At 35.3% G+C, this 141,774-nt stretch overlaps 14 protein-coding genes and 1 non-coding gene across 24 annotated transcripts in view; 7 read left to right on the forward strand and 8 right to left on the reverse strand.

Annotated features, from left to right (window-relative positions):
- LOC110696004 (zinc transporter ZTP29) overlaps positions 1 to 288 on the forward strand; it is a 6,983-nt gene extending 6,695 nt beyond the window's left edge. Inside the window, exon 12 of the mRNA XM_021873260.1 lies at positions 1 to 288. This exon is cut by the window's left edge and continues 167 nt beyond it. The gene's annotated coding sequence lies outside the window, so the exon portion shown is untranslated.
- A 4,629-nt stretch (positions 289 to 4,917) lies between these two features.
- LOC110696006 (zinc finger protein WIP2-like) lies at positions 4,918 to 9,403 on the reverse strand. Its single transcript, XM_021873261.1, has 2 exons — positions 8,265 to 9,403; positions 4,918 to 5,677 (listed from the first exon to the last, which is right to left on the reverse strand). The coding sequence occupies exons 1-2, from the start codon at positions 9,072 to 9,074 to the stop codon at positions 5,240 to 5,242; spliced, it is 1,248 nt and encodes a 415-aa protein (XP_021728953.1). The 5' UTR covers positions 9,075 to 9,403; the 3' UTR covers positions 4,918 to 5,239.
- A 10,755-nt stretch (positions 9,404 to 20,158) lies between these two features.
- Positions 20,159 to 30,090, reverse strand: LOC110696007 (outer envelope protein 80, chloroplastic-like). 3 transcript variants are annotated; one of them, XM_021873262.1, is made up of 16 exons: positions 29,226 to 30,090; positions 28,422 to 28,515; positions 28,225 to 28,307; positions 26,539 to 26,636; positions 26,317 to 26,386; positions 24,825 to 24,918; positions 24,029 to 24,110; positions 23,893 to 23,928; positions 22,829 to 22,982; positions 22,557 to 22,697; positions 22,321 to 22,391; positions 22,136 to 22,208; positions 21,944 to 22,059; positions 21,677 to 21,824; positions 20,886 to 20,955; positions 20,159 to 20,747 (listed from the first exon to the last, which is right to left on the reverse strand). In XM_021873262.1, exons 1-16 carry the CDS (start codon positions 29,790 to 29,792, stop codon positions 20,593 to 20,595), a joined length of 2,052 nt encoding a protein of 683 aa, XP_021728954.1. In that variant the 5' UTR covers positions 29,793 to 30,090; the 3' UTR covers positions 20,159 to 20,592. The 3 variants fall into 3 exon arrangements, with proteins under 3 accessions (XP_021728954.1, XP_021728955.1, XP_021728956.1); XM_021873263.1 differs by having other exon boundaries at positions 28,422 to 28,511; positions 29,226 to 29,404; XM_021873264.1 differs by lacking the exon at positions 29,226 to 30,090 and having other exon boundaries at positions 28,225 to 28,315.
- Positions 30,091 to 31,923: 1,833 nt separating this feature from the next.
- LOC110696008 (copper-transporting ATPase HMA4-like) lies at positions 31,924 to 39,936 on the forward strand. 2 transcript variants are annotated; one of them, XM_021873265.1, is made up of 9 exons: positions 31,924 to 32,105; positions 32,746 to 33,034; positions 33,500 to 34,245; positions 34,361 to 34,832; positions 34,925 to 35,092; positions 35,484 to 35,738; positions 37,546 to 37,668; positions 38,349 to 38,834; positions 39,401 to 39,936. In XM_021873265.1, exons 2-9 carry the CDS (start codon positions 32,777 to 32,779, stop codon positions 39,791 to 39,793), a joined length of 2,901 nt encoding a protein of 966 aa, XP_021728957.1. In that variant the 5' UTR covers positions 31,924 to 32,105; positions 32,746 to 32,776; the 3' UTR covers positions 39,794 to 39,936. The 2 variants fall into 2 exon arrangements, with proteins under 2 accessions (XP_021728957.1, XP_021728958.1); XM_021873266.1 differs by lacking the exon at positions 31,924 to 32,105 and adding an exon at positions 33,156 to 33,266 and having other exon boundaries at positions 32,906 to 33,034.
- Positions 39,937 to 41,455: 1,519 nt separating this feature from the next.
- Positions 41,456 to 42,799, forward strand: LOC110696158. Its single transcript, XM_021873446.1, has one exon. It carries the CDS (start codon positions 41,456 to 41,458, stop codon positions 42,797 to 42,799), a length of 1,344 nt encoding a protein of 447 aa, XP_021729138.1.
- A 368-nt stretch (positions 42,800 to 43,167) lies between these two features.
- Positions 43,168 to 50,733, reverse strand: LOC110696009 (outer envelope protein 80, chloroplastic-like). 3 transcript variants are annotated; one of them, XM_021873268.1, is made up of 6 exons: positions 49,858 to 50,732; positions 49,054 to 49,147; positions 48,857 to 48,939; positions 47,171 to 47,268; positions 46,949 to 47,018; positions 43,168 to 43,778 (listed from the first exon to the last, which is right to left on the reverse strand). In XM_021873268.1, the coding sequence occupies exons 1-6, from the start codon at positions 50,422 to 50,424 to the stop codon at positions 43,737 to 43,739; spliced, it is 954 nt and encodes a 317-aa protein (XP_021728960.1). In that variant the 5' UTR covers positions 50,425 to 50,732; the 3' UTR covers positions 43,168 to 43,736. The 3 variants fall into 3 exon arrangements, with proteins under 3 accessions (XP_021728960.1, XP_021728961.1, XP_021728959.1); XM_021873269.1 differs by lacking the exon at positions 43,168 to 43,778 and adding an exon at positions 45,869 to 46,763 and having other exon boundaries at positions 49,858 to 50,731; XM_021873267.1 differs by lacking the exon at positions 43,168 to 43,778 and having other exon boundaries at positions 46,774 to 47,018; positions 49,858 to 50,733.
- Positions 50,734 to 52,554: 1,821 nt separating this feature from the next.
- On the forward strand, positions 52,555 to 60,563 carry LOC110696011 (copper-transporting ATPase HMA4-like). 2 transcript variants are annotated; one of them, XM_021873270.1, is made up of 9 exons: positions 52,555 to 52,736; positions 53,379 to 53,667; positions 54,133 to 54,878; positions 54,994 to 55,465; positions 55,558 to 55,725; positions 56,117 to 56,371; positions 58,178 to 58,300; positions 58,976 to 59,461; positions 60,028 to 60,563. In XM_021873270.1, the coding sequence occupies exons 2-9, from the start codon at positions 53,410 to 53,412 to the stop codon at positions 60,418 to 60,420; spliced, it is 2,901 nt and encodes a 966-aa protein (XP_021728962.1). In that variant the 5' UTR covers positions 52,555 to 52,736; positions 53,379 to 53,409; the 3' UTR covers positions 60,421 to 60,563. The 2 variants fall into 2 exon arrangements, with proteins under 2 accessions (XP_021728962.1, XP_021728963.1); XM_021873271.1 differs by lacking the exon at positions 52,555 to 52,736 and adding an exon at positions 53,789 to 53,899 and having other exon boundaries at positions 53,539 to 53,667.
- A 1,519-nt stretch (positions 60,564 to 62,082) lies between these two features.
- Positions 62,083 to 63,426, forward strand: LOC110696159. The gene has a single exon (XM_021873447.1). It carries the CDS (start codon positions 62,083 to 62,085, stop codon positions 63,424 to 63,426), a length of 1,344 nt encoding a protein of 447 aa, XP_021729139.1.
- A 4,170-nt stretch (positions 63,427 to 67,596) lies between these two features.
- On the forward strand, positions 67,597 to 71,168 carry LOC110696012 (ADP,ATP carrier protein 1, mitochondrial-like). The gene is made up of 4 exons (XM_021873273.1): positions 67,597 to 67,740; positions 68,961 to 69,463; positions 69,561 to 69,935; positions 70,518 to 71,168. Exons 2-4 carry the CDS (start codon positions 68,978 to 68,980, stop codon positions 70,812 to 70,814), a joined length of 1,158 nt encoding a protein of 385 aa, XP_021728965.1. The 5' UTR covers positions 67,597 to 67,740; positions 68,961 to 68,977; the 3' UTR covers positions 70,815 to 71,168.
- Positions 71,169 to 72,071: 903 nt separating this feature from the next.
- On the forward strand, positions 72,072 to 83,699 carry LOC110696013 (E3 ubiquitin ligase BIG BROTHER-like). 3 transcript variants are annotated; one of them, XM_021873274.1, is made up of 9 exons: positions 78,526 to 78,936; positions 79,162 to 79,267; positions 79,370 to 79,518; positions 79,644 to 79,878; positions 80,672 to 80,706; positions 81,119 to 81,163; positions 82,322 to 82,446; positions 83,062 to 83,170; positions 83,259 to 83,699. In XM_021873274.1, exons 3-9 carry the CDS (start codon positions 79,381 to 79,383, stop codon positions 83,313 to 83,315), a joined length of 744 nt encoding a protein of 247 aa, XP_021728966.1. In that variant the 5' UTR covers positions 78,526 to 78,936; positions 79,162 to 79,267; positions 79,370 to 79,380; the 3' UTR covers positions 83,316 to 83,699. The 3 variants fall into 3 exon arrangements, 2 of the variants coding, with proteins under 2 accessions (XP_021728966.1, XP_021728967.1); XM_021873275.1 differs by lacking the exon at positions 78,526 to 78,936 and adding an exon at positions 78,963 to 79,069; XR_002506238.1 differs by lacking the exons at positions 78,526 to 78,936; positions 79,370 to 79,518; positions 79,644 to 79,878; ... (3 more) ...; positions 83,062 to 83,170; positions 83,259 to 83,699 and adding exons at positions 72,072 to 74,504; positions 74,823 to 75,047; positions 75,188 to 75,252 and having other exon boundaries at positions 79,162 to 79,264.
- Positions 83,700 to 90,102: 6,403 nt separating this feature from the next.
- On the reverse strand, positions 90,103 to 92,568 carry LOC110696160. Its single transcript, XM_021873448.1, has 2 exons — positions 90,779 to 92,568; positions 90,103 to 90,694 (listed from the first exon to the last, which is right to left on the reverse strand). Exons 1-2 carry the CDS (start codon positions 92,566 to 92,568, stop codon positions 90,103 to 90,105), a joined length of 2,382 nt encoding a protein of 793 aa, XP_021729140.1.
- An 11,679-nt stretch (positions 92,569 to 104,247) lies between these two features.
- Positions 104,248 to 104,331, reverse strand: TRNAL-CAA. The gene has a single exon. It is a non-coding gene; the product is annotated as a tRNA-Leu (tRNA).
- A 909-nt stretch (positions 104,332 to 105,240) lies between these two features.
- Positions 105,241 to 105,813, reverse strand: LOC110696161 (extensin-1-like). Its single transcript, XM_021873449.1, has one exon. The coding sequence runs from the start codon at positions 105,811 to 105,813 to the stop codon at positions 105,241 to 105,243; it is 573 nt and encodes a 190-aa protein (XP_021729141.1).
- A 1,579-nt stretch (positions 105,814 to 107,392) lies between these two features.
- Positions 107,393 to 108,782, reverse strand: LOC110696194. The gene is made up of 3 exons (XM_021873478.1): positions 108,299 to 108,782; positions 108,031 to 108,169; positions 107,393 to 107,927 (listed from the first exon to the last, which is right to left on the reverse strand). Exons 1-3 carry the CDS (start codon positions 108,758 to 108,760, stop codon positions 107,863 to 107,865), a joined length of 666 nt encoding a protein of 221 aa, XP_021729170.1. The 5' UTR covers positions 108,761 to 108,782; the 3' UTR covers positions 107,393 to 107,862.
- A 10,906-nt stretch (positions 108,783 to 119,688) lies between these two features.
- Positions 119,689 to 130,954, reverse strand: LOC110696014 (xanthine dehydrogenase 1-like). Of its 2 annotated transcripts, XM_021873276.1 has the most exons (14): positions 130,428 to 130,954; positions 128,849 to 128,948; positions 128,349 to 128,457; positions 126,029 to 127,537; positions 125,420 to 125,662; positions 124,982 to 125,296; positions 124,602 to 124,841; positions 122,977 to 123,261; positions 122,610 to 122,831; positions 121,719 to 121,880; positions 121,482 to 121,616; positions 121,162 to 121,398; positions 120,561 to 120,734; positions 119,689 to 120,128 (listed from the first exon to the last, which is right to left on the reverse strand). In XM_021873276.1, exons 1-14 carry the CDS (start codon positions 130,564 to 130,566, stop codon positions 119,886 to 119,888), a joined length of 4,113 nt encoding a protein of 1,370 aa, XP_021728968.1. In that variant the 5' UTR covers positions 130,567 to 130,954; the 3' UTR covers positions 119,689 to 119,885. The 2 variants fall into 2 exon arrangements, with proteins under 2 accessions (XP_021728968.1, XP_021728969.1); XM_021873277.1 differs by lacking the exon at positions 130,428 to 130,954 and having other exon boundaries at positions 128,853 to 128,948.
- Between the last annotated feature and the right edge of the window lie 10,820 nt (positions 130,955 to 141,774).

Raw genomic sequence — 141,774 nt, forward strand, 5'->3', positions numbered from 1 at the left:
GTTGGACTGGAAGTGTAATGTAAACCTGAAAGAAAAATGATGTGCATAACTATGTTAGGTTGTAACCATAAATCGTTGGATAACTTCTTAGCATCTTCAAAGGTAAAACCTTTTGGTATCTCTGGCTGATTTTTGGTGTTCTGATGCCAATTATAAACGTCGGCTACACCATTTATACAGAAAGGTCTCTGATACATCCTCATATTCATTAAGGCGTCACTGCTTTTGACGCTCAAACTATTTCTATATAAAGTCTAATATACTGTGTATATGCGAAGTACGTACATATATCTCATGCATTAATGCAGATACATACTGATATTGATATTATTAAACAATTAAAGTTTGACAATTGAAGAAAATTAACCCCATTATGAAATGGAGAAATAGGTAAAGAGTTGATGATGATGCATCAATCCCGTATTATAATATTAGTTAATTAGCAAAAGTCTACTTAAAGGTAAGGTTTAGATAAATCCAGTTAAAGATGATTCAGTGAAATTTACTCAAGTGAAATGATTAGAGGAAAGCGAATCCTACAAAGAGATTCACAACTAAAGTTGTCTGGCTCTTTATCTTCTAATGTACTATTGTATACTTCGACGAATGATAACTTGGAAATTATGCTAGCCAAAAAGAGGTAGACAAGAAAGTTTTTCAGCTATTTTACTGAAAGTAGAATGCACAGGAAATAAAAAAATGCAAAAAAGTTTCCCCAAAGGTGAAAATTCATATGATAATATTTTTTTTATATTATTATTAACCCTTATTCAAAAATAAAAATTATTCTATTTACTCTTCGTCAATTTTTTTTTACATAAATTTACTCGTAATCTTTTATGGTGGACCAACCCACGTAATTATATATATAGCAAAAGTATTTTATTAATTTTACTAAATAAGTTTATAAAATTTTCGTTTTCTAATACGAGAATTGAAAAAATCATCATTTTTCTTTCAATTAAGGAGTTAGGAGTAAGGACCACTAGTGTAGGTGCTACTGTGCTAAGCTCAAATAAGCTTCAAAAAGAGAAGATTTTTTTACGGAGATTAGAGGATATGAACTTGAGATCTATAATATGTACAGAATGCTTCAATTTTACCTTAGACCATAAACACAAATCATTTCAAAGGAAATAATTGTACTATTTCTCCAAAACTAAGTTCAAAATTTATACTTAGGTAACTTACCACAATTTGGTTGCATCACTACTTCGTGGACAATCATATAGTGCCCATGTTATGTGTGCTTGACTATGCCTAACCTGACAAGTAATATTTCATCTTATTCGGATATAACAGTAAATAATAACAGTTCATGCACATCTTATTTTATCAGGTTCATGCACATCTTCCTTATTCCAATGTACTTCATACATGGTTGGCCTTAATCTTCTTGGCCCATTAAACCCTCACATCGATTTGAATTGACACATACTCATGATTGACATGTCTTTATTTCGACTTTCTTTTGTTGTCTTTCTCATAAGCCGAGCTTAACCACAGAGGCTAGACAAATGATGAGCTGAGAAACCTTGCTACTTAAATTAATTTCGTAAATCAATCTGTTTTACTCTAACTACTCGCATTACTGTGACTACACATGCTTATCATCCCCACAATACATTGATTGTTAATTCTTGTAATTACTCGAACAATGTAAAAAGTCAAAATTTTGCGAGTAATCTACAAATAAAGCAACTTGAAGAGCTCATATGTCATATCCAAGAGTCAATAACCAGGAAGCTAGTTGCATACATACATCTGAAACAATATGATTAGGGTAAACAGTAAACAGTGTGAAATAAATAAAATTCAGATGAGCTAACAGTGGAAGGGGTACCCCTTGTAATCTGAGTATATTGCTTCAATTCTTTGGACATGACATTTCAAAGCGGATAATCCAAAGTTAAGTCACAATTCACAACTACTTTCACAAAAGCTGCCACCAAAATCTTTTCCATCTCTTCTTGCCTTATTTAATCATCAATTTTTTTAATTATCACCCATAAAAGAAACAAACAAATATAAATAAATTGAAAATAAAAAGTTTTAACTTCTCCTTTTCTCTCTCTAATCATTTGATTGGAGCCTAAACATAGTACTCCTATAACATTTACATCCAATCAGTCAAACGAATTCATCAACTAAATTAACCATAGGTAAATTTGGCAGTTACACTCTCTTTAATGTTCGTCCCATTTAGCTTTATATAATTGATGGCGGAACTTAGGCTAAAAAGTTTGGGTCAAAGTTTAATTCTCGGACTCTTTTCTATCATTAACAATACTTAATCGTCATGTCTCAACTTTTTATGTACATTCATTGGACAGCATTTACACCAATGCAAAAATTAAGACTCGGGCCTTGCCAGCCAAACACAGTAAATAATATCTGTTTAAATTTGTCTATAGTACGTTAGTACTACTTTTAGTTATAGGTGACTAGAATTAACCATCATACTCAGGGTTTGATTCGATTTACTGAAAACAACGGAATTGATTGAGGCTAAACTAAATAGAGCTGAAGTGAATTGTTTATGAGAGAAGAAAATTTGAAACTGATTGGAGCTGAACTGAACTGAAAGTAAGCTGAACAGAACAGGTCTTCAGTACCTACTAGTTATTAGTACTTACAATAATTTAATACTTGTTTAGCATCATTTTTTGTTTCATGTCTTGTTACTTACGATAATTAGTAGACAAAAAAAAAAAAAAAAAAAAAACAAACAAACGAGAAAGTATATATATATTTTTTTAACCTTGAAAAAAAGAAAGGAAACACTATTATATGGTAAAAGAAATATTTAATGATGACATTATATTTTTTGGTCAGTTGAAAAGCCCTTTCATTCTGAATTTTTTATATTTATGTACAACAGCCTGCAGTAAAATTTAGTGAAGATAAAGTTAATACAAGTAGTATTCTTGAGCTACATAAAATGTTATTGACTTTTTGTAAGAACTGCTACTGGAGTAGTGTAGTGAAAGTGTAGTGGAGTGGAGTGTACTATTTTATGAGTTATCACAATCCAATGCCACTGAATTTTTATTACTATTTCAGCTGTAAATACTTCTTCTGTTTGCAGTAATATTCATAATTATACCTAATTTATAGCTGCTGTCAATTTAATTTAGCTTTTATTTATTTATTTATTTTGAAAAGTTAAGGTTGTTTGAGTTTTCACATAATGTTTTCAATTGATGTTTTTTTTTTTTTTTTTTTTTTTTTTTTTGTTCTTAGTGGATCATAATCATGATTGTTTGTGGAATATTGAATTAGGTTTTATTTGATCTAAAATTATCTTCTTTGCTCTTAATTTATCTAAATTTATTTATTTGTAATCAGGGTTTGTCCTAGTTGTGCTAATTAGGTTTCCAAAACAACATAATGTGAAAATTAAATCTCATGACAAATTGAAGTTGTGCATTACATTATTCCACAATGTAATTAAATGTTTGGTATTTTTATTTTGTCAGTTGATACCAATTATGTAAAATCTTATAGACTATAAGAAACTCTCAAGACACGGATCAAATATAACCTAGGGAAAAAAAGACGGATGAAGTGTATATTGACAGCTTGTGCAACTTTGCAAGGACTAACCAATGAGGCAAAATTTCGTCTGCTAGTTGATTAGAATTTTTCATGGCACCCATATTTACTATCGTAGGTCCAAAATCGTACTTAGATAATATGGAAGTTAGAGGTCATTTATTATTATGACTCAAAATCTGCAAACATTTACCATGAGCTATCATTTATGCTTTCTTTCAAGCACTTCCATTTTAGACAACCCTCTTTATTTATTTGTACCTCATACCTCCACGCGTTTCATTTAACCTAGCTCGTGGCGGATTTTGTGACATTCGTACATAGTCTACATATTCCATAGAAATAAGATATACGGCGAAAAAAAGGGTATAGAATAATGCATATAGAACTTTATTCGAGTCAGCATAGCGTGGCACCATGTTTCATATATGACCTAGCTAAAAACGAAGAAGTAATAGTTAAATAAAACAAATTAAATCAAAGTCTATCTTTATTAAAGTTAAATTGAGTCTACTCTTAAGTTTTTATCGGTTATTAGAGACTTTGAATTATATTAGAATTTAACTTTCCTTGTGAGTGGATGGTTTTTTTTCCTTAAAGTTTTTTATTCATAACATTTGCTACAACTTGAGTTTGTCTAGTCTAATCTGTATTATCAATCAAATGAAAGTTATAAAACATAATCAATCTTATAATTGACCATATCATAGGGAGATTATTGGGACCCATTTACCCATCTAAACATGCTTAAATCTGAATCTTAACTTAAATCACATTGCACAAATGATGGCTTTGAAACATAATAACAGTTGTGGATAATTCTAGTTCATAAAATTACCTTGACCCCAACCCCCACTCAAAAAAAGACTTGATAATTAAAAGAAACAATAATAACATGAACTAACATATATTTTTTTTCAAATAAAGCAGAAATCTTTTTTTGTTACTACTCAGTAAATTATTTCAAAGGAGACTAAACAAGGATATATAATTGGTTTACTTTAATTTACATGTCGTATACAAATCAAATATGTTATATACTGATTTTTTTTTTTTTCTTGAAGCATTAAATATGTTATAAATTAGCACCTTGAGACAAAAAAAAATGGCTGGAATGATTAATATATATAAGAAAAATCTATCTAAATTCACGTCATCCTTACACCCAAGATCCTAACATGTTAATCATAATAGCTACAGCAATGTATGTATATTAATTCATCCATGAAAAATTTTGTACATGTCTTGTAACTCTTCTATTATTAATGAAATAATTTTACTTTACAAAAATGCAAAAACTTTTTTTCTTAATAGTAAACTTCGTATTACATTTTTAAATGACTAGACAAAAAAACATGCATAAAAACTTAAAATTTGGGAAATTATATATAATTAACAAACAAAAGTTCTTCTTCTTGGAATTATGACTTTAATTTGCACTTGAACTCTTGATGAGTTGCTTACATAGCTGAAAAAAAAAGAGCTGAGAAATGAAACTAATTTAAGCTAAAAATTTAAACCTAATTAACCAAAAAGAGAGGAAAATCAAACGTAGATTAAACCTTACATACACAAATTAAAACCTTAATAAAAACCTAATTTAACAACAACTACATTCCTCTCCTGCCTAGCTAGCTACATACGAACGTACCATATAACATCGATCAAACATGTACATACATTCTCATTGATTGGACTCGTTATCCTGTTCGATCTCAGAAGCCGGTTCATCCTCCTCTTCAAAGCAATCAATCCCATACGCGGCATGTCCATGTCCAAAGGACTTAATATGATCCTTAAGAGATCTTTTGTGCTTAAAATCCGAACCACAAGTACAATACCATAACTTACCACAATTTTTCTCATGAGTCCTCCAATCTCCTCTTACAGCAAATGGTTTACCACATTTCCTACATGCAAATGGCTTTATTCCATGCTTTCTCTTGTAATGTGTTTGGAGGGTTCGAAAATCCTTCAAGGGTTTTGCCCTTGGATGATCTATGTTGTTTCGACATCCCGGTGCACAACAATAACATGGTAGCCTTAGCATGGCTGTTGGTTGTGTTCCTCTTAAGGATTCTGGTCCTTTTCTGTATTGTGATCCATGCCCCCACATATGCATCTATATAACATAAATCATCACTTATTAGTTCGATCACATATATAGTTTAATTTTTCATATTGTTGTAAATTTGTAATAATACTAATATTATTATGCACGTACATGTGTTAACTTTCAAGACTGTGACTTTACCAAATAAGCTGGCTGAAGTCGACCAGCAAAACTTTAATAACTCTAAACAGTAGATGTTTTATCGTGTGTGTATATATGTATTGTATACTATACAAAAATAGTACTAATAGTAGAGTAGGAGTAACATAGCTAGTAGTCCTATAATAGAGCCAATGGAAGATGATGACTTTTGGAAAACAAAGCTTGAAGATCGATGATAAGATTGTGGGTCAACAAGTCAATACTTTTCTTTTATTTTTTCTAAATATTTTGGTGGTTTATATTCTTTATAGGGAGCCGCTTTTATTAAATAGCTCCAAAATAAGAGGACTTCTCTGAAAATATTCATACATTGGCAACATTGCATTAAATGCAGTGTATATGTTTTCATTCTCCAAGAAGCTTATTTAGATACCTGGTTACATAACAAGGAATTAATTGAAGCTTAAAAATGCTCCTATATCTTAAAACATAGTACTTCAAAGCTCGTGTATGTATGTTCTAGCTCATGCATGATTATCGAGATAAGCTAACCTAAGCTAGATTAAAACTCACATGTTCCTAAACAATCGGCCACATTTGATACGGTTTTTTTTTATATGTAATTGATTGTTTGTTAATATGATCTTCATATCGATCACCATACCAATGCTGAAATGTTTATTTTACTGAATTTAGAAAGTGGCATATACAGAATATCATTTTGTGACGGTCTAAATTAAAAGTATGGTCAATTATATAGGAATGGAGAAAGAGTTTTACTTGTTGTATGAAAATTAATTAGGTGAATAAAAGAAGAAAGTACAAGGAATAATTGTTGAGAAAAAAACCACTCCTAGCTAGCTAGTACTATTGCCCAATTGAAGAAGGGAGAAGTACTAGAATATAGTTAACGATCATAATTAATTCTGTTATACCCTAATTATTAATGGACCATCCTATATGGGTTAATAAATAACAATGTATGATGTTTTAATTTCTGTAAAATTATGTCAAGGGACCACAATTAATTGTTTGTTTCTTACATAATGTCTAACAATTGTACTTTCACAAGTTGAATACATTGTGCTTAATACAAGATTTAGCTATATACTGTATAATTCCTAAAGAATGATCCAACTAGCTACCCGTCTCTTGTTAAATCTATATACCTCGCCCTAATTTGTACAATTTTTGTCAAGATTTTTATAAAAAAATCTACTACTTTGTTTTAGAGGTGAAAAATGATGATAAAGTCTAGTTACTAGACTCTCCGTCCCTAAATTACATTCCTACTTCTAGCATTTATTTCTTACATAATAGAGAGAAGTAGAATGTAATTTAGAGACGGAGAGAATAGTATATTTTTGCACTGTACTACAAGACAAAAAGTACTTAAAAGGAGATTACTAAAGTAAAACCACTAAACTAATAACGGCATATATAGAACCAACATACAAAGTGTAATTTTGTCATTAAATTTCAACTTTATGTTCCTTGTATTTCATGAAATATGATGAGGACTCTTGCATAACATATAATCATAATTCGAGAAAATATATAAGAAAATTAAATGGGAAAAAATGCTATTTGGGAAATTATTAAGCAAGCAATGAGGTTTTTTTTTTTTTTTTTTGTTTTGTGTGTGTATTTTAGTTGCACACAAATCTATGACTATGAGACTGAACACAAACTTCAAGGATTAATCAGAAGAAAAATAAAGAATTTTTATTTTTATTTATTGAAAGTGCATATTGCCCACCTTGTGTCGTTCAATCAACATAAAAAGAGAGTAAAAAAATTAAATTAAAAGTTAAAAATATTGTTTAAAAAAAAAGAAAAAAAAAAAGAAAGGAAAGAAAGAGAGTACAAATGTTGGTCTGAGTTGGACCAGGGTCTCTCTCTACTGAAGCTACAGTAACAGTTAGATCAATAGTTTACAAATCCCAATAAATTAATCTTACAATTTTTTAAAGAAAAAAAAAAAGGAAATGGCAATAAATTAAAAAAACTTGAAACTTGAAAATTAACAATTTCAAAGAACAAGAAAAACCCTAATTGAAGGCTAATATTAGTACAAGTCAAAATGCATTTGAAAGTTCGTATAAACTAGAAGGAATATTATTTAAATTTAATCAAGAAAAAATCAAATTAATTTAAATTTAATAATTTAAGAAAAGTGAGTTTGAAATCAAGGTACACAAAAAAGGAAGAAGAATAGTAGAGCACCAAAAAATGAAAAGAGCAAATCAAAAGACTAAGTAGGGTATGAAATGGAATTCATTTTTTCCACTCTCTTTTCCTTTTTACCCAAGAAAATGGATTACTAACCCAAATATAACAACCACCTCAACCATAAAATCACCACCAACCCAGGTGTCGGAACATCAGAACACCGACACCTGGGTATACCAATAGAAAGTTCAGATGTACACAATCTTATCTTTATCAGACAAAATCATAAACACGGAGATACATAGAGATCGAGGTTAGTTACCTGCATGTTGTTGTAACGATTGAAGGTTCTGAAGCAAAGAGGGCAAGAAAATTGAGTAGGACCAATCAAAATCTGAGCAGGAGTAGGGATCCAATACTGCCCTTTGTTAACTGTTCCAATTGAGTTGCAATAACCACCAATTAATGATGAATTATCATTATTATTATTAATATTAATATTAATATAGTTTGATGCAACTGTAACTTCTTCTGATCTACAACTCTCATCAGTATTCTTCATCATCATCATCATCCTATTATTCTTGTTGTTGTGATGATCTGGAGTGGTAGAGCACGAGGAAATCGAGGTCGTGGTCGTGGTCGTGGCAGCCGTGGTGGCGGATAATAGATTGGATGCTTGACAACTTGGTAGCCCTAAGTGAAGGGCTACCGTAACATCATCGTTGTCGTTGTCGCCGTAGTCGTCATCATCATGAAGGAACTTATGATCCACATCCATAGGAGCACTAGTAGAGGAAAACTCCTCTAAATAATGATCATGTTTAATAATATCATCTTTGTAATTATTGTTATTATTATTATTATCGTCGTATTCATTGAGATTAATATTATGATGATGATTGTTTTTTACCGGGCTTGAACTTAGGAGAGGAAGGGCTTCTCTAAGAGGAGGAGAAGGGGGTGATTTTGTGTAAATTTGAGGGTTATTATTAGTAGTAGTAGTGGTATTAGAGAAGAAGAAATTAAAATCATAGGGATTATTATTGTTAATGATATTGTTGTTATGATTAGGGAAGAAGTGATTAATATTGGGGTAATAGTGATGATTAAAGTAAGGATTATGTGACATGATGAAAGAAATTAATAATAGAAAGAAAGACTAAGGGTATGATTATATATAGATGTTGCTATTGTATGTAGTAGTAGTAGTAGTATAATCTAGAGGAGGAGGAGAGAGAAAATGGAAAGTTAGAGAGAGAAAGAAGAAGGAAAAAAAAAAGGGAAGGTTATTTAGAAAAGGTAGGGGAAAAAGTAGAAGGAAGAAGGGAGCATAATCACCAAAATATATGAAAGAGAGAGAAGAAGAAGATGATGGAGAAGGTAGGTTAAATAAAAATGTGTGGGACTCAAACTATATATGTATATATATATATATAAAAAGAACAAAAGAGGTGGAAATTAAAGCTAGTTTTGTTGAGTAAAAAAGGAGAGACAAGATATCACTTGTGACTAGTGACTAAATTATTTTGCTATAAAATTTGTGCTAAAATTTTGTGTGAATTATTACTGTCTCCATCTCTTCAGTATCGAAATAAGTGATCTTTAATTAATAACTTCATATTAGTGCAAATATATATCGAAAATATTAAAATTCGAAAAATATACAAGTAAGTGATTCTAACAAGTACCCACATTACTATTACTATAATCCATATATAAATACTAACCTTGATCAAAGTAATGTATGTGAACAATGTTGAAGTCAAAATAGAACACTTTGTCTAAAACGGAGAGTGTTTAAAAGTTTTTCCGATTTGAATAGTAATTGTACTGTCTTGTAAAGTACGTCAAAATAGAGAGAAGTTTTAGATTAAGAGGACATGTTACTTTTCGTGACTATAAGACGAAGGTTGATTTAAAACTTGTTTTTTTTTTTTTTTAAATGTCTATACAACTATTTGAGATTAATAACAGAAGAAGTTAAGCAAATAAGGCCAATAAAGACAAGTTCAGAAAAATATGGTTGAAGGTTGTCTCCCATTAATCTTCACCCATTTCCCACAAGCTTAATGTTCACAATCATACAAACATGTTATTATAAGACAAAAATATGGGAAAAGTCTAATACGGATACACGAGTGACAACTTTTTTTGTTTGGGGGAAATGTAAATAAAATTAAACTTTAGTAAAAAAAAAATTATATATATATATATTGTGTTATTTTGATATTAATTACTACTCCTATTGGTTCACATAATTAATTAATATAACTATGTATGCCTCCTAATTTTTTGTATTAGTGTATTACTTATTAATGATATAATTGGTCAAAGAGAATAGCTACACGTAGCCACGTAGGGCCTGTTCTCATACGTTTATTTCCAGTTCAGTTCAGCTCCTAGTTTCCTTCTCTTATAAAATATTCATTTCAGTTCAGTTCAGTTTAGCTCAGCTCAGTTCAGTTTAATTGATTTCAGTCTATTAGAACAGGCCCATATTTTATATATAGACATTATACATGAAGTAGTTCAATAATATCAGAGTATGTTCAAAAAAATTAAAAAAAAATTTAAAAAAAAAAAAAGTATACAAAGTAAAATTTCCATTAAGTGAAAATCAGGCAGTACTCGTATAATAATAAGCGAGACTTATGTATGCTTATAAATATGGGTGAGAAAATCGTGTAACGAAAAGAATCGAATATGAAATTAATTAGTAAAACAGTGCGACACAATAGTATGTAAAGTCTTATCATCATTTTTGAAACTATTACCACCATAAAACTTCTCTATTAAGCATTTTACAATAAAGTTAATAATGATTACTTTCACATTTTAATTATAATTAATCAGTGTATGATGTCCTCTAATTTCTATTCAAGTTGATACGCAAATATCTTCTTCATCATACATTTTACAATAATAAACTCCGTAATAATTAAATTTTGGTTTAAGAGAGGACGGTCAATGACATTAAAGATGTGTTCAATACTCTTATTCAGCCGACTTTTATTTACTTAAAATTATAACTATATTATTGTAAATTAAACTTGGGTATGTAACTTTCTACAAACCAATTAAGTTTGACGCATTAAAAAGTTTGACAAAATAAAAAATAAAAAAAAATCTAAAATGAGAGCAGCCGTTATTAATTAATATACCAAGGAACATACACTAAAGTTTTTCCTATACTCCAATTAATTTATTTACCAAAAGAAGAGAAAGAAAGTAAAAGAAAATAAAATTAAGAAAAGGTGAAAATATCCTAGGGGAAACAAAGTAGGGTCCGTTCAAAAAAAAAAAAAAAAAAAAAAGTAGGGTGCAAAAAATGCAATGTTGCCCAGCAATTGCTTTGGTGGGTGAGACACTGGTCGGGTGGGCTCAGAGTTTGTGAACAAGATTAACCAATTTTTAGAGAGAGAAAATTAACTAATTAAACTTTCACTCAATTTCTTTCTTTTGTTTTCTTTTGTTTTGTTTTTTAAATAAAAGAGAAAAATTAAATTTAGATATTGTGTTAACTGTGTGAGTTTGTGGGTCCTTACAATTTACAAACAAACTAGTCTCTTGACTCTCTTCTGTTAGATTCACATCAACTCACTGTTAACACTTCCATAAATAAACTTGTTACAGTCTTTTATTATCAATAACGACTGGATGATCATCACAGACAAAAATAGATACTGCTATTGAAAAGCCTTTTAACTTTTTGTGATACTCGGTTTGATTTTGATTAATTGCAACACTTTTACGTCTATTAATGTATACAAGTAACTAATTATTAATATTTTTAATTACTGGTATTATTTAGTACTTCATATAAAGCATACGATCCACACGATATGCTACCCACAGGATTATATGACCTTATATTGGTTATATATGATTTCGATATGATTTTGTCGTTGTCCCTACAATCCTGAAATTGTTTGTGCTAAATTATTTATGAGAGAATGAGTTGAATTGTATTGATGATCTTGGCTAATATTTATAGTCTATAAAAGATAACCTACACAATATAAACTCTATCATATAAACTCAATAATATATTTTCCTATATTCCTAACAGTTTGACACGCGAAAAAAAAAAAAAAAAAAAAAGTGGTTAAAGTTCTTCCCACAGACCTTACAATTGCAATACCCTGCCATCCTAATAATTCCCGTGATTTTACTTTAAAAGTGACAAATAAAAGGAAACGAAGGGAGTATTGTATCATTGTATGTAAATGTAATCACAAACAAAACTAATAATTGAACCGTGTAGTTACAACAAGAAGAGAGGATCAGACACCAAAATAGATACATGAATGGCATGGTACGGAGTACATAACATAACATACCTTGTAATATCAATCAACAGTTATATTATAAGTAACTTTTATCATTATTATTACTGCAACCATTTTGTTCTGACAATTTGGTTATAATTACATTTAAGGTTGATGCGTCAAATTTGATTGACAAGGTTTTTCATCAATTTTCTTGACGTGTTACAATAATTCAACTGCTTATTATTATCATTATTTTTTTTTTCTTTAACATAAGGTCTTTTATAAGGTTGGAATTTGATAGGTTAATAGTTATGTCCAACTAAATTTGTGCTTATTCTTTTCAATGCCAACGAAAATTGAACCAAACTCTATTTATAATATAGTTTCAGATAACATCATCCTGGAGGAACAATAACAGTTAGGGGTGTATTCTTCCAATTATACTACAGAAGAAAAAGAATATCATTGGCCCATATATCACATGTCAAAATGGATGTAAATATGTTATTAGGACCCTCATACTATTTTTTTCCCCTTTAATACTCGTAACTTTGATTTACTATGGAGTATATTTTTTCTAATCAACATACGGAGTACTTTATTTGTTAATTTAAGATTAACTTTGAAAGAGATTAGTTGCACATTATTATCATATAAGTTAGTTACAATAAACCCGTGAGTGTAGGTAATACGTACTATGCATTACCTTCACCTATCTAGACTTAATTTTATTACATTAAATTGTATGTTAAATCATATAGCCTATGTAACATGACTAGCAACTGATTTGGGGTGGAGGAAAAACAAAAACTAAAATGGTAAAGTTGTTCTATTTAGATCCCTTGACTGTGAGATTTTGACCTTTTATATCACTTTCGATCACCACTGTACTAGTTTAGAAAATATAAGGGGAAAAGGGAGAATTGATGAGAAGGACAAAGAGAAAGAGTGGATTGCTAGAAAAGCGATGAAGGGTACAAGTCACACAGCTGTTTTGGTTATTAGGAGTAGTTACATGATGTTCAAAATGAGAAAAAGAGAGAAAGTCGCAATATAACAGAGGCGAAATCAGACTTGACTGTTAAGAGGGATAAATTAACAGAAAGCGGCCCAGTAATTTAAACATGTTCGGTTTTTTTTTTTTTAAAATAGTTTGACACTTGACCTTATTTGAGGTTTTTGCATGGCTAGTCAATCCTACCATTAACCATGCATAATAACATGCTTTTAACATATATCTGATTTATTACCCCTACTTTATGATTTTTTTGGTGTTTATTTGCTCTATATTACCCTAGCTAGATCCCTCTCTATCTTTCTCCATAGACATACAAGGATAAAGAGTAGGGTATGGAAAAATCATTATTGGTGCTAATTATTGAATGGTACTGTAAAATCCCTTACAAAAATTCTTCACATACATATACTCCATATTATAATTATGTCATTTTTAAGTGTAACTTTTATACCTCGTGATAATTGATGTTAAAAACAACAATTGATCGAGTGCAATATTATTATTCATATGTCCCCAATATATATATATATATATATATATATATATATATAATATATATATATATATATATAATATATATATATATATATAATGCCTCAAGTATCAAGAATATATTGTCTCTACCCTTATATATATGTATATAAATCCTACACGCAATATCTAGTAGATCTCTAAGTAATTTAACCTAAAAAATTTCATTCTTATAATTTCATTTTTTTTTTTTCAAAAACACAACATTTTCTTTCATTTTCAAATATCATTTGGCACACATGATTATACCAAATAATTTCAAAGTTAATGATATAAAGTGGGACCCAAAAAACCCTGATAATGGGACCCACTTGAAGGTAGCTAGGCTTTATGTGAATGTGAATGTGATGGGTCTATGACAAGAGAGAGAATAAGATAACTTAGCTTAGGTAGGGGCATGGAGACAATATGGATGATTGACATTCCTTATGCATTTAGAGCCAAAGGAACAATTGTATTTTGTACCACCTCCAATTTTCATTTGTATACAACTACAACATCATTTATTTAACTCCCTTTAATTTGTTTTCTCTTTCAATTCTTTGCTGTCCTACTGTACGTATGTAACTCATAAACTATCCTCTATTCAATTTACTTATTGTCGTAGTACTCAATTGCATTTCATACTCTCTCTGTCTTTTAAAATTACATAGACCTAACTCATGATTTAGTAGAAATACACACACAAGATGAACGAAAGATAGAGATCGATCAAAATCTGGAAAGTTTCCAGCTAATAGTACGTTATGGGTCAAATCTAAAAGGTTGGCTTCCCCGGCCAAAAAGACATGTAAATAATAAATACTCTCTTCGATCCAAAATAGTTAACACGTTTAATCATATTTATTGTTTATATGTTGATTTTGACTGTATCATGTGAAACCAGAGGTTATTTTTAAGAGATAAAAAAGTATTTAATGTTTTTTATTATGTTTAAACTGCCTCTTTCATGAAAATCCACTCGTTCTATGTTCATTTATTCATTATGTTGGTCACTCTCATGCATGTGTATAGTTTAGTAGTCCCACATATATCATCATGGATCCACTAGCTTAGCTACCAGCAATTTAAGCAACATATATATATGTGGTCATACACAACAAATGATTACTTATTCCAGAATTTTTGGGCCGTGTCTTACATAAATTCTATGAACTTTTATATTTTGGAGTTCTAATTATTATTTGTAACATTGTGTATGTATGTATAATTTTTTATTTTGTATAAAAATGTATTGAAGATTTAACTAATTCTTCTATTTATTTTATTTTACTATTTTTTTCCAGTGAAAAAGAGGGGCAAGCCCCTGAGCTAATTCTAACAAATGTATACATAAAAGTTAAGCTAGCATTACCATTTTTTTTTTTTTTTTTTTTGAGAAGAAAAGATACACACTTATGCTAGCATTGTTACTAGTTATAAACGTAATATATTGATTGATACAAAACTCATTATTATAAAGCCCTAAGCTAGCATATTTATTCAATCTAGCTTTTAAAATGATGAAATTACTATAAATAGTTAAAAGAAAAAATTATGACATACATATCATGGATTTTAGTATTCCGTATGAAGCTGTATCATAGCAACATGCACGTCATAAAAATCAAGTTGCAAGAAATGAAACACATGCATGTAATCATGATGTATGTAATAAAGAGTAAAAACAAGGTTGGAGAATGAGGACGAAATAAAGTAAGCATTGTATGTAACGTCTTAATTGTAATAATAATAATAATCATAGTTCCTTTGATTTATGTTATGTACAACATTTAAACACGACAAATAAGAATTAGACTTTATTCTTGTAAGCTTTTAAATAGAGCAAAGCAAATATCAGTAAAGTCAATTAAATTTTTGTAGAGCAGAGCATTACAACAGGTAAAAAAAAAAAGGATCTTAGGGCATATTCTCTTCAACTTAATTTCAGTTCAGTTCAACTTTTAATTTCCTTCTCTCGTAAACAATTCATTTCAGCTTTAGTTATTTCAATTCTGTTCAATTTAGTTCAGCTCAGTACAGTAAATCAAAACAAACCCTTACAACGTCTAATAAAATTTGTGAAGACATGTATGTATGTATGGCTGAACACTAGAGATCGAGAGAAAATAAGAGTGACAATCTGAACAGGAGTAAAATAATAATATCCCACGTTTCTAGGGAAGTTAAGTAGTGAGTGTACGTGCCAAAAGGCAAAGTCAAATAGAAAGGCTTTTCATGTCCCCTTTCTTGTCCCATCACACATTTCCTCATTAAACCCAACATTTTCATTTCTTAAGTCAATGCTTAACATTTGCTAAACCGGCCAATGAGAAACAAACAAACCCTAATTATTTTAATTTTATTCAACAATACTAGTAGTAGACAAAGAACAAAAGATGGTTGGTAGAAACTAGTCTTGTTTTGGGATCCAAAAACGTTCATATATAAGCCTAGCTATATATCAAATTAAATATTACCTTGATTAATTAGTTTTTGAGGGATTGATATCTCAATCAAATTCTGCTTTAAAGTAATTTAAATCTAATAGTTTTGACTAATTTTATTAGTTTTGCTTTTAAGTGATCTTTAATTGTTTTATTAGTTCATGTAAATTTGTATTTAATTTACTTCTAGCGATAAATAGTAACAAAACAAAAACATATAGATGCAAATAACAATGACAAGGATTGACAACAATCGAGTTTTGAGCTTGGATCAACTTTCAAGCCAAACTTTTGGAGGTCGAATTAAAGCCCAATAACTTTCCAAAATCAAGTCGAGGAGAAATAAGGATATGTCATGTATGGACTAGCGTTTTATTAGGCTACATTCAATTCATCTCGCTTACACCACCATATGACATCATTATTTTCAAGTCACATCACTTCAATATACTTTTATAACATTACTATTGTTAAGTCACATCACTTCAATAGACTTTTGTGACATCATTATATTCCAAAATTTCATAAATTTCAAAGTAGAAACATAACTCATTATTGGTACTTTATAGAGATCTTTATAGGCGTGTTATGGTTTCAAAGCACCTTATATGATCCCGGGAGTCACCCCACGTATTTAGTTCATTTTTTTGAAAAATGTCAAAAATTGACCCGAAACCGTGTATTATAGCCTTCAATTTTGGACAATTTTTCACTTTTTTTGACTCGGAAACAAAAATTGTCGAGATGCTTCCCATGGACCCTAATACACCCCGAGAGTCCATTTGGGTGGGTAAAACCATCCACAATATGTCTTCAAACTGTCAATTTACCCGTTTACAACTTGCATCGATTTCATAAACCCGAAGTTACCACGGACATTTATGGCAACATATAATGATCATATATGATTCCAAACGACATTATATGACCCTGGGATGTATCACCTGGTATCTCGAGACTTTTCGACATCGGGTCCCGAAACCTCTAAAATTGGCCAAAAAAACGTGTATTATAGACTTCAATTTTGTCAATTTTTGACTTTTTTTTAATCGAAAATAAAAATTGCCGAAAAATTACATATAGACCCTAATACCCTGTGGGAGTCTAATTGGGTGGGTGGAACCATATATAATACTCCCTCTGTCCTCGAAAAAACGAATTTTGCGGGTATTTATAAAGTGAAAAAGATAGTTGTAAAAGTACACTGGAAAGTGAAATTCATATGGGGTTTACAAAAAAAGTAAAGAGAGAAAGTAATAAAAGTATATGAAAAAAGCAAAATTCACGTGGGAAAGCTAACTTTGCACAAATATTGTTGTAAATTGGAGAGTATTTTTTTTACGGGGAAATTGGAGAGTGTTTTAATGCAAATGAAATGATTATTTTAGGACTAGATTTAGGACATAAAGATCATTTTTTCGGAGACTGATGAAGTACTATATTACCTCCGTTAATTATTATGTGCAACTTTAGAGTATAACTTGTGAGATATAAAATATTCCAAAGTTGCACATAATAACTAACGGAGGCAGTACAATGAATAACATTGTTGATTTTACAAAATGCAAAAATGTTTGAACACAAAAAAACATTGTAAAATGGAGTTAGCTTCGAGAAAGAAAAGCAAAAAAGGAGGTTGCCTTTGGGGGCAAGCTTTTGGGGAAGAAAACCCTGCTTGTTTTGGATAAGACATACTCCGTAGTAAGTTTTTAAAATAAGAAAATAAAATTAGAGAGCAGCCAAAGTAGAGGTGAAGAAATGTAACAGTTAAAAAAGAAAAAAAATAATAGAAAAAAAAATTAGAAAATAATTTTGGGGATTTGCAAATTCCCAAATCAAATTGAAGTGGGCATTTTCAATAAACAGAAAAAAAAGGAGAGGCGGGGGGACATTAAATACCTCTAATTTTGCAGGGTGGTCTAACCAATATAATTAGACACATAGAATCATGCTAACACACACATATATTATCACACTATATATTGTTTCATTTTGTTTAATATTTTGTTTCATCACCTTACTAAGAAACTCCCGTCCTTATTTGAGACAAACACTCCTTGTGGGTTTCGAGCTGGTACGTACTTCTCTAACTCGTTATTAAGAAACACGTCTTCTTTCTCCATTTACATATGATATCACTAGTTTAAAGGCCTCTTTTGATATACTGAATTGAAGTGAACTGACTGAGCTGAACTAAATTGATTGGAGTTGAATTAAATACAGTTGAAAAAAATATTTTATAAGAGAAGAAAAATAGGAACTGAACTGAACTGAACTAAAATTAAGTTGAAGAGAACATGCCTTAACTGCTATGTTTGTTAGTACTATACTTTGCCCGTTAATATCTTATGTCTTATAAAGATATGTTTATACGACTATACATACTGAATGAAAACTTATAAGTATCACTCCCTTTCTCCCTTAATATAAAATCTCTTTATAGCATTTATTACTCACATAATAAAAAGTAAGAGGTTTTGTACTCCGTATTAAGAAACGAAGGGAGTACTACGTAGTTATATGATAATAGTGAAAATTACATGTTAGTTACAGTTTAAAACTACTCGAGCTAATTGATATACGCTCGACAACCATATTATATGGCACAACCTTAATTAGTATTACGATTTGACAATAAAAAAAAAATAGATGGAAAATGGGATTATGTTTAGTTCCCATTGTACAAAGAAGTTGTATTATCTCTGTGAAATGAAGGCCGCCAGATTAGACCAAAGTGATCCGATCTTCTGCTATCCAATGACAAAATCTTGCATGTGTTTGCTTCACAATTTTCAAGGCAACACGAGTGTACATTTCTTTAAGCTTTGCCTGTCCTTATTCATGTCTCATTTTCTTGTTTATTATCAAATCTTGATGTCAACCACTAATTTTGTTTAGAGCTATGCTAATTTTTAACTAATTACTTTGTTAGAAGACGCGATGAGATGACATGGATTTGGCTCGAAGTTAGTTATTTAAGAAAAATATGTATTTAACTCGAAGGTGTTAAAGAGAAATTGTAACTTGATTAAAAGTTGATTAGAAGTTATTAAGAGAAATATAAACTTGACTCGGAGTTAGGTATTTAAGAGAAATATAAACTTGACTTGAAGGTATTAAGAGAAATCTTAACTTGATTAGGAGTTATTAGAGAAACCTTATGTCGGTACTACGTGAAGATGGGTCAACTCAAATTCGACCGCCTGATTGATGAGTGTGTTGTATATGCTCAGTTATCCTACTACGTAGTATTTATTAGCATGCAACATGAAAATTATCGGAAGTCAAAAATGAACGCATACTGTGTTATCATAGATTCATAGATAAGTGATGTTATTTGACTAACTTGCAACTTACGTTCCATCATTGGCCTTACAAGCTTGAGAAAATATGCTCCCTCGTCTCTACAATTTTTTAGTTTAGAGGTGATTATCTTACAAAAAAGTCAAAACAAGACTTATTGAAAACGTCAAAGGAAAAATAATTCTTTGTAAACAATCAGTCAAGATCATCTCATTACTCAAAAGTTAGTAGTGACTAGTGAGTAGTTCATCTTTTGAGATAGACTTAGGACCTGTTCTAAATGAGTAACCTGAGCTAAACTGAACCTAACTTATTAGAGCTGAGCTGAACTGAATAATTTATGAGAGAAGTAAACTAAGAACTGAACTAAACTGAACTGAAAATAATCTGAAGAGAACATACCCTTAACCCAAAACCCATACACCAATAACAATGAAAAAATAAAAAGGAATGCAATTTGATGGTAGATATTTTTTTTTGGCAATTATAGTTCAATGTTATTTGAAGTCATACATTGTGTAAAATTGGCAAACGTTGCCCATCTGAGTCATACTAAACGACCGTCTTTTTCTTTTTTTTTTTGAGAGAGAACTAAACGACCGTCTTTGCAAAGACTGGATACATACATTATTAGAACCTACTTCAGCCAACGTTGAGGCGCAAATAAACAAGACTTTGCCTAGTAGGTTAAAGTATGAGAGTTATTACCCAACACCAGAAATTAAATTAGAGATGCATCATTGCTCACGTAGGGACTTCGGCTCCCTCACACCCAAAAAAAAAGGTCATTCTAATCCTGAATGCACATAAATTCCACAAAGCGTAATTAAAAAAGATAAAAATAATGTAAGATTAAACAAGAAAAAAAATGAAAACAGACAATATACAATTGAAGCAGGAAGACAGTTACAGGGATGTGCTCATGTGTAAACCCTCTCACAAGTAAGCTGAATCAACATCAATTGTGAACCTCTAACAGTGAATTATAAAAAAATGTGGGTGGTGGTAATTTTGGGGGGGTGGTTCCTAATCTATACTTCGGGACAAAAACTTTGATTAGGAAAGAGACAACCTACGAAAGATCCCATAGAAGAGTTGCTAGTTACGATGCCCAACACCGAAATGAAACCTCCCAGTTTTCTTGTCATTGAAGGCGTATTCAAGCCGTAGAGGACCTAAAGGAGACTCCACGCGGATACCAGCTCCATACCCGTATCCACTCCCAGGTTTACCTCTTGCACCAGCAGGATCACCTTCAAATACAAAAAAGATATATAATACTATGAAACATCACAAATTTAGTTTAATCCACCAAAATCTAGATCTATGTGGAACAAACAAAAAATCATGCCTTTCTAAAATGCTTATAAGATTAGAAAAGATGCACATACCAGGAACAGATGAGCCTGATCCAAGGTCAGTTCCATAATCAGCAAAAAAGGCACCATCTACTGGACCAAACTGAAATAGAAAAATATTATGTTCAAGGGATAAGTCAATGGTATCACCGAGATCTTGTTGACTATCTTGTTGAATGTAAGAGAAGTGTAAACCATTAAGATCATTAAACCAAACAAACAAAAAAAGTATTCACAATTTTAACTTTTAAATCCCATTACAAAAAAGGCAAGATAATCTACATTGCATTCCCAAGATACAGAAGGATGAAATTCAAAACAAAAACGTCACATACACTTTCTGGTTGCATCTCTCTTAGAAGCTCTTACACCTTCTACTGAGTTGAACGAATGCAAAATGTTAAAGCAACTGCATGACGTCAACCACTAAGCAAACAGTGGACTTTGGCTAGTTTGCTAAGAAGCTGGGATGTTAATAACCAAATTTCAAAGATCCATTTTTAACACATTGGTCCATTCTAGATTCCTAGTTATGCTAAGGCTTTAATTAACAAAATTATAGAATAACTAGTGTAAGTAGTGATGCTAGCTAGGTTATACGTACATAATATTACACATTCCTAAGTCACCTTCCCGACTTCCCACATAAAAGAAATTGGTGTCAAAGTCTTCATTTCCAAAAACTAGGCATACTTGAATAACAAGATGATTAAGAGATGCAGAAATTGAAGCAAATCACTTCTATAAGGATTTCAGAATCTAAGTCTACATATACAGAGACAAGTTGTATGAAAAACATGCAATCAGTTGAGCATTTGACATACCAGAGGGAAGGATATTTCACCGCAGCCAACCACATAGGAACGGCCTGAGCCAACAGCACCCTCTTCATATCCTCTCACACTGTTTGTGCCACCAATGGCAAATGCTTCATGAGGAGAGAATTTACCCAGCACATTACCACCAGACAAACTGAAAATCCAAAGGTACAATTGATTTAGTGTCAAAAAGTTCAAAATTTCAAAAAAAGAAATGAAGATTGTACCAATCATTTACACACAAGCAACCAAAGACCAAGGAGCATAACAAACCTTAAAAGAAGATTGGCTGGCCCAACCTCTGCCCCTGTCCTGGCCCGGGCATTTACTCTATTAAAACTCAACCACTCTGGCAAGATAGGAAGACCTTGTTCCATGCTGAAGACCAACTGCATAAAGGTACAATATGAGCAAAAGAAGGAATAATGAACAAAATACGTGTTTCTAAATTAACTGATAACTAACCATTGAGGATCCTAAATCACCAGTGTAGGCACACTCACATTTGGTAAGCAACATATTATCATGAGTATTCCCACTGAACACAACATAAAAGCACATCAAATACAGTTCAAAAGTTCATACAAGATTAACAAACAGCAATAAAGTGGCAAGACTTTGCAAATTTTGATGTCAACAATGGCCTATACCTTGCAGTAAGCGGGCTGCTGTAAAAATCTTTTATAACAGGATCCCCCTTGTCATCATGAGCACCAGCTCGCTACAATAGCATAAATGGGAAATAATACAAAAATTAATAACATGAGTTCGCCTGGATAACTATCAGACAATGATATGCCCAAAGTTTCCATACATACCACCAGAAAAAAGCTATGCGTTCCGGTAATAGATAAATGAAGCATGAAACCAGCTAATTTTTTGATACCTGAAACGTAAGTCCAGCTGTTCCACTCCACTTTGGTCTTAGAGGACGACTGAATTCCATGCCAGCTGTTACACGGCCAATGGTTATATTACCATTGTTGGGCTGGTTACCATGGACCAAAGTACCAGGAGTTCTTGAATTCTGGATGACCAATTAAGACAAGTGACATGACCAAATTAAAAACGCAAAAAAAAAAAAAAAAAAAAAAAAAAAAAAAAGAACAATATCCTTTTCATCGTAGAAGATAGATAAGCAAGATTGTGGCTTATCACCTGAATCATAATTGACTGTTGCGTACGCTTATCATCACCTTCAATCCACGGGACTGTGTAATTTATTCGAAATATAGAGTCGATTTGCCCCCTCTCAAGGGAGACATTGACTTTTTGATTTTTACCAAAAAGATTTCTATGAGAATATGCAAAGCTGCAACCAAAATTAAGATAAAAAGAATCCAAGTAAAAAATTATAAGATCACAAAGAACTCAAGCAGATAAAGTTTCATCAAAAAGTATTACTCAGAGAAAACAGGCTTCTATACAAGAACAACATAAGCACCCCAAACATTTGAAACAAGACATATAAAAGATTCATCTAATTCTCCATATAATGCTCCCAGGAGCCCTCTACTTGATTTTCTCATACATACACAAGATGACAATATATATAGAGAGAGAGAACGCAACAAAAGCCAATGTGCCCAGAAGACAGCTGCAGGTTATGTAAAGAATTCAAGCCAGTATCTACCATGTAGCGGCCTTAGAAAGATATGAAATTTAATACAGCACATTTGGTATCTGCCTGTTGTCCATCCAACCTTCAAATACCTTTTTGCCAATTTAACACTGATGTGCCACTAACCCTATCACCATAAAAAATCCTTCATACACATAAGTTGTACATTCAACCATTAACCACAAATCATCGGCCAATCTAATACCAACAATTGAAATACTAGATGCCTAATTTAATCAAGGAAGATGCAATAGCTAAAGCTCTTCTTAAGTTATAAGAGAACAGCACATAATAGTTTCAGCTAGTGTGACATGATATATAAGATTGTACACAATTGGAATGGCCATGAACCTGCTAACGGCATGAAAAACAAAAGAATGGTAAAGAAGAATTATAGCTTCTTCAGATACTAAGAGTCTAAGACAACTCACAATTACCAAGGAAATCATACATGATTTATATTCATAGATATGCAAATCAGTTTGTAAAGAACTTTAAAAGGGTTAATTTTCTAAAGGGTATCCATCACTATGGCATGTAAGTCATGAATGGTGAGGATTTTTTATTTTACGTAGTGAACTCCAAAGCAATAGAAAAGTACCTTCCGATCAAACCAGACAATGGACCACTGGTTATCCTGCAAATTATATAGTAATAATGAATCAGAAGAAAAATATACATAGCCAAGACCCTTCATTTTAAAGACTGTAGATCATTATCACAGTTTCTTGTCTTACCCACTCGAAATTCCACCACCAGCTGAGAAACCTCCACTCACACGCTCAACCACATTCATTACCAAATCAACCTTACCAGTGTCTGGAGTGTAGAAAGCAAAAGAAAGACATTAGAATAATGAAAATAAGACAGATGCCAAATTCAAAGAGTATCATCAACATTATCGTATTTTTTCCAACATGAATATCACCATAGTCTCTAAAGAGTAATGAAGTGACACCAACAGCAAGACTTAAATGAAGAGATAACTGAAGCCAAACAATGTGGTTCGTAGGCAGAATATATATTAAATAGCCAAGCTACTGGGTAACAAGAAAATTCAATTTAAAGCCTAGGTTCAAGCAGCAGAGGGTATACTCTCCACCAACCATCAGACACATTGAAGCCAGGGATCAATTGACCTATCAACAAAAATTCATGCCTAAGGCCACAAATAAGGAGAGGATCGCACAATATAATAATCTCAACGGCTGTACATTCAAGCATCATCTTGGAGAGTGAAATGAACATGTCTTCAAAATACATTTTAAGCAGCTTGAATTTGTCATGCAGCCATGCCAACTACAAATTTAGCAACAGAACCCCATTCATTGTAAATTCATCAGTGAACCAGTGGTCAGCAGAAGACTAAAAAAGATTATTTTTTAAAAACATAAGAAAAAAGACGCCTGCAAACTGACCAGAGGGGAGGAGAGAAGTTTAACCGAGATAAGGTCCAACCTTACAATCAAAAACTTAACATAGCATCAAATCAACTTGAAATCACTTGATGATAAAATTGCTATTTATAGTTACCTCCGGCGGGCTGGGGAAAAATGCTAACATCTTCCATAATTCCCATAGTTAGAACTGTTTCAACATCCCTTTTTCCTTGATTTAAACTGTAAACCTGCAAAAGAAGCATGGGGAATACATAATAACATACTCCGTATCAGACTACAAAGTTTAAAAGTTGATATAATTTCTCATTATTATGATCATAACACAAGGAATTTCAAGCTGGAAAATAAAAAACACAGTGGCAAATTAACCAATGATAGAAACCCTACAAATTTCATTTAAACTAGGAAATTTTGACATTTGCTAGCAGGAAAAAACACCTCGATTCACATTTGCTACCGTTTAAAATTTTTTTTTTTACTTTGCTACAAACTAAATCAGAGTTTGTTAGAAATTACTACCACTTAACGGAATCCAAAGTTTATTCAAAAAAAAAGAAAAAGAATTTTTTTTTAAAAAAAAAAAAAAAAACAGCCACCCCCTCCCACCTACCAGCGGCCGGTGATCCCACCCCCCTCCTTTTCCCCACCCACAAAGCCAACACCCCCTCCCTTTCCCCTACCCACGAAGCCAACCCCACCGAAATCAACCCCATCCCCGTTAACCCACCGGAAGCGACCCCCCTCCCCTTTCCCCACCCAAAAACCGACACCCCTAACCCTAGACCACCCTAAACGGGTTTTAGGGTTTCGGGTTTCACATATGGTGGTTTTGTGGTGGTGGTTTAGGGTTAGGGGTGGCCGAAAAAGGTAGGAAAAGGGGAGGGGAATGATTCCGGTGGAGGGAATGGGGAGGGGGGCTGAATTCGATGGGGTTGGCTTCGGTGGGTGGGGAAGGTTGGCTTCGTGGGTGGGGGAAAGAGAAGGGGGGTTGGCTTCGTGGGCGGGGGAAAGGGAGGGGGTGGGTTCGCCGGCACTGGCCGCAAGCAAGGGGAGAGGAGGGGGAGGGGTGGCAGTTGAGGGGAGGGGGTGGTATGACGGTGGTTGAGCCCCACTAACGGAAATATTTAGTGTGTAAGGCATGAGGTAGTAATTTCTAAGAAACTCAGATTTAGGTGGTAGCAACAAAAAATAAAAAAATAAAAAAATAAAATAAAAATAATAATAAAATAAAATAAAACGGTAGCAAATGTGAATCGAGGTATTTTTCCCGGTAGCAAATGTCAAAATTTCCTTAAAACTATTGTGCTTGAAAGTTGAAATTGATTTCCAAAGGTGACAGAGAACTCTATATCTAGAAAATTATCTATAAAAGTTCAAAGTTCAAACAGCCGGTCTTATCAAGAATAGTATTTTTTTTATATAGAAAAAAAAAAAAAAAGGGTTGTACAAGTAAATCACAAATTTTCAACGGCTAAGAAAGTCAAAAGACAAACAGAATGCAGCTATAGGCAGAGAGGTATATACAATATTCTTCAGCAGCATCTCTAACTTAAAATTACAATTAAACACATTAAAGAACATGTAATATCACTTGATATATACAACAGTGAATGCAATAATTTTACCTGCCCTTTTTTAGTTGTAAGTTGGCGGAGTATTGTTTCAGGCTTTGTCTTCCCCACAGTTGGCTCACGGCTGAAAGAAAACAATTTAATTTACACAATTAGTTATAAACCCAATATATCAGACTATCAGTGGAACATAGACACCATTCTTTGTTTTTCGCCCATATCTTTTTCTTAATATTGCCTTTATAAAGAAGCAAATATGATAAATTTAAAACTTACGTCTTTCGATCAAGAAAACGTATTGAGACATCATTGACCTCAGCTTCAGCAATTTGTAGCCTTAGTATACCCCCTGAAAGAATCTCAACACCTGAAACCTGTAAGAATAGAATAATGAATCTTCTGCTCCAACTTATTACAGCTTTCGCCTTGGGGAAAAGGTAACAAAAGAGAATAATTTCATAACCTTAAAATGAAGGAAAAATGGAAAAGAATAATCCCACCTTTGCTCAGTCTTCCAAAAATAATCCCACCTTCTATTATTCCAGAAATAATCCCACCTTTAACATCAATCTTCTTTTAACAAGCCTTGACCGGTTTTATTAGGTTGGCAACTGGTTAGAGAAGGTAACTTGACAGGTGTTGCTATCTAATTGGTTATTTTGATGATTTAAAAAAAAAAAAAAAAAAAAAAAACTCCCACCCTTCCTTTCCTTTTACCCTCACCGGAGATAGCCTCAGCACATGGCAGCAGCCGGCCTGACCAGCCCCACCCTCCCAGCCGAAGCCGACCCATTCCCTTGCCGCCTGACCAACCCGACACCTTCCCCTTCCTTTTCCGATCCCTTTCCTCTTTTTCACTTAAACAATCTCACCCCTTTTCCTTCCCTTTTCTCCATTGAATGTACTCCAAGTTCACCATCAGAGCAGCGTGTGAGCTTTCTCTCCCCCATTAAAGCAACTTCTAAGGTAACATGGATTGTTTATATTAATAATTAAAGGGTTTATCGTCAATTCAATTGGTGATTTGGGTTAATTTAAACATTGTTAATTGTTGTGCTGGGGCGACGCGATGGTGGTGACGGTAGTGGACTAGCATTGAATTAGTTGAGGGAGGAGGTTGCGGGGTGAGATTTTTGGGTGACAATGGTGACAACAATGGATTTTGTCGCTATGAAATGCGGGGTGCAAATGTCTCTCTTTCCTCCATTAATTTCCCACTACTTTAACCCTTCTAAGTAGCCATGAACAATTCACAAAGCCTTTCTTCTTCCTCTTATAACTCTTCCATTTTCGTCCCTGACTAGGTTTCTTTGTTTTTTATTTCCTCTTTGTTTCTACTATATATGATTTCCTTTTTATTTTTCTTGATGAATGCATTTTTTATGTTTCTTGTTTGCTTTCTTGCGACTAAAATCCAATTTTCAATCTTCTTAAATTAACTGTGGAAATTTGGAGAATGTGTTTTTTTTTTCTTTTGGTTGTTAGACGACGATGGATTTTGTTGCTGGAGGTGAGTTCCAGGTGGGGTAGTGGGCTGGTGAGGATCGATGGTTAGCATTAGTTGAAGGAGGGATGGTGGTTTTGGTGGTGGTGAGGAGGTGGCTATTGGGGAGAGGTAAGGGGGGGTAGTAATGGGTGCAGGGTGGTTGGAAAGGAGGTGGGCTTATTTTGGTTGGCCATTAGTGTTGGGCGGCAGACTGGCAGTGGCAATGGCAGTGGTGATGGTGGAGAGGACTCGAGGAGACATGTTTCTAAAAAAAAAAAAGAAAATTATTTAACCGGTAGAACAAGTAACAAGTCAAAGGGCTTGTTAAAAGAAGATTGATGTAAAAGGTGGGATTATTTCTGGAATAATTGAAAGTGGGATTATTTTTAGAAGACCGAGCAAAGGTGGGATTATTGTTTTCCATTTTTCCTAAAATGAATTTTTTAAAAAAAAAACAAAAAAAAACAAATACTAACCATGCCAAAAAGGCCACGCTCCATATACCATCCATTGATGGATTCAATCACTTCATCCAAATGCCTGATATTGACCACTTTTCCTGCACAGCTTGATGACAAAATTTAATTTATTGGAGAGAAGACTTTAAGTAGCTCACAAACTTTAGCAACAGAGAGAGAGAAAGAAAACAAAAAAAAAAAAAAAAACACTATACCATATCCATCACGAAATTTATCCTCTACAAATTTGGACGGAAGAACATTAGCTCCTTCGCACACCAATCCCCGAAACTCCTGGTTTGGTTCTACCTTGTGCGACAAAAGAGAAAGCAAATCAAACAAACTAGCTACCTCAAAAAAGAAGAATATCTAGATTCAGGGCAGCTATATTCACCAAGATAATAAAAGCGTGATCATATAATATACCTATGGACATAAAGTAGGGCTTCAAGGGGTATTTAGATACTGACTACAGCACAAAACATATAACAAGGTAATATGGCATGTGCCACGAGCCCATGAGGATATATGACCGTGGCAGAGAAAATTAAATAAGCTCCTGGACAAAATGATATTGATGCAAATATACAATCCCTCTACCCTTCACAATATAGATGAAACTTCAAAACCCCTACCCTCTCCCTCCGTTTAAATTTCCGAGTTCCCTTTTACTCGCTTCGCAACAAAGAGAAGATACCGCAAACAGCACCTAAGGCTCAACAATTTGCTTTTCTTATTCCAATCTATCTTATTTAACGCTGGCAATCCTAAAAACTCGCTGGCGCAATTTCAAGGTTTGATTCTCAAATTCTTAACACTGATACAAATTGTGTTCACTAAAGGTTTGCTACTCAAATTCTCTTTCAGATAACTAGCAACATAGCACAACCTAAATTATAACTTCATCTATTCTCAATTACATAGCTCATATAAGCAACAGCATTCAATCAAATTTAATATGCATTAAAACAGAACATATCAAAATATTATTTATATACGGAGTACTCAAAATTATATACCTGAAAGACCAATCTGATACCATCCCGAGTATCTACAGCAACAGGCATACATGAAGAAAAATAGCCACTATCAATAATTCGATGAACATCCTCCTGAACTTCTCTAACCGTCAATGCCGAATTCGCCCGGCACGCTTTCAACGCCATTAATGCCTCTGATTCCAAGTCCTTCATCTCCAATTCTTCACCATCTTTGTTCCTCACTAACACCTCACTAATCAACACTCTCTCCTCATCCTCCCTCCGAGTCCGACTCACCGGTGCCTTTGTCTGAGCCACCTCAATCGCACCACCACCACCAGTAGCACCACCGGGTTGAGCCTGAGTCGACTCGTTCAGTGCCAATGTCGAAGAGCACAGCAATGGTGATGGGAAAGAGCGCAATTTGATGGGTTTTCTGTGGAATTTGAGGGAATCTAGGAACTGGGTAATTGAGAATTTGGCTTGTGAGAGGGTGGAAGTTAGGGATTGAGAGCAAAATGGGAGGTGAGGGATGGGATTTTGAGGTGAAGAAAGAGGGATTTTAATGGCGGATGATTTAAATTCAATATCGCCATTGTTAAGCATAGTTGAAGAAATAGGAGTGGAATTGAGGCTTTCTATGGTAAAATTTAAATTGGGTTGATTTGAAAATTGGGGTTTGTTTGTTATCTGATCATTGAATTAGGGTTTTGGGGAAGAAAGGGTTTTTGGTTTTTGAGTGAAAGGCAGACGTTAAATTCAAGCAGACGATGTCAAACGCTCAAACCGGTCGGTCTGATAACAATATAACATTAATTTGGACTTCGAAGTATTTGCATGTTGGGTCATGTCTCATACAACTTGTTATATACACCCGGATGTAATGTATAACTATGATTATTTTGTTCTCATTTTGATAATTGTTTTTTATTTAATCATCAAATGAAAAATAAACACTAATTTTTTATTTTTGACAACAAAAACAAACACTAATCTTGGATTACTTGGGTATAGTGTACAACTATACACTTTGATATGTATAACAAATTCTACATGTCTTGGGTTGTAAGTTTTCAATTGGGTTGATCTATTGTGTTAGCAATGTTTAAGAGTTTAAAATCAATTTGTAATTTGAATTCTTGTAATGCTATACGGAGTATTTAGTGAAAATACAATTTAGTACCATATGTTTTAACAAAAAAGTTGTTTTTATCACAGTGTATAAATGTCATTTTCGCGAGTTATTTAGGGATAATGCTATAAATTCACGTACAAATATTAGATCTTCAACCTTTAACAATAAAGAGCGATTGTCTGAGTATCCGCCGCCACAATCACCACCGTTTGTCACGAGTTCGAGATGAACCACCAGACACGATGTAATCTTACCTTTTTCAACCATGTCTTGAGCAATTTTGGCAAAGATCGAAACCTATGAAGCTTTCTTCAAGCTAGCTTGGTTTTCGTCAAACAAACCTCACGACGCTCCTTTGTTAAAACCCAGGTACCGTTGAATAATACCTATTGAGTATCATTTTTCGGTGTGCTACTGTGCATGTGCTTGGAGGAATAATATGAGATAGAAAAAAAAATTGTGTTGATGTTAACATAATTTATTAATATAGCATATTAATCGGGTCAGGCTCTTAATTGGGGAAATTAGATTAAAAGTCCTCCACATAAGATGATATGGCCAACAAGCTAAGGATTACGGTGCTTAACAAGATTTCACTTGTCTATATTTTTCTTCTTATACATTGAAATTAGAAGAATTCGGGAGATTAAAAGTTATGAGTATTGTTTAGATTACAAACCAGAAGAACATTTAGGGTCGGAGAAAAAAAAAAAAAAAAAGTATACATGCTATAAGTGTAAGTATGTTCATAATATCACTTGTAATATGTAATGACATTATGACTCATCAAAGGGTTGAATGGTTGGTTGAAGCCCATGTATCCTTGATCAATTTTTGTATTCTATCACGCACCCTAATTCGAGAGTCATTTGGGCAAAGTGAGGGGATGATGAGATTTATGTCATGCTGACTTTTGATAGCATGTTGAATGACAAACTCAACCAAAAGTTTAAGGGTTCGTTTGGCATCGTTGTGGTTTTCTGTTTTTTGTTATTTAAAAATATATTATATATGTCACATAATGAATCAAAAAATATTTAGACTTATTAAAATCATGATAATTTTGAAAATTGACAACAGAAAAGTGGAAACACCTTTTTCTTGTTTCCTGTTTTTGGTTTTTAGTTTAAAAAAAAAAAACAGGAAGCTGAAAACAAAAAATGATGCCAAACAAGCCCTAAGCTAATGAGTTTCATTAGTTGATTTTAATATTATTGTAGTTGTAAATTGAACCTAAAATTGCTTATTTGTAATATGAAATTAGTGAAAATAAAGTGACAGAGCATAGCGACAACCGACCATTAATAATCTATAAGGCCTGAAAAAATTTATCAAATCAAACAATAAGATAGGATCAGATAAGACCAAGTTAGATTAGATAAGACCAAATTAAATCAAATAAGAACCGATTAAATAAGTTAAGGTGAATTCATATAAGCAAAAATGAGGTGAAAGGTCTAACAGTAACTATTTGAAGGAACGGTATACCGTATACTCTTACAGTCTTATGTGGCAAATGTGGGGGGCAACTTGTGGAATTTTTCACACAAAAAGTCTTGGTGGGAAAGAAACGACCAAAACACAAAAAAACAAATACAAATACAAATACAAATCAAATTCGAAATATTTTTTAAAAAGTAGGTCCCCGCTGATTCCCTTGTTGCCAAAGCGGTGTGCTGCACATCTTTGCCAAAATTCTCATCCCCAATTTCTTCGCCGAATTTCGGAACCCTAATTTTGGATTTTAGGACGTTAAAATCGTGCAATTCATTTGACAATTTGAGGTAATTTCCATTCACATATGCTCACTCAATTTTGTTTCATTATTTTTTTTTTTGTAAAATTTTCATATTCTTGTGATTTTTCTGGAAATCGAATAATTTTCTAAGTTTGTGGATTTTAATGTCGTGGTTTGTAGTTAATTCGCCAATTTAATTGAAAGATATTTGCGCGGTGAATTAGAGGCTTTGTGAATTGGTATTGGTGTATGGTATGCAATTTGAGGGGGAATTTTGATTGTGAAGCTCTGATTTTGCAGTTTTTGAAGTAACTAGGGTTTTGAGTGATAAATTAGATGCATTGCTTTGAATTTTGTAGATGTATGTAAGCATATATGATCAAATTCAATGATAATTTGATTCATTTGCATATGTTTTTAACTTAGTTTGCTTTACCAAGAAATTTATGCATTTTTTAAAATCAAAATTTCTTCTTATGGGTATGCATAGTGATTATTGACTTTTTTTTTTTTTTTTTTTTTTTTTAAATCAATATTAAAAAAGCAGGTTTGAAACTGAATTAGGTGTTTTTTAAAAAAACATTTTAAAATCATTTAAAATGTTGACTTGATCAAATGTTATGGCATCTATAATCTGAGTTCAGGAAGAAAACTAATCTATAATCTATATATCTGATTCTTAACAGGGTTGATAATTGAAATCTTGCTGCAACTAAAATGGAAGTGAATGGAAAGTTTGATCTAAATGTTCCTTTATTGGAACCTCAGGACAGTGTGACGGTTAACATCTATCCACCAAGTCCATGTGGCGTCGAGAAGATTAAAGTGGTGAAATTCCAGATAAAGGGTATTGAGTGTGCATCATGCTCGAACTCAGTAGAATCCGTGTTAGGGAAACTCAATGGAATTAGGAGTGTTGTTGTATCATCAATGGATGGACAAGCTGTTGTCAAATACATGCCGGAAATTGTTGATGTTAGTGGCAAATTCTAACCCTTGTCATGTGATTTTACGGTTCTTACTTTTTCAGTTGAATTGTTACTTGAGTTACATCAGTTATTGCTTCTTGTCATTTCTCTCCTGCTCTCTTTTGAAGGGAATGAACCCATAGGGATCAGGATCCTGCATTCCTGCCCCCCTTTTTCAACTTCAGAAGATAAATGTTGCTGATCATTTCATATGTGGATCCTATATAACAGAAATGAAGGTGCTAAATCTGAAAATTGGATTTATGCTTTAGGATTGAATATAAATGTCAGCCTAATTACAAATTTCTAGCTGATAGTTAAGCATTTTGATATGCCTTGCTGATTTCATAATCTCTTATTTTTACATGTTATTTGCTGTTTTATATATTTTCTTTGTCATTAGTGTCACCGTCATTAATGTGCAGAGTTAAGAATCTTAAGATTGATATTTTTTTTTTGTCTGTTTTTGTAGTCAAAAAGAATAAAAGAAACCGTAGAAAATGCAGGATTTCAAGTTGAGGGGTATCCTGATCAAGAAATAGAAGTATGTCGACTGAAAATAAAAGGAATGGCATGCACTAGCTGCTCAGAGGCCGTTGAACGCGCACTCTCAGATGCTGATGGGGTGAAAAAGGCCGTGGTAGGTCTTGCTCTTGAGGAAGCCAAGGTTCACTTTGACCCAAATGTCACAAACCTTAACCAAATCATAAAAGCGGTTGAAGATGCTGGTTTTGAAGCTGATCTTATTAACCCTGGGAATGATGTGAACAAAGTGCACCTAAAGCTTGATGGAGTTCATACCCTTGAAGACGCCAACACTATTAGAACTGCTCTTGAGCTAGCTGTTGGTGTCAATCACGTTGACATGGATATGGAAGAAAAAAAGATCACTGTAAGCTATGATCCTGATGTAACTGGTCCTAGATCTCTGATAAAATTGATTAGAGAGGCTTCTACTGGCCTAAATTCGTATGATGCAAGCTTGTATGTCCCTCCAAGACAGAGAGATTTGGATCATAGAAATGAGATTCATAAGTACAAAAATCAGTTCTTATGGAGTTGCCTTTTTTCTGTCCCGGTGCTTGTTTTCTCCATGGTACTCCCAATGCTTCCTCCTTATGGGGATTGGTTAAACTACAGGATTCACAACTTGCTTACTGTTGGAATGTTGCTGAGATGTATCCTTTGCGCACCAGTGCAGTTCATCATTGGACGAAGGTACTTTTAAAAAAAAATTGGTTTGTACAAGTGAATATGCTACTTACGATGTCTTTCTAATCTGGTTTATGTATCATACTGGATGATGTTGTCTTGTCAAAACACTCTTTCTCAGGTTTTATGTTGGGGCATATCATGCGTTAAGGCGAAAATCTGCTAATATGGATGTTCTAGTGGCAGTGGGAACCAATGCTGCTTACATCTACTCTCTCTACATATTGCTTAAATCCCTGACTTCCCTTGACTTTGAAGGGCAAGATTTTTTTGAGACAAGTGCTATGTTAATATCTTTTATTCTTTTGGGCAAATATTTGGAGATTGTGGCGAAGGGGAAGACTTCAGATGCTTTAGCAAAGCTGTCAGAGCTTGCTCCAGATACGGCGTGCTTGGTGACAATGGATGGCAGTGGAAATATCATCTCAGAAACAGAAATAAGCACTCAACTTATACAGAGAAATGACTTGTTTAAGATTGTTCCTGGAGCAAAGGTTCCTGTTGATGGGATCGTTATTGATGGTCAAAGTTATGTAAATGAAAGTATGATCACGGGAGAAGCAAAGCCAGTTACTAAAAGACCTGGTGATAAGGTATAATTGAGTATTGTAGATTGGTTTTTGTTTGTGCCTTTGTCTCTTGGAACAACTCAATGATGGACATACCTGCTTGATGTTGTAAACAGGTCATTGGTGGGACTTCAAATGAGAATGGATGTATCATAGTGAAGGCTACACATGTTGGATCAGAGACTGCCCTTTCTCAGATTGTTCAACTTGTGGAGGCTGCTCAGTTGGCCAGAGCCCCTGTTCAGAAGTTGGCTGACCAAATATCAAGGTTTTTTGTTCCAACTGTAAGTTCATTGTTTCCATATTGACCTGTTATTATGTTATGCATTCGAATCTTAAAGTTCTCGAGGAAAATATGCGGGGTGATCTGATCAGGATGCTAAGCTTGAAGTCATAAACTAAATCTCATAAGTAAAGTATGTGGGTTTATCTGATCCTTTGTGTTAGGTGGGTATGAATGCCCTCTTGGCCTAGCTAGCTTGTCATACTGTTAGGAGACCAGGCTTTTATCTGGGGAGGACTGTACATTATGTTGCACTTGTTATATTCTATTCAGACTTGGAATTTCAATTTTTTAAAAATTGTTTTCTTATTTATTTTGCATATAAAGTATTTATGGTTATCTTTTCTTGATTCAAAGTGATAATGTTGACCTTTAATATTGATCAAATATAGGTAGTTGCTGCAGCATTTATTACATGGGTTGCATGGTTTGTCACTGGAGTAGCTGGTCTTTATCCAAAACATTGGATCCCAAAAGCCATGGACAAATTTGAACTTGCTCTGCAGTTTGGAATATCTGTTGTTGTGGTTGCTTGTCCATGTGCTCTGGGACTGGCGACTCCTACTGCAGTTATGGTTGCTACTGGGAAGGGTGCTTCACTTGGTGTGCTCATCAAGGGGGGAGCAGCTCTACAGAAGGCACACAAGGTAAGTTTGGCTTTCATTGGCTTAATTTTGTCATTTGCTCAGGTTATTGCATACATGTCGAGAAGACCTGAGATAAATGTAATAGGAGGCCTAGATATTCATAACTGTGGATCATGACTTTTCCATTCTCTTATATACTGGTATCATTTTATTAAGTTAAGGCTTCCTTGTGGCTGCTGTGCAGAAATTATTCAAAAATGCCTAACTTTTATTTATTTTCCACGTATTATTAATTGCGTTATTTGTTTAAGATGATAGAATCAATTCATATTAGTGATAATAATGCAATTGAAACTATTTACATTTCGGAAATGTGAAGTTAAATACTTAATTGAAATTAGATAATTACCAAAGTCCTACTCTTATCATCCTTTCCTTAAACCGCCCTTGTAAATATGTGCCTCCCTTCAATTGTGTCAATATATTTACTTTGTATGTTATTGAACTAGAGTGTACCCGTGCAAAATGCACGGGATATATATTATATGAGAAAGATATTAAATATATACTATAAGAAAAAATTTACTTAGAATACGGGAAGTTGATTTTAATGTTGTAACTTAGACCCTGTTCTTTTGAGCTGTTGTAGACTTGTGTTTTGGTCTGCTCTGCTGAACTCTGCTTAGCTCTGCTCTACTGAATATTATTAATTTGTTGACACTTGGTTTTCCCTGCTAATTGCTATGCTGAAATCTTATGTTCTTTGCCCTGCTCAAAAGCTTAAAAGAACAGGGTCTACTCTTATATATATGTCGGTGGCCACGCAATGTGGCAAGTAGTTATGGGGTTTACCTTGTCAAAGCTATAGAGGTTACCGGGGTAACTTGGTTCAGTGATGTAGGAGTTTTTCTGCTCTTTTGCAAACAGTTTTTCGATGAGACCAGTTTCGCAAAAAACGTGTTGTATATATATATATATATTTTTGTTTTGGTTAAGAGAAGTTGAAGTTGTTTGGAAGGTATGTATTCCCTAAAAAAATTGCAAATAATCGAATGGTTGGGGATTTTGAGTGTTATGGTGAATTGATGATAAATGAACTATATACTCGTGGTACTGCATGTCATCTATTATACTACGTTAAAAAAAAATAATAACACAAAGTGAAATGTTATTAGTGTACTTAAAAAAAAGTGTAATATTAGTAATATTCCCTTGTAAAAAATACAAAAAAAAAAATAAAAAATAGTGGGATGGTAGTTATTGTTTTTTTTTTTGGAATCGGTAGTAGTTGTTTTTTTTTTTATTTTTCTAAAAATAAAAAAAAATTTATTTTTAATTTTAAATTTAAAAAAATAATATAAAAAAATAAATGCATGAGAACTCAAGGAGTTTGGAGCATTTATGTATATTTAAAAGGAAAAATTAATTGGTAGTTGTAGATTTTTTTTTTTTTTGTTTGAAATAATGGAGAAATGGAAGTTAAAGAGGTAGTTATTAAAAAAAAAAAAAAATTAAAAAAAGAGAATGCATAGAATTTCTCCATTCAAGAATTGGAGTATTGTGAGTGAAAGTTGAAAAGAAAAACTCTTAAATTATATATTAGATTGCAAGTTGAGCTATCCAAATGAGGAGCTAAAGTTTGGATGATTTGTCATAACTTTTTATATTTTTAGGTAGCAATAAGAATACATAGACCACCTCATGGATATTTACTCTATTTGGCCTATTTTAAAGGGAAACTAGATCTCACACTCACAGTGGCATGTTTTTTCAGCATTGATGTTACTGCTTTGAAGGATTGTGCTACTTTTGATGCAGGATCTTGATGTTCTTTGCTGTTGCTTCTGTTTTGATTAATTTATTGTAGGTTAAAGCTGTGGTCTTTGATAAGACAGGAACATTGACTGTAGGAAAGCCAGTTGTTGTCAGCACTGTTCTCTTTTCTGGGGTTACAATGAAGGAATTATGTGATATGGCAATTGCTATAGAGGTATGTGCATTTGGTTTGTTTGGCTCACACATCATGCATTATTCATGATATTTCGGAAAGTGAACATGATCTTTCATTTTAATGGCTCATATATTTAGTTTTTTTTTTTTTTTTTGGATAATTTGCCAATTACTACTGCAAGTTAATACCACTTTGTAAATTATAACCGCAAATTTAAAAAGTTGTGAATTACTACCGCAAAATATTTTTTGATGTTGCGATTACTACCAAACCCCCATTAAACCCAACTATGACGTCATTATATCCCTTTAACCCGTGTTTGACCATGGTTAAGGGCTTTAACCAGCCCCCCCCCCCCCAAAAAAAAAAGAAAATGGGTTAGGGATATAATGACGTCATGGTTAAGGGCTTTAACCATGGGTTAAAGTGATATAATGACGTCATAGTTGGGTTTAATGGGGGTTTGGTAGTAATCGCAACATCTTAAAATTTTTTTGCGGTAGTAATTCACAACTTTTTTAATTTACGGTAGTAATTTACAAAGTAGTATTAACTTGCGGTAGTAATTGGCAAATTTTCCTTTTTTTTTTTTTGAGGAAAAGTGTAATGTTTTAGTTGCCAGTGATTTAATACCTTTTTGATTTGAGAATCGGCAATCGTTATGACGGAACGTAAATCACTCTGGTGCTCAGCTGCTCTTTCCTCCAATATATTTGCAGGCAAACAGCGAGCACCCCCTAGCTAAAGCTGTGGCTGAACACGCTAAGGTTCAGCGTAAGAAACATGAATCATTGGCCGACCATGTTGAAGATGTAAAGGATTTTGAGGTGCATCCTGGAGCTGGAGTTTGTGGAAAGGTCGGCGAGAAGATAGTTTTGGTAGGAAACAAGAGGCTCCTGCAGGTTCATAGTGTTCCAATCAACTATGAAGTCGAGGAGTATATCTCAGGGACAGAAAAATTGGCTCAAACTTGTGTGTTAGTTGCCATTGATGGCAAGGTTGCAGGGGCTTTTGCTGTGACTGATCCAGTGAAGCCGGAGGCAGGCCATGTCATTAGACATCTTCAGTCTATGGGCGTCACAAGCATCATGGTAACTGGTGATAACTGGGGTACTGCAACAGCAATAGGAAGAGAAGTTGGTATTAATCAAGTTTTTGCTGAAACAGATCCAATTGGAAAAGCTGGGAAGATAAAAGAAATTCAGGTTGGATTGCTGATAACAATATGCATGGAATTTTTGCTTTTTCTCATTTCTCTTGCTGCCTTGGTGATGCGTTTATACGTTTGTGTGTCACATTAAATTTTTATCGCTAATAATTGGGATTAGATGAAAGCATGACCCTAGGTGTAGTATCCTTTCTTTGGAAACATTGTTGCTTTACCCTGTTTTTTTTCCTTTACACCCTTAAAATTTTCATGACAAAGTGACTATGATTATATCAAGATATAAGGTACGGAGTACGTAATAATGTAGTAATATGCCAAAGCTTGAATGAATAGTAGTAGGAATGAAGTGGCAAATTTGTTCTTGATTCTGACAAGTTAACATATAGAGATCAGAACCTAATTTTTGCGGGGTACTGTTTCTGTGCGTGTTTGTGTTAGTATCCCTGTGCATGAATGAAATTCTATCCGATATGCCTTGCTGTGGACTGTATCTCGCTTCTTATATAACCATGTGAAATAGTGAATCGTGGAAGTAACTGTTTTTTTTTTCCTGGTGCTGTGGAATTAGTGTATTGTATTTATTTGCTATTTCTGACTATCCAGATGAAAGGTCTAACGGTAGCAATGGTGGGAGACGGCATTAATGACTCCCCTGCCCTAGTTGCAGCTGATGTTGGAATGGCAATAGGCGCTGGCACTAATGTTGCTATTGAGGCAGCTGATATAGTTCTAATTAAGAGCAACCTAGAAGATGTCGTGACAGCCATTGACCTTTCTCAAAAGACAATGTCCAAGATTCGGCTTAACTACGTTTGGGCCCTTGGCTATAATGTCCTAGCCATGCCTATTGCTGCAGGAATTTTGTTTCCATTCACTGGTATTCGGCTTCCGCCTTGGGTTGCTGGGGCTTGCATGGCCGCTTCATCCCTTAGTGTGGTCTGTTCTTCTCTGTTGTTGCAGTCTTACAAGAAGCCTTTGAATGTTGAAAGAATTTGATGACCGAAGCTTTATCTTCAAATATTTAGGCATAACTGTAGAGGTTTTTATTGCCAAGTGTAAAGTATGTTCAATTATTATTTCTAACTGTTCTAATTGATTCCCATAATCTCAGATGCTTTACTTGATCTCTTACCCACTAAGGCATCGCTTCATATAGGTATCAACCATAAGAATGATACTCCGTCCTCATATAAATAATCCACCGGAACTGGTAGGATGATTTCTGAATTGGTCTTCTGTCTTGGACATCGATGTTATCAGCAGATATGCATCAGCCATGGAAATTAACAAATCCGTTTGTAAACCCTTTCTTTCACCACATTGATCGTATATTAAGAAATACAACTGTAATATTTAAGATAGCTTCCTATTACAAGATGCCCATAAGCGTAGGCAAAATGTATCGAATTTGTGCTTATTTGCAGCTTAATATTAGTCAAAATGATGCACACTACTCTCCCTCGAAAAAAATAAAATAAAAAATAATGCACACTACTTCGTAGGGAAAATGTCTAATTGTAACGGAGGTAGTAGAAGAAATAACGTGATCAAGACCTTATTGGTACACATATCTCCCTTATTTGTCATTTATCCAAATAGGAATACGAGTTGTATTAATTTAGGGCTTGTTCTTTTATGTTGAAATTCAGTTCAGTTCAGTTCAGCTCCTAATTTCCTTCTCTTATAAAATATTCAGTTTAGTTCAGTTCAACTCAGCTCAGTTCAATTCAGTCAATGAGAACAGACCCTTAGTAATGATAATAAACTACATCCTTTAACTAGCTTTTGTGATTTATAGTTTCGATAAATTATAGTCAATAATGATCTTGCTTGAATCGTCTCAGTTTATAATTTTATTAATTTTCGCTTTTTTATAATTTTACAATGTCGAGAATGAGAGAGTAAATACGTTAATCTTTAAAATCATGATAATCAAATGATGTCAACTAAATAAAAACAGCTTTTTAAAGACACTCCGATCAGTCCAAACTCCAAAGGAACCTCTCGCCCTTTCGGTGGGTTACCCCATTTCCTGCCCCGTATTTCAGGTGTTTTGCACTTTGCGTCCCAAAATTGTGGAACATCACTTCTTCCTTGATCGTTTTCTCTCTCCTCTACCCTGAAAATCAGGAAGCTTCTTCTGTAAAATGATTAAGGTAACTTAAACCCTAATTAAGTTTCCTAAAAGAAGATCAAATTGTGCTTTCAATCTTCGGTAATCTTGTTCTGTACTAGTTTAAAGTTTCCAACTTGGATATAGCTTCTATTGATTGCTTATAACTTTGATTGACTTCAATTTTCAAATCTTAGAAAATTTTGTACTTTGTTTGTGCTATATTGTTCCTTAATCTTTGAGTTTGTAAACCCTAAGCTGAATACTGTGTAATCAAGCTGTTATTTTTAGTGGGTTTCTATTAGCTAGTAGCAACTAAATTCGTAGGTTGTTGTTTGCTTTTTCTGGGGTTCTTCTATTCTTCGATCTTTGCTGATTGTTGAAGATAGGGTTTGAAATTAGGGAGGAATGGAATTTGTACTGTTTAGCTGAGGCCTTATTTGATTGAGGGAGATTAGTTCTGTAGTTGAGTTGTTGAAGATTAAGCTTTAGGGGTTCATATATTGATGGAAAGACCACGTTTAGGAGGCGGGTTTTTATCCGGAATGGGATCGAATGGTCGATTATTGGATATGGAAATGCCGGGGGATGATCTCCAACAAGGTCAGATGGGTCATCCATTAATGACCCATCAACCCCTTGAGTTACATCCCATGAACATGATGAGTGGCATTGAGAATGAGCAACCACTAGGGTTTGTAGAGGCGAAAGGGTTGTCGTTGAAGGGAATGTCAATGGATTTTGGTAAGGGGAAGGGAATATCTCTTGGGCGTTCGCTTAGTAATAATACGTCTAGTGAAGATGAGGAGCCAAGTTATACAGGGGATGGGAATGGTGAGAACTGTAATGTGGGAAAGGATAAAAAGGAATCTCCTTGGCAACGAATGAAGTGGACTGATAACATTGTTAGACTTCTAATAGCAGTTGTAGCTTCTGTTGGGGATGAGGGCATGTTTGATGCTAAGGATGGGTTGAAGAGGAAATCTGGAATGTTGCAAAAGAAGGGGAAATGGAAAATGGTTTCAAACATTATGATTAGTAATGGTTGTTGTGTTTCTCCTCAACAATGTGAGGACAAGTTCAATGACTTGAATAAAAGATACAAGAAGTTGAATGACATTCTTGGTAGGGAAACTAGTTGCCAAGTGGTGGAAAATCCGTCTCTAATGGATGCCATGCCGCACTTGACAGAAAAGGCGAAGGATGAGGTAAAAAAGATATTGAGTTCAAAACATCTGTTTTATCGGGAAATGTGTGCTTTCCATAATGGTCAGAGAATACCTGGCTGTCATGATATTGATTTACAAGCTCATATAATGCCTCTGGCTACCCATCCAAATGAAAACAATGTTTCTGAGGTGCATGAAGCTGATGAAAATTACGAGTCAGACAGTGATGAGTCGTATGAAGATGATGAAAAGAATGTTGATATCAAATCTGGAAGGATGGAGGGTTATTATGCTAGAAGCAACGTGAATGGAGGAAGCTCTAATTTCTCATTGTTGCCTGGCAGGCAGGACTGTTATAGAGTGGAATTGGAGTCCATGTTTCAAGATGTGGCAAAATCTCCTGCAGAACAAAGATCATTGATTCAGCAACGAATGTGGCAACTTGAGGTGGAAAAGGTCAAGTTGGAGGCTGAGGCACTTGATCTTGAGAAACAGCGGCTTAAATGGTTGAGATTTCGCAGCAAGAAAGACAGAGAGCTCGAGAGATTGAAGTTGGAGAATGAAAGGGTGAAACTAGAGAGTGATTGGATGGTCTTGCTGCTTAAGCAGAAGGAAATGGTGTTAGGTATGCCAAAATCAGAAATGTCGTTGGAGCCCATATCCCTGAGCATTGATAGATTTCAAGGAAGAGATGGAATCAAAGCTGATAGGCATCTGTAGCTGCTAAAGGAAGTAGGTCAGCTTTCTTACTGACATATTATTTGTATACCACTTGACTTTATACAAGCATAGCTTGATCTGAGGTGAAGAATTGTGTGTAATGCTGTTAATTTCGATCTTCCTTAAATTTTAAATTTTGTTTTCCATCCCAGAAAAGTAGAGGAACTACTCTATGCATATCTGTATCTTGTTTTTTTTTTTGCTGAAGAATATACTCTGTAGAAATTAGATTCTCATTTACTCTGCTCACAATGTTATTTGACTAATTACGCTGACACTATGAAAGATCTGGACTTTTCTGCTTTTTCCAAGTAATGCTATTATTTATGAGCACTGAATCTTTGATTGCCAAAACGAACTAATTGAAGAAACCTGATTGCAAAGAAAACTTGTATGATTTTGCTAATTATGCTAATCTGATATTTGTTGCTGAATTTGTTCATTGATTTGACCATTTGATTACTTGCTGCTTAAGCTAAATTTTCTATATCAGGAATTAAACATCCAAAATGCAAGCAAAGTAGTCATCCCCGTTATATTAATAGAGGACTAAGTGTCCGAGTTCAGAGTTTGAGTTGCTTCCTCGGCTTCTTGTTAACTTCAAACTTCGTCTGTATTTGCTTCATCTTACTTGTCCACTTAGCAATGTCTAATTAATTGCATTGTTTATTCACTTTGGAAGTTGCTGTTGGTCCGTACTATTAAGCTGAGTGTGCATCATCAAGCGCGTATTTTCCAAAGAAAATATTTCACTACTGTGAGTCATTTTTTGTTTTCCCTGTAAAAGAAGATACACTCAGCCACTCACCATAATAAGAGGGATTGTGTATCGATGGACCCGTCTCATAACTCTTTCATTGAGTATATAAGGTTAATGAACCATTTAATGATTTCATTCTGTCTTCAGCGCATATCATCTTTGTCTTAATTGGTAAGGTCAGCTTGCATTTTTTACATCTGATATCTTGATTTCCCACACCTGAAAACACATAGGGAAATAGACTATTACTTGTTCTGTACTGCTATAATTTGCATTGGGTGATAAGCTGGTGATGTATATACTTTTTGCAAAGCTGACTCATTACTGCCCCCCTTATAATACCATTCTGCTTTAGATGGAATTGAGGTCAGATACCACAAATAGAATGCAAAAGGGCATTTGTTTGACTCCTTCATTGCTGCTACTGTTTCTCAGCATATTCGCTTGGAATTCTGGCTTTCTATTAACATGCAGGGCTTACATTGTAAAAAGTTGTTCTGGTCATGGAGGCTGATTCTGCAAAATGCAAATATTTGCTTTGGTTGATGACGACACTTGATAATCAGCGGTCTGCAGGTTGACCGTGTTTCCAAATCAACCTGTCAAAGTCAAACAGGTTGGTCGCACTGTTTGGGATCTTGTAAGTTCTAGTTTGGGTCGATCATTTTTCTGGTTTTCTAGTACGAGTAGTCATTTTTGGCATGTTTCTGGTTGTTGCAATGAGAAACTCTTGTTTGAAAAGCAACATAAACTTGAGTTTGGTTCGTGTCTGACTTTTGTGAAATATACTTAACCTATACTTCATAATTTCTATAGTTGAATTGACTTTGTGGTCATGCATATTATTTTTTTAAGACAATTTTAGGTGACTTATTGCAAGAGTGTATTGCGATTGTTGTGAAGCTTTAGTTTTTATCTACATCAAACTTATTGCTAGTAAAGCTATTTACTTCGGAATTTGACTGAATACCTGAATTTGATTTTTTTTTTCACCCTGCTTTTAATTCATCTTTGATTGATAAAGAAAACTGTTGTTAAATTTGTATATTTAAGTTAAAAATAGTTATCGAGTAGTATTAACAAAATAAGTTTGTGGTCAAATTACTTATTTCTGTAAAAGAAAATTGTAGGTAAAAGGAAGCTTCTCTAGTCCAGAAAAAAAATCTGAAGAAAATTATTTTGCGTAACTTTATTGAAGAGCTAAGAAATTGTAAACGTGCGGAAAAGTCTGAGCTGTCTTAAGGTGAAATCAATTATGAAAATCTAGAAACTTAAGCCAGTGAAAGTAGCCAAAATGTTGGACCTCAATTATGCATTGATGAAAAATCTTTCTTTGGCAATGTGAACTTATTTCTGGGTTTATAGAGTGTGAAATAACGATCCTCAACGCGATTGGCCTACTGTGAATACTGTCATATTTTGAGATTGTTTAACATGCATGTTCTATTGTACACCACGGTGCTCGATCTACTCGACAATTTTATATGACTCGAGTATAAAGGTGTAATGTAGGATTGTAGGGTATGTAGTGAGTAAGTAAATACTTTTATATAAATCATAATGTGTCTTGGTTTTGAATCTTGTAGATCTTAACAAAACTAATAAAGAAAGTCCAAGATGATGGATGAAATAATATTGATAATTCCCATGCCATGGGTTGCGTTGGATGGAATAATAAGAAGATGATGATAGCGTAGGTATGATGGAAATTGGAAAGATGAATAACAAGTAGCTCAATGCACATGTTGCATTATGCTTGGGCAACTTGGCATGCATGGTCCATGCACATGTCACGTTATTGATTATTTGGAATATTCTACCTCTTGCCGTTCATAAAATTTTTTTAAGTAAAAAAAAATTCATTAATAAAGAGTTATACGACATATATAAAAGAGATTCGATTTTAATAAAAATACTTAACATATTAAATCAAATAAAAATTTCTTTAATAAAACTATGATCGTCGAGTAGATATTCCATTGTACAACATCTCTTGCTTATAAACTCTTTTTTAAATTTCACCAACAAACATTTATTTTAAATGGCTTAATACAAATTACTATACATTCTATGTTCTTTTGTTGTTGTAAGAGTTTATTGAACTGAAATAATTTTAAGTAATTAAAACGTATTTTTACTAATTTTTAAAGATTAAAAATAGCTTTTACTTTATTGTTGTAATTGAATTTATTTTTGCAAAATATTACTTTATTATTTTAAAATCAAAAGAATATAGCCTTATGTAATTTATATATTGAGCTTGGTAGGTGAGATATGAATAAAGTTGCACTCAAGTGAATGACTTACTAATTTACTATTCACAAGTCACCTCTACCCAAATTAGTACGCTAATCTCTTTGGAAATGGGGAAGGATAAAATGCCCAAGTGCTCCTGATCCTATAATTTTGAGCTAAGGCCTTGTTCGACATAACGAGAATAGTGCCTATAGTGGGTAGCTTTTAGCTGTTGAGTAACGGGTAGCCATAAGAGTAGTGAGTAGTTATGAATTAGTAGTGGCTAGGGTTAGTTGTCAATGTAGTGGTGGATAATATAAGTATTTAGCAAAAGTAGCGTTTAAAAACTAAAGTACATACATATTGTTGAAAAGTGTAACCAATGACAACACCAGATACCTCTAAAATGCTATTTTTAACGTTTGAGAAAATCTATCTAAACAATAGCTCTGCCACTAATCGTTATTCAAACCACTACCTTATTAAACACTTTTATCTGTTTTTCATAGTTTACTTAAAATGCTACCCCAAATAGGACTAAGCAAATTTGTTTGAAAATAGGAAACAAAATTCACTAAAGCATGTTTTTTTTTTTCTTCAAATTTGCTTAAAAATAGGAACTAAATTATGTTAAAACTATGATTAATGGTTGAAAACAATTGAAATCCGTAAATAACTAATTAAGTTATGAATGGGCCCAAACCGTTAAAAATCAAGCACAGAAGTAGTATCTGATTCTCAAATTTGGTAGGTCAATTTTGAATTTCCTTTAATTTATTATTTTATAATATACGAGTAATATAATTTGAATTTTGAGTAATTGAAAACCACTTGCCTTTTCCTTACAATTTAGGGCCCAAACTAAAGCCATTCTTTCCTGTGAATTGGCCGCCGCTCATTTTCCACCAACCAAACAACCCTCTTCTTAAAGGTCGTCAACTCTCCATTAATTTACAATTCTTCATTTTCCTTGTACAAGTAAATCACAAATTTTCAACGGCTAAGAAAGTCAAAAGACAAACAGAATGCAGCTATAGGCAGAGAGGTATATACAATATTCTTCAGCAGCATCTCTAACTTAAAATTACAATTAAACACATTAAAGAACATGTAATATCACTTGATATATACAACAGTGAATGCAATAATTTTACCTGCCCTTTTTTAGTTGTAAGTTGGCGGAGTATTGTTTCAGGCTTTGTCTTCCCCACAGTTGGCTCACGGCTGAAAGAAAACAATTTAATTTACACAATTAGTTATAAACCCAATATATCAGACTATCAGTGGAACATAGACACCATTCTTTGTTTTTCGCCCATATCTTTTTCTTAATATTGCCTTTATAAAGAAGCAAATATGATAAATTTAAAACTTACGTCTTTCGATCAAGAAAACGTATTGAGACATCATTGACCTCAGCTTCAGCAATTTGTAGCCTTAGTATACCCCCTGAAAGAATCTCAACACCTGAAACCTGTAAGAATAGAATAATGAATCTTCTGCTCCAACTTATTACAGCTTTCGCCTTGGGGAAAAGGTAACAAAAGAGAATAATTTCATAACCTTAAAATGAAGGAAAAATGGAAAAGAATAATCCCACCTTTGCTCAGTCTTCCAAAAATAATCCCACCTTCTATTATTCCAGAAATAATCCCACCTTTAACATCAATCTTCTTTTAACAAGCCTTGACCGGTTTTATTAGGTTGGCAACTGGTTAGAGAAGGTAACTTGACAGGTGTTGCTATCTAATTGGTTATTTTGATGATTTAAAAAAAAAAAAAAAAAAAAAAACTCCCACCCTTCCTTTCCTTTTACCCTCACCGGAGATAGCCTCAGCACATGGCAGCAGCCGGCCTGACCAGCCCCACCCTCCCAGCCGAAGCCGACCCATTCCCTTGCCGCCTGACCAACCCGACACCTTCCCCTTCCTTTTCCGATCCCTTTCCTCTTTTTCACTTAAACAATCTCACCCCTTTTCCTTCCCTTTTCTCCATTGAATGTACTCCAAGTTCACCATCAGAGCAGCGTGTGAGCTTTCTCTCCCCCATTAAAGCAACTTCTAAGGTAACATGGATTGTTTATATTAATAATTAAAGGGTTTATCGTCAATTCAATTGGTGATTTGGGTTAATTTAAACATTGTTAATTGTTGTGCTGGGGCGACGCGATGGTGGTGACGGTAGTGGACTAGCATTGAATTAGTTGAGGGAGGAGGTTGCGGGGTGAGATTTTTGGGTGACAATGGTGACAACAATGGATTTTGTCGCTATGAAATGCGGGGTGCAAATGTCTCTCTTTCCTCCATTAATTTCCCACTACTTTAACCCTTCTAAGTAGCCATGAACAATTCACAAAGCCTTTCTTCTTCCTCTTATAACTCTTCCATTTTCGTCCCTGACTAGGTTTCTTTGTTTTTTATTTCCTCTTTGTTTCTACTATATATGATTTCCTTTTTATTTTTCTTGATGAATGCATTTTTTATGTTTCTTGTTTGCTTTCTTGCGACTAAAATCCAATTTTCAATCTTCTTAAATTAACTGTGGAAATTTGGAGAATGTGTTTTTTTTTTTCTTTTGGTTGTTAGACGACGATGGATTTTGTTGCTGGAGGTGAGTTCCAGGTGGGGTAGTGGGCTGGTGAGGATCGATGGTTAGCATTAGTTGAAGGAGGGATGGTGGTTTTGGTGGTGGTGAGGAGGTGGCTATTGGGGAGAGGTAAGGGGGGGTAGTAATGGGTGCAGGGTGGTTGGAAAGGAGGTGGGCTTATTTTGGTTGGCCATTAGTGTTGGGCGGCAGACTGGCAGTGGCAATGGCAGTGGTGATGGTGGAGAGGACTCGAGGAGACATGTTTCTAAAAAAAAAAAAGAAAATTATTTAACCGGTAGAACAAGTAACAAGTCAAAGGGCTTGTTAAAAGAAGATTGATGTAAAAGGTGGGATTATTTCTGGAATAATTGAAAGTGGGATTATTTTTAGAAGACCGAGCAAAGGTGGGATTATTGTTTTCCATTTTTCCTAAAATGAATTTTTTAAAAAAAAAAACAAAAAAAACAAATACTAACCATGCCAAAAAGGCCACGCTCCATATACCATCCATTGATGGATTCAATCACTTCATCCAAATGCCTGATATTGACCACTTTTCCTGCACAGCTTGATGACAAAATTTAATTTATTGGAGAGAAGACTTTAAGTAGCTCACAAACTTTAGCAACAGAGAGAGAGAAAGAAAACAAAAAAAAAAAAAAAAACACTATACCATATCCATCACGAAATTTATCCTCTACAAATTTGGACGGAAGAACATTAGCTCCTTCGCACACCAATCCCCGAAACTCCTGGTTTGGTTCTACCTTGTGCGACAAAAGAGAAAGCAAATCAAACAAACTAGCTACCTCAAAAAAGAAGAATATCTAGATTCAGGGCAGCTATATTCACCAAGATAATAAAAGCGTGATCATATAATATACCTATGGACATAAAGTAGGGCTTCAAGGGGTATTTAGATACTGACTACAGCACAAAACATATAACAAGGTAATATGGCATGTGCCACGAGCCCATGAGGATATATGACCGTGGCAGAGAAAATTAAATAAGCTCCTGGACAAAATGATATTGATGCAAATATACAATCCCTCTACCCTTCACAATATAGATGAAACTTCAAAACCCCTACCCTCTCCCTCCGTTTAAATTTCCGAGTTCCCTTTTACTCGCTTCGCAACAAAGAGAAGATACCGCAAACAGCACCTAAGGCTCAACAATTTGCTTTTCTTATTCCAATCTATCTTATTTAACGCTGGCAATCCTAAAAACTCGCTGGCGCAATTTCAAGGTTTGATTCTCAAATTCTTAACACTGATACAAATTGTGTTCACTAAAGGTTTGCTACTCAAATTCTCTTTCAGATAACTAGCAACATAGCACAACCTAAATTATAACTTCATCTATTCTCAATTACATAGCTCATATAAGCAACAGCATTCAATCAAATTTAATATGCATTAAAACAGAACATATCAAAATATTATTTATATACGGAGTACTCAAAATTATATACCTGAAAGACCAATCTGATACCATCCCGAGTATCTACAGCAACAGGCATACATGAAGAAAAATAGCCACTATCAATAATTCGATGAACATCCTCCTGAACTTCTCTAACCGTCAATGCCGAATTCGCCCGGCACGCTTTCAACGCCATTAATGCCTCTGATTCCAAGTCCTTCATCTCCAATTCTTCACCATCTTTGTTCCTCACTAACACCTCACTAATCAACACTCTCTCCTCATCCTCCCTCCGAGTCCGACTCACCGGTGCCTTTGTCTGAGCCACCTCAATCGCACCACCACCACCAGTAGCACCACCGGGTTGAGCCTGAGTCGACTCGTTCAGTGCCAATGTCGAAGAGCACAGCAATGGTGATGGGAAAGAGCGCAATTTGATGGGTTTTCTGTGGAATTTGAGGGAATCTAGGAACTGGGTAATTGAGAATTTGGCTTGTGAGAGGGTGGAAGTTAGGGATTGAGAGCAAAATGGGAGGTGAGGGATGGGATTTTGAGGTGAAGAAAGAGGGATTTTAATGGCGGATGATTTAAATTCAATATCGCCATTGTTAAGCATAGTTGAAGAAATAGGAGTGGAATTGAGGCTTTCTATGGTAAAATTTAAATTGGGTTGATTTGAAAATTGGGGTTTGTTTGTTATCTGATCATTGAATTAGGGTTTTGGGGAAGAAAGGGTTTTTGGTTTTTGAGTGAAAGGCAGACGTTAAATTCAAGCAGACGATGTCAAACGCTCAAACCGGTCGGTCTGATAACAATATAACATTAATTTGGACTTCGAAGTATTTGCATGTTGGGTCATGTCTCATACAACTTGTTATATACACCCGGATGTAATGTATAACTATGATTATTTTGTTCTCATTTTGATAATTGTTTTTTATTTAATCATCAAATGAAAAATAAACACTAATTTTTTATTTTTGACAACAAAAACAAACACTAATCTTGGATTACTTGGGTATAGTGTACAACTATACACTTTGATATGTATAACAAATTCTACATGTCTTGGGTTGTAAGTTTTCAATTGGGTTGATCTATTGTGTTAGCAATGTTTAAGAGTTTAAAATCAATTTGTAATTTGAATTCTTGTAATGCTATACGGAGTATTTAGTGAAAATACAATTTAGTACCATATGTTTTAACAAAAAAGTTGTTTTTATCACAGTGTATAAATGTCATTTTCGCGAGTTATTTAGGGATAATGCTATAAATTCACGTACAAATATTAGATCTTCAACCTTTAACAATAAAGAGCGATTGTCTGAGTATCCGCCGCCACAATCACCACCGTTTGTCACGAGTTCGAGATGAACCACCAGACACGATGTAATCTTACCTTTTTCAACCATGTCTTGAGCAATTTTGGCAAAGATCGAAACCTATGAAGCTTTCTTCAAGCTAGCTTGGTTTTCGTCAAACAAACCTCACGACGCTCCTTTGTTAAAACCCAGGTACCGTTGAATAATACCTATTGAGTATCATTTTTCGGTGTGCTACTGTGCATGTGCTTGGAGGAATAATATGAGATAGAAAAAAAAATTGTGTTGATGTTAACATAATTTATTAATATAGCATATTAATCGGGTCAGGCTCTTAATTGGGGAAATTAGATTAAAAGTCCTCCACATAAGATGATATGGCCAACAAGCTAAGGATTACGGTGCTTAACAAGATTTCACTTGTCTATATTTTTCTTCTTATACATTGAAATTAGAAGAATTCGGGAGATTAAAAGTTATGAGTATTGTTTAGATTACAAACCAGAAGAACATTTAGGGTCGGAGAAAAAAAAAAAAAAAAAGTATACATGCTATAAGTGTAAGTATGTTCATAATATCACTTGTAATATGTAATGACATTATGACTCATCAAAGGGTTGAATGGTTGGTTGAAGCCCATGTATCCTTGATCAATTTTTGTATTCTATCACGCACCCTAATTCGAGAGTCATTTGGGCAAAGTGAGGGGATGATGAGATTTATGTCATGCTGACTTTTGATAGCATGTTGAATGACAAACTCAACCAAAAGTTTAAGGGTTCGTTTGGCATCGTTGTGGTTTTCTGTTTTTTGTTATTTAAAAATATATTATATATGTCACATAATGAATCAAAAAATATTTAGACTTATTAAAATCATGATAATTTTGAAAATTGACAACAGAAAAGTGGAAACACCTTTTTCTTGTTTCCTGTTTTTGGTTTTTAGTTTAAAAAAAAAAACAGGAAGCTGAAAACAAAAAATGATGCCAAACAAGCCCTAAGCTAATGAGTTTCATTAGTTGATTTTAATATTATTGTAGTTGTAAATTGAACCTAAAATTGCTTATTTGTAATATGAAATTAGTGAAAATAAAGTGACAGAGCATAGCGACAACCGACCATTAATAATCTATAAGGCCTGAAAAAATTTATCAAATCAAACAATAAGATAGGATCAGATAAGACCAAGTTAGATTAGATAAGACCAAATTAAATCAAATAAGAACCGATTAAATAAGTTAAGGTGAATTCATATAAGCAAAAATGAGGTGAAAGGTCTAACAGTAACTATTTGAAGGAACGGTATACCGTATACTCTTACAGTCTTATGTGGCAAATGTGGGGGGCAACTTGTGGAATTTTTCACACAAAAAGTCTTGGTGGGAAAGAAACGACCAAAACACAAAAAAACAAATACAAATACAAATACAAATCAAATTCGAAATATTTTTTAAAAAGTAGGTCCCCGCTGATTCCCTTGTTGCCAAAGCGGTGTGCTGCACATCTTTGCCAAAATTCTCATCCCCAATTTCTTCGCCGAATTTCGGAACCCTAATTTTGGATTTTAGGACGTTAAAATCGTGCAATTCATTTGACAATTTGAGGTAATTTCCATTCACATATGCTCACTCAATTTTGTTTCATTATTTTTTTTTTTGTAAAATTTTCATATTCTTGTGATTTTTCTGGAAATCGAATAATTTTCTAAGTTTGTGGATTTTAATGTCGTGGTTTGTAGTTAATTCGCCAATTTAATTGAAAGATATTTGCGCGGTGAATTAGAGGCTTTGTGAATTGGTATTGGTGTATGGTATGCAATTTGAGGGGGAATTTTGATTGTGAAGCTCTGATTTTGCAGTTTTTGAAGTAACTAGGGTTTTGAGTGATAAATTAGATGCATTGCTTTGAATTTTGTAGATGTATGTAAGCATATATGATCAAATTCAATGATAATTTGATTCATTTGCATATGTTTTTAACTTAGTTTGCTTTACCAAGAAATTTATGCATTTTTTAAAATCAAAATTTCTTCTTATGGGTATGCATAGTGATTATTGACTTTTTTTTTTTTTTTTTTTTTTTTTTTAAATCAATATTAAAAAAGCAGGTTTGAAACTGAATTAGGTGTTTTTTAAAAAAACATTTTAAAATCATTTAAAATGTTGACTTGATCAAATGTTATGGCATCTATAATCTGAGTTCAGGAAGAAAACTAATCTATAATCTATATATCTGATTCTTAACAGGGTTGATAATTGAAATCTTGCTGCAACTAAAATGGAAGTGAATGGAAAGTTTGATCTAAATGTTCCTTTATTGGAACCTCAGGACAGTGTGACGGTTAACATCTATCCACCAAGTCCATGTGGCGTCGAGAAGATTAAAGTGGTGAAATTCCAGATAAAGGGTATTGAGTGTGCATCATGCTCGAACTCAGTAGAATCCGTGTTAGGGAAACTCAATGGAATTAGGAGTGTTGTTGTATCATCAATGGATGGACAAGCTGTTGTCAAATACATGCCGGAAATTGTTGATGTTAGTGGCAAATTCTAACCCTTGTCATGTGATTTTACGGTTCTTACTTTTTCAGTTGAATTGTTACTTGAGTTACATCAGTTATTGCTTCTTGTCATTTCTCTCCTGCTCTCTTTTGAAGGGAATGAACCCATAGGGATCAGGATCCTGCATTCCTGCCCCCCTTTTTCAACTTCAGAAGATAAATGTTGCTGATCATTTCATATGTGGATCCTATATAACAGAAATGAAGGTGCTAAATCTGAAAATTGGATTTATGCTTTAGGATTGAATATAAATGTCAGCCTAATTACAAATTTCTAGCTGATAGTTAAGCATTTTGATATGCCTTGCTGATTTCATAATCTCTTATTTTTACATGTTATTTGCTGTTTTATATATTTTCTTTGTCATTAGTGTCACCGTCATTAATGTGCAGAGTTAAGAATCTTAAGATTGATATTTTTTTTTTGTCTGTTTTTGTAGTCAAAAAGAATAAAAGAAACCGTAGAAAATGCAGGATTTCAAGTTGAGGGGTATCCTGATCAAGAAATAGAAGTATGTCGACTGAAAATAAAAGGAATGGCATGCACTAGCTGCTCAGAGGCCGTTGAACGCGCACTCTCAGATGCTGATGGGGTGAAAAAGGCCGTGGTAGGTCTTGCTCTTGAGGAAGCCAAGGTTCACTTTGACCCAAATGTCACAAACCTTAACCAAATCATAAAAGCGGTTGAAGATGCTGGTTTTGAAGCTGATCTTATTAACCCTGGGAATGATGTGAACAAAGTGCACCTAAAGCTTGATGGAGTTCATACCCTTGAAGACGCCAACACTATTAGAACTGCTCTTGAGCTAGCTGTTGGTGTCAATCACGTTGACATGGATATGGAAGAAAAAAAGATCACTGTAAGCTATGATCCTGATGTAACTGGTCCTAGATCTCTGATAAAATTGATTAGAGAGGCTTCTACTGGCCTAAATTCGTATGATGCAAGCTTGTATGTCCCTCCAAGACAGAGAGATTTGGATCATAGAAATGAGATTCATAAGTACAAAAATCAGTTCTTATGGAGTTGCCTTTTTTCTGTCCCGGTGCTTGTTTTCTCCATGGTACTCCCAATGCTTCCTCCTTATGGGGATTGGTTAAACTACAGGATTCACAACTTGCTTACTGTTGGAATGTTGCTGAGATGTATCCTTTGCGCACCAGTGCAGTTCATCATTGGACGAAGGTACTTTTAAAAAAAATTTGGTTTGTACAAGTGAATATGCTACTTACGATGTCTTTCTAATCTGGTTTATGTATCATACTGGATGATGTTGTCTTGTCAAAACACTCTTTCTCAGGTTTTATGTTGGGGCATATCATGCGTTAAGGCGAAAATCTGCTAATATGGATGTTCTAGTGGCAGTGGGAACCAATGCTGCTTACATCTACTCTCTCTACATATTGCTTAAATCCCTGACTTCCCTTGACTTTGAAGGGCAAGATTTTTTTGAGACAAGTGCTATGTTAATATCTTTTATTCTTTTGGGCAAATATTTGGAGATTGTGGCGAAGGGGAAGACTTCAGATGCTTTAGCAAAGCTGTCAGAGCTTGCTCCAGATACGGCGTGCTTGGTGACAATGGATGGCAGTGGAAATATCATCTCAGAAACAGAAATAAGCACTCAACTTATACAGAGAAATGACTTGTTTAAGATTGTTCCTGGAGCAAAGGTTCCTGTTGATGGGATCGTTATTGATGGTCAAAGTTATGTAAATGAAAGTATGATCACGGGAGAAGCAAAGCCAGTTACTAAAAGACCTGGTGATAAGGTATAATTGAGTATTGTAGATTGGTTTTTGTTTGTGCCTTTGTCTCTTGGAACAACTCAATGATGGACATACCTGCTTGATGTTGTAAACAGGTCATTGGTGGGACTTCAAATGAGAATGGATGTATCATAGTGAAGGCTACACATGTTGGATCAGAGACTGCCCTTTCTCAGATTGTTCAACTTGTGGAGGCTGCTCAGTTGGCCAGAGCCCCTGTTCAGAAGTTGGCTGACCAAATATCAAGGTTTTTTGTTCCAACTGTAAGTTCATTGTTTCCATATTGACCTGTTATTATGTTATGCATTCGAATCTTAAAGTTCTCGAGGAAAATATGCGGGGTGATCTGATCAGGATGCTAAGCTTGAAGTCATAAACTAAATCTCATAAGTAAAGTATGTGGGTTTATCTGATCCTTTGTGTTAGGTGGGTATGAATGCCCTCTTGGCCTAGCTAGCTTGTCATACTGTTAGGAGACCAGGCTTTTATCTGGGGAGGACTGTACATTATGTTGCACTTGTTATATTCTATTCAGACTTGGAATTTCAATTTTTTAAAAATTGTTTTCTTATTTATTTTGCATATAAAGTATTTATGGTTATCTTTTCTTGATTCAAAGTGATAATGTTGACCTTTAATATTGATCAAATATAGGTAGTTGCTGCAGCATTTATTACATGGGTTGCATGGTTTGTCACTGGAGTAGCTGGTCTTTATCCAAAACATTGGATCCCAAAAGCCATGGACAAATTTGAACTTGCTCTGCAGTTTGGAATATCTGTTGTTGTGGTTGCTTGTCCATGTGCTCTGGGACTGGCGACTCCTACTGCAGTTATGGTTGCTACTGGGAAGGGTGCTTCACTTGGTGTGCTCATCAAGGGGGGAGCAGCTCTACAGAAGGCACACAAGGTAAGTTTGGCTTTCATTGGCTTAATTTTGTCATTTGCTCAGGTTATTGCATACATGTCGAGAAGACCTGAGATAAATGTAATAGGAGGCCTAGATATTCATAACTGTGGATCATGACTTTTCCATTCTCTTATATACTGGTATCATTTTATTAAGTTAAGGCTTCCTTGTGGCTGCTGTGCAGAAATTATTCAAAAATGCCTAACTTTTATTTATTTTCCACGTATTATTAATTGCGTTATTTGTTTAAGATGATAGAATCAATTCATATTAGTGATAATAATGCAATTGAAACTATTTACATTTCGGAAATGTGAAGTTAAATACTTAATTGAAATTAGATAATTACCAAAGTCCTACTCTTATCATCCTTTCCTTAAACCGCCCTTGTAAATATGTGCCTCCCTTCAATTGTGTCAATATATTTACTTTGTATGTTATTGAACTAGAGTGTACCCGTGCAAAATGCACGGGATATATATTATATGAGAAAGATATTAAATATATACTATAAGAAAAAATTTACTTAGAATACGGGAAGTTGATTTTAATGTTGTAACTTAGACCCTGTTCTTTTGAGCTGTTGTAGACTTGTGTTTTGGTCTGCTCTGCTGAACTCTGCTTAGCTCTGCTCTACTGAATATTATTAATTTGTTGACACTTGGTTTTCCCTGCTAATTGCTATGCTGAAATCTTATGTTCTTTGCCCTGCTCAAAAGCTTAAAAGAACAGGGTCTACTCTTATATATATGTCGGTGGCCACGCAATGTGGCAAGTAGTTATGGGGTTTACCTTGTCAAAGCTATAGAGGTTACCGGGGTAACTTGGTTCAGTGATGTAGGAGTTTTTCTGCTCTTTTGCAAACAGTTTTTCGATGAGACCAGTTTCGCAAAAAACGTGTTGTATATATATATATATATTTTTGTTTTGGTTAAGAGAAGTTGAAGTTGTTTGGAAGGTATGTATTCCCTAAAAAAATTGCAAATAATCGAATGGTTGGGGATTTTGAGTGTTATGGTGAATTGATGATAAATGAACTATATACTCGTGGTACTGCATGTCATCTATTATACTACGTTAAAAAAAAATAATAACACAAAGTGAAATGTTATTAGTGTACTTAAAAAAAAGTGTAATATTAGTAATATTCCCTTGTAAAAAATACAAAAAAAAAAATAAAAAATAGTGGGATGGTAGTTATTGTTTTTTTTTTTTGGAATCGGTAGTAGTTGTTTTTTTTTTATTTTTCTAAAAATAAAAAAAAATTTATTTTTAATTTTAAATTTAAAAAAATAATATAAAAAAATAAATGCATGAGAACTCAAGGAGTTTGGAGCATTTATGTATATTTAAAAGGAAAAATTAATTGGTAGTTGTAGATTTTTTTTTTTTTGTTTGAAATAATGGAGAAATGGAAGTTAAAGAGGTAGTTATTAAAAAAAAAAAAAAATTAAAAAAAGAGAATGCATAGAATTTCTCCATTCAAGAATTGGAGTATTGTGAGTGAAAGTTGAAAAGAAAAACTCTTAAATTATATATTAGATTGCAAGTTGAGCTATCCAAATGAGGAGCTAAAGTTTGGATGATTTGTCATAACTTTTTATATTTTTAGGTAGCAATAAGAATACATAGACCACCTCATGGATATTTACTCTATTTGGCCTATTTTAAAGGGAAACTAGATCTCACACTCACAGTGGCATGTTTTTTCAGCATTGATGTTACTGCTTTGAAGGATTGTGCTACTTTTGATGCAGGATCTTGATGTTCTTTGCTGTTGCTTCTGTTTTGATTAATTTATTGTAGGTTAAAGCTGTGGTCTTTGATAAGACAGGAACATTGACTGTAGGAAAGCCAGTTGTTGTCAGCACTGTTCTCTTTTCTGGGGTTACAATGAAGGAATTATGTGATATGGCAATTGCTATAGAGGTATGTGCATTTGGTTTGTTTGGCTCACACATCATGCATTATTCATGATATTTCGGAAAGTGAACATGATCTTTCATTTTAATGGCTCATATATTTAGTTTTTTTTTTTTTTTGGATAATTTGCCAATTACTACTGCAAGTTAATACCACTTTGTAAATTATAACCGCAAATTTAAAAAGTTGTGAATTACTACCGCAAAATATTTTTTGATGTTGCGATTACTACCAAACCCCCATTAAACCCAACTATGACGTCATTATATCCCTTTAACCCGTGTTTGACCATGGTTAAGGGCTTTAACCAGCCCCCCCCCCCCAAAAAAAAAGAAAATGGGTTAGGGATATAATGACGTCATGGTTAAGGGCTTTAACCATGGGTTAAAGTGATATAATGACGTCATAGTTGGGTTTAATGGGGGTTTGGTAGTAATCGCAACATCTTAAAATTTTTTGCGGTAGTAATTCACAACTTTTTTAATTTACGGTAGTAATTTACAAAGTAGTATTAACTTGCGGTAGTAATTGGCAAATTTTCCTTTTTTTTTTTTTGAGGAAAAGTGTAATGTTTTAGTTGCCAGTGATTTAATACCTTTTTGATTTGAGAATCGGCAATCGTTATGACGGAACGTAAATCACTCTGGTGCTCAGCTGCTCTTTCCTCCAATATATTTGCAGGCAAACAGCGAGCACCCCCTAGCTAAAGCTGTGGCTGAACACGCTAAGGTTCAGCGTAAGAAACATGAATCATTGGCCGACCATGTTGAAGATGTAAAGGATTTTGAGGTGCATCCTGGAGCTGGAGTTTGTGGAAAGGTCGGCGAGAAGATAGTTTTGGTAGGAAACAAGAGGCTCCTGCAGGTTCATAGTGTTCCAATCAACTATGAAGTCGAGGAGTATATCTCAGGGACAGAAAAATTGGCTCAAACTTGTGTGTTAGTTGCCATTGATGGCAAGGTTGCAGGGGCTTTTGCTGTGACTGATCCAGTGAAGCCGGAGGCAGGCCATGTCATTAGACATCTTCAGTCTATGGGCGTCACAAGCATCATGGTAACTGGTGATAACTGGGGTACTGCAACAGCAATAGGAAGAGAAGTTGGTATTAATCAAGTTTTTGCTGAAACAGATCCAATTGGAAAAGCTGGGAAGATAAAAGAAATTCAGGTTGGATTGCTGATAACAATATGCATGGAATTTTTGCTTTTTCTCATTTCTCTTGCTGCCTTGGTGATGCGTTTATACGTTTGTGTGTCACATTAAATTTTTATCGCTAATAATTGGGATTAGATGAAAGCATGACCCTAGGTGTAGTATCCTTTCTTTGGAAACATTGTTGCTTTACCCTGTTTTTTTTCCTTTACACCCTTAAAATTTTCATGACAAAGTGACTATGATTATATCAAGATATAAGGTACGGAGTACGTAATAATGTAGTAATATGCCAAAGCTTGAATGAATAGTAGTAGGAATGAAGTGGCAAATTTGTTCTTGATTCTGACAAGTTAACATATAGAGATCAGAACCTAATTTTTGCGGGGTACTGTTTCTGTGCGTGTTTGTGTTAGTATCCCTGTGCATGAATGAAATTCTATCCGATATGCCTTGCTGTGGACTGTATCTCGCTTCTTATATAACCATGTGAAATAGTGAATCGTGGAAGTAACTGTTTTTTTTTTCCTGGTGCTGTGGAATTAGTGTATTGTATTTATTTGCTATTTCTGACTATCCAGATGAAAGGTCTAACGGTAGCAATGGTGGGAGACGGCATTAATGACTCCCCTGCCCTAGTTGCAGCTGATGTTGGAATGGCAATAGGCGCTGGCACTAATGTTGCTATTGAGGCAGCTGATATAGTTCTAATTAAGAGCAACCTAGAAGATGTCGTGACAGCCATTGACCTTTCTCAAAAGACAATGTCCAAGATTCGGCTTAACTACGTTTGGGCCCTTGGCTATAATGTCCTAGCCATGCCTATTGCTGCAGGAATTTTGTTTCCATTCACTGGTATTCGGCTTCCGCCTTGGGTTGCTGGGGCTTGCATGGCCGCTTCATCCCTTAGTGTGGTCTGTTCTTCTCTGTTGTTGCAGTCTTACAAGAAGCCTTTGAATGTTGAAAGAATTTGATGACCGAAGCTTTATCTTCAAATATTTAGGCATAACTGTAGAGGTTTTTATTGCCAAGTGTAAAGTATGTTCAATTATTATTTCTAACTGTTCTAATTGATTCCCATAATCTCAGATGCTTTACTTGATCTCTTACCCACTAAGGCATCGCTTCATATAGGTATCAACCATAAGAATGATACTCCGTCCTCATATAAATAATCCACCGGAACTGGTAGGATGATTTCTGAATTGGTCTTCTGTCTTGGACATCGATGTTATCAGCAGATATGCATCAGCCATGGAAATTAACAAATCCGTTTGTAAACCCTTTCTTTCACCACATTGATCGTATATTAAGAAATACAACTGTAATATTTAAGATAGCTTCCTATTACAAGATGCCCATAAGCGTAGGCAAAATGTATCGAATTTGTGCTTATTTGCAGCTTAATATTAGTCAAAATGATGCACACTACTCTCCCTCGAAAAAAATAAAATAAAAAATAATGCACACTACTTCGTAGGGAAAATGTCTAATTGTAACGGAGGTAGTAGAAGAAATAACGTGATCAAGACCTTATTGGTACACATATCTCCCTTATTTGTCATTTATCCAAATAGGAATACGAGTTGTATTAATTTAGGGCTTGTTCTTTTATGTTGAAATTCAGTTCAGTTCAGTTCAGCTCCTAATTTCCTTCTCTTATAAAATATTCAGTTTAGTTCAGTTCAACTCAGCTCAGTTCAATTCAGTCAATGAGAACAGACCCTTAGTAACGATAATAAACTACATCCTTTAACTAGCTTTTGTGATTTATAGTTTCGATAAATTATAGTCAATAATGATCTTGCTTGAATCGTCTCAGTTTATAATTTTATTAATTTTCGCTTTTTTATAATTTTACAATGTCGAGAATGAGAGAGTAAATACGTTAATCTTTAAAATCATGATAATCAAATGATGTCAACTAAATAAAAACAGCTTTTTAAAGACACTCCGATCAGTCCAAACTCCAAAGGAACCTCTCGCCCTTTCGGTGGGTTACCCCATTTCCTGCCCCGTATTTCAGGTGTTTTGCACTTTGCGTCCCAAAATTGTGGAACATCACTTCTTCCTTGATCGTTTTCTCTCTCCTCTACCCTGAAAATCAGGAAGCTTCTTCTGTAAAATGATTAAGGTAACTTAAACCCTAATTAAGTTTCCTAAAAGAAGATCAAATTGTGCTTTCAATCTTCGGTAATCTTGTTCTGTACTAGTTTAAAGTTTCCAACTTGGATATAGCTTCTATTGATTGCTTATAACTTTGATTGACTTCAATTTTCAAATCTTAGAAAATTTTGTACTTTGTTTGTGCTATATTGTTCCTTAATCTTTGAGTTTGTAAACCCTAAGCTGAATACTGTGTAATCAAGCTGTTATTTTTAGTGGGTTTCTATTAGCTAGTAGCAACTAAATTCGTAGGTTGTTGTTTGCTTTTTCTGGGGTTCTTCTATTCTTCGATCTTTGCTGATTGTTGAAGATAGGGTTTGAAATTAGGGAGGAATGGAATTTGTACTGTTTAGCTGAGGCCTTATTTGATTGAGGGAGATTAGTTCTGTAGTTGAGTTGTTGAAGATTAAGCTTTAGGGGTTCATATATTGATGGAAAGACCACGTTTAGGAGGCGGGTTTTTATCCGGAATGGGATCGAATGGTCGATTATTGGATATGGAAATGCCGGGGGATGATCTCCAACAAGGTCAGATGGGTCATCCATTAATGACCCATCAACCCCTTGAGTTACATCCCATGAACATGATGAGTGGCATTGAGAATGAGCAACCACTAGGGTTTGTAGAGGCGAAAGGGTTGTCGTTGAAGGGAATGTCAATGGATTTTGGTAAGGGGAAGGGAATATCTCTTGGGCGTTCGCTTAGTAATAATACGTCTAGTGAAGATGAGGAGCCAAGTTATACAGGGGATGGGAATGGTGAGAACTGTAATGTGGGAAAGGATAAAAAGGAATCTCCTTGGCAACGAATGAAGTGGACTGATAACATTGTTAGACTTCTAATAGCAGTTGTAGCTTCTGTTGGGGATGAGGGCATGTTTGATGCTAAGGATGGGTTGAAGAGGAAATCTGGAATGTTGCAAAAGAAGGGGAAATGGAAAATGGTTTCAAACATTATGATTAGTAATGGTTGTTGTGTTTCTCCTCAACAATGTGAGGACAAGTTCAATGACTTGAATAAAAGATACAAGAAGTTGAATGACATTCTTGGTAGGGAAACTAGTTGCCAAGTGGTGGAAAATCCGTCTCTAATGGATGCCATGCCGCACTTGACAGAAAAGGCGAAGGATGAGGTAAAAAAGATATTGAGTTCAAAACATCTGTTTTATCGGGAAATGTGTGCTTTCCATAATGGTCAGAGAATACCTGGCTGTCATGATATTGATTTACAAGCTCATATAATGCCTCTGGCTACCCATCCAAATGAAAACAATGTTTCTGAGGTGCATGAAGCTGATGAAAATTACGAGTCAGACAGTGATGAGTCGTATGAAGATGATGAAAAGAATGTTGATATCAAATCTGGAAGGATGGAGGGTTATTATGCTAGAAGCAACGTGAATGGAGGAAGCTCTAATTTCTCATTGTTGCCTGGCAGGCAGGACTGTTATAGAGTGGAATTGGAGTCCATGTTTCAAGATGTGGCAAAATCTCCTGCAGAACAAAGATCATTGATTCAGCAACGAATGTGGCAACTTGAGGTGGAAAAGGTCAAGTTGGAGGCTGAGGCACTTGATCTTGAGAAACAGCGGCTTAAATGGTTGAGATTTCGCAGCAAGAAAGACAGAGAGCTCGAGAGATTGAAGTTGGAGAATGAAAGGGTGAAACTAGAGAGTGATTGGATGGTCTTGCTGCTTAAGCAGAAGGAAATGGTGTTAGGTATGCCAAAATCAGAAATGTCGTTGGAGCCCATATCCCTGAGCATTGATAGATTTCAAGGAAGAGATGGAATCAAAGCTGATAGGCATCTGTAGCTGCTAAAGGAAGTAGGTCAGCTTTCTTACTGACATATTATTTGTATACCACTTGACTTTATACAAGCATAGCTTGATCTGAGGTGAAGAATTGTGTGTAATGCTGTTAATTTCGATCTTCCTTAAATTTTAAATTTTGTTTTCCATCCCAGAAAAGTAGAGGAACTACTCTATGCATATCTGTATCTTGTTTTTTTTTTTTGCTGAAGAATATACTCTGTAGAAATTAGATTCTCATTTACTCTGCTCACAATGTTATTTGACTAATTACGCTGACACTATGAAAGATCTGGACTTTTCTGCTTTTTCCAAGTAATGCTATTATTTATGAGCACTGAATCTTTGATTGCCAAAACGAACTAATTGAAGAAACCTGATTGCAAAGAAAACTTGTATGATTTTGCTAATTATGCTAATCTGATATTTGTTGCTGAATTTGTTCATTGATTTGACCATTTGATTACTTGCTGCTTAAGCTAAATTTTCTATATCAGGAATTAAACATCCAAAATGCAAGCAAAGTAGTCATCCCCGTTATATTAATAGAGGACTAAGTGTCCGAGTTCAGAGTTTGAGTTGCTTCCTCGGCTTCTTGTTAACTTCAAACTTCGTCTGTATTTGCTTCATCTTACTTGTCCACTTAGCAATGTCTAATTAATTGCATTGTTTATTCACTTTGGAAGTTGCTGTTGGTCCGTACTATTAAGCTGAGTGTGCATCATCAAGCGCGTATTTTCCAAAGAAAATATTTCACTACTGTGAGTCATTTTTTGTTTTCCCTGTAAAAGAAGATACACTCAGCCACTCACCATAATAAGAGGGATTGTGTATCGATGGACCCGTCTCATAACTCTTTCATTGAGTATATAAGGTTAATGAACCATTTAATGATTTCATTCTGTCTTCAGCGCATATCATCTTTGTCTTAATTGGTAAGGTCAGCTTGCATTTTTTACATCTGATATCTTGATTTCCCACACCTGAAAACACATAGGGAAATAGACTATTACTTGTTCTGTACTGCTATAATTTGCATTGGGTGATAAGCTGGTGATGTATATACTTTTTGCAAAGCTGACTCATTACTGCCCCCCTTATAATACCATTCTGCTTTAGATGGAATTGAGGTCAGATACCACAAATAGAATGCAAAAGGGCATTTGTTTGACTCCTTCATTGCTGCTACTGTTTCTCAGCATATTCGCTTGGAATTCTGGCTTTCTATTAACATGCAGGGCTTACATTGTAAAAAGTTGTTCTGGTCATGGAGGCTGATTCTGCAAAATGCAAATATTTGCTTTGGTTGATGACGACACTTGATAATCAGCGGTCTGCAGGTTGACCGTGTTTCCAAATCAACCTGTCAAAGTCAAACAGGTTGGTCGCACTGTTTGGGATCTTGTAAGTTCTAGTTTGGGTCGATCATTTTTCTGGTTTTCTAGTACGAGTAGTCATTTTTGGCATGTTTCTGGTTGTTGCAATGAGAAACTCTTGTTTGAAAAGCAACATAAACTTGAGTTTGGTTCGTGTCTGACTTTTGTGAAATATACTTAACCTATACTTCATAATTTCTATAGTTGAATTGACTTTGTGGTCATGCATATTATTTTTTTAAGACAATTTTAGGTGACTTATTGCAAGAGTGTATTGCGATTGTTGTGAAGCTTTAGTTTTTATCTACATCAAACTTATTGCTAGTAAAGCTATTTACTTCGGAATTTGACTGAATACCTGAATTTGATTTTTTTTTTCACCCTGCTTTTAATTCATCTTTGATTGATAAAGAAAACTGTTGTTAAATTTGTATATTTAAGTTAAAAATAGTTATCGAGTAGTATTAACAAAATAAGTTTGTGGTCAAATTACTTATTTCTGTAAAAGAAAATTGTAGGTAAAAGGAAGCTTCTCTAGTCCAGAAAAAAAATCTGAAGAAAATTATTTTGCGTAACTTTATTGAAGAGCTAAGAAATTGTAAACGTGCGGAAAAGTCTGAGCTGTCTTAAGGTGAAATCAATTATGAAAATCTAGAAACTTAAGCCAGTGAAAGTAGCCAAAATGTTGGACCTCAATTATGCATTGATGAAAAATCTTTCTTTGGCAATGTGAACTTATTTCTGGGTTTATAGAGTGTGAAATAACGATCCTCAACGCGATTGGCCTACTGTGAATACTGTCATATTTTGAGATTGTTTAACATGCATGTTCTATTGTACACCACGGTGCTCGATCTACTCGACAATTTTATATGACTCGAGTATAAAGGTGTAATGTAGGATTGTAGGGTATGTAGTGAGTAAGTAAATACTTTTATATAAATCATAATGTGTCTTGGTTTTGAATCTTGTAGATCTTAACAAAACTAATAAAGAAAGTCCAAGATGATGGATGAAATAATATTGATAATTCCCATGCCATGGGTTGCGTTGGATGGAATAATAAGAAGATGATGATAGCGTAGGTATGATGGAAATTGGAAAGATGAATAACAAGTAGCTCAATGCACATGTTGCATTATGCTTGGGCAACTTGGCATGCATGGTCCATGCACATGTCACGTTATTGATTATTTGGAATATTCTACCTCTTGCCGTTCATAAAATTTTTTTAAGTAAAAAAAAATTCATTAATAAAGAGTTATACGACATATATAAAAGAGATTCGATTTTAATAAAAATACTTAACATATTAAATCAAATAAAAATTTCTTTAATAAAACTATGATCGTCGAGTAGATATTCCATTGTACAACATCTCTTGCTTATAAACTCTTTTTTAAATTTCACCAACAAACATTTATTTTAAATGGCTTAATACAAATTACTATACATTCTATGTTCTTTTGTTGTTGTAAGAGTTTATTGAACTGAAATAATTTTAAGTAATTAAAACGTATTTTTACTAATTTTTAAAGATTAAAAATAGCTTTTACTTTATTGTTGTAATTGAATTTATTTTTGCAAAATATTACTTTATTATTTTAAAATCAAAAGAATATAGCCTTATGTAATTTATATATTGAGCTTGGTAGGTGAGATATGAATAAAGTTGCACTCAAGTGAATGACTTACTAATTTACTATTCACAAGTCACCTCTACCCAAATTAGTACGCTAATCTCTTTGGAAATGGGGAAGGATAAAATGCCCAAGTGCTCCTGATCCTATAATTTTGAGCTAAGGCCTTGTTCGACATAACGAGAATAGTGCCTATAGTGGGTAGCTTTTAGCTGTTGAGTAACGGGTAGCCATAAGAGTAGTGAGTAGTTATGAATTAGTAGTGGCTAGGGTTAGTTGTCAATGTAGTGGTGGATAATATAAGTATTTAGCAAAAGTAGCGTTTAAAAACTAAAGTACATACATATTGTTGAAAAGTGTAACCAATGACAACACCAGATACCTCTAAAATGCTATTTTTAACGTTTGAGAAAATCTATCTAAACAATAGCTCTGCCAATAATCGTTATTCAAACCACTACCTTATTAAACACTTTTATCTGTTTTTCATAGTTTACTTAAAATGCTACCCCAAATAGGACTAAGCAAATTTGTTTGAAAATAGGAAACAAAATTCACTAAAGCATGTTTTTTTTTTTCTTCAAATTTGCTTAAAAATAGGAACTAAATTATGTTAAAACTATGATTAATGGTTGAAAACAATTGAAATCCGTAAATAACTAATTAAGTTATGAATGGGCCCAAACCGTTAAAAATCAAGCACAGAAGTAGTATCTGATTCTCAAATTTGGTAGGTCAATTTTGAATTTCCTTTAATTTATTATTTTATAATATACGAGTAATATAATTTGAATTTTGAGTAATTGAAAACCACTTGCCTTTTCCTTACAATTTAGGGCCCAAACTAAAGCCATTCTTTCCTGTGAATTGGCCGCCGCTCATTTTCCACCAACCAAACAACCCTCTTCTTAAAGGTCGTCAACTCTCCATTAATTTACAATTCTTCATTTTCCTTCCTATTAATAAAAAAAAAACATCAACATCAAACTAAAACACTAATCATAATATTACCACATAAATCAACGTATTTTCCCTAAAAAAAAAAAAAAAAACATAAATCAACGTATTAATCACATGGACTAATTCTCATTTCCCACATTCCAGGCCCAATCCACCGTTTATCTTTAATCAAACGGCTATAAATCTAGGACACACCATTAGGTTTGATAGGTCCCACAACACCGTAGCATTTCCCGGGGCCCCCCAATTATAAATATCTTGAGTAGCAGCAACCCTTGCTTTCTCTCTCTTACCTTGCTCTCTCGCTGCAAAACCCTCGTCCATCAGCCAGCCGTTTGCAGGTTTCTCTCTCCTCTTCTCTCTCTAAAATCATCTGATTTTACATTTCATGAATTATTTTTGTTTGAAAAAAGAGTATTTTGATTCTCATTTTGCATTTTTGTTTCTCAATTTCTGTGTAAGATTTCATATTCATTTTCATTTGATTTTCATTTTAGTTTTCATTTGATTTTCATTTTAGGTTTTTGTTTCTGATGTGGTTTTGTGATGTTGTTTTCGATCTGTTTGTGAATTTCTGTGTTAAATTATGGATCTGCATTTTTGCATTTTTTTTATTGTTAGATCTGTAGATCTGGTTTGTTATGTGTTGATTATAATTTTGTGTTTGTGGATCTATTGAATTCTGTTGATTTTTCTGAGTTATGAATGGATCATAAAATTGTAGCGTTTGAATCAGATCTGATTCATTTTGGAAATTTATTGGATTTAGAGTTTGAATCTGGTTGGATGAAGTCAAATGCTTTGTGGTTTGAATGTTAGCATTATTATTTTATATGATGATTTTTGATCTGTTTTTGTTCGTCAGTTTATTAGATTTAAGAAATAAATCAGTCTGATTTGAATTAGTCTTCTTTGGTTAATGGACAGGTTGCTAGAAATTGCTTGGTTGCTTTAGTGATATTAACATGTACATGTGTAATTGTTGTTAATTATGCGTTATGTAACTTAGATTCATCTAGGGCTTGATTTGGTGTCTTGTCTATGTCAATGTCGTTTGTTTCGGGTTCCCAGAAAATGGGAGATGAATGAAAGAGTCGGAGTAACATAGTTTGCTTTATTCCAGGGTTTAGATATTGTTTTTCGTTTAATTATGTCGTTTTATTGTCGCATGAATTATAAGTGATGCCTTTTGTGCTTCTGGATTTACCTTGCACAGTGTATGAAACATCTGCTTACTATTCTCTGTCTGAAACATATTTTTTCAATTGCGATTGTTTCAATTGAAATCAAAGCTTTTGTTTGAGCAAATCTGATCTTTGATAAGACTTGAATTGTTTTCCAGTCAATTTATGCTGTTAAGATCCAGTCAATCATTGGTTTATGTTCCTTTCCATGATCTCTTTTTAAATTTCAATATTATTGGTTCACTGTGTAAATATCAATGATTTTTTTATTCTAGCTTTGTTGATGACTTTTTGCTTTGGATGTGATGTGCTTATTATAATTCTGCTTGTTTTATGGTACTGTATACTGTGCTAAAATATTGTTCCATGTTCTTTAGGATATAAATCAGAAGTAATGGCTGAGATGAACCAACAACCCTCAGTTATGCAGAAGGCTGCTGCTGGCCAACTCAGTGGTCTGTCACAGATCAGTCAGCCTCGTTTTGGAGGGTCCCAAAACTCTGCCTTGGTCCAAAGGCGTTTTGCCTATGGAAACTACTCTAATGCTGCGTTCCAGTACCCAGCAACCCAGGATCTATCTTTTGTTTCCAACATGGCTTCACCTGTAGTTGCATACGCCCCTGCTGAGAAAGGACCTGCTGCTTTCGCTATTGATTTTCTCATGGGAGGAGTTTCAGCTGCTGTCTCAAAGACTGCTGCTGCTCCCATTGAGCGTGTTAAGCTGTTGATCCAGAACCAAGATGAGATGCTTAAATCTGGCCGTCTCGCTGAACCCTACAAGGGTATTGGTGACTGTTTCACCAGGACAATGAAGGATGAGGGTATGATTTCCTTGTGGAGAGGAAACACTGCCAATGTCATCCGTTATTTCCCTACTCAGGTGCTTATAAGTTAATCCTTTGCTGTCGTTTCTAATCTGTTGATTTTATTTTTCTTGTTATTAGTGAATTTAACATTGTTTTATTTTTTCTTTCCAGGCCTTGAACTTTGCCTTCAAGGACTACTTCAAGAGAATGTTCAACTTCAAGAAGGACAAGGATGGTTACTGGAAGTGGTTTGCCGGTAACTTGGCTTCTGGTGGTGCTGCTGGTGCCTCTTCATTGTTCTTTGTGTACTCTTTGGATTATGCCCGTACCCGTCTTGCCAACGACTCAAAGGCTGCCAAGAAGGGAGGAGCAGACAGGCAATTCAATGGTCTTGTTGATGTTTACCGCAAGACATGGGCATCAGATGGTCTTGCTGGTCTATACCGTGGATTCAACATCTCATGTGTCGGTATCATTGTCTACCGTGGATTGTACTTTGGGTTGTATGATTCCGTGAAGCCCGTGCTTTTGACCGGAAAGTTGCAGGTTAGCTACCGATTTATATCATTTTATAATGCAATGTTTTGTTTATTGGACCCTGGATTTTGTGCTTGTAATCTTCAGTTGATATTTGGTGGAAAATTTCTCTTGAGTGTTTGTTTTTAGCCATTCGTGTCTCCATTTCTTTCATTTAGTGCATGCTTGTTTTGGGGTGATTCATTAAGATGGTAATAGGAGAGCGAGAAATATTAAAATGTTGATAGAGATTATTTATCTCTGGGGCTATGATGTGAACATGAATGTGATGCCACCACTCTTTCTTACACCAGCAATAACTCACCCATTCCACTCTCCCATACTTAGTTTCTTATTACCCCTTTAATACACAACCCAATCCAAGCATGTCAATTGTTATGTGAGGACAATGGACCTAATATTTTCTTCTCCTATACCCCATTGTTAGTTAGTTTTCTACAAAGAAAGTAACTGATTGTGGTTTATTGTTTTGCTGTTGGATATACTTTCCAATTGTTTTTGGAACATACACAAGTTAGTGTTGAATATTTATATCTAACATTTCTGTACAAAAAATAATGTAATAATGTTGTAAAATTTTGATGATTGCAGGATAGTTTCTTTGCTAGTTTTGCTCTTGGGTGGGTCATTACCAACGGAGCTGGTCTTGCTTCATACCCAATTGATACCGTCCGAAGAAGAATGATGATGACCTCCGGTGAGGCCGTCAAGTACAAGGGCTCATTCGACTGCTTCAAGCAGATTGTCAAGAACGAGGGCCCCAAGTCCCTATTTAAGGGTGCTGGTGCCAACATCCTTCGTGCTGTTGCTGGTGCTGGTGTGTTGGCTGGTTACGACAAGCTCCAGGTCCTCGTCTTCGGAAAGAAGTACGGTTCCGGTGGTGCTTAAGTTTTAGAATGCCCTACAACCTTGGCGGAAGATGGTGATGAAATTTTTTTTGGGGGGATGGAACAGTCTGGAATCTATGGTGGGAAGCTTTCATATACTTAAAAGTTTGATTGAAATAATAATGTAGGGTTTTAAGACTTTTTAGAGGGACTAACCCCACAGTTTTCCCTGAGAATTCTTGCTCGGATTAAAGATTTGTTCTTGGGAGCATGGTTGCAATTTGGTGCTCCTTAGAGTTCTTTAAATTAGTTACATGAGATCAATTTTTGTTATATCAGAATTCAGTACTATTGTTGCCTTCCAGTGAATGGAAATGAAAGGGCACATTTTTTTTGTTATTTGTGTGGTTTTATTTATCCTGCAGTCTTTTTGGTTCACTGATTACATGCCTTATTCCGAGTTTTCGTACTCGAGCTGTTTTAGCAAGTTTTATACAAGGTGGCTTTGTTCTCTTTATGAGACTCTATTGCTCTGTTTTGCGGGGGATTTTTAGTTTATTGAGCACATTTAAGTATTTAACAATTCGTTTTGTCCAGAATGTTTAGTACAGTAGTTGCTTAATGTTTTGTTGGAGAAATGAAAATATGTTCAATGGGATGTTGTACAGAAAAATGAACGTAAAAATTAATTAAAATAATACTTGTACTTCGTATTACCTTTGATGAGATAAACTACCAGCCATCTACTTGTATACTCCATATCTATCAATCTGAGGTATCAATGGTTTGCTGAATCAACCATCTATTATTGCCTTCATTTTGGAAGAATAATAAAGACAAGCCAAAAACCGTAAAATGTCCAAATAAGTACGGAGTATTCCATAATCTACGGAATTTCTGTATATGAATGTACTCGTAGTCTTTCGAGTTTCCAATGCTCATACATTGTTGTTCAATATAATCCTGGGTATATCATTTTAACTTTGATCACAATTTATATTCGGTTCTCTTATTCGTATTGTTAGGTCAAACTCAATATACGTAGTATTTATTTTCCGAAAGTAACTTATTAATTTTTTCGAGTATATACAATTATACTCCGTGATTTCGTTATCAAAGTCATATATTACCTCCGATTTTATTTAGTTGTAACTTCGGGGTATGATTTGAGAGATATAAAATATTCAAAAGTTACAACTATAAAATAAAAAAAAATCTTTATTTTGTGGGTGTTATGGACTAGTATTTCACTATCGGCTCCCTCTAATATAACACAATCGCCTTGGCCGGGTTGACCCGTGAGGGGTTTTGATCTAATGGAGCCCTTCATGTTACAAAAAATTCTGGCCTGGTACAGATTTACAGGCCTTCATTCAAATTCCCGCCTTTAAGACCTTCAAACCACCAAAATTGTGGCACCAAAAATTCATCTTTCCTCCAAAAAAAAAAAAACCCCAATTTTCTGATGATCAACCACATAATATTGAACTCGAGATTTCTCTCTCATCTTCCAAATTCTCTCTCTTTGATCTTCCCTTCGTTTCTCCACATTCGTTCTCTCTCACCTTACAAACCAAAACCCAGCAATTGGAACACCAATCATTCCTTTGTAAAATCAAACCCAATTCTCAATCTCCTCGAAAAATGCAATTCAATGGCGCAATTGTTTCAGATTCAAGCTCAAATGATCATTTCTGGGCTCATCTTAGATGGGCTTGCTTCAAGTCGATTGATTGCGTTTTGTGCAATTTCTGAAGCTGGTGATCTTGATTATTGTGAGAAAATTTTGAATTTTGTTGATAACCCTAAAGTTTTTTCTTGGAATATTGCAATTAAGGGTTATTCAGAGAGTTTAATTCCAATTAAAGCTGTTAAATTGTATAAAGAAATGTTGAACAATAGTGCGTGTCGTCCTGATAATTATACTTATCCTCTGATTTTTAAGGTTTGTGCTCGTTTGTCATTAAATTATATTGGTTATGGAATTCTTGGGCATGTTTTGAAACTTGGTTTAGCTTCAGATGTGTTTGTACATAATGGAATTATTCATATGTTGGTGTCCTGTGGTCGTTTGGATGATGCACGCCATGTGTTCGATGAAAGTTGTGTAAGAGATTTGGTTACATGGAATTCTTTGATCAATGGGTATGTACATTGTGGGCAGGCTTGCGAAGCGTTGAAGCTGTATGAGGAGATGAGGGTGGAGGGAGTAAGGCCGGATGAGGTGACAATGATTGGGATGGTTTCATCATGTGCACAACTCGAGGATTTGAGTCGAGGGTTGGAGTTTCATCGTCTTATTGGTGAATGTGGACTGACTTTAACTGTCCCACTTTGTAATGCGTTGATGGATATGTATGTTAAATGTGGGGATCTTAAGGCGGCACAGGATATATTTGATAATTTGAGGAAGAAAACCATGGTTTCGTGGACCACGATGGTTGTGGGATATGCTAAATTTGGGTTGCTAGATGAGGCGAGGGAGCTGTTTGACAAGATGCCTGAGAAAGATGTGGTGCCGTGGAATGCCATGATTGGAGCATATGTTCAAGCTAAGTATAGTAAGGAGGCTTTGGTTCTATTTCATGAAATGCAGGGTACAAATATTACGCCTGATGAGATCACTATGGTTAACTGCTTATCTGCTTGTGCTCAACTAGGAGCACTTGATGTTGGGATATGGATTCACTGGTACATTAACAAGAAGAAGCTTTCTTTGAATGTTTCATTGGGCACAGCTCTTGTTGATATGTATTCCAAATGTGGTAACGTTGGAAAGGCGCTTGAAGTTTTCCATGAGATGGCTTCGAAGAATTCATTAACCTATACTGCTATCATTGGAGGCCTAGCCCTTCATGGGAATGCAAATGATGCTTTATCATACTTTTCAAAAATGGTTGATGTTGGATTGGTGCCAGATGAGATCACATTCCTTGGAGTCTTAGCTGCTTGTTGTCATGGGGGATTGGTTGACAAGGGCCGTCAGTACTTTGCTGAAATGACCTCCATATATAATCTTACTCCAAACCTTAAACACTACTCTTCCATGGTGGACCTAGTTGGTAGGGCAGGAAAATTAGAAGACGCAGAAGCACTTATAAAGAGTATGCCTATGGAGCCAGATGCTGTTGTATGGGGTGCTTTGTTTTTTGCTTGTCGTATGCATGGGAATGTGATAATGGGTGAAAAAGCTGCATTGAAACTGCTTGAGTTGGATCCTGGTGATAGTGGAATATATGTTTTGTTGGCAAATATGTATGGGGATGCAGAAATGTGGGACAAAGCTAGAAAAGTAAGGAAAATGATGAAGGCCAGAGGAGTTGACAAGACTCCTGGTTGTAGCTCAATTGAGATCAATGGAGTAGTCCATGAATTCACTATAAGAGACAAGACACACCCTCAATCCATAGAGATATTTGATTGTCTGGCTCAACTAACCAAACAACTTGAACTACTTGAAACTGCTTCGAGTATCAGCAAATCTTGGACTGCTGTTTCTTTGTAGAATTATGCTAGTCAGAATGTTAAAAGGCTGTGAAAATAGTTCCTTTACTCTCTTGTATCCTCCAAACTTACATGTTTTGCGTCTATTATGCAAAGTCTGTGGGCTTACTAAGAAATAAAATGGTTGGGCCATCTCTCCACTTATTCATTCATCTCCTTGATTGGCTGCAGTTGCTTGAAGGACTGTGACTTAGCAACCTGAAAAATATGAAGGAAGATGGCTGGAGACATTCCACTGAACAGAGAGGTAGATGACAATAATTTTGTTACAGGAAGGTCACAGAGCCTTCCTTTAATTTAAACTTTTAAAAGGAAAACAGTAAACTATTGTTATCCTTTTCTCCTTGTACTCAATTTTAAGTGCTCCCTACGAATGCAGGGTTTCTGGATTTCAAGAACATCTGCTTGTGATTGACTGACAAAATGTTTTCATTTTTGCTTAATGCTTATACTTATGTCAAATTTCCGCTGTCTATATGCAATTTGTTCCAAGTTTCTGCAAAATGAGCTTTATACAATTGTTGGGCCATCCCTCAACTTATGGCCTTTTTCTCTACGGTCTCAGGAGCATTTAAATGATGATGCTCGGTGCTTTCTAGTCAAGGATGGATTCAATGTATACAATTTAATCGTTGAGGGTTAGTCAATTGTTGGATTTTGGGATCGAGCATCATAGAAGTAAAGTCATGCAATACGGTGAAAGAGATAGCAGTCAAATTTCATCAGGTGATTCCTGAGGACATAAGTTTGCAGCTGACTAAATTGGTTTAATAATGCAGCAAATATAAAGGTAATAAAAATTACTTCTAAACATGTAGTAGTACATATTTGGTACTTAAAAACTTCTACTCCGTATTTTTTACTGCTTTAAAAATATGTGATCTTGAATACTGCTTGTTGATTCATGTGTATTTCTGACTACTTATGCAGTGGATGTTCTGACAATGGGTTACAACTTCTAGACAAAGATTGATTTTCCTTATCTGCAAGTTCAGGTGAATGTCTTTATATAAAGCAGCTTCAAATTTTATTTTTGCTACGGAGTAGTATTTTCTTGCTCTCCATTGTTTTTTTTTCTTAAAACAAATTCAAGTACAAGCCAACTAAAGCTGTCTTCAGATCATCCTGCATCTTTTTGCTACATGATCTAATACATGGGAAACTGGTAACTTTTAGCCCCTTTCTCCGCTTCCCCTCTTGTGATTGATGCTTCTATTTCATCCCATTACAGTCATAAGGGCATCTGATTCTGAGTTTTTACTACTTTATTCCTTTGTTGCTCATTTTCACTGTTTTATGTTATGAGATGAATGACTTTATTCATCAGATTAGAGTCTCTAGTATGTGCATGAAACTATGATATCTATAACTTTTACTTAGAAATCTTTACCCTTATCCTTGATCATCCTTAAACAGAGAAATGCCCTTCCTTGTTCCCTTCTCTGTTCATCCCTGCTAATTTTACCCGTGTGCATGTTTGTGTGAGAGGGTGGGTGTTTTCTTTTTTTTTTTGGGTTTTGATAATCTAATGAGCTCATGATACAATAATTCAGGGCTTTGTCTGTTTATTTTAGTTAACGTCTTAAACCAAAGCTCTCTTGTAGCTTGTGATTACTATCACTATATGCTAGTTTTCTTAACTCACTATTAGATATGACAAAACAAACTAGATCATGATATACCATTTTAATGTTAATAGATAGATATTACTTGCAATTTGATGAAACCAAATTGAATAACTCATCACCAAAATATGATTTGTCTAGGACGACGAGTGCATGACATGTGACGACCATTGAAGCGTGCATGTACCCACATATGATTGAACTTAGAAGGAACAGCTTGTAGCATCAGGCACCCTTAGAGTGCCTTTTTTTACCTTGGAAACCTTAATAATAATAGGCAAAAAAAGCTAAAGGAAGAAGAATAAAAAATGGTTTGTCCTTACTTGCACGCTAGGTTATGGTTCATTCCAAGCTAAATCATGTGGTTTTAGCTTATCATTCTTCCAACCCCACATGTTTTAGAACCTTTCCACATTAGTTAGTTTAACAAGTACTTTGCATGATTCTCTTTGGGGGCCCATAGCTAGGTCATCCTTTAATACATTACAACTGTGTGGCCCATTATTACCATTTCAGGTTTCCTCTTTTTCACACTATTTATGGCCCACTATCATCTTTGTCTCCAATGGATTAGGTTACTTTTTTTTATATATAAAAAATAAAAATAGTTGTTAAGGTTATAATTATGCTATTTAGAGTCTAGCTAGCTTCTTAAAGGAGCAAAGGATGTTGACCTTATTTGAAGTTTGTCTTGAATTGACATAAAATTTGAATCTTGTAATCAATACTTGTTTTCTTGATCAATTTTTTATTTTTGATTATTTTGTGTGTGTGCATTGATATTAAATATAGTATATGAAAATATGTCATTTTATCGAATAGAGTATAATATGAAGAGCATGATTTATACTTGAATGTTTTAATATATCTTGGATAGAAAAAATACATAGGACATTTTTTCTCTCAAGACTAAACTTTACTCCGGATCATAAAAAGCATAATTGGGGTATCGTAAATAACCTAAAAAAACATACATATTTATTAATTTGCCAATTCAATAATTCATTGTCCATACCTTCATAATTACCGCATGGAAAGACAAATGATAATGGGTAGAAAGCATGCAAAACCAATGTGACTAATTTGGTATGATTTTGTTACACCTTAAATTTATGTTTGCTGTATTTTTCCTCTTTTTGGAGGATTAAATCATAGTACTTCAATTATATGAGATGTCTTTCATGATTGATCTTGCTCAGCTCAGCTATTGGTTGGAAGAAATCAAAGTTGTTCTTCAATTATTAGTATTTGCCACTGTATTACTAGCCAAAAACCTCAATTAATTAAAAATAATTTAGGGGATATGTTATTTTGTTGTGTACGAGTACAAATAATTAAGACAGTAATTAAAGGGAAAAGTAGTATTATCAATTATCGTATAAATTTACAATATTCTGATTCCTTTTCACTTTAATTGATGTCTTAATTGTGCAAGTTTTTATGGCCAAAGTCCAAAGTAGCTCAACTGCAATTAGTGCCCAAATGAAGAAATTGTTCGGGCAACTCAGAAAGAGAAAGGAACTAACCAACAAGTATGAACATACCTTACAACTTGTTTGGTAGGTGTTAATAAAATACAATAAGGATATTGAATTTATACAAGATTTTTTATATGAAAAGTTATATTGTAAATGTCCATGGAGATAACACTCTATTTTTATATGAAGTATGTGTTTATTTTCATGTATCTGATTATATGGTAAATAAAATTGATAAATTAAAAGATAAACGAGTATGAATAAACATTACCATAAAGATTGTCATGCGACTATTCTGTAAACCTACTTTAATCAATTAATCACTGCTATCCTGTGTAGTTTATTATCATCTACCAAACATATTCCAACATGGATTTTGCATATATATTCTAATGGTGGACGTTGTTATCCAAACCAGAAGTTCTGACTTCCCACATGATGAACATGAAAACAGCTAACCAAACAAAGTACTGCTAACTACTCTTTACTACCACTTGTACTTAAAACCTTTTTGGTTTTGTTAATTGTACGTTTGGCGGGAATTTATTACCTTTCTAACGTCAACCGACACCAACTATTTATACTTGAGAGAAAGAAAAAAAAAGAAGTTGGAAGGTGTTTGGGGGTTGAATTTCAGGTAGATTTGGTGATCATATATATGAATGTGACTTCTTTCTATATGTATGTTCATGTTCTTAAGTCTAGATCCGAGGACTATAATGGAACATCATTACATCCGACGGTGTCTTTAAGGTGTTTTCCGTGGAACCCATGATTGATTTAGTTGGCCCACTTGTTTTTTTAATTTATAAAAATATTCCACCATTTGAATACTTATTATATAGATCAGTAAACATGGTTTTATCATTATCCATGACTTACTTAGCTTAAGATATTAGTAATACTTGGTAATTGGGCTATTGAATAGTGATAATCATATTTTATACCTGGTTTAATCCCAATTGCATAGATTCACTAAATAACATTATCAGATTATGACAATACTTATTTTTCAAAAATAAAAATAAATACTAAAATTTACATAGGATTCCTTATTTTGATATGCTTTTATTAGATACTCCTATATGCTACAAATAATTATTGCTCATCCTTTGGAAAAAAACCATAATAATTCTCATACTAGTAACCCACTCTCAACAAATATTGACCAGAGATAGATTTATCATTGCTCGGCTCGCTCGCGTAGTCGGACACCCCGTAAGGCATACATACATACACACACAACATCACTTTCACTATAAGCAAGCCATAAAAAATGTAAAGTGAACAACAGATGGAGAACATAGCGTGGGGTATAATATTAATTTAGTTGGAAATAAAGCAGAGTAACGGACTTTGGCGTGTGTTTCTGAATTTTATCTGATTCTCTTCTTCAATTCTCTTCTCTCTCAATCACAATATTTACTCATTTTTCTTAAATTCTTTCTCTTTCTCTCTCCTCTTTTTGATGCGTGAACTTCAGAGCATCTACATTTCTCAAGAATCTCAGATTAAATAACAACTATTTCTTTCACGAGTATTCTAAGTTTACAACAACTTCAAGAAACTTATCAATGTTGGTTCTCTTTCTTTTTTGATTCTTACTTATTTAATGTTGATTGATTGAATTCTTCTTGTTACTTCTTTGTTTGATCCATTTTTTTGTCGTTTTCGATTGATTGATCAGTTGTGCCGTTTTCAAAATTCATGTATATTTTTATTTTTACTGTTTTTTTTTTATTTTTTCATGAAATTGGCTGAACAAGAAATCAAAATGTTGATCTCAAATTACACAATGCAGGTGATTTTGAATGGTGGGTGATATGCATTGTTGAGCAATCTGCTAATCACGGAATAGATCTACGCTCGTAAATTTGTCGAAATAACTTTATCATATATACATACAGGTGAATTTTCTTCTTAATTTTCACATTTTTTTATGCAAAGTTTGAGATTTTTTTTGTGTTCTTTAGTTTATTTATTTTGTTTGGGTGTGGAGTTGATTATAGGATTTGTTGAAATGAGTTGGAATCAACATATGGAGTCACATTATGTTGGGAGCAATGCTCCTTACAATAGTGCTGGAAGTTTCATGGATTTTTTCGCTGGTCTTACATATGATCATGTCAATTATATCTTTTCTGGTACACAAATCCAGGTGCTAATACTATAACTTTGTTTTTGTGTATTTCTTTTATTTGAATTTGGTGATTTTGCGGTATAAGTGTTGAGTTGCTTGAATTGATACATTAGCTCATTGGGGTGGGTTTCTGAATGGTGCAGGATACTGCATTTTCACCGGTTAGTGCTGGTTATTATAAATTTGAGTATTCAGATCCTGGGGCATCTCAGTATTACAGTAATAGCCGGTCTTTTGAGGTTTTTGATCACATAGAGGATGATATTGATGAATACACTAGAAGACCTACTGATTTCCCTTCTAGTGAGCAGACTGCTGCTGCAAATCTTCAGTCGCAAAGAACATCAAACATGAATGTAAATACAAGCAGTCGAGATTGTAAGTTTTAAAATCCTTTCTGGTGAAATAGTATCTGACTGATGTATGTATCAAGAATTTTCTGTGGTTCCTGTCATGTTGAATGGTGTTCATGTTATAGTTTCCTGGTCTATTTCAAGTTGGAACCTGGTGTTATGGAAGTGGGCTGTAATTCAAGGCAATGTTGCCATGTGGTCACTCCTCTTACTTCTTGATAACAGGCTAAAATCAAATGATGTAGCATGGTTTTTCTGACTCCATATTGTCTTGGACAAGATGCATTTTGTTTCCAAAACAGGGACTTTACTGTTCAAGAATCTTTCTCAATTACCTCATGTGATGTGTCACGAATCTCACGATCAATCATTAGCTTTGATTGTGTTTATGCATGTGTTTACATAGAATGCTACTTTGTTTGCCACATTTACCGAGCAGAGTGTTGAACAAGTATTGTAAATTCACAGAAGTATATATTAAAGCTTTACTAGCTATCATTGAATCATGAAACATATGTGGATTGTGGTTTCTGCTTTATTTTATTGATCTTAAACAAACATGATTTTGTTTGTTCAATAAAATTCTAATTTCTGTGGCCTGTTAATGTGGAAAATTAGCAAAGCATTATTTATCAATTTATATCTGTTTAAGCAATAAACACTACGAAATTTTGTAGGTTTGTTTGTAATGGCCTAATGTCGAATATGTTATTGGATATTTGGAGTAGCTTTCATTCTAGGACTTGTCAAGCTTTTGTTCTGTCAAGTTTTATGGTTGCTTAAAGCATTATGTTGACTCATTACTCTTGAACTTTCAGGTCCTAGGAGTCATCACAATTCTCAAGATTACCAGGTAAAAATTGATGTCCATATATTGACCCCATTTGCATAATTATGTAATAGTCAGTGAGTATCTAGTTCTGGTTCTTCACGAGATTCCTGTGACTTCATGTTTAAGGTTGATAAATGATGTCAAGCTAAATTATTTTCTGTTGTTTCTTAAGTTTTGGTAAAGATATTTAGACATTCAACACATCACAATTTATTTGTATAAATCTCCTCACTACTCCATATTTAACAATATGAGTACTTTCCCTTTTCATTCTTATATTTTGTCATTTTATCTTAATATGTTGGCAGAATTTCTTTTTGAGCTCCTGTTCTGAGAACTATAAGCTAACACAACTGCATCTAATTGATATATTAGCCCCTTCAAATTATGAAGTCCATGAACATTATCATTTAATGCTATTATTTCTATGCAGGCTGTTTGGCAAGACCATATAGATCCAGACAACATGACTTATGAGGTTTGGCATCTCTCTTTTCTTTTAGTCCCCCCCTATCCCTCTTCTTTTATTTATTTATTTTTATTTATTTATTTAATTAATTTTTTTTTGTGATATCTTTGTACATTTTATGCATACTTTCTTGTTTCCTTATCTATTTGGATGATAAGTATACTAAATCAAGTTTTGTGATTTTGCTGCTGTAATTTAGTAATTTACAGACCAGACAATTGTAGATTAGTTCCTGTTCTTAATTAAAAGACCACTATAGCTATATACGTAGTATGAACAATTACATGTCTCTTGATGTGGAATTGTTTTAAGACTTAACTTTTAAGCTTGTGTAAATGAGTATTTGAGTCCAATTATGATTTGCCTAGATAGAAGAGCCTCAAATATTTAGCCCCAGGCTTCTGGATTTAAATCAGTGAAGTATGGAAGTGGAGCTCAAAAGAGAACATTTAGAGATGGAATTGCAGCATCACCTTGTGAAATTTTATGATGTCCCATCTAGGAAATGTGAAAACATGTGGGGTGCAGCGGCTGCAGCCTTTCCTTTGTCAATATAGAGAAGATATATGAATGTAGAGTTGGTGTTATTATATGACAGTTGTACTCTCAAACTGCAGTACTGTTTTCACTGATAGTTTGGCTGTTTTGTGTGTTCATACATTTGCTGATAAAATTTGTGTCGGGACGACCTCATTGTGAGAAAAGGTAGTTTTTTAAAATGGCCACTAACAGTCTAAACAATCAGTTATGTTTTTATTCACGGATGACACTAATTGTTAAGCTGTAATGCTGGATAATCTCGATTTCGTCGGAGGGTTTATAATCATGAAGCTTTAACATACACAACAACAGAATTTTATCTGAGGCAGTTGTTATCAACCCAAGTCCATGACTTTGTAAAAATTTTACCATTACAATTTTACCCTCATAGGACTGCTACTGGATTGGGGTTATTGTGTGATTTCTGAATGGATTTTATCTATCTTGCATAATGTACTTTAGATGGCTAGACCACTCCTGTTCAGAAGGTTATTGGCTATAATAGAATGGTATTTAGAAATTTAGTTTATTCAGATAATAAAAGACTTTCTGGATGGTAGTGGTGTCCCCCATTTTCCTCATCAAAATTCTGATGAGTTTGTATCTTTTATTTTAATTATTATGCAGGAATTACTTGAGTTGGGTGAAACAGTTGGAACTCATAGTCGAGGTCTTTCCCAAGAACAGATTTCCCTGCTCCCCATCTCAAAGTTCAAATGCTGTTTCTTAAGAAAAAGGTGCCGATCAGAAAGGTAATGATGTAGTTTCTTCCCTATCACCTGTTTTCTGGAAAGATAAATTTATGCGCTTCTTGTCAGAAAAATTCTTGCATAATCCATGCGCTATTAATCTCTCCTTCATTTGCAATGGCGGATATAGCAGGGGAAAAGTAGATATACCATTATAAAATTTGTACACTTGTTAAAGCTAGAATGGAGAAAAAGGATGAACAGAAACATTGCAGAGCTTCCAGCCGCAACAAGTGATTTAAGCTCAACATAATTCGACTTGTTTAAATGGTTGTTGGAGTTCTGGCAAGTGGGCAACTAACAGAACATTCCCCCCCTCCACCCTTTTAGAGAAAACATGCCCAAAATTTATGAAGTTACTTGTGTGCTAATATCACAAATTTGACTCAGTGCTAGTATATTTATTATTTATGTCACGGATTGCCTTCTGTTATATGCTAGATGTACTTTGAGCTTTGGTTACAATATTCCCTTTTTCAAGAATGCCTTTGTGTAGTTCAGAACATCATCTGCTCTGTTTTGTTTCTGGTTTCTCATTTTATGCCATTCTCTATATTGTGTGTCAATGCCACTCACAAATTCTTAATTTAACAGCTTATGTGTTTCTGTTTGAAGCAGATGTGTAATTTGTCAGATGGAATACAAACGTAGAGATCGTCTAATAACTCTTCCCTGCAAACACAAGTATCATGTGGGCTGTGGAACCAAATGGCTAAGCATCAATAAGGTATAACATCATCATCACTTCATAATTTGATGACATATAAATGCTCTCTGTTTCTCTAATTGCTGCTGGCAATTTTGACTTTTTCCAGGCTTGCCCGATTTGTTACACAGAAGTGTTCATTGGTGCAACCAAAAAGTTTAAATAGCTGCTGGGATCTAGCATAAAAGCAGAGAATGTTATTCGTTATTCTTTTTCGACTTGGTGGTTCTTTCTCTCCTATAGATTTTTCTTTTGTTTTTTACTTTCCTTTAATAGGTAATTACTTGTTAGTTTATGCTAGTGAACTTATTAGTAGAGCTATTATAGACTTTGGATCCATGGACATGGATTTCCGAAATGACCGAGGTTTGTCTTTGTGGGCATTTTATGATTTCCATAAAAGCTGTAGTAGAATACTTGTACAGTCAGTTTCCTTTAATGGCACATTGGTATTTATGAGCTCCTCAGTAGTATAATGCTTGGAAATTGGAATTGTGCCACAAATCTGATTAGTTGTTTGAGACATGTTGCAGTGTTGCACCATGACCAACTTCTTCCTAGTGATAATTTTAAAATTTCTACCATTTATGAATTGGAGATGTGTACTGCCCAATGGCTATAATGTTGCTGCTGCACAATGGCCCAATAATCCCAGCAACACAGGCAAACCTCGATGTCAATTATTCCTTAGCCCAAGCCCAAGCTCAAGCTCCAGCCCCAGAGATCCTTCCTTCCTAAGCTACAAGGCCCAATCAAAAATCCGACGAGAACTAGACCATGCAGCCAAACCCATTTGGCTAAATGTTGGAGCGCTCCTCAGCCAATTGACCCTTGAAAGCATAAATTGACTGTCAACTATGTTTAGATAATATTGTTGATGCACTTGTATTATTCAATTATAAACGCACGTAATCACTGCACCAGTTGGCTGGCTATAGTACAAGGATAACAGCAATTCATGTGCAATATCAGCAACTTCCTATCAGTATTATGATTAGTTAATTTCCAACAGTCCACTGATCACAAATCTAAATTCAGAGACTGTAGCTCCATTTCTGATATGTCGTAGCGTGTGTCATCAGAAACAATGAAGAGCCAACTTCAAGAACAATCCACTTCCGATGAGATCCAACCTGCAAGCCCAACCCCAACAGCCCAACTCGAAACTGTTCATACCTCTGTCGTAATTATTCCAGCAGATCATAATCATGCTACTACATCCCCATCTGTCCAAAAGAAGCCATGTTTACGGTCTAAGGTAGTTGTTGTTTGTATAAGGCTGCTGATTTATGCTAGTACTGCATGTCTTGCTGCTGTAGTGGGAGCACTTGTTTTGATTCTTCTCATTGCTTGCTCAATTTTTGCTGCCATTGCTGCATTACCAATGCTATGGATATCGTTTTTAGTGTTACGATTACTTCAACTTTTTAGGTATGGTAATGACTATGACAAAATCATTCAACTTAAGCTCTTTGTCCGCACTTGGATACTCTTAGATATGCTATTCTATTTGGGTACACTATGGTTATTGTTTGCACTTACTAAACACGCTCCACTCTTAGAACATGTTATGCTTATTGGTTTGCCAATAGAAAATTGGTTGAACTTGTTTAATTTGATATTTGGCATCTATGCTTTGAGCTACGCCATTTCATTATTCACCATCAACTATATACCACTAGTCTCATCAGATCACAGAGAAAGTGGCCTAAATGTTCCGGAAGGAGTACTTGAGATACTCGACTGTCTGATTTTTTGGTTGACGGAGTATGAGGTTATGAAACATGTTCCTGCTTTCAAGCACCACAAAATACTTGGATTGTACACACGCAATTGGATTGAGGTATCGATTTTTGTTCTCATCGCCTACAATGTCATTAGTTTGTCTACACATATGATGGTCTGTTTTCTGCAGGATTTTGTTTGTGAAAATCTTGATCCAGGGATTGATAAAAAATCAAGACGGTATCTACTAATAGAAAAATTCTTCCGCAAGAAATATATTGTGTATTGTGCGAATGGAATGAAACATAGCATCAATTTTATATTGAGCTCATTGCTACTGTTATTTACTTGGTTGTTGTATTTTGGCTCCCACCTAAACAGAACATCCGATGCTAAGCATCTTTTGGAATTCGGAACTTGGACTTGTATAACTTTTGTAGGTTGCTCGTTCTTTTGGCTGATCAAAACATGTGTACTGCTGTCATGGGAGGCTCGTTCGTTGTATAATCGATTGGACTCTAAAATCATAGAAGGAGGTAAGCAGTTGTACTTCCTTGGTGTCTTTGGTTGCCACAACTACGACATTTTCAACCTTTTGTACGAGTGTGGAAACGAAGAAGTAAGTAGTGGGGATTATGAGGAAGAACTTAAAGGATTACGTTCAGATTTATGCAACATCTTTTTTCCTACTCGGGTTATAACTCTTGATGGACGTTACCAAAGAAAATCCGATAAGGTGGATGTTTGTCTTTGGGGGATTAATGGTGTTAATGTGAAGAAATTGTCTAGTAACAAGAAGAAAAGAGTAGAAAAAGATTTGTTAAAGCAGCAAAGAAACACTTTGTATTGTGCACAATTGGTGGCTGGATACTTTTTGGCAGCTAAGAAAACATTGTTACAGGAGAAGTTTACTTTCGACATCTTTGAGAGTTTGAAGAATTTTAGTCGAGACGATGATCATAGGTACGTGGTGTGTCTTTTCTCCTCTATTATTCTTAGTTCGTTATTCCTATTCAGAATTAATCGTCACGTACGTTGCTATATGGAGTAGTGTCGGTGAAAATATAATTATGTATATCCTAATATATGCGTGGTTCATCGTTTTTATTACTAAATGTATTAATACCCATTTCAAATATCATTCATGTGTAGAAACAGTAGTGATTGGGAATATTTTGAGCGTCAACTTCGTGAAGTTGTGGATCCTTGCGATGAGGCTTCACTTGAAAAAAGCCTCGAAAACTGGGTGGTATGTTGTACATCATCAATTATTTTATGTCAAAATAATACATTTAACTTTTTGTGTGTACGTTTATCTAGCGTTATATTTTATGTATATATGTGCTAGCATTTGGATAATTAGTAGTTTGATTCTGTGGAATGTTTGTATATTGATCAGGAAAGGGCAAGCAACAATTGTGTATTCCTTGCAAATACGTTAAGTAGTGCCAAAGAAGTTGTTGATTGTTTGAACAAAATCATAAGCAGTCTACTAATTTCTGTAACATTAATATTGTGGTTGCTTGTTACTGGTTTGGCTACCACAAAAATACTACTACTCATCATATCACCAGTACTAGCTGCAACCTTTGTGTTCGGAGACACTTGCAAGACCTTATTTCAAGGGATCATCTTCGTGTTAGTGGTGCATCCTTTCGATGTAGGCGATCTATGTGTCATTGATGGAAACATGGTTAGTTAATTCAGTCCTGTTATCAATTTTTTTTTCAGTTAACATTGTGTTTAACTAATTCTTCAATTAAGCAAGATTGTGATATAATTCTTCAACGGCGCCAAAACTTGATAGGCCGTCGTCGAGCCTACCAAAGATAATAATTCCTATCTTGGTCTCACTGACAATAGTAAGGGTAAGAAAGGGTCGAACCCAAGAGAGGCGTTGAATCAACCACCGAGTACTACCGTTTAAATAAGCTAAACGAATTCTAAATTGGGTTGGTTTTTTAGTAACTTCTTCTAACACAATTCAACTAAGCTAAGAGGAGGTTAACAATATTAAGAGGAATCTAGGGCTTGGGTTATACCACTCAACTTCATCACAAATCACAATTAGCATGCAACAATCAAGGTAAATTAATGGGATAAATTAGGGGAAGTCATCTAAAGCACCCAACTACTCTCTCAAGCTAGAGGGATTACTTGAATCATGAATACGACCTACTCTCGTGGTTACATAGCATAAAACAAGTGTTAAAGCATAATCACGATGACATAAACATTCCCTTGACCGGTAATCCCTATTCTCATGGCATTTCGGGTCAATCAAGCATAAGGGAGCTAACTCAAGTTCATCTCTCGATCCTTCGTTGAGAAAGCTTGGATAAATAGTTCTAGCAATGGCCATATACAAGAACTAAGCAATTAAACCACTTAAGCTCAACTAATTAACATCCCACAACAACCAAATTAGCACATGCAACAAGTAATTAGTGACTACATTGAGGGTTTTGCCCAAACCCTAGAATTTAGACTACTCACAATCCATGGGGGTTAAAGCAATTAAAGATTTCAAGCAATTCATGAACAAATTCAAACTAAGGATTAAGCTAATTAACAATCCAAAACATGCAAGAACTAGCAAATAATTAACAACAAAGTAAAGAGAAGTAGAAAAGATGAGTAAGAAATGGTTACTATGAAGCTTCAAGGTGAGCAACAATGGTGGATTTTGTCTTCTACAATGATTGAATTTGAATAATTCCAAGCTAATAATTGAGAACTAACTAATGATTTGAGAATTTAATGTTCTAAGACTACAAACTAAGAGAAAAGCTCTGAAAAACTGCCTCCCCGTACAAATGAGCTCTAAAGGGGTATTTATATGACCCCCAAATAAAAAGGACGGAGAAAACAAGGAAGGAGTTCGACTGCAGGTCTGCACGGACGTGCCAGATTTGGCACGGACGTGCAAGGCTAAGCACGGCCGTGCTAAGTTTGGCACGGACGTGCAGGAGGGCTAAAATGGAGGCAGAAGCTTCTGCCAAGGTCTGCACGGACGTGCAGCTTTTGGCACGGACGTGCAGACTTGCACGGACGTGCTATCATCTTGCACGTCCGTGCAGGATGCCCTGCCTAGACTGCTTAACTTTGGGAAGCTGTAACTTCTACGTTTCTTGTCGGAAATGGACTTGTGACCAGTCGTTGGAAAGCTCTTGAGACGAACTTTAATCTCCAATTTGAATCGCTTCAAAAAGTTGATAAGATCAAAAGTTATGGTTGGTTGAAGTTGACGCTTACGCAAACGACCTTTCAAGGTTCTCCAAAAGCTTTTCATTTCCCTTTAAGGCATTCCTCCTTCTTCCTCCATGGCTCTATCAACCAAGCTTGCCCTTATCCTTTCTCACTCATGCTTGATCATTTCCATAGTGCTAAAAATAGCTACATTACATCAAAAACACAAACAACCGGTGAAGCATGCATGGTACAAAATTTGCATAAAAATAGGATAAAAAATGAACTTTGATGTCGATTAATAACGAAAACAAGGTTCAAAAGTACCCTAAAATCATGCCAAATAACAAGGTATCAAATCCCCCCAAGCTAAGCTTTTGCTCGTCCTCGAGCAAAACAAACATGTCGAATCAAAGGAGGAAAACGACTTGCTAACATCAATCCAAGGAAAGGCAACAAGGAGGAAGCATAAATACACAAATCCGCATGGTGACAGCCATCATCACTTTTAGCACAAGTGAGAAGCAATTTAAACCTCTAAGTCGCCTTAGAGGACGAGTTTTTATCTCGTGAGGGTTTCCATTGAGCTTAACCCACAACTCACACAAACCACAACAAAACTATCAAACTACACAAGTTTTGATGTTATTATCACCCAAGTCAACTCATCGAGATATAAATCGCAAGCAAGACAAATGAGCGACTTTCAAGAATTACCAATCATACAAATGTGCACATGAGTTGGGGGTAAAGAGGAGGACTAAGCAAGATTGCACTAGGATACTTCTTTAGACCTTTTACTAGTTCATTAGAGCACACCTAGATATTCCAAAGTTTCAACAAGCCCTTTTTCGGTTATAAAATCTCAAAATGCTAGTCCACCTCCCAAAATGCACACCCAAGGCCCCTTAATTACACTCTAACTCGGGAATTTCACAAGAAACAATAAGCAACAAATTCGACAATGTGTGGGAGGCATCCACAAGTTGACCTCTAAAGAAAAGAAAATCAAAATTTTGAGAATTTTTGGGGGAGTTTTTTTTTTTTTTTGTTCTCCCTTCTTTTCTATTTATTTTTTTTATTTTTTTTTCTCATTTTTTTTACATTATTGCCCTCGCCTCTTTTAACTGTGAGCGGCTCTTTCTTTATTCGAAACGTGTGGCTTATTATGCCACTTATTACACATAATACAAGTATAACCAATTCCCTAATAGAGTTTCATTTCGGGGAGGAAGGGAGGCACATTAAGGGCACAAGGGACCGCAATTCAATTCAAACATATCCTACTTGAGCGAATTAGACAATATCCTATACTGGGTGTGCAATTGAGCATTCATTGGCTTTCATTTCATATACACTAATGCAATCAAGATTAATAGACCTCTAAATGACCCCATCTCTTGCATACACCCTTCTAAGAAAACTAGTACTCATCGCTCAAGAGTCAAGCAAGAAAAACATATAAGCATTGTCATTTGAGTCTCAACCTTGGGAATTTTTTTTTTTTTTTTTTTTTCATTTTTCAATTTTTTCATCATTTTTTTTTTGAAGAGAAAGCGAAAATATTCACATTACTAACTAGAGAGGGAACACTAATATTCACATGACAAGAGATTTGGATTTCAAGGAAGCTAAATTGGATTAAGGGTCTTGGATATTAGGGAAATGAAACAACCAAAACAAACGCAACCAAACAAACCAACATGGCAAGAAGGCATGCAAATGACTCCCCCCAAGTTATCATAAACATTGTCCTCAATGATAAGCAATAAAAGCTCATAAAAAAAAAGGAGAAAGAAGACTAACTCAAGGATCGGGTCTTCTTCGACGCTTGAACCTCCTTGGTACCTTTGTTCCTGTTGGTTGTTGTTGGAAGACATGCACTTTGTGCTGTTTTTTTTTTCTTCTTTTGTTTTTTTTTTTTTTTTTTTTTTTTTTTTGTTTTTTTTTTTAAGTTAATCCACTACAAAAATATTCGGGTTGCCTCCCGGAAGCGCTTCTTTAACGTCACTAGCTTGACGAAATTGCGCTATCCAAAATTAGGGAGGGTCAAGGCACACCTTTTTGACCCATCTCATTGTTCCCACACACTTGCCATTTTCCTTAGGCAAAATAATCACATTGCTATCATCACTAGAAATGCAACCAAACATCTTGTCTATCAACTTGATCTTGTTTTTCTTTTTCTTCTTGGCCCTCTCTTGCTTTTTCACCTCCGGAGCATGAGTCGATTCATCTTGTGACTCCTCCATGTCTTCTTTCAAAATTTTAACCAAAACATCAACCCGATGAACTTGTTTAACCATGGGGTCATTCAACGTTTCCGGAAATGAGAAAGAGATTCTTTCATGCCCAACATGTAAGGTAAGTCGCCCTTGTTTCATGTCAATATTAACACCCGCGGTTTTCAAAAAGGGCCTACCCAATATGATAGGAATTTTAAAATCCTCATCCATCTCCATGATTACAAAATCACAAGGCACAAGAACCTTCCCCACTTGAATTGGGATGTCCTTCAAGACTCCCAATGGGACTTTAACCGAGCGGTCGGCTAGTTGGATTGACATTTTGGTGGGGCTAATCTCCCCAAGATTTAATCTTTTTGCCATAGAGAGAGGCATAAGGCTAACACTAGCCCCAAGATCACACAAAGCATTTGTTGATTCAAGATCTCCAACCTTAACCGGTATAGCAAAACTACCGGGGTCACCAAACTTCTCGGGAAGCTCATTTTGAGGAATAGCACTTATCTCCGTTGGAAGAGAGATAGAATCACTCTCCTCAAGCCTACTCTTGTTAGAAAGAATATTTTTCAAAAACTTTGCGTATGTAGGCATTTGAGACAAAGCATGGAGAAGTGGAATGTTTGATTGAAGTCCTTCCATTTCATCAAGGAACTTAGAAAGTTTCTCATTTAGCATCTTCTCTATCATTCTATGAGGGAATGGAATATGAGGCTCATATGCTCTCAATGGAGCTTGACTCTTCACTTCTCCCTCATCTCTCTTTGAGGCACCCTCATCACTCATTTTTGACCTTCCTCTCGCCTCCTCACTCACTTCATTTTCAAACTCACTTTCATCTACCCAACTATCTCCCTCATCTCCCTTTTTGGCAAAATTTTCTCTCATAATTGGAGTTTCATACCCCCCTTCCATAATCAAGGTGATTGATTTCGCTTGCTCTTTTGGATTCATTACCGTTGTGCTTGGAAAGTGACCACTAGGATTGGAGGATGAACTTCCAACTTGTTGTGCAATTTGAGCCAATTGGCCCTCCATTATCTTATTATGTGCTTGGAGTTGTTGGATGTTTGCATTCATCTCCGCATTGTTCCTTATTTGTTGAGTCATGAAAGTTTCAAGAACGGACTCAAGGCTAGTCTTTTGAGGAGGTGGAGGAGGAGGAGCGGGTTGGTTATATTGTGATCTTTGGTGGTTTTGATCCCTTTGGTTGGGATGGCGGTATGGAGCTTGTTGGTTTTGTGATTGAGGTTGGTTGTAGTGGTTTTGAGGTTGGGTTTGATTTTGGTTGTAGTTATTTTGTGGGGGGCCTTGGTTGTATTGCTTCCATCCCGTGTTATGTTGGGGCTTCCAACTTTGATTGTGGGATTGGGAGTATTGTTCATTCCTTTGCCCAATTGCCGCCGCTTGCTCTTGATTCGTTGAGTTGCAATAAGAGGACAAGTGATCATTTCCTCCACAAGTCTCACAAGACATGACTTGCGAGGAAGAGCTTGAGGGTGTGAGGGTGGCTTGATCTAGCTTGTGAGCTAGCATATCAAACTTTGATGCAATAAGATCTATTGCACTAAGATCATGAATTCCGCCCTTCTTTGTTTGAGGTTGCCTTCTATCACCTCCATATGCATAATGCTTGGCCACTTCTTCAATCATCTTGTATGCATCGTCCACCGATAGCTTTTTGAGGCTACCACCGGCCCCGGAATCAAGGTTGGCCCTTGAAATAGGAGTAAGACCGTCATAGAAGCTTTGTACAATGATCCATGATGTAAAACCATGGTGGGGGCATTTCCTTGTGTAATCTTTGAAACGCTCCCAAGCTTCACTCAATGTTTCATCAATGTCTTGATTGAAATTGGTGATCTTTCTTCTTAGTTCGGCGGTCTTTTCCGGAGGACAATACTTTCCAAGGAAGGCTCTAGTGACTTCGTCCCATGTACTCAATGATCCCTCTTCAACCGTTCTCAACCAATGTTTTGCTTTATCACGGAGGGAGAATTGAAACATGTGCATACGGATGAACTCTTCCGAAATGTTGTTTTGCTTGATAGTTGTACACAACTCAAGAAAGTTGTCCAAATGAGCAAAAGGACACTCATGAGGACTACCTCCGAATTGATCGCTTTGAATCATACGGATGAGTTGAGGTGAAAGTTCAAAGTTGTTTGCATTTGTGGTGGGAAGACGTATGCCACTTCGAAGTTGGAATGCGTTGGGGTGGTCATAGTCTCTTAACAATGGTTGAGGAGGATTCTCTCCCATGTTATCTTCTTCGTTAGTTCCAAAAACCTCTTCCGGATCGGAATCCGAATATACAATGGAAAACTCGGGTGTGCCTTGCAAGAGTCTCCTCACGTTTCTCAAAGTCCTATTTAGCTCTGGATCAACGGGAATAAGCGGTGATTGCTTACTCTTTCGTGTCATGCAAAGTCAAACAAAGCTAAGAAAAACGTTAGCAATGACTATCGCAATTTAAACACACATAAACAAAAATTAAGGTAAGAAAACTACTATACATATACACACATCTAGTCTCATTCAACAATAATACATTCAATGTGACTTTGCCTCCCCGGCAACGGCGCCAAAACTTGATAGGCCGTCGTCGAGCCTACCAAAGATAATAATTCCTATCTTGGTCTCACTGACAATAGTAAGGGTAAGAAAGGGTCGAACCCAAGAGAGGCGTTGAATCAACCACCGAGTACTACCGTTTAAATAAGCTAAACGAATTCTAAATTGGGTTGGTTTTTTAGTAACTTCTTCTAACACAATTCAACTAAGCTAAGAGGAGGTTAACAATATTAAGAGGAATCTAGGGCTTGGGTTATACCACTCAACTTCATCACAAATCACAATTAGCATGCAACAATCAAGGTAAATTAATGGGATAAATTAGGGGAAGTCATCTAAAGCACCCAACTACTCTCTCAAGCTAGAGGGATTACTTGAATCATGAATACGACCTACTCTCGTGGTTACATAGAATAAAACAAGTGTTAAAGCATAATCACGATGACATAAACATTCCCTTGACCGGTAATCCCTATTCTCATGACATTTCGGGTCAATCAAGCATAAGGGAGCTAACTCAAGTTCATCTCTCGATCCTTCGTTGAGAAAGCTTGGATAAATAGTTCTAGCAATGGCCATATACAAGAACTAAGCAATTAAACCACTTAAGCTCAACTAATTAACATCCCACAACAACCAAATTAGCACATGCAACAAGTAATTAGTGACTACATTGAGGGTTTTGCCCAAACCCTAGAATTTAGACTACTCACAATCCATGGGGGTTAAAGCAATTAAAGATTTCAAGCAATTCATGAACAAATTCAAACTAAGGATTAAGCTAATTAACAATCCAAAACATGCAAGAACTAGCAAATAATTAACAACAAAGTAAAGAGAAGTAGAAAAGATGAGTAAGAAATGGTTACTATGAAGCTTCAAGGTGAGCAACAATGGTGGATTTTGTCTTCTACAATGATTGAATTTGAATAATTCCAAGCTAATAATTGAGAACTAACTAATGATTTGAGAATTTAATGTTCTAAGACTACAAACTAAGAGAAAAGCTCTGAAAAACTGCCTCCCCGTACAAATGAGCTCTAAAGGGGTATTTATATGACCCCCAAATAAAAAGGACGGAGAAAACAAGGAAGGAGTTCGACTGCAGGTCTGCACGGACGTGCCAGATTTGGCACGGACGTGCAAGGCTAAGCACGGCCGTGCTAAGTTTGGCACGGACGTGCAGGAGGGCCAAAATGGAGGCAGAAGCTTCTGCCAAGGTCTGCACGGACGTGCAGCTTTTGGCACGGACGTGCAGACTTGCACGGACGTGCTATCATCTTGCACGTCCGTGCAGGATGCCCTGCCTAGACTGCTTAACTTTGGGAAGCTGTAACTTCTACGTTTCTTGTCGGAAATGGACTTGTGACCAGTCGTTGGAAAGCTCTTGAGACGAACTTTAATCTCCAATTTGAATCGCTTCAAAAAGTTGATAAGATCAAAAGTTATGGTTGGTTGAAGTTGACGCTTACGCAAACGACCTTTCAAGGTTCTCCAAAAGCTTTTCATTTCCCTTTAAGGCATTCCTCCTTCTTCCTCCATGGCTCTATCAACCAAGCTTGCCCTTATCCTTTCTCACTCATGCTTGATCATTTCCATAGTGCTAAAAATAGCTACATTACATCAAAAACACAAACAACCGGTGAAGCATGCATGGTACAAAATTTGCATAAAAATAGGATAAAAAATGAACTTTGATGTCGATTAATAACGAAAACAAGGTTCAAAAGTACCCTAAAATCATGCCAAATAACAAGTTATCAGTTGCGAATTGGTAAATTGACCATTTTAAGGCAAATTGGATGGTTCCACCCACCTAATTGGACTCCCGGAGGGTATTAGGGACCATGGTAAACATCTCGGCAATTTTTATTTCCGAGCAAAAAAAGGTCAAAAAATTCCAAAATTGAAGGCTATTATCCACGCTTTTTGAGGAATTTTTGAGGTTACGGGGCCCGGTGGCGAAAAGTGTGAGACCCTATGGGATACATCTTAGGGTGATATAATTCCGTTTGGAACCATATATGGCCATTAAATGATGTCATAAATGTTTGTGGTAGGCTTGAGTTCACAAAATCGGTGCAAGTTGCGGATTGGTAAATTGATCGTTTTAAGGAAAATTGGATGGTTCCACCCACTCAATTGGACTCCCGAAGGATAACAGGGACTATAGTAAACATCTCGACAATTTTTATTTTCAGGCGAAAAAAGTCAAAAAATTCCAAAATTTAAGGCTATTATCCACGCTTTTTGAGGAATTTTTGAGGTTATTGGGGCCGGTGGCGAAAAGTGTTGAGATCCTAGGGGATACATCTTAGGGTCAGATAATGCAATTTAGAACCATATATGACCATTATATGTTGTTATAAATGTCCGTGGTAGGCTTGAGTTCACGAAATCGGTAAAAGGTTTGAACGGGTAAATTGACCATTTTAAGGCAAATTGGATGGTTCCACCAACCTAATTGCACTCCCGGAGTATATTAGGTAATTTGGTAAACTTCTCAACCATTTTTATTTCCGGACCAAAAAAGGTCAAAATAATCCAAAATTGAAGGCTATTTATCCACGCTTTTTAAGGAATTTCGGAGGTTACGGGGCTTGGTGACGAAAAGACTTGAAGCCCTAGGGGATACATCTCAGGGTCATATAATTCCGCTTGGAACCATACATGACCATTAAATGTTGTCGAACATGTCCATGGTAGGTTTGTGTTCACGAAATCGGTGCATGTTGTGAACTGGTAAATTGATCGTTTTAAGGCAAATTGGATGATTCCTCCCACATAATTGGACTTTAGGGGGTATTTGGGACCATACTAAACATCTCGTCGATTTTTATTTGTGGGCGAAAAATGGTTAAAAAATTCAAAAATTGAAGGCTTTTATCCACGCTTTTTGAGGAATTTCGGGAGTTTTGGGGTCCGGTGGAGAAAAGTCTTAAGGCACTAGGGGATACATCTCAGGGTCATATAATGCAGTTTAGAACCATATATGACCATTATATGTTGTTATAAATTTCCGTGGTAGGCTGGAGTTCACGAAATCGGTAAAAGTTTTAAACGGGTAAATTGACCGTTTTAAGGCAAATTGGATGGTTCCACCAACCTAATTTTACTCCCAGAGGATATTAGGGACCATGGTAATCTTCTCAGCCATTTTTATTTCCGGAGGAAAAAGGTCAAAAAATTCCAAAATTGAAGGCTATTATCCACACTTTTTGAGGAATTTCGGAGGTTACGGGGCCCGGTGGCGGAATGACTTGAAGCCCTAGGGGATACATCTCAGGGTCATATAATGCCGTTTGGAACCATATATGACCAATATATGTTGTCATAAATGTCTGTGGTAGGCTTGAGTTCACGAAATCAGTGCATGTTGTGAACGGGTAAATTGACCGTTTTAAGACAAACTGGATAGTTTCACCCACCTAATTGGACTCCCGAGGGGTATTAGGGATCATGGTAAACACCTCGGCAATTTTTTTTCCAGGCGAAAAATGTTCTAAATATTCCAATATTGAAGGCTGTTATCCATGCTTTTAGAGTAATTTCAGATGTTACAGGGCTCGGTGGCGAAAAGTCTTGAGGCCCTAGGATATATATATATATATATATATATATATATATATATATATATATATATATATATATATATATATATATATATATATATATATTAGGGTCATATAATGCCGTTTGGAACCATATATGACCATTAAATGTTGTCGTAAATGTCCGTGGTAGGTTTGACTTCACGAAATCGGTACAAGTTGTGAACGGGTAAATTGAACGTTTTAAGTTAAATTAGATGGTTACATGATGTGTCTATTTTATATAGTATTTTACCCCCATCCCTTGGTCATAATTAGTAGTGTTTTTGGCTCTTTAGAGCCACTTTTATTACTAATTGGTGTTTTCTAGTGTTTTCGTAGATTTGGTTGACTTTTGCAGGGATCACTACTAGAAAACATGCAAATAACGATGGACTTTTTCCGTCGGAAACACCCTAAATTCCGTCGGAAATGGGGTTTCCGACGGAATTTCCGTCGTAACGGGTCGTCGAAATACATATTGTAGGAAAATCAGCTTTTCTGACAGAATTTCCGTCGGAAACACTATTCCGACGGAAATTTCGACGGAATTTCATCTGTCGGCAGGGATTTTCAGGCCAGAGAAAATCCGTCGGAAAATTCCGACGGAATATAATCCGCCGGAATTTTTCGACGGAAATTCCGTCGTAAAAATGTTTTAAAAAAACAAAAAAAAAACAGCCACCCACCACCCCACACCACCAGTCCCCCCCATCCAGACCCAACCACGACCACACACCACCAGTCTTCCCCCCATCCAGACCCAACCACAACCACACACCACCACCCCACACCACCAGTCTTCCCCCCATCCGGACCCAACCACAACCACACACCACCACACACCACCACCGACCCTATCCCACCACCATACACCACCACCGACACCACCACAACAAAAAATTAGCCCCAAAAACCATAAATTACCCCCAAAAATCGTAAATTAACCCAAAAAAAAAATTTACACGACTAAAGCAAGAAATAACACACAAAACCAGTAGATCTACATATTTAAACAAAATTTCATAAAATAAAACGATGTTTAATCAACAAAAATTAAATCAAATATATAAATATACAATTATCTATTTAAATTTACAATTTATCATTACAATAACATATAATATTAACTAGATCTACGAATCTATCCTAAATTAAATAAGATCTACCAAAAAAGACGGTGGTTGTTGGGTTTGATATTGATGCAGCCCGGTTGTTGGTGTTGCGAATCTGTTGTGATTGATGTTGGTGGTGGTGTGTTGTTGCGGTTGTTGTTGTCGGTCGGTGCTGTATCGTTGTTTGATGTAGGTGAAGAGAAAAGAAACGAAGGAGAGAGAAAGGGCGGTGAAGAGAAGAAGAAAGGAAAGAGAAGGAGAAGAGAAGAGAGGAGAACGAAGGAGAAGAGGGAAGGAGAAGAAGGAGAACAGAGGACTGAGAAAGGGGGAACGAAGGAGGGGAGAGAGAGAAGGAGAGAGCAGAAACTTTAGAGAGAGAAAGAGAGGCGGAAATAACAAAGGGGGAAGGGGCTGCTTTAGGGTTTGGGAATTTAAGTATAATTTTTTTAATTATTTTTCGACGGAAAATTCCGTCGGAAATTGTAAATTCCGACGGACTATAATTCCGTCAAAAATTGTAAATTTCGACGAAAAATTCCGTCGGAATTTACAATTTCCGACGGATTTACGACGAAAATATTGAATTCGTCGGAAATTTTTTGACGGAATTTATATTCGTCAGAAATCCGTCAGAAATTTCACTTTTTGCGACGGAAATTCGGGTCCGTCGGAACAAGTCCGTCATAATTTGTTTGTTTTCTAGTAGTGGATTTATGCTTCCGGAGTATTTTGGAGCAATCACGAACATTGGAGAAGCACGACCAGATTCTATAGCCCAGGGCCGGTTAGAGCCATCGAACCGGTGATTAAGGGCTCGGTATAGGTGATACCGGGCATTTGGACCGAGTATTCAAGACCGGAAGAGGAAACCCAGATTGGCCCGAAGAATTGGAGCCCAATCGTAGTCCAAATAGTGGCCCAAATGAGCCGCCCGGCCAAATAGGCTGGCGCCCGGAGGTGCGCCCGGCCGGGCGAGAGAAGCTTAGGCTGGCGCCCGGTGACGCGCCCGGCCGGGCGCGAGATTATTATTATGAGCAAAAAGGCGCGCCCGATTGGGCGGTGCCTCGCCCGATTGGGCGCGTGTATTTCTTAGGAGACGATTAACGACGTTTTAATTTGTTTTAGTTTAGGATTTTCGTACGGAGTATAAATACTCCTCCATAATACGATTTTAGGATCTCTTCTTCTTCCTTTTTACTCTTTCTTTACTCTCTTAATTGTTCTCTTAGATTTCTTTCTCTAAAAACCTTTGTTCTTTATCTACTCTTAATTCCAGATTTATTTTGGTAACGATTTCTCTTCCCTTAATCCTAGTTGTTTATTTTATTCCTTTCATCATGATTTATTTTATTGCTTTGATTAGTTTAATTTTTAATATGTGTGAGTAGTTTTATTTCTAGGGTTTATGGGGATCCATAAATAATATGAAGGGGTTATTTATTATTGTTGATTATCAATGCTAGATTAATTTCCTATTGATTGATTTAATGCTCTGTGACTAGATTTGCGCAGATCCTTTATGCATGAGTTTAACAATATTGATTCGAGATTCGACAGATGAGAATTGATGTTTAGGTCTAGTTTCCATAGGCAGGTTAATTTATAAATGGTTAGGTCGAGATTCGAAAGATGAGATTTATTACCGATAAATTAATTGTGTGATTATAATACGTAGCGAAAGCCCTTTATAATCTGATTAATATATGCATTGATGAATGATTATTATATTCTACCCTGAAATATTATATATTGGTGAACCTATGCCCTAGATCCTTTTATATTTTATTTTCTCCTTATTCTTAATCCTCGTAGTTTAGTTTCACATTCAAATATTTATATTGGTTACCTCATAATCTAGATTATTTTAGTTAATTAGGAATAGAAAGACTTGTTTCCCTGTGGAGATCAACCCTACTTCCCTATCTACTTTAGTTAGAGGAATTAGGTATTACTTTTGATTAGGGGATACAACTTTACCCTGTCATTACACCCACTTAATTGGACCATCGGAGGGTATTTGGGACCATGCTAAACATCTCGGCAATTTTTATTTCTGGATGAAAAAATGTCAAAAAATTCCAAAATTGAAGATTATTATCAACGCTCTTTGAGGAATTTTGGAGGTTATGTGGCCCGATGGCGAAAAGTCTTGAGGCCCTAAGTCAATAGTAAATTCATGGTAAAGAGTACCTCAAAAAAAGTGAAAAATTCATGGTAAAAAGTGCCGAAATGTTTACCATGGTCCCTAATACCCTCCGTCCCCGATTGATAGTCACTTTTGCCATTTTTGGTGACTCAAAATGTTAGTCATATTTTGTAACACCCCAATATGGTTAATACCCCATGTACCCCAACCCCTGATTGTCATTACTCCAGATGTGCACCATTCCAGAGTTTTATTGCTCATCCATCTTGCACTTTACGTGATTTACAGGTTTAGACTTGGTGATGACTCATATACATATCAATACAAACATTCCAAAAGCAATTCAATCAAACATGGCAAATTCTCAATTTAGATTCTTGATTTATTAGTGACAAACAACATTTATTAATTATTCCATTACTACCTCGGTGTATAAACACCTTGAGTGCATAAGGCACCCCAAAACCTTAACCTCGTCTTACAAGACTTGAATTTCTCCTTTACTCATCCTGTTTACATAATCATGAACGAGTAATAATTTGATCTTTACACCAATCACATACCTTTGCCTTTAAGTGCTCCTTGCATAATTAAAGCACAAATAATACTTGCATTATAAAATAGTGCACATCATTTGAAATTCACAATGTATAACCAGATAATTTAACCCAGTCAATCCTATACATGATACTAAGTTCTCGATCCGTCCTTAAACATGCACCTACAAGCAAGGTTTCGTATCTTGTACGTACCTTGAGCAAACGAATTGGTATGCCACTTTACTAACTAGAAATCACCTTCAATAAACTCCTCTCCTAAGCCAAATAATAACATCTCAATCAATACCCAATCAATCAAATTTACAGCAATACTAACTTACTTTAAAACCTTCAAAATCCAAATCAAACAACACTTTAAAACCTTCCCTTTAGTTAAAATTAAAGGCTTATATATAGTTCTTTAAATTTTCTTCATAAAAACCTTAAAATACACTCTTATACATGAAATTACAGCAAGTTCAAAGTCTAATAAAAATCTGAAAATTATATAAAAACCCCTAAAAATCTCCCTTTTTAATGGGTGATTAAACCCTCTTTATAAAACATCAAAAGTAGTACTTAGAAACTATTTTCAACACTTAAAACTTCAATAAAAACATGTATTTATACTTAATTAACTTTAAACATAATTAATTTTATTAATCAAACTCAAGGATAATATTTTAAGTATAAAAAAATTTCGTTAAAATCAAAAACTGCCCGAAAATCATATTTAGAGGCCACATGTAAAACACTACTTTTTTATCAAAATTGGATGAGTTCATAATCTGATCGGGATTAAAACGGGATTAATATTAACGAACGAAAATCTAAAAACTAAAACACGAATCTACGTGTTCAAAATAATCTGGAATTAAGTTAAACTAATCAGTAGTTATAATCACCAAAATTTCAAAGCATCATTACTATAAAATCCCTAAATCAATTGTTCATAAAAACCCTAAAATCATGATTTTCAATAAATTGAAACCCTAGGTTTATAATTCATAAAATATGAAATTTATAACATAAATATAATCTGAAATTTATAATCTTTATACCATTACAATATAATTTGATACTAAAAATATAATCTTTATACTAAAATCAAAACCCAAAACAATTAAATTAACAATAAGCAAAATAATGAAACAAAGGAGGATGAAAATAAGACTAACCTTTTTGTGTGGGAAATTTTTGGAGATTCATGGGGTATTTATAGGAGAGAATTATTGTAGGGTAAAAAGAAATATTGGGCCTCATAAAAATAATGGGTCGATTAAGTAAACAAATGGGTTAGGCTTGTGTGATTGGACATAAATTGTAGAATAAAGATGCATATATAAAATAATTTGTTCAAATAATTTTCGAACCAGATTAATAATTTGAAACTTTTGAAATTAAATTATGAAAAATCACAAATAAATATTATAAATAAAATAAATTTTCATTTATAAAATATTTAAAAATACGGGGGATTACATATTTGCTTTTTTCAAGTACCATTAATATTATTTTTTTTACCAAAATTCTCTAACATTATTTGCTAAAATATTTGTACAAATTTAACTTTCCCATGTAAATTTTATTTTCTCATGCACTTTAATTACTTCCTCTCTCTATTTTTTTGCATACCCAATGTAAATTTACTTTTTCAATGTACTTTCTTTATTTCTCCTTAATTCCCATGATTTTTTTTTTAGCAAAAGTGACTACCAATCGGGATAGAGGGAGTAGTATATATTTGTTGTATGGTCAAAGGAGATAGTTATTTAACTAAATTATAAACTATAGTTCCCTATTATGTTGCCATATACTTCGTATATTATAGTCAAAGGAAATAATTAGCTCGATAAAAATGATAATTATCTATTTATAGTTAGTTGAACCCGAATATTACCTGTCTTGGAAATGACCCGACCTGATTGTAACCTGCAAATTATTGACTTGAACATAACCCGACTTGAATCCGAGAATGATCTGAATTGGAAATGACCCAACCTGATTATAACCCACAAATTATTGACTTGAACTAAACCCGACTTGAACCTGAGAATGACGCGACTTGAAAATGACCCGACCTGATTATAACCTGCAAATTATTGACTTGAACTGAACCCGACTCAAACCCGAGAATGACTCGACCTGATTCTAACTTGCAAATTATTGACTTGAACCGAACCCGAGAATTACCCTATCTCGTTTTAACACGTGAAAACCCGAATTAAACCCGACCTATTGTTCACCCGACCCAAATGTAACCCGGCCTTTTATTAACCCGACCTAAACCCGATAAGAAGTATGACCCGACGTGACCCGACTCAAGCATGACCCAACCCAAACCCGACCCGCATAGGTTATGAAATTAATCCGAATTGACCATACCCGAGTTGACCCGACCCAAACCGACCCGTTTTCTCGAATTGACAGCTGTAGGTGTGGTTCTTATTAGTTTATTGCAATCCTAAATAACATATTTTCCCACATAATTCCAGTTATAACTCCAATCATTTGTTCATTTGTAGATAAGTCTTAACATATAGGTTTAGCCAAAGAATAATCAATTTAAGACTTTTTTGAACTAGCTAGTAGTAACTTTTTGTCCAAGTTTATTGTTTCATGAAAAGTCACTTCGTACGTACAACTAACCATTAATTCAAAAATACGTGTTATTCTTGGCATTGCATGATCGATGTTGGATTGTGGAAGGTCAAGGTCTATCTCAGTTACCTAATATAATGTCATCCTTCGTAACGTCCAAAATTAAAAGTCATATTGATACATATTAGGGGTAATTTAATCTGATGTTTTGCTACTAATTAATGTAACAAATAATTTTGGATAAATAAAGTCTACTTAGTAAAGGATGATTTTATGGTTGTCATTTGATGAAAAATGCATAATTTTAAAATGAACGGTTAAGATTATTGGATTTTAAATTATATTTAAATGTGAATAATATAAATCATTTATATTATTTCGTGAGAAATTTATTTATTTATTTTTAATTTTATTAATAATTAAAACTAAATATTTTTTTAAAATTAAATTGATAAAAAGTTAGAAAAATTAATTTTCAAAAGTCAAAATATAACAATGCAAGTTTGAGCGTTAAACTTCATCAAAGAACTGTACTATATGTACGTGTAGCTACAAATTTTCAATTTTTTTTTTTTGGGCTTAATACCAATAATAATAATATAACCGAATTAAAAAATCGACAAATAGTTCAAAATAACTTTAAACACATCTACGTCCAAACATAGTTGATCATTTAATTCAATATATATGATCTAGAATTCTAGATATCTATTATTTATGGATCTAACAAATCTAATTCGTAATTATTTATATTATCAGTAATTTAATTTGATAGTTAATTTCATTGAAAAAATTGTGTATTTTCTTGCAGTAACAATAAAATGCCTGCATGACAATTAATTTGGGAAAAAAAATTCAATTATTATAAAAACATTCAGTCAAATCCAAACATGACCGAACTATGTTCCTATGAATTATTTTTTGTAGGTATACTTGTCTTGGCAAACTTAATTAAATTCCTCAAAAATTCGGTTTTAGGTAATAATGATAATGGAGTACATTGTACATATTAATGTGTGTGGTTCCACCGATAAATTTTATCCATAATGAACTGCATATTTGCTTTGACGTTTGTGAGTTCTATTTTGTTGTGTGACTAGGAATCCAATACATACTTATATCGAAAGATATACATAAATGTATCGATTATGCCATCCACACTTCTATTTTTAAAAATTCGACTCAATTACTATAGTTATATACTTTTTATACATGTGTAAAGTTTATCTATCTTCACTTTGTCGGTTGATGAGAAATGTACGCTTTTGATTTAGGGCCTAATCTGATTGAATATTGTATGAGTATTAGAAAATCTCTCCAATTAATTTGAAACCAATACAATTGTACTATATACTAAAATCATTCTAATAAAAAAATGTCAGAAGTGGGGTTCGAACCCACGCCCTCGTAAGAGGACCAGAACTTGAGTCTGGCGCCTTAGACCACTCGGCCATCCTGACTTATTAATGCTATTATCATTAATTTAATTACGGATTTACATCAACCATGAAAGATAAACATCATGTGAACGTCTGTTAATTACAGATACAATTAACAAATCATGCAAATAAAATACTTCGTATATAATATGGTTTTTAAATATTTTTGGTATTATTTTATGGACTCGGTACAACCACTTTGATCCCTATGGTCCACCATGATTTTAATGGGCTTGGTGCACATTTGATCCAACTTCATTTTTATGAACCGGTTATAGTAGTAAGCCCAAATACATGGCCTACAGAGTATATACCATTTTTTTTTTTTTTTTGAGAAGGTAAGAAGAAATAAACATTAGGAAATAGGAAGCCCACCTCATAAGGGGAATTCTAATGTAAAAATGTAAGATTTTCACCACTAGAACGCGGGATCTATAACTAAGTACAGACCGTAGTTGGTTAATAGCAAAACACTACAATCCCTAATATAACCAAGTTATGATCACCTTAATCAATCTAGCTTATTTACGACTATATTATTACTGTACTATTACCATGTAAGTTGTAAAGTGTGTACACTTTTTTTCCTTCATAAAACTACTAGTTTGAATCTGAAGCATGCAATAGCAAAAGACGTATGAAAACATTTGGAAACTACTCGTAGTAGCACAAGATCATCAATCCAGAAATATAAAATATACACAAACTCGAATAATTTCATTATTTCTTATACAAACAAGTACACGGTACAACAATTGAGGACATTTATTACATATAATCTTAACATCCAAGCATTAGTAAATGAGTAAACAAATCGAGGAACGAACTAAACAACACAGCTTATTTTTTCATAATTTTTAAATAAAGTATAAAATTCACGGTATGTACTTGTAGGAGTACATGAAAAAGTGAGTATATGGGCAATTTTAATTAGTAAGGAGGAGACTTGTAGTCGTAGGATGGAGGCTTGTACGAAGGGGACTTGTAGGAGTGCTTGGGTGAGTGGTGATAATAGTGTGGTTCAGGAGACTTATAATAGGATGGAGAATAGTAATACGGAGGAGACTTGTAGGGTTCGTAGGACTTGTAAGGTTTAGGAGACTTGTAGGAGTACGAAGGGGACATGTAGGGTTCGTGGGACTTGTAGGGTTCGTGGGACTTGTAAGGTTCAGGGGACTTGTAGGAGTACGAAGGGGACTTGTAGGGTTCGTGGGACTTGTAAGGTTCAGGAGACTTGTAGTAGTACGAAGGGGACTTATAGGGTTCGTGGGACTTGTAAGGTTTAGGAGACTTGTAGGAGTACGAAGGGGACTTGTACGCCTTGTAGGGTGGTGACTCATGATAGTATGGTTCAGGGGACTTGTAATAATCATAGTGTGGTGGAGACTTGTACTCGTATGGAGATCGATCTTTGTAGTTGTCGTATGACCCTGCAGCTACATTAGTGAGCAATGGAAGTAGTGTAAAGGCGCAGGCAAAAATAATAAGCCCGGAAGTAGCCATTATTGTACGTGTTGTGTGCAGGCTATTTGTGAATGTTGCTTCTAACTTGGAAGATATATGCCTCATTTATATAGGTAACATATCGTACGATTTGGTGAAGGGTTTGTACTTTGTAACATTTGTTAGTTGGATTTTCGTTGAAGATTTCAACCTTCAAACACATATATATCATAGCTGATCACATACACCCCCTTAATTTCAAATTTAAGATTGGTTTGTTAAGTCATCTTATATTTATTTGTCCGTTCACGTTACACACGAATACATGTCTAACGAAGATGACATTATTTTCACCTTATCTTTATTTGCTCTTTTACTATGTCAAAACTACATTAACTAATCAGACAAATTACAACATCTAGCTAGAATCGGTCTACGTAAATGTACATCATGATCATGACCCTTAGCCTAAAACATAAAATTCTTCTTTTTTTTTTTTTTTTTTTTTTTTTTTAAGTAGAAATGGTCTGTTACACCCTTAGGGCTGGAAGTCGTACCTTGATTATTCATTACAAGTACAGTGTTTGACTTTGCTCCTACCAATTCTGAGATCAGTAGATTTATTTAGCTTATTATGTATGTAAAGGTTATTTGACTTTGTTTTTCTGAAAATTGGATTCATTAGCTTGAAATTTATTATGTGAGCTGATTAAAAAATGATCCATAAATTCAATATGCTATACTATGATCATGTATAAGCTAAAGTTGCAATTCATATAAGTTTGGTTCATTTATTAGCTCGAAGTTTATAGTCATTTATAACTAATTTTCGACATTGGCTAATTATTATTTTTTATTTACTTATGTGTTATGTCCATCTGTTACAAATTCTTTTTCCCCTTCTCTTTTTACTTATGTAAAGCAAATTATAGCTCAGCTCATAACTAAATGTGTTGAAGAATAGGCCTTTTAAGTTTCACGACATACTCCTATTGTCATATAGTTTTGGGATTCTTTGGACTTGTAAAGTAATCTCTCTCTCTTGATTTGCGGATACGATCCAGACCCGTATTAACAGAATGCCTTCAATGAATATGCACTTTCAAATACTTAAATCCTAGTATATATCTTGACGAATTCTTATAAATAAATTTGGTCAATTATAGATGACATCAGGAACGTGAAAATCGAATTAAAATTAGAAGGTTTTGGAGTTGTTAAAATTGGATCTCACCATATTTGAAATTATGTAATTAGTTTTATGTTTGACCGTTGACTTTATGAATCTAACTCAAGCAAACTTGAGCTTTTACAATAATTCATGATTTTCAACATTTTAATTCAGCTCTAGCATTTTTTGAGCCGAATTCATATTTGAGCATCCATATTCAAGCTCATAAATTCATAAAAGCATGATCTCTATCTTCAATATGCAATAAGCATGCAACATTAACAAAATATATGCAACATTAACAAAATATGCTTGGTTATTAAATGGACCTGTATATGTTACTCAAACTTAGGTACTCGATCATATTCAAGTGTGCACACTCAGATGAATTCGTCTTTCTTTATTATTACCACCATATATATAATAGCATAAGAAGAATGATAGAGACGTGGCTCACAAAACAAAGAGGAAGAAGACATTTAAAATAGAGAAACAGGATGTAGAGTGACATGAGATTGAATAATAAATATGCAGTTATTTATACTATCATATAGTAGAGCCACACAATAAACATAAATTCCGAAATCATAATTTACAATCCTAAAACAATATAATCGTCCAATTTCAAAAGAAAACAATCCTATTTAATTTATTATAGAATCACCACATCAATACCTTCTCGAATTTGCTTTGCAAGTAGTTGTATTTGTTTTCTCCAAAGGTTGATATTTTCAGTCATAATAATATTTGCACAGTCCACATGTATGTGTGTATTTTCATCCATTTGGGAATGATGAATATTAAAAATTAAGTTTTTAAGATTGGAAGCATGCTCGGCCAGAAAAGATGCTAGATTCACCTCTGATTCAGTTCCTGAAAAACGAGCAAACTCTACAGCAGCAAGGTGCTTATGGGCACGTATTCTTTCAATTTGAACATCACTTTGTACAAACTTTGCCGCCCTCTTTCCAGGCGATCTTGATAGTCCAGGAGTGGGAAAAACCTACAAACCAACATCAAATGATAGATAGACCAACCATCATTAAATTAAATCACATCTTAATTAAGCATTTGTTAAATTTGTAAGGTCAAAACAAAAATTTTACCGGTGTGCAACACAGGGCAGGCCTCAATGAAAGGGATCAAAGCAAGAAGGTCGTCTTTTCCATCTTTTAAAAGCGTAACATATATCCCCAATTGCTTAACATTAGGAAAACTCGGAAACTTAGTTGGAAGAGATTTTTTCTGCGTACAACATTAGAACAACCCAAATCCAGTTGAAGGTTAAATATACAAGACATTAATACTATACAATAAACAAGTAATTGATTTGGACACATAATAATTAAAATAGTTAAGCATCGGACGACTAACCTTTAGAGACCAGGAAAGAGAGAGTTGCTCAAGTTGATTAGAAAAGTTTGAAAAGACGTTCAATTTGCGATCGTGGTACCAATATCCACCCTCAAAGGTTACATTTACAAGCGCCGGAACACTAGTATATTGTATTTTTGTATCAACACCCATGAATTTAAACCAAGTAAGATTTGGAGCTGAAATCTGAATTGATTTAATGTTGTCGCAGTCATATAACTCTAAGTGCTTCAGCTTAGAGGAGGAAACAACAACTTGTGTTTTAGGTAAAATCCCTACCGATCCACACAAGTAAAATATACAATTATTGACGGTTAGACGATCAAGATTGAGACAATTCGACAAAACATGTTCAACCACATCTCCCTCGACTACTAATGTTTCCAAGTGAATAGTTTTGAGGGTAGTAATTCGATTATTGGAGAGAAAATCCTGTCGAAGTATGTAACCATTGGTCTCCATACAGAGGCCAATACTAGTTGAGAAGTTCAACTCCAAGTTGCGTACATTTTTGGTCAGGGCCATAGCTATCCACTTATCAATATCAGCAGTATGTGACTCATAAAGAGGAAAATGAATTCTGAAGGTGTGGGTCCAACCCCAGTGTGGGTCGATCAAGTAAAAATCAGGGTGTTCGAAATCAAGATGAGCTAAGTAAGTCCAAACATATCTCCACCTTTTGGAAACAAGGCTAGTTCTTACTGCTGATTTCATGTCCACAAAAGATAACAAGTGCAACAATACATCATTAGGCAAATCACTAATTCTATCCACATTGTTATTATTATTTTTGCTTCTCCTTCTCTTTGGAATAAGGTTGAAGATGTCTTTTGAGCTAATAATAGTCTTATTATCATAGTCCTTCAAATTCCTCGAACCACAATTTAAAGCTCTGTTAATGATCAAATCCATAGTCGAATAGACGAATACAACTGCCTCCTTAATCAATAACATAAAAACTAGTTAGTACTAGAGCCAGAATTATAGATTATTGTTTGATACTTAATCGTTTAACCAGTATTATACATTAAACTAGTTTGTATGCTTCCACACAAGTAAAATTCACACAATTCTCGCAAGTAAACTAGTTAGCATTAGTAGTCGAGGGAGATATTAGGTACAAATTAACATAAAAACTAGTTAGTACTAGAGGGCGTATTAATTAGGTACAAATATTGCATACAGATTGATAATTATAAACAATTTTTATTTTAATTTAATATCAGAATGTATATAGTATTAGTATATAGTTCAATAGTCTAAGAACCCTAAATTAACGAACCAGAGGATTTGATTAAATTAAATTAAAGAAAGATTTGATTAAATTAAAGGTAGTGTGAAAGTAAACCCTAGGTTATACATATTCCAATGATTAAAAAAAAAATGCATACCTCAATGTAGCGTGAAAAAATCGATCTGAAATTGCTAGGCAAGGCAAGGCAAAAGCTTGAAGGCTATATATTCTTATTGAGCATCCAAAATATTAACTTAAAAGAAAATAATATTACTCATATCTTTTTGTTTGTTTGAAGGAAATCATATCATATAACTAATATATAAAGCTAAACTTAATATATAAAGCTAAACTTTTAGCCAGGCGACAAGGTAACGACACTTGGCATTCTAACTTTTCGCCAAGTGTCGTGCCACGTAGGATAGAGTTATATGAAATTCAATTTGTAGGACAAAAAAGTTAAGTTAGTTTATAATTTTATTTTCAATCAAATTTGGATAGAATTTTAGGATAAAATTGTTAATTTAGAGTTTTATTTTTGATAAAGTACCAAATATTTATTATAATTTTATTCAAAAAATAATTAGATTATAACTCTCATAAATTATCTTATAGATTTATTTTTTGTATCATTATATTTTCCTGGAGCGAAGAAATTAGTTCAAAATGTACCTTATCCATTGTTTATAATATATTCTAATCAATTAAAATAATATACTTCACAATCTAATATAATTTTATTACTGTGTGTAGACCTGTCAATCAAGTCGGGTCACCCGTCATTTCAGACAGGGATCATTATATGTCTACAAGTTTAAATCTAATCGTCACAAAAAAAAAACATCAATTCCTAACTAATTTTGTATATGTTTTAAAATTTGACATATAGATTAAAAATATATTTTAAAATTGAATAAACAACCCGGGCATTGCACGGACACAAAACTAAAAATATTATATAAGGAAACATTCCTAATTTAATTTTATATGCCGATAAAATATACACAAATAATAATCTACTTAGGATTTAAATTATTTTTTTAAAAAAAAAACTTATCAAATTAAAAATTTTACCCTACTATTTGATGACTGTAAAATATATACTCGTACCGTACAAATTAAAGTAATTATTTTGACTAACAAAAATAAGTGCATGCTATTCAAAATCAAGTCAATCAAACACAATTAAAAATCGACTCAAAATGTTAACGTGAAAAGTCAAACTACCCTAACACGAACTCGAGCATCAATTAAGCACCCCACTAAAGTAGAACACCCCGTAATTATGTATGTAAGAAGCCGCCCAAGCCAATCCCAATTTCAAAGACGCGCGCTAACTCTCTCTCTCTCTTTTTTTTTTCTTAATTAAAAAACGTATTAAATACTCAGAGTTTGTTATTCCTCCTCAAGACCTCAACCTCTCTCTCTCTCTCTCTCTCTCTCTCTCTCTCTCTCTATTTTCTCTCTCTAAAATCAGCAACTCAAATACACTCAATTTCTCTCTCTAAATCAACAATGGAGGAGAATAGACTAGCTAAACTCGCTAAAGTGGAGGAGAAGACTCAAGAAACAGAAATGGCGGATCATCAGAAAACAGAGGATCATCATCATTCTTCTCAAGAAACAGAAGAGAAGACGGAAATATCGGCAGAAGAAGCAAAGGAGAAGAAGAATATCTCACCACCTAAAATGGCGGAGCAGCAGATAACTGAGATTGATTTTGATGTAATCAATCATGTATTCCTCGCTGAAAAAAGTTCGATCGAAGAAACTGACGCTGATCGTAAGTTTAATTTTATGACGCTTTCAGAATTTCATTTCCAGTTTATACGATTAATTTATTATATCAAGCTTTAACTTAAATAATCTAGTGTTAATTAGTTCTTGAGGAGATGACAAAATTCATGATTGATATGACGTTATTATTCAATTAATTTCAGGTTACTTGTTTATAATCTACTCGTTTGAAGTATGTTAGTCGTACAAGCACATTATTATGTGATATCAGCATATTTTGATGTTATTACTAAATACAAATATATAAAAATATCTCAGCAGAAGAAGCAGCTATAATGGCGGATCATCATCATTCTTCTCAAGAAACAGAGGAGAAGACGAAAATCTCACCAGAAGTAGCAAAGGAAAAGAAGAATATCTCACCACCTAAAGTGGCGGAGCAGCAGACTACTGAGATCGATTTTGATGAAAATGATCATTCGATTGAAGAAACTGACACTGATCGTAAGTTTAATTTTCTGACGCTTTTAGAATTTCATTTCCAGTTATCCGATTAATTTATAATACTATCAAGCTTTAACTTAAATAACGTAGTGCTAATTAGTTCTTGAGGAGATAACAAAATTCATGAATGATATGACGTTATTATTCAATTAATTTCTGGTTACTTGTTTCTAAGTAAAAATTAGGGTTCTTAAGGAAAAGAAAAGATTTATGATCGATTTTGTTATCAAGACAATAAATATATGATATAAGCATATTTTGATGTTACTATTAATATTTTGTTACTTGTTAGTCGTACAATCACATTATTATTTGATATAAGCATATATGAAGACCATAGTTATTACTTGTTAGTTTACGGTATTAAACATATAAGCATCTTAATATGATAATATCTCACCACCTAAAGTGACGGAGCAGCAGACTACTGAGATTGATTTTGATGAAATTGATCATGTATTCACTGAAAAAGGTTCGATTGAAGAAACTGACGCTGATCGTAAGTTTAATTTTCTGACGCTTTCAGAATTTCATTTCCAGCTTATCCGATTAATTAATATTTAATACAATCAAGCTTTAACTTCAATAACCTAGTGTTAATTAGTTCTTGAGGAGATGACAAAATTCATGAATAATATGATGTTATTAGTTATTATTCAATTAATTTCAGGTAACTAGTTTATAATCTACTCGTTTGAAGTATGTTAGTCGTACAAGCATATTATTATTTGATATCAGCATATTTTGATGTTATTACTAAATACTAATATATAAAAATATCTCAGCAGAAGAAGGAGCTATAATGGAGGAGGAGCACATAATTGAGATTGATTATGATGAACTCGATGATGTATTCAATGAATTCTTTGCTGAAGAAAATGCTGACGAAGACGAAGAACCCGGTTTTATGACTTGGCCTAATATCTCTATTGATAAATTTTTTTATGAAATTGGAGCTTCGACTGTTCTTGCGTCTTATGTAGAAGCTCTCGAGTCCGGAAACATTGATGAATTCGGTCATGAGCTTGACGAACTTCGCAGGAAGCTTAGTCATTCTCTGTGTTTATGACAACCACGGCAGGTATACCAAGGAAAAACTAGTTTTGGTGCTGAAAATTCTCAAGGAACACATGATAAAATCCAAGTTTAGTGATCTCGCTGATCTCATTATCAAGTATGATCCAGAAAATTTTAATCTGGTGAAAGCACTGCAACTCGCAACGTGGTATGTGATATGCATTTTTAGTCTGGCAAATGAGGTTGAACCAGTAAAATTCGTTACAAGGGCTGTTATATACCCGATTCTTACAGAAAAATATGATGATGGAGACATTCTCTCTTCTGTAAGCAGCTTTCTGAGTTCTCAATACTCGACTTTACATAGAGTTGCATTCGTTGTACTTACTGGCTTGGCAAAGTTAAGCATAAAGAGAAACAGTCCAAAATTGTCGTCGATGATCCATAAAGCCGGAATTGTTGATGCCGTGTGCAACATGGACTTAACTACACACTCTGAAGGAGACCGAGAGCGTGCAAAAGTTTGTTCTGCTGCGCTTGGAGAAATGCCAAAGCTAGCACCCAAGGATAAAAAGGCTGCTGGTAAAGAACCTGTATTGGAGGAGCAGGTACAATGACTGCAATATTATTATTCTACTTGATCTGAAATCGAATCATGGTTGTTGAAGCGTGCTGTTGCTGGGGATCATACATGGAACTATGGAAGTGTTGCATATATACCTGTATAAATCGAAACGTTACCTTTGTTATATAAGAATTGGAGCTGTGATCATCTGTGTTAGTTGATAAGTATCAATATATCTAGTATGTAGTATAATAATGAGGCTAGCTGATGCTCAGAAGTGTCTGCTATAGTATAATTTTAGACTGTTAGTTGATAAATGTTTGTAGTAGAATAAACCTGCTTAGCATTCTTACTGTTGTTGCTGAATTGTATTCAATATCTTGAAATCTTGAATTCATGGTATAAAAGTATGTAGTATTATTAGTATATAGTTTCCATCTTTTATTAACTGATTTTTTTTTTTTTTTTTTTTTTTTAAGGTTGCATTGTATTGCTTTGCTGTACCTAATATAATGAATAATGATGTACCGCTTTTGAGAGATTCATGATGATTATTTATGTTGGATAATTCCGATTATTGGTCATTACTTGTGTATGTATGCATGTAAAGCTTATTATTTGACTATATATGTTTTCTGAAAATTGGGTTGATTAGTTTGAAATTTATTATTTGAGCAAATTTAAAGTGATCCATAAATTCAATATGCTATATTATGATCATGTATAAGGTTGCAATTCATGTAAGTTTAAATCATTTGGCTCCAAGTTTATAGTCATTTGTAACTAATTTTTTAGTATAATGTGCATTATTGCATTGCTTTGTGTTACCTAATACTACCATATGCAACAAAGGGGTATTATTTGTGAGACATAAAATATTCCTTTGTTGCACATAATAATTAACGGAGGTAGTATAAAGAATGGTATACCACTTTGAGAGATTCATGATATGTCAGATAATTCCTATTATTGGTCATAACTTTTGTATGCTCTACAGTACATTACCTGACATGTATCAACAGAGGAAGATGAGAATTTACCTAGAACTTTGAATGAAATCAACTTTATGGACTATCATAAAACTTTGAATTGAACTCCCAATTCAAGTGTCTAGTTTACAAGATTTGATGTCGGGTCTTAGGACGTGTTAGTAAGGTATATTTGATGTAGAGATAAAACTACAATAGTGTAGATTTTGAAATATGAGGTAACATTTTAATGCTCATCAAATTAAAACACGCTATATGCTCGAGTCCGATTAGAAGTGTTTATAAGCTTTTTAAATTTAAATATAATTTTTTTAGTAATAAACTAATAATATATGAAGTAATTAATAAATGTGTATTTCTCACAAGGCAAATAAAAAGAAAAGGCATTATATATACACTTTGAGGGTGAGGGATAGCTCAAGTGGTTAGAGCTCCCCTCTCAATTCCAAGAGATTTTGAGATCAATTTATATAAAACTAGATGAAGCCCGTGCGATGCACGGTTTGTTAGTATTTTTTAAAAAATATTTTTCATATTTATGTGTTTTTGTTATTATATTAGCTTTAAAATATTAGATAAAATTTCTAATCTCAAAAGATAATATTTTGTATTTTATTAGTTTAAACTTTAAAATTTCATTCGTCAATTTTGTTAACGTGGCATTTGAATTATTTAATTGTAAAATAAATTAATAATCTCTTATTTAATTGGGTACAACTTAAACTCATAATCCTACATGGCGCACTAAGAAAAATAAATCCTATGTGGCTCTCTAAAAACTCGGGGAAAAACTCCCCTTTATATATATATACTAGTCTTGTGCCCCGGCGATGCCCGGGTAGTTTATGGACTTTTAAGATAAAATTATACTACGTATTATAATTCAATTTGATTGAAAATAGAATTCTAAATTAACTCTTTTTGCTACAAAGTCAATCTATATTTATCCAACGTGGATACTTGGTGAAAAATTAAAATGTTAAATGATGTTGTCTTGTGGCCTAATTATAAATTTATTATTTGATATTTTATTTATCAAAAATATAACTCTAAACTAATAATCTTATTCTAAAATTCTATCCTATAGAATTCTTACCTAATTTTTTTTTTATCTTATGAAATCTATCCAAGGCGGCGCGACACTTGACGGTTTTTTTATCACATGAAATCTATTTAAATTTACCCAAGGTGGCGCGACACTTGGCGAAAAGTTAGAATGCCAAGTGTCGTTTTTTCGTGACCTGGCTAAAAGTTTAGCTTTATATATTAGTTATATGATTAGATTTACATATACACTTAATTAGATGTGACAAATTATAAGCTACATGACTACTCAAAATTGACTTAGTCAACCACGGTAAAATTAACTTGATTAACTCTTGACTCGAAACTTTAACAGGTGAACTCGAGCTACTACATACATAACCATACACGACTCGACTAGTCGACTAGCATCATAAACTCACCCCTAATTGCACACTCAGAGCATAATTATTATCCAAAAGCCCAAACTGACGTGGACAAAATAAAACTCCTGAAAATTTAAAAGACGCGCGCTCATTCTCTCTCTGTCTAAGTTGTTAGATATTTCAAAGTAATTTGGAGTAAATAAAAACAGAGTTCGTTACAATTTGTTATGCCTCCATCTCTCTCTATAAATATCAAATATTCTACTTCATTCTCTCTCACCTTCAAATCCTCTCACTTCTCACTCTAAAACCAGTTAATCAAAGTCGCTCAACTTCTCTCTCTAAAACCAGCAACTCAACTTCTCTCTCTAAAACCAGTTGATCAGCAATGGAGGAAAACAGACCAGAAAAGGTTGCGAAAACGGAGGAGAAGTCGACAGTTACTCAAGAAACAGTGAAGAAACAGGAAACCTCTGAAGAAAACGCTGTAATGGAGGATAAGAAGATAATCTCCGACGTAAAAGCTGAAATGGCGGTTGATAAGAAAACAGAGGATACTGATTCTTCTCAAGAAAAGAGGAAGATGATCTCTCAAGGAAAAGCTCCAATGGTGGAAGAGCAGATTATATAACTTGATTATGATGATTATGAAGATTTACTTGATGAATTTCTCGCGGAAAAACGTCCGAAAAAGGAGATGAATGTTGATGATCGTAAGTTTTCAAACGATTTTCTAAATTTCTTTTCTAGTTAGTCTAAATTGAATGAATAACCTAGTGATAGTTCTTGAGGATAACAGTAAATTCGTAATCGAATTCAATTGATGAAATTATGCTGTGTTAATTTTATGGTTCTTGATTACTTGATTTACGACTAAATTTTGTGTTGTGGTGTATTTCAGTATTTGTACTAGCTACATTTCTAATGCGGTAGAATTATTTTGCAGTATTATCTATTAATTTTTATCAAGATTAAACTATATTTGAGATGAGTTTTCTTGAGAAAATGGTTGATGTTATATTGATCGACTATGAAGAATTCATATCCAAATTAATTTAACACAAATAATTTTGTACGTGCAAGCTTCGATTAATTGATGTTATCTTGAGAGCTAAGATCGAATTGAATAAATAACCTGGTGTTAGTTCTTGAGGCAAACAGAAAGTTCATGGTCGAATTCAATTGATGAAATTATGTTGTGTGAATTTTATATTTTTTTATGGTTTCGTGATTACTCGATTTTATTTTGTGTTGTGTTATATTTGTACTAGTTACATTTCTAATTTTCCGTCATTAGCGATTAATTAATTAATTACATTTCTAGTTTTCATGAGAAAATGGAGAGAATTGATTAACGGTTTGATGCTATTTTTCATCAATTAATTAATTAATTGACTATGAAGAAATCATATCGTACATAATACAAAAAGAAAAATTATACGTGTAAGCTTCTATTAATGTAAGGTTTAAATCATATTGCAAACTATAACTATAGTTGTATATTTCTAAAGAATTTTTTATAAAGAAATATGAAATTAAATGTCTTCATTTTTGCCTTTTTTTTTTTCTTTTTTTTTTTTTACAGAAAGTTGGACCGGTGCTGAAAAATTGTTTCAGGATATTGGAGCTGATACTATTTATACTGCTTATACAGAAGCTTTCCAATCGAAGAACATTGAAAAACTCGATCGTGAGCTCAAACCACATGGAGAATAGTCAGGGATTTTAGTGATGTTCAGCATGCAGTGCCACAAGAAGTATAAGAAGACAGATTTATATTTTTTGCTGAATCTTCTCCACAAATATGTGATAGTATCGGAGTTTGATGTCTTTGGTTTCAGTGCGAGCTATGATGTAACAGAGGAATATCAGCCAACCCTGCAACGCGGAATGTGGCATGTGATGTTCATTTTTGATCAGGCAGATGAGGTTCATAAACCAGCAGACATGGTTGCAAAAGCAATTGTAGGTGCTTATACAACAAGGATTTGGGGTGAAGAAGTTTTCTCTACTCTATACACCTTTTTGAGGTCTCGAAACGTGAGTAAACTGAGGGTTGCATTCGCCACAGTTACTGCCTTGGTAAAGCGTTATAAAGACGAAAGCAATCAGGAACTGTCCACAGTGATCCACAAAACCAAGATCGTTGAAGCCATGTCCAAGATAAACGTACCTAAACTCCCTACAGGAGTCCAACAGCATGCCAGACGCTGTGCTGAAGAGCTTACAGATTTGCCAAATCCACCAGAGAGTGTGTCTGTGATTGCTGCTGATTCTGCTTCTGGTAAAGCAACTGAATTGGAGAAGCAGGTACAATGACTGCATTATTTTACTCGAAATCAAATCGTGGTTGAACTTGGAGACTTTAGCTGGGGATCATATATGGAAGAGTTGCATATATACCTGTAGAGAAACCTTACCTTTGGTACAAGTTTTAGAGCTATGATCGTCTTTGTTACTTGATAACTGTCTATAGTATGTAGTAGAATAATGAGGCTAGCTAAAAGCTGTTGATAAGTGTCTTAGTAAGAGTTAGAGAGATGCATGGTATAGTATAAACTTAGACTATGTTAGCTGATAACTATCTTTAGTATGTAGTAGAATAAGCCTGTTAACATTCTCTCTGTTATTGCTTAGTTGAGGTGCAGTATCTTGAATTCTTGGTATAAATAATACAACTGATAGAAGTATATACTTCGTCGTAACAAAGTTTGCCTTGTTAACTGTATCTTTGTTCAACTGTAATGTTTCATTGCTGTATGGCCTGTGTCTAATGAATGGTATACCACTTTGAGATCAGAGATTCAGGATTATGTCAGATTCTGATTATCGATCATGACTGTTGCATTCTCTACTGCTGATTAGTATCACTATCAGACAGCTATTTAGTTAAGCTATCCATGGGCAAGCAACAACTAAATGTAGTCAATAATGTGTTTCTTTAAATAAATAAATGAACAAATAAATAATCAGTGTTAATTGAGGGTCTCTGTCAGATATGGTATCTAAATAAAAAAAAAGAGGTTAAAAGATTACATAGATATATGTATTAATCTATTTATATGTTCTTCCAACAGATCTTTGTACATGCCAAAGGCAACTAATTAAGTATATGATAAGAGTTATGCATTTATTTGCAAAATTCAATGCTGATCTTTACTTCAATAACAAAATTTTGCAGACTGAAAATGGAGTTTCGATTGCTAGCAAAGATAGAGGTCAGAATGTTAAATGGTCCCTGCCAAATAGGGGGAACAAGAAACTCAACACTGCTTGGAGCTTGAAGGGTTCTAACCTGATTGGTGGAGGTGGTGTTATTCGAAATGATGATAGGTCTTGGCTTGCAGGTTTCTCTATGAAGTTTCACTCTATTTCTCCTGAAGCTGCAGAGCTTCTTACAATAAGAGAGGGCCTGATTACTGCTAAGAAGTTTAATATCCGGCGTCTTGAGCTGGAAACTGATGTTGATGAATTGAAAACAATGATCCAATATCATGAAGATTACCTTAATCATGAGCTGGGCATGATTATCCAAGACATTGTGTATTTGCTTAAGAAAGATTGGATAGTTATCATTCTTCGAGCCAAAAGAGCTGCCAACGCTTTTGCTTACAATTTGGCTAAGTTTGGTTTACAGTTGACTGATGATGACATCAAGTTTCACTACTTCATTCCCCCTTGTGCTCGTGATGCCTTTGAAAGAGACTGCGAAAGGAACTGACCTGCTTTCGCTGCTGCCTTCAAGTGCTTGGGATGATAACCACACTTCAGACTTGTGCATATCTTTATTTGTGTTTGCTGTTACTACTAGTTGTATGCAGACTAATGTAGTTTACCTTTGTTTAAGATAAACTTTAGCAAGGTTATCTCCTTTCTACCTGCCTGTATGTACTCATCATTCATGATCTGATTATATGTCAATGTGCTTCTATAAATAAATAAATGAATGTATAAATAAATAAATAATCAGTGTTAACTAAAGGTCTGTCAGATAAGGTATATAATTAAAATAGAGCTTAATAGATTACATAGACTATATGTATTAATCTACATATTTATATATATTCTTCCAACAGATTTGTGTACATGCCAAAAGCAGCTAATTGAGTACCATACACAGCTTATTAAGCGCTTAGATACTGAGTTTAGGACGGAATTTTGAATCAACAAATCTTGAGGTGATTTTATCTGTACAAGCCATGCGGATTCTCTCAGGTGTAGCAGGATTGTCCAGAGGAAACCACCCACTGTAGCCTGCTTCTGTTCTAGCGGCTGTGATTGCATCCTTGATAGCAAATAAGATAGCAGAAGCAAGGAAAAATGGAGGTTCGCCAACAGCTTTTGAGGAATGTATAGCTTTAACATTTGGAGATCCCTGCATATCAGCCAAAAGTAGCATGTTATAGAATATTTGAGACAGATTCTTATTTGTAGTGTCACACAGAAATACAACTTTAAACAAACAAGGAATATTAGCAATATTCATATGGGATCACTTTTACTTTGGCCATGTATATGCTTCTCATCTAGAGACAAAGTTTCATAACGATATAAAAAAGACAAATTTTTAACCATCAGCATCAAGCTCGAGCTTCCTTCTTACAGCCATGCCCTTCCGGAGTTTAGAGGCAGTGAGGCCCATACGGCCATACTACAGAGTATGTAATAACTGGAAAGGATTTATTGGCAGAATACTCAATCAACCAGATGGTTTTTTAGCCTACTACAGATCCAATTCTATAACTCACAAATTGGGATGTATATAGAAGCATCTAACACTATAACTGAAAACGACAGGTGTACAAACCTTCAAAAGAGAGACGCTGAATTTTGAGGGAACATCATTCAGGGATGGAATTTTATAATTTCCAGGTCCACATGTGTAAAGGAAGCCAGGAGGTATCCACTTATGAGCTGAATCTCCCCACTTGAGCTCCTCTAAAGCAACCCAACCCAGCCCCTGTACGAATGCCCCTTCAATCTGCAATAAACATGGATTGTACAAAAATGAATATGCAGGATATAATGTAAAGTTCAGCATTGATTTTCTGTGATTAATGTGCGACTATCCTGAGCTCTACACAATCAAGCGACAAGAGTCAATAGTATCATGAAGACACGGACGGTAAAAACAAAACTAATAAACAACTGCAGTCAATCATATAACAACATTGCTCCTGACATTTGCCCCATTTAATTTTTTATTAAAACGAGGACAAGACTCACTACTTACTATTCTTCAAAGTAAATACAGAAGATAAAATATAAAGGTTTTAAGCAAAGACCAATTTTGAATAGGTTAAAACCAAACCAAACAATGCAACTTCTACCAATATTTTCCAACCATTCTTCTATCTAATTCATTAAGCCCAAGCAGCTAAGATGGAGATTTCTGCAGTGGAAAGTACCTGACCAACATCAATGGCCGGATTGAGAGAATGTCCAAGATCAAGAAAGATGTTTGCAACTCTTGTATGGAAATCTCCAGTTAATGTGTCGATTTCAACCTCAGCAAAAGCAGCACCATACGTGAAATAACTGAAAGGTTTTCCCTTGCAAGTTTTCCAATCAAAGCCGATATCAGGAGTAGCATGGAAACCATGAGCAGATAGGTCTATTCTCTCCAAATAGCAAGCATGTGCCAACTGAAAGAAACAAAGTGGTCATCATTTCCTAGAGGAAAAGGAATTTTTTTTGGAAAATGTATGTTATTATCTAGACACACTACCTCAGCAAATGAAAAAAAGTTCTGTTTTGAAGCAATAGGCTCCATCCTTGCTTTTATTTGCTCACAAGCATCTAGAACTGCAGCACCATACATATCAGAGCTTGCTGATGCTGCAGTTGGTGATGAATTTGGAACCTGTTGGCCGCAAACAAAAACAGCATAATAGAAGTAAGTGCCTGTAGATTCTACAGTAAAATATTTATGTATGCGAATTTGAAATCTTCTGCTGCTTGTTACCTTGTCTGTACTAGTTTCGGATATGAATACAGAGCTAAGAGGAATGTCAAAAGCAGAAGCAGCAATTTGAGCTACTTTTGTATGTAAGCCTTGACCCATCTCAACACCACCATGAGTAACTAGTACAGTGCCATCAGTATAAACTTGGACAAGGGCACCTGCCTGCATTCATTGCAATCAATAAATAAGAACAGTGAAAAACAAGAGATGAAACACCTCTCCCTAGTCCCTACTCACTTTATAGACATGCCAATCTTTTAAAAAAAATATCCTCTGTACATCTAAAATCACACTGCATGTTGACACATTATTGACAAATGTAAATCAAACCTCAAAAGTCTATAGGAGGCAATCTTTATTGAACGGAGGGAAGCTTGTCACCTTAACTTGCATGTGTATGGTAAATTGATAACATGTAGAGTCAACAATGATAGAAAATGCACACAGGAATGGATACTTTGCAGGCTCACATCAAGGATAAAAATGTAATGCATGATCTTTCTACCAAAGATTCGAATCCAATTTCACAGAACCTAATTCAAATAGAATAATAAATCATTGCCACATACAATTGACATTGGTATGAATTCAATACAACCAGATTAAAGCCTCAAAATTCATGGAAGTACCCAATATTGCCCTTCCCACAAGAAAAATCATCATCATGCCTGGGTCTGATTAAGGTTAATGTAGACGACAGGAGCGAAAAAATAAATTGTGTTGACATTTTTTAAAAAAAGGGACCTGGTCATGCCCACTAAGTGGAGGAGAGTTGAACCACTTATAAGCCTAACAGGGTTTCATCCCAAAACCAAGGAAGTATTAGCTTCTCAAGTAGTCAAGTATAAAAACTGTTAGGCAATTCACAATGTCTATTGCATTATAGGTTACCTGATTCATAAATTTGGTTGTAAATGAGATGCCAAATTTAGTGGGAATCATAGCAATTCCACGTTTTATCCATCGATTTTGAACATTAAACTCATCGGCCTCTGCACGTGCCTTTGGAAAGTTGCATGATGATTTGAGTTGATTCCACAGCTCACGCAATGTGAAATGCTCAAGAGCTTGGCCATAATGCAATATTGATCCTTCACTTTGGAAGTTTATTTCCTAAGACAGCACAAATTTGAGAATTATTTAGAACTCAACAAGTATATTCACAAACAAAATGTTGATTTCATCAAAACTGATGATATTTTGTAAGCAAAGCCTCAGTGCCTCACACAATAAAAACATATACAGCAGTTAGTCTTACCCTGATCTCCTCTGGGCTCTTCTTGAGCTCCATGGCTATCCTCTGGATCCAATTTTCAGCAATAAGCATCCCTTGAGGGCCACCAAATCCACGGAACGCAGTGTTGCTTGGAAAATTAGTGAAGCAAACATTTCCATTAATCTGAACATTAGGTATCTCATAAACATTGTCCGAATGAAACATTGCACGTTCAAGGACAGGAAGAGAGAGATCATGTGAATTTCCAGCATTGTTATAAATCTCAAGGTCCAGAGCAAGAACCTTCCCCTCATTTGTAAATCCTACCTGTACAGTGATACATAACATCAATTAAGTAAAAATGTTTAATATCAGGATCCGTGAAACAAATTCATAGAGAGGCTATCTTCATAAAGAACTGTCAATCTACACACATACAAAATTGAGTGAGACAAGGATGCTAGGGTTTCAAAATCATCCATATTTGACTGAAAGCAAGACAACTTTTCACTTGAAATCAATTAAATCACATACCAATGGCACATGGTTGATTAACTGTGATGCAAAAAAATAAAATAAAATAAAATAAAATAAAAATAAATAAAACACACACACACACATCATAATACCCCCCTTATTGTGAAGTTTGTAAAATTTAGAGTCTGATCCCATAGATTTCTCATGGTGTTTCTCTCTATGGTTAGTGTAATATTGTCCCATAGTGTAAAATTTCCACTTACTTTTTTTTTTAATTTTTTTTTTGAAATAAAAATTTCCACGTACTTGTGAAAGGGATATTCCCCTTAATTTTGTGGTGTGCCTATCTTGTTTCTTCTAGTACATTATGTTGTGGTCCAATACTTCCTTTATCTTAATGGCCCATTAGGTAATAGTTATAAACAGTGGTAATGGGAATGGATTTGTATGTAAATTCAGAAAGAAAGTCAATGTTCATTCCCAAGATAACTCAAGATGACCCCCAAATCTTTTTATTTTTCTTCATAAATTTCCATTCCCACCTAATATCACTTCCCAAGTGGTAATGAATGGTAATGGTAATGGGATGAGATTATAATCCCATGTAGGTTGTTTTCCAAACTAAATTACACTTAAAATTGATTTCCATTACTGCCATTTATTACCTGCTGCTAAATTGGCTGTAATAGACTAATAGTACATACTACATAACCCATACCATAGTCCTACCATTGCTATGCATAAGTTATGAGCACAAATCATTGCTTCATTGGCATGAAGCAAAAATCAGCACCTAAAAACTTGATAATTTAATCATCATTGGAAAAGTATGGAGGTAATTTATTAATGCAATTTTTACAGGTTGCAAATATTCTTGATCACTAATCTGAGGTTCTGGTGACTACCACTTTGATCTTGAAATTTTAAAACACCATAATCCATTTAATTCCCTCCTCTTCTCCTTTCAGTCCATTTCAAAAACCAAATTTAGAATTATCTTTGTTTATGCACAAACAGCGTAAAAGTTTGTTGGAGCTTTTCATTTGGAATGAAGATGCTGTTTGGTGGAATAATAATCTAATGTGTGAGGCTTTTTAAGGATTGTTTATGTTTACAAAGTCTCCAACATGCATGTCAATCACAGCTTAACAAAATAGTTGTATTAGCCAACTAGAGAAAATAAACTGTACCTTATACTTTCCAAGAAAGCTGTGACGCTGTCCAGTTATCATCATGTCTACATCTCGGTCTAAGGTGAGTTTTACATGACGATTTAACAGATAACATGGAACAGAAGCTGCAGCAGCAATAAAAGCTGATCTTGTCTCCTTGCCACCAAATCCACCACCAATTCTCTTTGTTTTGCAAACTACTTTTGACATAGGAAGACCGAGTACGTGACTGACATACTTCTGGTGCTTCTGAGGTGCCTGCAGAGGGATTATTATAATGCGAACTAATAAACAAAAAAATAAAGAAAAATTTCATGCAGAAGACATTTAAAAATTAAACATTTAAAATTTTATTCATAGGGCATAGGAGAAACTAGCAACTTAAGTATGATAGATACCTGAGTAGATGAGATCATATGGACCTCATTACCACTGTCCATGGTCCACACTAAACTGCTCATTGATTCCAAGTAGAAATGTTCCTGACCACCTACTTGTACTTCACCTTCTATGATCCTGTCGCACTCACCTGATTGAAAGCAGAGATCAACATCACCTTTCTTGAATTGCCTCTCTGAGCCAGGATGAAAACTTCTAGATTTAATTGCATCTTTTATAGATAAAATAGGAGGCAGCTCTTCGTACTCCACATGCACGCTTCTTGCTGCTAGTTTTGCATTTTCATGGGTATCGGCAACAACTATGCCAATCACCTGTAAATTCACAGATACTAGTCAAAAGCTGCCTAAATAAGATTCAAAAGAGGTATCAAATTCTTTTGGATGAGCTAATAACCGATAAAATGAACTCAAAAGTTCAGTAAGATTGGAGTTTACCTGGCCCACACAAGTTACCAATTCTGAAGCAAAGAGCTCCTCATCAGCGACCACGGGCCCAATAAAATTATCCCCAGGGACATCTTTGGCATAAAATATGCCTTCAAAGCCAGGTAAAGACTTTGCACCGGAATCATCAATTGAGACTATGCAGGCATGAGGCTTTTTACTCAGGATCAATGCAGCATGTAAACCATTAGGTGGCATTGCTATATCATCAGCATATTCTGCCTCGCCTGTTACCTAAAAAGAGTGACAGAAGAATATGGTAAGAGCGCTAGGTATAATGTATAAAATCTAGCTTGATAACATGATTGAATAAATAGGAATAACCATTTAAAATTACCAAGCACTTCACATTTAAAATTATATTACATTAATGATGCCAACTTCAGCCAATAACTTTATAATGAACGACCAGTTGTAATAAAAAAAAAAAAAAAAGGTTTAGTGCATTAACCACAATCCTGATCCTTAACCACCCCTCCCCCCCCCCCCCCAAAAAAAAAAAAAAAAAAGCCCCAACACACAAACCCACACACCAAAATAGAAATATTTTAAAGCAAATAAATCTCTGCGAAGGGATATTCCCAAAATATTGTTGCACACCTGAAGTGTTGCAGATAGATGCATCTCGGGAGATCCTACAGCTGTCCCATGTTTGACAATCTCATAGTCCTGACTCCCAATCACAGGTGGCTTATGGGATGGCTGTATTGCTGACAGATATGATGGAGGTACACTCTCTGTCAAAGTTGTCTTTACATCTAATTCTCGAGATACCCACAAAAAATATTTGAAGAAAAAACTTAATGTCAAAGATTTTCTGAACTCCACCATCCCACCTGGTGCATCTTCCTTAAGTAACACGTCCTCCTCCAAGACTTTTAAGGCCCCATCTAGCAACTCCTTGTTCCAACTCTTTCCTATGAGAAAATCTTTTGTTTTTGACGCAAAAAAAGAAACAGCAGCAACCCCTCCATATACAATTGATGCATCTGAAACAAGCCATTCTTCGTTCTTCTTCTCAAGGTGAACACGCATCCCGGCATTTACTAATGCAATATCATCATCTTTACGATGAGCTTGCTTAAACTCTTTCACAAACTCAAAAGGCCTTGTCCATGGTAAATGTATTGATAGTAAAATCTCATCACTTGACAAATCAATCTTACGATACCCTAAGAAAAAGTTCTCTGCCAAAATTGTTCTAATGTTTCCCTTGCTATTGATAATGTGAAACTTTGCTCCGGTAGCCATCCAAAGAGGATTCAAATCTGATATTGGACTAGCAGTGCATATATTGCCACCAACAGATGCAACATTTCTTATCTGAGTTCCAGCAAACCATTTTATTTGCTCAATAAAAGCATTACAAGATGATACTTCATGAGCAGCACGGTCTAAAGAAACTCTTCTAAGAACACTCAGAAGCTCAGACAGTTTCACAGCAGCCCCTATCTCCAATCCGTTATCTTTCACATGTAAGATGTTTAACTCAGGCACCTGTGCAACTGACACAAGAACTTTATACTGCAACCTCTTCAGCCTCATTTCGATTCCAACCTCAGTGTTACCATTTACCAACTTTGCCTCTGGATATTTGGCTTTTAACTCTAGAACATGTTGAAGTGAAACAGGTCGATACCACTTAAGCCCACCAAAACCACTCAAGCTTAAAAAGGTAGATTTCCTTAGCAATAGCTCAGGAGGAAAAATAAGCTCTCTATCATTGTATTTGCTACCATCAATATCACTATAAGAAAGTTGTTTGTAACTTTTATTGCATGCCCCGCTTTCCTTCATATTATCAGAGTTGCAATCAGATTTCAATCCACAAGAGCAGGGTTTACCAGTAGATGGACATACGAACTCATTGCCTAGACGATCTGCCAAGGTAGCACCAGTGTATATCATGTCATCGGTTTTAGCAAAAACTCTGAAGGCATCAATAATTGGCCTATAACCTGTGCAACGGCACAAATTCCCTGCCAAACTTTCTTCAATTTGCTGCTCAGTTGGAGGAGTTTGACAGGATCTTAATAAAGCATACATGGACATGACAAATCCAGGAGTACAAAATCCACACTGGGAGCCATGTGAGCTTGCCAATGATTCCTGCAAAGATGACATATAATAAATAACAGAAAAGTTGCAAAACAGTTCTTTTTCCTCATTAAAATTAGTCAGGAAAGTGCTATCCTGTCAACGAAGGAATTTTAGATAAACAAAAGCTGAAAAATTAACACTAAGGGCCTGTTTGTTCACCTTATTTTCACTTTCTTCAGGAAAGTTCAAATGATATAAGTTTTGGATAAATAAGTTCCAATAAGATTTGATAAGGGTTAATAAGGGCTGTCCAAGTTCAATTTACAACTAAATTAAGTTCTAATAATGTCAAATAAGTTTTGACAAGTTCAAATAAGTAAAAATCAGGTTAATAGAACAAACACTAAAATTTTATAGACCCATGCGGAGTTTATTTGTAAGTATGGACCAATAATGCTAGAGGGCATAACTTTGGATTTCCCCTGCCTTGCCTATTTCTCACAATCACCCAACCAGAAATATATTCATGTACAGAGTAAATTCTCAATAAGAAAAAGAACAACACCCGGTTAAAATTTGGTTTTCGTTTTAGAAACATTTGTCTATCTTTACCAAAATTTAAATTTGGGATGGGGGAATAGTCTATCAGGCAAATCAACTCCGCATCTTCTTTATCTAATATAGAATAGGATAGGAAGTTAGCCGTGAGTAAGGATATGCTAAATCCTTCATTTTTAAGTATCCTTTCCTCAAGGTTGTTCAATGGAGAGCTTGCAAAACAACTCAGCATCTGAAAAGCTCTGGGGTACTTATAAATTATAATGATGTATGAAGTATGCACCTATTTAGATGAAATCATATAAAATGGAAAGAATTGAACCTGCACGGGATGCAAGCCAAGTTTACGATTTCCAATGCCTTCCACTGTGATTACATGCATTCCTTCTACAGAGTACAGTGGAGCCAAACATGCATTAACTGCATGGTGCCTGTTAGAGGAAAAAATAAGAAATTGAAACAATCTCTTTAATTTGGTTTGTCAACCATTATAGATGCGACATTTATGAAAAAAAGATGCTCGACCCACATGGAGTGATGTCATAATCCTGCTAGAACAAAGTGCAGCTATGCCAAATATCAAACAGACGTAACTACTATCAGAATGGCTTTATATGATTCAATGCTCCCTACATTCACTCATAGCCCTAAAAATAACAGCTGCTTTTCACACCATAATATTAGTTTGCCATTTTTAATATTATTCTGTAGACATATGTGAGCATAGTAAACAGATGACGGGGACAGTATCCACTTAAGTTTCTTATAATTAATTTACGTTGGGAGCAAACAAGCAGATAATTTTGTTTTGCAGAGACTCACACACATTTCTTGTGCAGCTGATCAAAGTAGGAGACCATAACCGTACAAGCACCACAACCTCCTTCACCACAGCCTAATTTTGTCCCAGTTAGGCCAAGATCTGCACCAAAAGCATTGATCACAACATCATTAATCAACAACAAATCAAATAGCAACAGAAAAATAATACTACATAATACTTAAAGCCAAATCACAAGATTGGTAAATAAAGAAGTTAAAAAATCCCTCAGCCACTTTGAAGGTGTTAGTGTATGACACTATGAAATTGAACAACAGAGATCCTTTGGGCCTATTTTGTCATCGGATATAGGTAATCCTCCTTATTTCATTTGGTTTTCCCAGCTCCTTTTTCTTTCTCTTCCCTTGATTCACCTCTCCCTCACACAGTCTCTTCCCTGCTTCTCCTCCCCTTTCCACTGCCATAGGAGATAAGAAAAACAGATTGCTCCCTATCTAAGGCTCTAAGCTTGATTACAGTTGCATTCTCAATGCATCAAACTATGCATAACAAATTACTAGGTAGGCTTACAGTTGCCCACCCTATGTTTGTTTTCTTCATTGTATGATAAGGGGTTGAAGGAAAAAATCATATGGATGAGAAAGAAACTCAACATAGTAGATGGATATATTGTCAACTTTCCATGAAGTAATCAGAGTATAATATTCATTTGCACAATATATCGAGTGCCAAAATATGTCCATCCCTTCACTAGGGTATTGGGGTGGTAGCTTGCTTAAAAAAATGGTTGGTATTTGATACATTAGAGAAAGTCCTACTATGCAAAATGAAACCGAGTAAATTGCAAGACAAGAATCGTAACCAGAAAATTGCATTAAACCAATTACTCTATATTGCCTTCATGTCATAAACTCATATTTATTCTCCAACAAACCTCACTTGCAGGATATTTTACTTTATTCAATTGAAGGTCTTAATCTATGTGATAAAAAAAAGTTGCACTAAAGAAAATGGATGAATTCTTGGGCTCATAAATGATTAATAAATCTTTTTTTTAAAAAAAAAAAAAAAAAAAAAAGGAAGCATAATTTTATTGGATTGTCCCTCTTTAGAGAAAAAGGGAAAAGCTAAATTTCTTTTGGCTAAAAGGGTAAAGTTGATTCTTTTTTCTTAATCATTTTCTCCAACACACCTCAATCAAAACCTTCTAATGCAAAACCACTTTGATTTCATTTCATGATACAGTTAAAGTTAACATAATTCTACAATTATCATCTACTCCTTTCAAATTTGAGGATAACTTGATCAAAATTCAACTTCAAAACCCGAAACCGACACAAATTTTTGAAACCAGGGAGTAAGGGCCTATCATTTAGCTAAATTCCTTAATTTTAAGGTAACAATCATACAATTCTATGTTTTCCCATAAAAATTCATCAAAAGTCAAACATCATTGCTCAGTAACAAAGCACCGTTACAACTAACAACAGCATAACTCATGATCATAAACTTTACAAAATACAGAATTTAATACAATCTTCAATTTAATATATTCAAAATATACAATTAAAATAACAAATTAAAAACAAAATTAGAGAATAAAAATTAGTATTATCATACCTCTGAGATACTCAAGAAGAGTCAAGTGAGCTAAACCATCAGAAAGAACTTTACGAACACCATTGATGTAAAGTATAGCTTCGTATGATTCTTTTTCTTCGATTATTCCAACTTTTTCTTCACTCATCAAAGATCCCATCTTTTTTCTTTCAGAATATCACTATGAATATTCTCCAAAATTAAATCAAATCTCCAAATTAAAAAGAAATAATTAAATTTAGAAAGAAATATACAAAATTGGATGAACAATGAGTAAGTGAATTGAGAGTTTCTAGTATAGTTTCGACCAAATAAAAAGAAAGTGATGAAATTTGATGAGATCGGATGTTAAAAGAAAAAAAAAATGAACACGGAATAAGTTAATTCATACTTCGTAAATCGTACTTTTGTTTTCTAATCTTTTTTTTTTTTCTTTTTTTTTTAAAAACAAGAAACAACTCTTACCTATTATGTTTGTTTGTACTTGTGGATAAATAGTGGGATAGGTCCACCAAAAAAAAATATAGTGGGATAGGAAATAATAATGCATTGTATTATTATATCCCATGAATAAAAAATGGAGTAATCCATCTATTCATATATCCTTTTTATAATAGCTTATTAGGCCTCATTGAATAATTTGCTTCTCGATTTTCCGTAATAAAAAAATATAAAAAATAAATAAAAGACAAGGGGGCAAGTATAAGATTTGGGACTAAAATGAAAAGATTAGTAACAATAGTTAAGTAATTTTATTACTCATCCCAATTTACTTCCCAAAACATACCAAAGGCAAACAATAGGTAACATAATTTAATTTCCTTCCCCCATCCTTATCCTACCTTTTTATACTCATTATCTTTATTGGCGTTATCGATATTGCTAAATGTCCATTAGTTATTAAATAATCCCTAAAAAAAATGGATTAAAAGACAAAATTACAAGTAAATTAACAAAAAAAAAAAAAAAGTGTAGTCAGTATGGATTACATAGTATGACATGTATGTAAATATATTAGCTACACCTATTAAAAAAATATATTAATTTATTTACAATTTTGTCACTTTATTATTTAGAAGATAAACTTGTATTTATTTGTATAGAGCGTCAAATAGATCTACTAAATGTAATTTGTATCTTATACGGAGTATAAAATAATTGAAAAAGTTATGTTAATAATAAATTAATAATACATATGTCTCTTTTCGATAGTAATATATATTTTGATCTTCACGGTTTTTAATGCACATTATGTATATATTCAATATAATTTGAGTAATTTTTTTTAATAAATTAACATTTTAAAAATATATTTTAGACTAATACAACATTTCATTATATTCCAAAATTTCAAAATAGAAATATAACTCATTTTTGGTACTTTATAAACATTTTTATAGGTGTAATATGGTTTCAAACCACCTTATATGACCCCGAGAGTCACCCCACGTACTTAGTTCAGTTTTGAAAAGAATGTCAAAAAATGACCCGAAATCGTGTATTATATCCTTCAATTTTGGACAATTTTTCACTTTTTTGACCCGAAATAAAAATTGCAGAGATGCTTCCCATGGACCCTAATACACCCCGTGAGTCCATTTGGTAGAGTAAAACCATCCAATATATCTTCAAACTGTCAATTTACCCGTTTAAAACTTGCACCGATTTCATAAACACGACGCTACAACGGACATTTATGGTAACATATAATGATCATATATGGTTCCAAACGTCAATATATGACCCTGGGATGTATCCACTGGTATCTCGAGACTTTTTGACACCAGATATCGAAACCTCCGAAATTACCACAAAAAGCGTGTATTACAGCCTTCAATTTTGCCAAAATTTGACTTTTTATAGATATCTTTATAGGTGTGATATAGTTTCAAACCACCTTATATGACCCTGACAGTCACCCCACATATTTAGTGGATTTTTTAAAAAAAATGTCATAAATGACCCAAAATCGTGTATTATATAGCCTTCAATTTTGGACAGTTTTCACTTTTTTAAACCCGGAACAAAAATTGCCGAGATGCTTCCCATGGAACCTAATACACCCCAGGAGTCCATTTGGGTTAGTAAAACCATCCAATATACCTTCAAATTGTCAATATACCCTTTTACAACTAGCCCCGATTTCATAAACTTAAGGCTACCACGGACATTTATGGCAACATATAATGATCATATATAGTTCCAAACGTCACTATATGACCCAGGGACGTATCCCCTGGTATCTCGAGACATTTCGACTACGGGTCCCGAAACCTCCAAAATTACCACAAAAAGCGTGTATTACAGCCTACAGTTTTGACATTTTTTTCTTTACTTTTTATAGACATCTTTATAGGTGTAATATGGTTTTAAACCACCTTCATGACCCCGGGAGTAACCCTACGTATTTAGTTCAGTTTTTGAAAGAATGTCAAAAAATGACCCAAAATCGTGTAATATAGCCTTCAATTTTGGACAATTTTTCACTTTTTTAGACCCGGAAACAAAAATTGTCGAGATGCTTCCCATGGAACCCAATACACCCCGGGAGTCCATTTGGGTGGGTAAAACCATCCAGTATACCTTCAAACTCACTGGTTACCCTTTTATAACTTGCACTTATTTCATAAACTCGAGACTACCACGAACATTTATGGCAACATATAATGATCATATATGGTTCCAAACGTCAATATATGACCCTGGGATGTGTTTCCTGGTATCTGGAAACTTTTCGACACCAGGTCCCGAAACCTCCGAATTACCACAAAAAGCCTGTATTACAACCTTCAATTTTGCAAAATTTGACTTTTTATAATCATCTTTATAGCTGTAATATGGTTTCAAACCACCTTATATGACCCCGAAAGTCACCCCGCTTATTTAGTTCAGTTTTTGAAAAAATGTCAAAAAATGACCCAAAATCATGTATAATAGCCTTCAATTTTGGACAATTTTTCACTTTTTTAGACTCGAAAACAAAAATTGTCGAGATGCTTCCCATGGACCCTAATACGCCCCGAGAGTCTATTTGGGTGCGTAAAACCAACCAATATACCTTCAAACTGTCAATTTACCCGTTTACAACTAGCATCGATTTCATAAACTGAGGCTACCACGGACATTTATGGCAACATATAATGATTATATATGATTCCAAACGTCACTATATGACCTGGGACGTATCCCCTGGTATCTCGATACTTTTCGACACCGGGTCCCGAAACCTCCAAAATTACCACAAAAAAGCGTGTATTAAAGCATTCAATTTTTCTAATTTTTTACTTTTTATAGACATCTTTATAGGTGTAATATGGTTTCAAACCACCTTATATGACCCCGAGAGTCACCCCACGTACTTAGTTCAGTTTTGAAAAGAATGTCAAAAAATGACCCAAAATCGTGTATTATAGCCTTCAATTTTGGACAATTTTTCACTTTTTTAGACTCGGAAACAAAAATTGCCGACATGCTTCCCATGGACCCTAATACACCCCGGGAGTCCATTTGGGTGGGTAAAACCATCCATTGTATCTTCAAACTGTCAATTTACCCGTTTAAAACTTGCACCGATTTCATAAACTCGAGACTACCACGGACATTTATGGCAGCATATAATGATCATATATGGTTCCAAATGTCGATATATGACTCTGGGATGTGTTTCCTGGTATCTGGAGACTTTTCGACACCGGGTCCCGAAAACTCCGAAATTACCATAAAAAGCGTGTATTACAGCCTAAAGTTTTTGCCATTTTTGACTTTTTATAGACATCTTTATAGGTGTAATATGATTTTAACACACCTTTATGACCCCAGGAGTCACCCCACGTATTTAGTTCAGTTTTTGAAAAAATGTCAAAAAATGACCCTAAATCGTGTATTATAACCTTCAATTTTAGACAATATTTCACTTTTTTAGACCCGAAAACAAAAATTGTCGAGATGCTTCCCATGAACCCTAATACACCCCGGGAGTCCATTTGTATGGGTAAAACCATCCAATATACCTTCAAACTCACTGGTTACCCGTTTACAACTTTTACCAATTTCATAAACTCGAGACTACTGATTAGGGGATTTTTATCCACCAATCACCATCTGACAAGTGGACCAACCAGGTTCCGCCACGTGTCCTTCACGTAGGCCAATAGGAGCCTGCCACGTGTCAATCACAGATACGTCCTCTACGGACCAATTGAGACACGCCACGTGTCCACCCATGCCAAATGGGAAAACCGGCCAACAAGGCCCAATCCTGTTTAGAGGCCCGGTCAGCCCTAGGTTTACCCTAAACCTAGAGAGTGGCACGCTTCTCAAGACTATAAATACTTAATTAATCCTCATTAAAGGGGATTCAGCAATTAATGACTCTCACCTAGAAAAGTCTAAACACATTGATCACTCCTCCCCTAGAGGAACCAGATCTTCCCCCTTTAATTTCCGCACTTATTACTCCTTAATCAAGTACTAACTTGACCGTTGGAGGCGGAGCTCCCAGGAGTCTCCGTTATTTTGCAGGTACAGGCGTCCGGTTCCAGTCTCGGAATTGTAACTCTCCCGCGGGACATCAGAAAACCCCGAAACATTTGGCGCCGTCTGTGGGGAGAGTACTTCAGAGATGGCATCCAAGTCTGTACCGACTCCTGAAGAGAGGCGTCCCCTAGACGACCTTCAAGTTCAGTCGGACCATGACACCGAAAGTGAATTTGAAGTTGAAACTCATACAGCTCCAGACGGGACCCTAAGGGCCCGACGTACCCGTCATACCGAAAGGAGGGAACGGGAGCATCTTCAAACAGGAAGCGAGCCAGCAGGCGCACCGCCTGTTCGGCAACAGCCGACTGATGGGTCTACTCCCATCACAAGGAACGAACTCATGACCTTCATGAGGGACTTCAAGGGAGAGATTCAAGAGTTGATCAACAAGAAGCCGCCTGCTTCAGTCAAGGAGCAGTCGGCCAAGAAACCCTCCACTTCACTGAAGAGGAAGCCAGTTCAAGGGCGAGAGGCGACTCCTCATCCTAAATCTAGGAAGCGGGAGCCACCTGCCCTTGATTTCACAAAATTCCGTTATCCTACAGGAAATAGGAAACCGGTTCGTCATATTCAGGCGGACGGGTCAAAGCAAACATTCACAGATGCTCGGCTACTGCTAGAGCAGAAGAAGAGTGACCGATTGTCAGAGTCGGCTTCTACTTCAAACTTTCCAGACAGTTTGCGAAATGCCTCGATGAGGCATACTCAGTCGTACCATGAGAGTCAGTCAGGCGGCACCTCCCGTCAGTCCGGCTTTCATAGTGCCCAGGCGGTACCAAACTTACCATTTGTGCCGCAACAACAGTATTTTATGCATCCACCTCCCTTTGGTGGACCTACAGCAAAAAACGTCCAACCTATGGACTGGCAGCTACGGTTGCTAAGACTTGGTGAACAGCCGTCGGCCTTCTCCAAGGAAATTACTGAAGCCGCTCAGCCGGCCAAAGTGAAAAATGTACTAGTAGGCGCCTATGACGGCACTACTAACCTAGAAGACCATCTGATCGCATTCACCAACCTGATGTACCTTCAAGGGTTGGATGATCCCACTTGGTGCAAGTGTTTCCCAGCGACTCTCAAAGGAATCGCACAGCAATGGTTCGGCAACCTGCCGACTGGTTGTGTAAATAGCTTCAGGACGCTTGCTTACTTATTTGCCTCCAACTTCGCCATGAACATCCCTGCGAAGAAAACGACCCTTGATTTGGGAACAATTCAGCAGGGCGAGAAGGAGGGGCTTCGTTCTTACATCAGGCGGTTCAACCTGACGAGAATACAGATTCAAGGGTTACCGGATGAGGTAGCTTATACCGACTTTTTTAGAGGTCTCAAAGACGGATCTACCTTCAAATTTGATTTGGTTCGAAAAAGGGTGGCGACTCTTCAAGAGGCCTTGATTGAAGCAGAAGCCTATATACAGGCGACTGATCTTTGTACGATAAAACAGTCGGACGGAAAAAGGTTCGACAAAAGAGAAGGACGACAGAAACAGTCGTCAAACAAAGATGAGAAAAGAAAAGAGGTCTGGGCGGCTGATTCCTCTAAACAGCCGACCCAGAAAAAGAAAAAAGAATTCAAACCATACTCCCCAAAGTATGCGTTTAACAAGGATAACCAGTTTATCCTAAAAGAAATCAAGGGACGGATCTCAATTGAGAAGCCGGTCCCCATGAAGGGTTCTGCAAACAACCGGAACCAAGATAAAATCTGTGCTTATCATGATGACGTTGGTCATCACACCAATGACTGCATCAGTCTTATGCGGTACCTAGACCGCCTGGCTGAGCAAGGTGATCTTGACACTTATGTCAAGAAATCTACGGGGAACACTTCCTCAAAAAAGCTGTCGGCCAAAAAGAATCAACAGGCCGACAGCTCCGATACAGATGATGCAGTCGTCTACACCATTGCAGGCGGCTTCTCAGGAGGCGGCCCCACTATTAGGGGCAACAAAGATAATATAAGGCAGTTAGATGTAAATTCCGTTCACCAAGAACGGCCGTCCAAATATACATTTCCTGAGATTGTCATCACTGAAGAGGATCTAGGAGGGGTAAGGGGGCCGCATGACGACCCTCTAGTTATTGAATGTAAAGTGGCCAACCAGAGGGTTGGCCGAATCCTCATAGATACCGGGAGCTCCTCAGATCTCATCAGCAGCAAATGTCTGTCGAAACTGAAATATCAGACTGACTGCCTACATCCGGCCTCCCACCCTTTAATAGGGTTTGGAGGAGGAGTCGTCCACCCACTGGGACGAGTAGATTTACCCATTCGCCTGGGCGAAAAAGGGGAAGGACGACACATGGTAGTCCGGTTCCTAGTAGTAGAGGAACTCTCGGCCTACAACATGATTCTGGGTCGACCAACCCTGAATAATTCCAAGGCTGTTATAATCCCGTCTTTTATGTTGCTCAAGTTTGAGAGGGATAATGGAACAGTCGGCTCCCTAAGGGGAGATCAGAGGATGGCCCGAGAGTGCTATCTCTCGGATGTCAAGCCCACTGTTATGGCCACTGGGTCAAGTGGTGAAAAAACAGACCTTGACAATGTCAAGGAGAGTGCGCCTGTTCAAGAAGCAGGCGGCAAAAAGAGAAAGGCGTCCCAGACAGAGTCCGCAAGAAAAGCAAGGAAATAGCAATCATTGGCAGAGGAGCGGCCGGATGAGATCCGCCCTCAGCCGGCTGGTGAGCATGCGGACCTGATCTTAGACGACTCACGTCCTGACCGAACAGTCAAAGTTGGGACGACTGCTCTGAGAAACCTTGGTGACGACTTTCACAACCTATTGAAAGAATACAAGGACATCTTTGCATTTGAAGTCCATGAAATGCCAGGCATTAGTCCTGATCTGGCGGTACATAAACTCGCTATGGATCCGAAAAAGAAGCCGGTACGGCAAAAGAAGCGGAACCATGGCGAAGAAAGAAGTCAGGCGGCAGCCGCCGAAGTTAAAAAATTACTTGATGCAGGGTTCATTCGGCAATGTTACTTCCCAGACTGGGTTGCAAATGTGGTGCTTGTTAAAAAGTCGAATGGCACCTGGCAAATGTGTGTAGACTACACAGACTTAAACAAGGCGTGCCCCAAAGACAGTTACCCTCTGCCTAAAATTGATAACCTGGTCGACTCAACAGCCGGCCATGCCTTGATGAGCTTCATGGACGCCTATTCTGGTTTCCATCAAATTCCCTTATGGAAGAAAGATCAGGAGAAGACGGCCTTCGTCACTGATCAGGGGTTATACTGTTACACGGTCATGCCGTTTGGTCTTAAGAATGCCCCGGCTACCTTCCAACGAATGATAAACACAGTGTTCTTTGATCAGATTGGGAGAAACGTCGAGGCATATATTGATGATATGATTGTCAAGACTAAACTTCAGAAAGATCATCTGTCGGACCTCCGAGAAACTTTCGCCACACTCAGGCGGCACCATGTCATGCTCAATCCCAAGAAATGTGTATTTGGAGTTGAGTCTGGGAAATTTCTCGGATTCCTTATCAATCAGAGAGGAATAGAAGCGAACCCTGAGAAGGTGCAGGCGGTCATTGACATGCAGTCGCCTCGTACCATCCGAGAGGTTCAGAAGTTAACAGGTTGTCTGGCGGCCTTGGGAAGATTTCTAAGCCGATCAGGCGACAAATGCCTATACTTTTTCCAGGCAATTAAGAAAAAGGCAAGGTTTGAATGGGGGCCGGATGCTGAGGCCGCCTTCCAGAAATTAAAAGTTCACTTGCATTCCTTGCCGAGGCTGGTCAGCCCTTTGCCCAAAGAGGTTCTCTACATGTACCTGGCCGTCTCTGATCATGCGTTAAGCGCTGTTCTCCTTGCTGAAAGGGACGGCTGTCAGCTCCCGGTCTACTTTGTCAGTCACGTACTGAAAAATGCCGAGTTGAGGTATCCCCTAGTGGAGAAATTTGGTCTTGCACTCTTCATGGCTGTTAAAAAATTGAAGCCCTACTTTTTGGCACATACAGTCGTCGTGTATACAGACCAACCTATCAAGCGGCCGCTGACCATCATGGAGTCGTCAGGCCGAATGATCAAATGGGCCATAGAAATACAGAGCCTCAAAGTTACTTTCGAGCCTAGAAAAGCAGTGAAGGGGCAAGCCTTTGCTGACTTTATTGTAGAGATGACTCGTCCTCCTGACTCTCAAGTTCCAGACCAAGTATGGAAGGTATATGTGGACGGAAGCTCTACTTCAAATGTTTGTGGAGCAGGCGTCATATGTCAGTCGCCAGAGGGCGACAGGTTCGAGTATGCTCTACGCTTCAGTTTTCAGGCTTCAAACAATGAGGCAGAATATGAAGCTTTACTAGCCGGGATCCGCATGTGCAAGGCGGCAGGGGCAAGAAAAATAGACGCCTGTTCCGATTCACAATTGATAGTGAGTCAGTACAATGGCGAATACGAAGCAACCCATCCGGCCATGATCAAGTATTTACAGGCGGTTCGACAAGCAGTCGGCTCCCTTGAGGATTTCCATCTGATCCAAGTGCCGAGATCAGAAAACAACCAGGCGGATGCACTGTCAAAATTAGCATCATCCGCCTCCTCTGGTACTCCTCGAACTGTTTTTTGGGAAGTAATGGAGAAGAGAAGCATCGAGGAAAACCCTATTGGAATCCTAGACAGAAGCTCAACCTGGATGGATTCAATCAGGGCATATCTGACAAACGGTACACTGCCGGATGATCCTCAATAGGCGGCAGCACTGAAAAAACGAGCCACTTGTTTTGAAATGATTAAGGGAGAACTTCACAAGAGGGGGTACCTTCAACCCTTCTTAAAGTGTGTTACTCCAGAAAAGGGACGAGAGATACTAGATGATCTTCACTCTGGTTACTGTGCTTCTCATATAGGTGGTAGGATGCTTGCTCAAAGGGCAAGGCGGCAGGGCTACTTTTGGCCTACTTTGGAAGCAGATGCAATGGAGATGGTGAAAAAATGTGACAAGTGCCAAAGGTTTGGCAAACTAATTCACCGTCCGGCTACTGACCTCACTACCATTCACAGCCCACTACCGTTTGCTAAGTGGGGCATGGACGTTCTGGGTCCATATACGCCTGCTACAGGCGGAAGGAGGTACATACTTGTTGCCGTCGACTACTTCACTAAATGGGTAGAGGCGGAGGCTGTAAAGGGAATCAAGACGAAAGATGTAATTTCATTCATTTGGAAAAATGTCATCACTCGGTTCGGGGTTCCCATGTCTATGGTTTTTGATAATGGTCCCCAATTTGAGACGCCTGTTCTCAAAAGCTGGTTGGGTGACCAAGGAACTGCAAACTACTTTGCATCTGTCGGCCGTCCACAAGCAAACGGCCAGGTAGAAGCCTTTAATAAAATCATCTCAGACGGTCTCAAGAAAAAGATTGAACGAGCAGGCGGCCTATGGGCGGATGAACTACCACATGTTCTCTGGGCCATTAGGACGACTGAAAAAGGGGCGACTGGAGAAACTCCATTCCTCCTAACTTACGGTGCGGAAGCTGTTCTTCCAATAGAACACTACGAGCCGACTCTTCGAGTAATGCTATATGACGAAGAGGCAAACTGGGAAGCCATGCGCCTGGCATTAGACTCACTTCCTGAAAAGAGGGGCAATGCTGTCTTGCGCCATGAGATCTATCGCCTGAGAATGACTAGATCATACAACAAAAAAGTACACAGGCGTCCACTCAAAGTAGGGGACTTTGTACTTAGAAAAATGGAAGCAGTTGGTAGGGCTAATGAGTCTGGCAAACTAACTCCCAACTGGGAAGGGCCCTACCGAATCTATGAGGAAGTCAGGGACGGTACCTACCGTCTGGAAACACCAGACGGACAACCGTTGCCTCGAACTTGGAATGTAGATAATCTTAAAAAATATTTCTTTTGAATGATGTAAAGTAAAGAGCTACTTAATAAAAGTTTGCACTTACTATTCAATTTTGTATTACGAGGGGCATGCCGTCTGTACCTTTACAGTCGGCTACTCTCCATTGAGTTTTACACTCTATCTTCAGAGGGGCATGCCGTCTGTACCTTTACAGTCGACTACTCTCCATTGAGTTTCACTCTATCTTCAGAGGGGCATGCCGTCTGTACCTTTACAGTCGGCTACTCTCCATTGAGTTTTACACTATCTTCAGAGGGGCATGCCGTCTGTACCTTTACAGTCGGCTACTCTCCATTGAGTATTTCACTCACAATAGGGGCATGTCGCCTGGGCATATAGTCGGCTACTCTCCATAAGAAGATGGCCGACTGGTTCCAAACACATAGCCACCCCCCTAATACTTAGCTAAAAAGATTAGGGCCTGGCCGACCCTGTGCCTAACAGGCGGCTACCCTCCTTTTATTTAGCACCAACGTTCACCAAGAACTTACCAAGGCCACAGGCCAAATGATCAGACCAGGCGCCAAGCCAACTGATCAAATCTACAAAACTAATACGACCTGTCCCAACATCATAGCAGGCGTCCGACGGCATCCCTCCGGATGAAATTCGTCGCAGAGAGCAGCTCCCTTTTGGGTGGAACATTGTTCTATAAACTAATTACACGGCACCTATACGACTGTCCCCAAGGGCAACCACGTAGCCGTTTTTGAGACAAGGATAACTCTATCACTAACCAAACCAGTGGTAGCAGTTGACATCTGAGTCAGATGACCGCCTGTATTACTTGGGATAAATGCAGGGGGTACCTATTGAGTTAATAGCCAACAAACATTGGCGAATCAAGGGGTCTAGCCGGCCTACGCCGCCTGGTACCTCTACTTCTCAAACAAAAGTGACGGCGACTGAGTAACTCCAACGTTAACTCATAGTCACTCCCTC

Source organism: Chenopodium quinoa, unplaced genomic scaffold, assembly GCF_001683475.1.
Source record: "Chenopodium quinoa cultivar QQ74 unplaced genomic scaffold, ASM168347v1, whole genome shotgun sequence".
In the NCBI taxonomy this organism is placed as follows: Eukaryota; Viridiplantae; Streptophyta; class Magnoliopsida; order Caryophyllales; family Amaranthaceae; genus Chenopodium; species Chenopodium quinoa.

What these genes read in the sequence shown, in the direction of transcription:
- LOC110696008 (XM_021873265.1), top strand. Translation starts at nt 32,777, where the DNA reads ATGGAAGTGAATGGAAAGTTTGATCTAAATGTTCCTTTATTGGAACCT. An exon ending in ACATGCCGGAAATTGTTGAT is followed by an intron (nt 33,035 to 33,499) that starts GTTAGTGGCAAA and finishes CTGTTTTTGTAG; the next exon opens with TCAAAAAGAATAAAAGAAAC. An exon ending in ATATGGCAATTGCTATAGAG is followed by an intron (nt 37,669 to 38,348) that starts GTATGTGCATTT and finishes ATATATTTGCAG; the next exon opens with GCAAACAGCGAGCACCCCCT.
- LOC110696011 (XM_021873270.1), top strand. Translation starts at nt 53,410, where the DNA reads ATGGAAGTGAATGGAAAGTTTGATCTAAATGTTCCTTTATTGGAACCT. An exon ending in CTCTACAGAAGGCACACAAG is followed by an intron (nt 56,372 to 58,177) that starts GTAAGTTTGGCT and finishes AATTTATTGTAG; the next exon opens with GTTAAAGCTGTGGTCTTTGA. An exon ending in GGAAGATAAAAGAAATTCAG is followed by an intron (nt 59,462 to 60,027) that starts GTTGGATTGCTG and finishes CTGACTATCCAG; the next exon opens with ATGAAAGGTCTAACGGTAGC.
- LOC110696013 (XM_021873274.1), top strand. Translation starts at nt 79,381, where the DNA reads ATGAGTTGGAATCAACATATGGAGTCACATTATGTTGGGAGCAATGCT. An exon ending in AAATACAAGCAGTCGAGATT is followed by an intron (nt 79,879 to 80,671) that starts GTAAGTTTTAAA and finishes TTGAACTTTCAG; the next exon opens with GTCCTAGGAGTCATCACAAT. An exon ending in ACAATTCTCAAGATTACCAG is followed by an intron (nt 80,707 to 81,118) that starts GTAAAAATTGAT and finishes ATTTCTATGCAG; the next exon opens with GCTGTTTGGCAAGACCATAT.
- LOC110696009 (XM_021873267.1), bottom strand. Translation starts at nt 50,424, where the DNA reads ATGCTTAACAATGGCGATATTGAATTTAAATCATCCGCCATTAAAATC. An exon ending in GTATCAGATTGGTCTTTCAG is followed by an intron (nt 49,148 to 49,857) that starts GTATATAATTTT and finishes TTGTCGCACAAG; the next exon opens with GTAGAACCAAACCAGGAGTT. An exon ending in TAAATTTCGTGATGGATATG is followed by an intron (nt 48,940 to 49,053) that starts GTATAGTGTTTT and finishes CAAGCTGTGCAG; the next exon opens with GAAAAGTGGTCAATATCAGG.
- LOC110696014 (XM_021873276.1), bottom strand. Translation starts at nt 130,566, where the DNA reads ATGGGATCTTTGATGAGTGAAGAAAAAGTTGGAATAATCGAAGAAAAA. An exon ending in CAGCTGCACAAGAAATGTGT is followed by an intron (nt 128,458 to 128,848) that starts GTGAGTCTCTGC and finishes TTCCTCTAACAG; the next exon opens with GCACCATGCAGTTAATGCAT. An exon ending in GCTTTCTTGGAAAGTATAAG is followed by an intron (nt 123,262 to 124,601) that starts GTACAGTTTATT and finishes ATCACTGTACAG; the next exon opens with GTAGGATTTACAAATGAGGG.
- LOC110696158 (XM_021873446.1), top strand. Translation starts at nt 41,456, where the DNA reads ATGGGATCGAATGGTCGATTATTGGATATGGAAATGCCGGGGGATGAT.
- LOC110696194 (XM_021873478.1), bottom strand. Translation starts at nt 108,760, where the DNA reads ATGGAGACCAATGGTTACATACTTCGACAGGATTTTCTCTCCAATAAT. An exon ending in CTCTTTCCTGGTCTCTAAAG is followed by an intron (nt 108,170 to 108,298) that starts GTTAGTCGTCCG and finishes TGTTGTACGCAG; the next exon opens with AAAAAATCTCTTCCAACTAA. An exon ending in CTGCCCTGTGTTGCACACCG is followed by an intron (nt 107,928 to 108,030) that starts GTAAAATTTTTG and finishes GTTGGTTTGTAG; the next exon opens with GTTTTTCCCACTCCTGGACT.
- LOC110696160 (XM_021873448.1), bottom strand. Translation starts at nt 92,568, where the DNA reads ATGGGAGAGAATCCTCCTCAACCATTGTTAAGAGACTATGACCACCCC. An exon ending in CAAAATGAGCTTCCCGAGAA is followed by an intron (nt 90,695 to 90,778) that starts GTTTGGTGACCC and finishes TCTTGGGGCTAG; the next exon opens with TGTTAGCCTTATGCCTCTCT.
- LOC110696007 (XM_021873262.1), bottom strand. Translation starts at nt 29,792, where the DNA reads ATGCTTAACAATGGCGATATTGAATTTAAATCATCCGCCATTAAAATC. An exon ending in TAAATTTCGTGATGGATATG is followed by an intron (nt 28,308 to 28,421) that starts GTATAGTGTTTT and finishes CAAGCTGTGCAG; the next exon opens with GAAAAGTGGTCAATATCAGG. An exon ending in GTGAAATATCCTTCCCTCTG is followed by an intron (nt 20,956 to 21,676) that starts GTATGTCAAATG and finishes TTTCTATTTCAG; the next exon opens with TTTGGTCCAGTAGATGGTGC.
- LOC110696012 (XM_021873273.1), top strand. Translation starts at nt 68,978, where the DNA reads ATGGCTGAGATGAACCAACAACCCTCAGTTATGCAGAAGGCTGCTGCT. An exon ending in TCCGTTATTTCCCTACTCAG is followed by an intron (nt 69,464 to 69,560) that starts GTGCTTATAAGT and finishes TTTTCTTTCCAG; the next exon opens with GCCTTGAACTTTGCCTTCAA. An exon ending in TTTTGACCGGAAAGTTGCAG is followed by an intron (nt 69,936 to 70,517) that starts GTTAGCTACCGA and finishes TGATGATTGCAG; the next exon opens with GATAGTTTCTTTGCTAGTTT.
- LOC110696006 (XM_021873261.1), bottom strand. Translation starts at nt 9,074, where the DNA reads ATGTCACATAATCCTTACTTTAATCATCACTATTACCCCAATATTAAT. An exon ending in ATCGTTACAACAACATGCAG is followed by an intron (nt 5,678 to 8,264) that starts GTAACTAACCTC and finishes TATGTTATATAG; the next exon opens with ATGCATATGTGGGGGCATGG.
- LOC110696159 (XM_021873447.1), top strand. Translation starts at nt 62,083, where the DNA reads ATGGGATCGAATGGTCGATTATTGGATATGGAAATGCCGGGGGATGAT.
- LOC110696161 (XM_021873449.1), bottom strand. Translation starts at nt 105,813, where the DNA reads ATGGCTACTTCCGGGCTTATTATTTTTGCCTGCGCCTTTACACTACTT.